We start from the raw sequence: 121,896 nt of genomic DNA, 5'->3' as shown, positions 1-121,896 counted from the left end.
ATCATAACAGTGTAGTAACACTAAAGCCTCCGCGTGCGCACTCGTCCAGTGCGCCATCGAGCGGTGGAGGAGCACCTCCGCGAGTATAAAACCCTCAGGATGCTGACAGTGGTACTGACAGAAGAAGCGGGTGCATCACGGGGGACCTCAACCTGAACGCGTACGCGGATTAATCAGCCTTCATACCTTGTATGTAAACTTTATTTCCGCTTATAAAACGCGAGCAAGTTTAGAAATCACTCGGATAAATCACGCAACTCCGGGGCTTTGAACGATGGGGATGTATGCATCCACAATTGGGCACCCACACTTTGGAAGTTAGCCGCAAAGAGGAGGGGGGAAACCTGCCGTAACTTGTAACTTAAAAAAAAAAAAGAAAGAAAAAAGATCCTCTGCAGAATCATGCAGAGCAACGGCAGCGCCTCCGGACCCCTGGCCGCTCTGAGCGCGTGCGGAGGACAGGATGAGCGCGAGCTCTCCAAACTTATCGGCCCCACGGGAGCGGCGTCTAATCTCGCAGCTTTGAACCTTTCACTGAACTGCTGGCTCCAAATCCTCTCCGAGGAGTCCACGCTGGACATGCACGCGGACAGCGCGAACCTGGCAGTAGGTGTAGCTCAGTATCCACCTTCCTTACAAATCCAGATGAATGAAATAAAATGGTTGTCGAGATCGTTTTTGAATGAATTCCCTAAACATGTGGCGGAAAAGAGAATTGCTTCGAGGATGCATGTTGTATTTTGACTTTTAATTTCCTTGAGTGCACTTCTCTGAGCTTTTACACCCGAGATGACAAAATCATATTTACCTTGTGTGTCTGACAGGTACGAGTCGTCATTGCCCTGGTCTACCTGGCGGTGTGTGTTCTGGGGCTTGTGGGTAACCTCCTGGCCCTGTTCCTACTCCACTCCCGCCACCGGGGCCCCCACCACTCTTCTTCCATCGACTGCTTCGTGATGAGCCTGGCGCTGACGGACCTCCAGTTTGTCCTCACCCTGCCCTTCTGGGCCGTGGACACGGTGCTGGACTTCCGCTGGCCCTTTGGCCGGGTCATGTGCAAGATCGTGAGCTCGGTCACCACCCTGAACATGTACGCCAGCGTCTTCTTCCTCACCGCCATGAGCGTGACCCGCTACCACTCCCTGGTCACCTCTCTGAAGATGGGCAGCCCTCGGATCGCCACCACTCGCGCCAAGTGGGCCAGTTTAGCCATTTGGTTGGTGTCGCTTGTGGCTACGCTGCCTCATGCGCTCTACTCCACCACAGTCCAGGTTTGTTGAGTTCAGACTGAACTTCCACCCCTGATGTAGATGTGCTTACATTCTTTCCATTTTAGGTTTGAAACCTCTCATGCGGTTGTCGTTGTGTTCACAGGTGTCTATAGATGACGAGCTGTGCTTAATGCGGTTCTCTGACTCAGACTCCAGCCACTGGGATCCTCAAGTCCTGCTCGGACTCTATCAAACACAGAAAGTCCTCCTGGGATTCGTGGTTCCCCTGATTGTCATCTCCGTGTGCTACCTGCTCCTCCTGAGATTCATCCTGAGCCGGCGCGTCGTAGGCAGCACGGTCAGCGAGAGTGTCACAGAGAGGTCCGAGTGCGAGAGAGGACGCCACCGCCGCCGCTCCAAAGTCACCCGCTCTGTAACCATCGTAGTTCTGTCCTTCTTCATCTGTTGGCTGCCCAACCAGGCCCTCACCCTGTGGGGGGTGCTCATCAAATTTGACCTGGTGCCCTTCAGTAAAGCCTTCTACAACACCCAGGCGTACGCCTTCCCCCTGACTGTGTGCTTAGCTCACGCAAACAGCTGTCTTAACCCGGTGCTCTACTGCCTGATCCGAAAAGAGTACAGAGCTGGACTGAAGGAGCTCCTGCTGAGAGTGTCTCGCTCCATCCGAAATGTTCTCGCTCGGGCTCTGAGAGGGAGGAGGGTGGAGGAAGCCCCACCCAGCCTGGTTATGATGCACAAAGACATCAATATGTGATTCACGAAAAGGAACAATTTGACATCATGGTGAATGCAATTATTCCCTCTGAAGATTATTACCACCCCTTATGTTTTGCAGGCTGAAAATGAAGCTATGCCAGCCGGTTGTTGTCTTAGGTTAGCACAAAGATGGGAAACAGGCGGGAACAGCCCTCTTGGCTCTATCCAAAGGCACCGGGAACGTGAGCCACCAAGTGTAAAACCGTGGCAACGCCGTGGTGTCTTTCAGGACCTTCGCCTCACTTACTTTAGGAGCGACGAAATTCAGACGGCAGCTGGTGTTACCAGGGTTCTGCACTCTGCGGCTCACTTTACAGCAGTTTCACGAGCATGTCGGAGAGCTGCGAAGGCCCTCGGCTAACGTGAAAATGCAAAAGGCCCTCCCTAGAGCCAGTGTGTGGTTTGTCCGCTCTGGGCTTCTGTAGAAACATGGCGGTGCAACACGGCGGACCGCTTGAAGAGGAACCACTCTCTATGTAGATATGAAGGACTTGTTCCAAGGTAACAAAAAACAGATACAATTCTTATTTTCATATAATTATACACTGATGGAAACATAGATATGAATATTGTATTCCATGTCTGCCAATAGATCCCCCTAAATGCTACACACTGTTGTTCAGAGGGGCTGGTAGGTGGATGTAATTGCCTTTGGACAGAGCCGAGCTTGCTGTTTCCGCTTCCAGTCTTTGTGTGAAAGATTTCCCAAAATGTCAAACTTTTTCTTCTATACTAAAGAAAATGTTCCTTTATGTGCCATATTTTATTTGGTGCTATTTTCTAATCATGTTTGCTGTATGACACTGTGATCCCTCCAAATTCAGTTCAGCCCTCAAAGTGGACACACACACACACACACACACACACTTTACATAGCACCATGGAAGTAATCTCCCTGGTGACATGAGTACATTGCGTTCAATGATCAAACCCTCAGATGAGCCAGCTCTTAGTTACACTGTTGTCGGGTTTCTTATTTCGCACAATCAAACAAAATGCCGTGTGATGTTTGAACAGTTCAAGTGAGTTTTGTACCTTTCACCTCAAACACCTACACAGGCAACCGTGAGGACCGTGAGATTGTTACATTGTCATATGTGTCATTCCTACGTGTTCCCTTTCATAAGGATTGATGTGCTTAATATTGATTAGTGTCATCGTTGCTAACTCCGCCGTCCATCGTCATGTCTCTCGGTGTTTGCCTTGCTGTACCGCTGGGAATGTTTTTTGTGATTACACGTGTGTAAAGTGACATTAAATAAAAACGAGAGGACAAAAGAGTTCAGTGACGTCTCTGAAAAGTTAATCTCGTCTGTAGCCGCGACACCGCGAGGACGAAGAAAATGAGTCAACCGCATAAAAGCTGCGCCACATTTCTGCCCTTTTGCAACCTTTAAAGTCTGAACACGGATAACCATCTTCAGCTGACGTGCAAATACCACACACATTCTCCACCACAGTCCGCCCATCGTGTGCCAATTTGATAGAAATGACTTCTCTCCTGTGAAAGAAAAACAATCAAAAAAAAGTGTGATCTCAGAACAAGCATGTGTCCAAAGAATGCATGCCAGTTCTATTGTACTCTTGTCCAAAGAACACTTTGCTGTTCGCTGTGCAATCGAGAGAAAATCTTCTGTTATTATTGCGTCTGATTTGTTCCCGAGGACTCGCTTTGTAACGTGACAGTTTTCTCATCAGATTCTGCACAGTGACCAGAGCAGGAACAGCACAACGCTCCCAGGCGGCTCTTTCTATCTAAGAACAGAAAACAAGCGACATCCGACAGGAACAAGGGCCACAATCTTATGAGGGCCCAGATATTCATCTTCAAGCACAGGGAGTCATTCCACCGAACCGCACCGATGGAAGCCAGTTGTCATCCTTTATACGTCAAAGTGTGGTCGGTATGGATTGATGCTTTAACGCAATTACAAGCTCAAGACGTTTATGTTACGTTTACGTCACTGCATTTGCTGCTTTGTTATGTTCGATCTTTTTCTGAGACCAGATAATTGATATTACGCTTGTGTTGCAGCACACGCAGAAGGAACAAAAAAACATGCCCCTCTCAGGGGATTAACCTCCGTCAGTACTGGGGGTGATGAATCTGAATGCAGCCGTTAGTGCTGTTACTGTTACATATGACAATTAAATTGTATTCAAAGAGCATAGACGAGGTCATGCTCCTCTTTCAAGAGGGACAAAAGTGTCCGTAGTATAATTTTTCTCATTAAAATGAGTTAAAAAGGTTCATTGGACCTTGGCAGCTGCCAATTGTAATTGTGCTTGAGCGGATTTATACGCTGAATTAGACTGTAAACAGCCACGTTCATGTTATTCCACACATTCCTGTAATGAGAAGGACTCCACGCTCTGGATCCTGATTGACTAAATGATATGTAGCCATGTTGGAGCACAAACTCAGCCCGCGAGCCCGCTCAGGACGGTCTTTAGACACTCAGCAGCAGGGTGGTCTGACCGCTTTTGCTCCGTTCACTGAGAAAGAGCCAAAGAAAAAGTCTATACTTCACATTCATGTCATGTTCTTACACCACAGAATTGTTCGTAGCTGCGTTCTTATAATGATGAATCCTATTGTCCTTGTAAAATTAAAGCGCATGCCAGTTGATCCTAATTAGCATGAAACGAAAAGTTGAGAGAGTTAAGTCAAGAACGGAAGAGGGTGAAGCACCGGACTGCAAACGTGAAATAAACCTTAAATAGTCCTGAAGTGGAGCTACTGCTGCTGGGACGCTTAAAGCGTTGTCCTCTTTACTAGCATTAGTAGTGGATATTAAATAACACAATTGCACTACTCTTATACCAAACATGGGTTCATGTCAGAATCGTCCTAAAAACTGGGTATGTGGCTTTTAAGAATACATTTCTTCTTAAAGAGGTTCGGTGAATGTTCTCACCTTCCTTAAAAGCGTCTCCGTAACTGCCAGGCGAACTCTCTCACACAGCAGGAAGCCGCCTCCCCGGTGGGTCACAGCAGGGTTCATGTTAAATGGTTAATGAGCTGTGCCTGCTTTCCTCCAGATGCACCACTTTGAATTACAACTGAGGAGTTTGAGTCTGACAACAAATCTTTAATGCAGTCTTTTACTCGCTTTGTGCCAGCCCCGGGCATGCTGTCGCTGCCTCCTTACGTCCATTCTGCCATTTGGCACGGACTTCTGAAGTGCTGGAACAACTGGAGCAGCTGAAGGAAGAATCTGTCTGGCGATGTATGAAGTTTCCAATTTCTAATGAGGGAGCCTGAGAACATAAACACTGCAGAAATTGTTTCACGCAGTTCTTCAGTGCAGGTTTGTCTCCCGACTGTTGCTCGGAGAGTTCGGCTCTGCTCTACTCAGTCATCTGTGAGTGCTGTCGGGGAGAGACGCGACGCTTTATTATTTCCCGTCCTTTGACCTGATCAGGTAAATCAAGGCTTACGTCTTCTGTGGATTCCCTGTTCCACCACATCCCGAAATGTGACGGTGAAGGCCGTGAACTCATCGTCGTGTTGGTGGAACCGGCTTGAGATGATGTGTGCTTTTTCGACATGGGGAGTTATCCTGTTGAAGTATCCATTAGAAGATGAGTAGACTGTGGCCACACAGCGTCACACATCAGTTACAAATACTCGGGTAACGGGCTGTGGTAATTAAACCATGCTCAATCGGTATTAAGGGGCCTAATGCGTGACAAGAACACAATTGCATCACCGTCAGCCTGGACCCTTGATGAACGGGCAGAGCGGATCCACGGCGTTATCATTCGCATGTTGAGAAATTAACATTTGTCAGACTAGGAGGCGTTTTGGCGAGCCTGTTTCCCACTTTAGCCTCACTTTCCTGCTCTTAGCGGACAGGAAAGGAACCTGCTGCTGATGCCCGTCCACCGTGCTGAGCGTCCAGATAAGCTCTTCTGACTAGCACTGTCTTAATGTGCCGTTACTCGAGTTACTGTCATTTACCAGGCAGGGTCTACTAAACTGGTTGCATTATGGGAAATGTAGGCGGCAGCACTTTTGGAGTTGGACCTACACTACAGACCAGGTTCTCTCTGATTCTGCCCTTTTTAGAATATAATATTAATTATGTATGTCTGTTGCAATATTAAATCCCTTAAAGTTACTGTTCGGAACTTTTAGTTGGTCATGAAACTGTCTCAATTTAATAATGATGCCTCCGTATGACCTACATACGTAAACGAGAACATCAGTGAGACGATTGTGCGTTACTCTGCCAGGCAGTATTGCTCGGGCCCCCCTGGAGGGAAGGGAGGCACTGAAGAACCAGAACCAGGGCTGAGTGGGCCCCGCTGCAGTAAGATGAGAGGTTTTCTAAAGAGAAGCACTTTTGTCCACAGGGAGCGTCAAACTTAATTTCAGTGTTTGAGTTCACTTGATAAAGTTTGAGAATACTGACAATGTAACTAATGCGTTCTAATTTTTGGCTAAAATTCTCTTTTAGAATAAGTAAATCTGGCGATGAATTTGACAATATAGTTAATTTTCTCAAAAACTCAACTGTCAAATTGTTGATGGATAAAACAACATATTGGCAAATATAGAGAATAAAATCCCTCACAGATGAAGGTACTTCATCACAATCAGATACAATGATGAGCCGTTTCATTCTTAAATGTCAGCTTTTTAAACAACAACACGGCTCAGTTTGAAAGTTTGTCTCAAAGCAAAACTCCTCATGTCCTAATTAGCAACTGAATTCTTAAGTTACAGACAAAAACTTGTTTTGTGAGGTCACAGTGAAATTTGACTAACAGAATCTAATCAGTTCACCCCCGAGTGAAACATACGAGACACGTTTGCTAAACTTGAAGAAGTTCTCTCGTGGCGATCGTGAGAAAGGACTGGACAGACTGACGAAACAAAAATGGCTCCTGCCGCGGTTGCTCCAGAGACATAAAAAGAGGCCGATAACATTCAGGGGGCAGAGTAAGAACAGTTAGCTCATCAGCACAGTCAGAGCTGTAATGAGGACTGTGTAATGAGCCATTCCCTGAGCAGAACGTTGGACTCTGTGTGTGGTTGAGTAGCAGCTGTTACGTTTGATCTCGTTTCCAAATGTGAAGAGACAAGGGGTCTTAATGACGCATATTCAGCAACGTGTTTACTGCAGTAATCATCTCCAAACACCGGTTCCCCGTTGTGGGTTTTTGTTGGCATTTGGTCCTCCTTCCATGGCTTTTAGAAGGAAGTCACAAAGCAGCGACGCATAATTACATTTTATAAGTGTTCAAATGTGTACCCATGGGAGATGTTAATGAGGTTTCGTACCATTATCTCAAGTAAACAAACGCATGCAGTCTCCATGTCCTTTGAAATGTTGACATTTGTAACTAGGTCACTGCTAGACAGTACCCAACATACAGCGCATATACACAGGAGGTTCTACCAGGAACTTATTGTGTTTATTGCCAAAAGTCATGTATATATATAAAAAAAACAGTAAAGTGACTTTTCCCCTCAGAGTACAATGCTTATTTTTTCCCCCCTGAGATAAAACCATGTTCCTAGAAACGTACAGTGTGATTGTGGTCCATTTATAGCCATGCAGCAGCAGGCGCTGCATCAATGTACAACATCAGTTGGAATTATACATCTCGCCAGAGGAAGGGAACTCATCTGTACAATGAGAGATGCTCACTCCATGAAGCGTCGAACCGCGGCGTCTTTTAAAAGGCGAGATCTGGAGGGATGAGATCTGGAGTGATGAGATCTGGAGCGCACGGTTATAAATAAAAACCGTACACACCTTATTAGAAGCGTTATTTATAACCGTGTGCTCCAGATCCGGTCTTGTCTGTTAAAGTCTGGTTCTCAAAGCAAAATAAAGCCCAGAGTTGAGCCATGTATTAGTAAATGTACTCTTAATTAAGGCATGTTGTTGGACCAGAAATGAAAAAGAAATCACCACTCAAACATCCACATTATGAGAAGTCATCCTTCTACTCTGGACACAATCACGTAGCTAATTTTACTTTATCGGGTGTTCAACTTTTGAGCCTTCAGATGAGGAGTCAGTTTCATGTCGCTGTGTATCGTGGCTGTAAAAAAAAAAAAAACCCGCTGTGGTAATAAAGAGTCTTTGCTCCAGAGCGTGTCAGAGGAGAAGAATCGTTGCACTCAAACGGATCAAACCGAGCCCCCTTTTTGTTGTAAAGTCTATTTCTGGACGGGTTTGTGTTACCTGAGGCTATTTCTCCTCTTTTAACTCGGCCGGGGAGTCCGCTCTCTCCCTCTTTACGGGGACCGTCTCCTCCTTAACACTCCCATCGTCTGTTAGTGCCGTCGTGTCTCCTTTCCTCTCCTCCTTAACCAGCTCCCTTTTCACCTTCTTCTTCTTCGCTGTGACTGCGCGTGGCGGTTTGACATCGGTGGTGGACTCAGCGGTGGCTTCGGAGCTCTCGCAGACAGTCGGACCCTCCCACTTTGGGATGTCCAATCCCAGCAGCTCCATCAGCTGTTTCATGACATCGTCCACGTAGCTGTGGATAAGCAGGTGCGCGTGCTTGTCCTACAAAAACAGAAAATGTACGACGGTGAAGCGGCGAACCTGGAGATGCCGGACAGGGCACACGAGCAGAACGTAAACACAATGTTGCCATCTTATGTTTCCACACACACACACACACGTGTGTGTCAGGTGGTGGTGCGTTAATGGGACTGACGTGTTTCGTGGGCTGCAGGTTCACGATGGCCAGTTTTCCTCCTTTGCGCTTGGTGAGAAGAGGAAGGTCTCCGCTGGGTTTGATCTGCAGGGAGGTGCCGAGCGTCAGCGCCAGGTCGGCTCGTCTGTGGGCAGACAGTAGGAAAATATGTCCTTAAATGAAGGGAGTCGCTGAGTTTCCAATGCAGGTAGAAATGTTTGGTCGTGAGAAAAGACAAGACAACATCTTTGTTTGGTACAGATCCCCTCAAAAAGCATGTTCAAATTATTATAAAGATGTAATGATTACCATTCCCTCTAACATAGCAAATCATATCGCAACGTCAGTCAAAAGTAATTGCAACTTTTTTTCAACATATATCATTAAAAACTCCCTTTATCAGTGCTTGTGCTCACACATTTGGGCATCTGGAGATCCTACCCACCCACAAGCTGTGAAATAAGACGACCCAGACAGTTTTTCATTGGCCTCCTGGATTCAACAAGCCATTCACATTTGCTTCCCCTTCATGCAGACTCATCAGAATACACCGCGGCCAGAGAACTATCTTTGCAAAGATGCAGCGTATTCTTCTCACGAGCCAATCAGAGGAAACTTATAGATGCTTATCGAGACTGAAAGTATATTCAGACGATATGAGGAAAATAATGCATTTCTTTCTTTAAGGATCCTTGAAACACCTTGAGAACAGCCATACGTGTTGTAAAATGATTTAAAAGACTGCTTTTTCTTTTAGAGAAACGGATGCTTAGCGCTGTGACTCAGATGTAATGGTGATACATGAGAGGCCCAAGATGTTTTCTGCTGTTTCAGTACACACTCCACTGCTCACTGCGCTGGGTCATAATGAATGAAAGAGCCTAAACACAGCAGCTCCAGTTCTACAAGTACACAACACATCACACAGTTAGAGCTCCAAAGCTCGTCTTTGTAGTTTAAATGCTAATATGCATCTATTGATGGTCACTGGTTACATCAAGGTGAAACACAAACATTCAATTCATCTTGCCGTTTGGTAGACGCACAGTAAACCCTTGTTGGGGTTGAAGGATTACATGGAAACATTGACAGGAACATTAAAAAGAGAGACATGGTAACGTTAAAGCAGACTGTGAAGCATTTTCATATCAGGCCGCTGACAGAAAGCTAAAGCAAATACATCCAACACATAAATACTCATTTTTCAATTCGCAGGACACGTTTGAACTATGACACGTGACATGAAACAGGAATATCAGGATCGATAAGAGAATGTGCTGTGTGTAACCGGGTTATCAAGACAAATACTGAATCAAACCCAAAACAGACAATAGAATAATAACAGTATGATAAGAGTATAATAAAGGATTCTATTTGTCTCACCTGCTGGCATCCTCTGCTTTGTTCAGGTCTGTGTCAGGAAGAGCATCCTCCCAGTCCAGTATAGTGCTGATCAGCTTCCCTCTGTTTTGGTAAAAAGAATCCTCTGTGATACTGATAAATGGATTGTAGTTCATTACTGGATATTACAAAATGCAGTGAAAGCATGAGTCACCTGCAGGCTCGGAGTCCTCTGGATCGCACCACATCGCAGTGACGTCCTGTGGGCTTCAGTCCCATCACGCCGATCACCTTCTCTCTGACGTACTGCCTAGAAAACCAAGACTCCTACAGGTCACGCGTCTGTCCGACCAGAGCAGCTTTAGTTACGCGCAGGAGTTCATGCACATAACCAAGATAGTATCGACTCTATTAGATCGACCAGACAACTGTCTGCAAGATGTGGACTCAACAGGATTCTGGAAACGCTCTTTACGGGTATCGGAGACTTAATTGCACATCATTTGCAGTTTGTACGAACAGTTTAGGATCAAAATGTGTATGTGTGTGTGTGTGTGTGTGTGTGTGTGTGTGTGTGTGTGTGTGTGTGTACATACCTGCCACACTTCTCACACTCCTCCACAAACATGTTTCCATGAAGCTCTGATAACACATCCCTAGAAGATTCAAAAGATCATATTTCATGGGTTTTTTAATCGTCTCCAGAAATGGACGTCCAGACTCTTCCACAGAACTCTTCTGCAGTCCCTCTCTCCCTCTCCGATTAATATTCAGAGGCCTCAATATATCAATTTCTGCATTCCACTCAGCATCTTCGCTGATTTTTGACAACCAGTTCACTTCACCAGTTTGTCCGCCGCCTCAATGATTTCCTCAGAGAATTACCGTTTCGCTTTCTGGCCTCATCTTAAAAAAAAACACCTGACAGATGGAGTGTAGAGGAAAGAAAATGGCTTCCGGGGAAAACAAGTCTTCTGCTACGCGTAACGGACGGATTTACGTGCTGAATGAAGAATTGGATTCTTGGCCTTCGGTTAGTCCGGAGACGGAACAAACATGTCCCACTACACTCGAGTCTCGCTTGAACTCACTGGAGCTGCATTTAAAGAGCTCCTCATTTCTGGCGCTGGTCCAGCTGTTATCACAAAGCAGCAGCTTCATATTCAACAACAATATGGTTATCTCACACAACTTACAATGCTGTATATATATTTGTGTTTGTATATGAGAAATGAGTAAAGATAAAACTAACTATAGTGCGGTTGTTTCCTCCACATTAAGGAATTCACTGCATCTTCTGAATAAATACCTCACATCCTCTCCACTCGCTCTGCTTCAACTCAAAATCACTCTGCACAGCGATGTGATCTACATGCTAACACATATTTACATATGGAGAACCTTTTCCTCTCACATATATGGAGAACTTTGCTGCAGTCATACAGTGTTTGATGGGATGATACGCCTTTAAAGGTGCACTAATGAGTATTTTTATACTAACATTAGGTCAACGGACTACATTTAAATTGGAAAAAGGTGACTTGCAGTGAACAATCCAGAGTGATTTATCCCCGGCTCTGCAGTTCCCCTAAACTCAGCGCTGCTCTTTAGCGTCTTCCAGCCCATTGTTTTGGTTTTCAGGTCCGCGATCTCAACGTTTTGGTTCACTCTCACTGCTCTCATCCACCTCGTTTCCAGCAGCAGCGGTTTTTAGAAAACAAGCTCTTAAAGACGACTACACGTTGCCTGACCGGCACAAAGTTAGCAGAGCTGGTTCAAATAGTGGAGCAGTTAGAAAGGTGGATCCAAAATGCTAATGTTGCTCTGTGGGCTGAATAGCTTTAGGTGATAATATGTGTTGTAGAGCTGTTACGATTAATCAATCAACTGAAAATCAATTGACAACTATTTTGACAATCAATTCATTGTTTAATAGTTTAAAAGTTTTATAGACCAAATGATTTATAGATAAATGAAAATTCCAGTACTTGCAACACTGAAACAAGCAGATTATTCAATTCTGAAAATAATTGTTTTCAGCCCAACAGTGTTGCATTTAGATCTTATTTCGCTGTGGGGAAAAACACAATACTGCTTTGAAAAGGTACCGTGTGTACCGAATAGTTTGAAGCTTCATTCATAGCGTTGACATTCAAATCCTAAATCAAAGATATTTTGCATAAATATTCATTCTAAACTAATCAGTGTTTCCCCTACAGTCATTCTGAAGCAGTGCAACGGAGCAGAGGAGACGGGAAAATAAGTTGTTTACAATTATTATGGGCTACTATTTGTGTAATTAGACTCCAGTGGGCTGCGTAGGAATGTTAGAGACTATTGTGATCCAAACATCTACTTGTGTGTACGTCATGTTACAGAACAGGAGGCGGGGTTACCTGGGGAAGCCTGATCGGACGTGTAGGCCGTCCACGTTCTGGCTGATGAGATACTTGAGGTAGCCGGCCCTCTGCAGCCCCAGGAGGGCCATGTGAGTCAAGCTGGGTCGGGCATCTTCAAATGTGGTTTCAAAGTGAGGTGACTCACCCTTTTCTTCTAACGTCCACACACCTTTTGGACCCCTGGAAGAGAGTTCAGTGATGAAGAGAGGACTATAATCAGGAGTGGACAGGTTGGAGGCATTTCGTGTCTACCACTGGTGCGTGGGGAATGGGTATGTATTCATGGTTGAGCATCAAAACATCTAAGAGGAGGAGTTTTGTGTCTAAATGAGGGATGAAAGCAGCGGACCTGTCAGTACTGCTGTTTGAAACCCCAACAGTTACCTCGAGGATACACAACTTATCTTTATGCATCAGATGAGCGAACGCATCCAGTGAATCCTCAACACAGCATCATCTCTCAACACCAATCATTGTCCCCTCAGCCAAGACCAGTTCAAAGACGCACCGGCATCATCGGAGTGGCCTGTACGTCACTTATTACACAGCAGGTGTATAGAAGTTAAATGTCGTCAATAATATCAACCCCAGGGGCTGAATTTGTACCTGTCAGCTGGGGAAAGTGTGTGTGTGTGTGTGTGTGCGCATGGCAGCAGTGGGAATATACTGTGTGTTGGTGTGCCTGATGTAATCATATCGCCGTCAAAGGTCGACTCTACCTGACTGACGGAAAGACCAATCAAATATGAATTAGTCAGGTCTCCAGCAAACATATACAAATATATATATATATATATGAATTCTCACTTGTAAATATCTGACAGTCACACCAGAATGAATTCAATGAATGAGTGAAAAGTTCTCCATCTTCTGTGCCACAGCTCGGCTATTACGGAAGAATACGTGTCTGCAGAGTATCAAAGGAGATTCTCGCACTATTACGGAAGAACACACACTGAGCCTGGAGCTATAAGAAAGTGTGTGATATTGTTTTACAAAGAGCTGGAGTACTGCCCTCATCTGCTCATACAGTGGTACTACAAGAGAGAGCAGGAGGCGAAGTGAAGATTCACATTGTGTCATTTCTGGCCTGGATTCACTGATTATGCAGTTTATTTGAAAACAGTATTTTGTATTAGATGCTGTGGCATGAAGTTGGTAGTTGTCCACAAGTAATCTTCAGACTCGCGATGTTATAAAATAAGATAATCCTTTATTAGTCCCGCAGTGGGGACATTTTCATATACATATTTTATATAATCCATTATAATATATATATATATATATATATATATATATATTAATATAATCATTACGCAGATTTCTGCTGAGGAAAGGTAGGCAGTAACTTCTCCACTACGTTATCACATTATTATAATCTTTCAAAGATACCAAATCTCTGGAACGGTACTTTGCAGTTAAAGAGTGATTTTCTTCTCGCTCCACGGTTTGTTTGTCTCCAGAATGACTGTAATTCTCTGTCAGAGACACTTTTGGAAGTTGACAGTTTCATCAGATTGTATTGTTGATTCACCAGCAATTCTGAGATTTTAGAATCACTTTATATTGTTTTTTTGGACCTTAATAATAAGCTGTATGATTACGATTCCAGCCTAAATTAAGTCAATTTGAAATCAATTAAAACATCCTAAAAGGAAGGTTTCTATTCCTACGTATATTTTGCGTAGAGGTGAACTTACGTTGCATATATTTTGCACTGGCTGCTTTTCACAGTAAAAGTAAAATCTATGGAAGCTAAATGCACATAAGCACAAGAGCATTGTAATAAACATTAACTAGAAATACCACCTTGTGGTTGTACGTCTCCGCCAACCAGTCAATTTACAGTTTACATCCATGTCTGTCCACAATATTATCACTTCATCATGTTATCCTACGTGACATTTGTGTTAAATTGTCATAATTAGCATTTGAATTCCAGACTTATGGCCCAAAATTTGTATTGTGAGGTCACGGTGACCTTTGACCACCAAAACCTGATCAGTTCCTCCTTGAGTCAAGGTGGATGTTTGGGCAAAATTTGAAGAAATGAACTCAAGAGGAGCGTTAGATATCGCGTTAAAGAGGATGGGATGGACGTACATACCTGTACAACCCGAGAACATAAAAAGCAACATGGTTCAGAGAGAAAGGAAGTGTGCGCTTGTGAAATGGCAGTGGTGACTTTGTTTGTGCCTCACCTGAAGTCAGGGATGCCTGTTGAGGTGCTGATTCCGGCTCCAGAGTGGACAACCAAGTATTGAGATTCTTTTACCAACTGGGCGAGGGTCTCCACCTTCACCTTCAGCTCCTCAGGACCGTCAAACACCTGCCACACAGCAGCAGACATCAGTTTAAAACAGCTGGCACAATCAAATATCACATAATTCCTGAAGCAATGCCTAAATATCAGGAGCATTTGGGAACGACACGGGTGTGGAGAGGGGGGGGGGGGGCGTTCACACAGTATTTCATCTAAACAATGTCGGCGTGAAGGTTCTGCAGGAGAAGAGATTCCCTGTTCAGTTTGAACTGAAGCCAAAAAAGACCAAAGCAGTCACAGTTACGCAGCTCGTCAATAGAGAACAAGTACGAATGTTCACAATAACAAACACACATGTGAATATCTTGTTTTGTGTTGCAGTTTTAACGTAGTGTCTTTTCCCGTAAGCAAACTGTTTGAATTTAAAGTGTGTCCAGTGGGATACGAGCTACTACAACTTCAGAAGTGTAATCATTGAAGAAACTTTGCACTGGATTTTGCGCTTCCTGCGTCTTTCACGTTGGATAACTTGTAATGTTCTGCACCTCACATGTTCCCTTCTGCCATTTCCTGTTATTGTCTTCTATTTTTAAGTGACAGGTGAATTACTGTTGTACCCGAGCAGAGCTTTTACTAAACATGGAACAGCTTTGAAGACAGAAGATGTAACAGAGTGTCACATTATCTTTAGGGTGGAAAGTAATACAATATATTCACTTTAATCAGTGTACAGTTTTGATGTATAGGTAGCATCTTCATACTGTTTAAGCCCTAGATTGGGCCTCTCCTTAAATCTCATTTGTAAAACGTAAAATTACAACACCAAACTGGGGACAGTAGCTTTTTTGCAGACAATATTTAACATACACATTACAGGGGAAAAATACCACACAATGCTAGCTGAGCTACCACCTGGAGCAGCTAACGTTAAAACGTTGATTGCACGTGAGCGAATTAATGTAAAACTCTGAATGGACCCATTCTTAACAAAGACCAGTAACGGTGATGCTTAAAGGGCTTTCTGCTGCTGGCTAACATTTATTTAAGTTTTCTTCGGTAAACACGTGAAAGCAGAACCTCTACTTATCATGGAGGATATTATATATCGACGTATTGCTACTCAAATGTATTTTAATTATATTTTGTCAATGTATCATCCTAAAGAATGAACGTGAAGCAGACACCATGGCTAACCTGAAGCTAACCACACAACGTTAGCTCACAGTAGATTTATTTTACCTCAGGAAGTCCACACACTCCTTTGTCTGCGTACGGTGAGAGGCCAGCAGCATAGTTCACAGACATGGCTGGTGCTGGTATCGTGTCTTTTATTATTGTTGTGTAGGACGTTGTTCCTGTATCGTAGAGATGAATAAGCTCACAGGCGTTTGTTTAATCGTGTTGTTTGGCTGACGTCATCTCTAAGCGACAACGTGAGCTGCGTTCAACAGAGTGGGGAAAATGCGCGACATCACCCGGAAACAGACTATCGAAGAATGTTTACTTTTCACATAACATCCCGTTATAAAGCTGGACTTCACAAATCGTGCAATGCAAAGCTGGACATACTGTGGCGAAAACACAAACTTAAATGTATCTTAAGTTTATGAAGTGCCTGTCAGGAAGGCCCAGTCCCATGCCTCGGCCTACTCCTAATGCAGCATTTTGAGCTTTTTTACTCTCTTTATGAACTCTATTTGAATCTGTGAAGCTTCACAGCTTATGGTGGACATATATATCAGACGTATAAACCAAAAATACAGCAAGTTGGGCACGATATCCTCAGGGCTTCAAAAAAGTATTCACTCAGAAGGCTGTGGCTTTAAACTATGATGATAATAACCAATTTTCCCGTGTGACCTGAATGCAGCACCGGGCCTTCACAATCATGATAGAATCATATTATTCTGAGTTACTAATAGATTTCCTACATTATAAAGATAACCACTAACATGCCAGATAGTCATATCTATAGACAAACGGGCCTGTTATCATATATACATATGCAACATAGTTACAGAAGAATGCTGAAATGTGAAGATTCACCTTTCAAATCTGTCTAAAAGAAAATGAAAAGTTAATGTACAGAACTATTACAAAATAGACAGTTTTAATAGCCAAAATTGAAAATGCAACCAATCCAAGCACTGCAAGACTGTTTTTTTTCCCAATAAATCTTTATTTTTCAGTTTAAATAGCCGAAAATAAAAAATAAAACAGAGGTGAATAAAACAATACGGCAATCATACATACAGCTACATGTGCATATCAGTTATGGTTCCTGTTGAAGCTGTAAACCAACTCTGAAGACCACCTAAAAGAGTAAAATAGACTCGTGTATTAATTGTTTTGTCATTATGCAATTCATTATCCTGAGAAATTCAGTATGAAGTCCTAATTTGAGTTAATTCAACAAACAATATTGCAGATGCAAAAATACACAAAAAAAGACCCATGCACTCTAAAATGAAATCAAAACCTGTCGACTCTCTGCTGACACAAAGAATAGAAATGAAAACAGAACATGACGGCCTCGTTCTTTCACTTCAGGGGCTGAAAAACGTTGATAATTCTGACCGATACTGCAACAACACTTTTTGACAGACACTTTTCCTATAGAAGCAATTTTTTTTTTTGCCAATCAAACCAAATCTCATCACATGAATCATTGCTAGCAAAGGATTGCAGGCGTAATGTCAAACCAAAGAAAGAAGACTAAAATAACGAAGCCTTCAAGAGAGCAACCAAAGACAAGAACACAACAGTTTGGGCTTTTCGTTTTCACTGCTTCATGTCTTTGGCTCCGTCAGGCCTCTCAGAGAGCAAAGCAGAAAATACATTTCTGATCAGTAATTAGTTCTGCCCCCCCCCCGAATAACTTCCCTACATTAACTATTAAATCTGAGCTACTTCAAATAACATAACCCCACACTCAAAATGACACAGAAACACATCCAACAGTAACCAGAAGAAAACACAGCAAAAGATCAGTTTCTTGTTACCAAAACTGTTCACGTGAGGGTTTGACCCACTGACTCAGCTTTGCCAGCCGGTCCTCCAGACACAAAGTTCTCTGGCATCCCGGTCAACACTAGTCTTTCTTCTCAGCGAGCTGAATACGGATCCCGATGTAGGTCAGCGGTCCATCGGTACAAAGGGACGAAAAGCTTCCGATCGTGTTCCGGCATGCACAAGAACTTTGAAAACATTGTCCTGTGACATCCCGTCATATATCGAAGCCTGGGCAGATTGTGAAACTGGGAAATGTCCGATTCAATGGGTTTGCAGTAGGTTGTTCGTCAATCTACTGGTGAGCAACGCCCGGTTACAATTAGGGAAATAAAGATATGCGAGAGAGAGAGAGAGCGAGAGCGAGAGAGAGAGAGATGCTGAGTAAAGTTTGGAGGTGTTTGCACCAGTGCAAATGTTGCGATTGTTAAAAGTGGTATTAACCCCACAACACTGTGTACTGTACAGGAGACGGGACGACTCAAGAGGAAGAAGTAATATTCTCTGACAGTAAGGTTTTAGGTGATAATGAAAATGATAACGGAGGAAACTGGTGACTTTTGTGCTGGTGCAAATCTGACTAGTTCTGACCCCTCTATAACAGTGCATCGATTTTCGACCCTGGAGAAACAAAAACAGCTCTTTTCATTGGTTTAGAAGTGGGAAGCTTCAAATCTTTCTTGGGTGTCGACCCGAGATTTTCCGGCAACCCAGACAGAAAAAAAAACAAACGGGTAGCGTGTGTCAGCCACGGTTGGAGGTGCCGTTTAAAAAGCACGTCACGACTCCTCGTTGCCCGAGTCGTCTTCGTCGTAGCAGCAGTCGCCGTCCTCGCCGTCCACGTCGTCGTCGTCGTAGTAATAGTCATAGAAGAGGTCGGAGCCTTCGTCGGTGGCCGGGGCCCGCGTGCGGACGCAGTACTCGGCCAGCGTGGTGGGCACCTTCACGCCGTCGCGCTCAGCTTCTGCCTTGGTGGCCAACACCTGTTTTCTGAGGGAGAAAGTGAAGAAGACGTAGGACGACCGGCACTTGGCAAAGAGGCTTTTTAAAAACGTGGCCGACTCTTTGCGAGTTCGAGTGTTTACCTGATGATCTCTACGTATTCCCGGTCCTTGCCTCTGCTGTCCCTCCATTTGCGGTACATGACGGAGGCGTCCACGTTGGCGGGGGAGAAGGTGTTGGGTTCATTCAGCAGCGAGATCACACTCAGCAAAATCGTCCTGGAAGGGAACAAAAAGGTGAAAAAATATTAATATATATACATAAATTATAATGATATAAAATGGAAAATATTGCAATTTTTCAACAGGATATAAACACGTGAATTGTATATTTGATTATGAAATGTGAACATGTTATTTGTTATTTGTATATCCATCAACTAATAAATAACACCTAACATGAAATCCCACATTTATGATGATCCGCATACAAACATTTAAAGAATTGCTTATAACATACTTTAATGGAGGTGTACGCAGCTATAGGGATATTTTTAAGAGTGTATTAATGTACAGTATTCATCAACGATTATAACTATATTATACAATATACAACGATTATATAAGAAGCTTATAATGGCCAGTTTTTGTTGGATCTTTTTAATGTAACTATATGTTTATTATTGAGGTCTTAGTTAGTTATTATTAGTTAGTTATTGTTCCCTTGAGGAAAGTTATTATCACCATATGTGACTCATTCACAGATACTACATACTATTATACATTTAATTCCCACGTATTTGACACGGTGTTGATCATTTTAATCATATATAAATGTAAACTAATATCCAAATGTTCCACACACTATGAGTTGCTCTATTGAAGAATACATAATCATTTTGAAATGTATTTTTATCATAAGTTCAAGTGGTTTTCAGTTAAGCACAGCATGTATTTTTAGCCGTGATGGAGAATTTCTTGACGTCGTAGCTCTTAATAAATTATTGTTTGATAAATAATTTGGTGAAAATGGAGCTCTGACACAAATCCACCATAATATTTATACTTTTTCTAACTGCTTGGTAACGCCTCCACATTTTACGGATATACAAATATTGCGCAACTACCCAACAAACACAGGGAGACATCTAATGACAGCAGTGGCCAAAAACAGGTCGCATTACACACATGTGGTACTGAAGGGACGCCACTGAAGACACGTGTCATGTGATAAGGGTGTGTGTCAGGTCAATCACTGAGGTGGCTGAGAGAAGACAAAGAAGGGAGGCACCCAGAAAGGAGACACACGCGAGGAGAGATATTGAAGGGGGGAGTGCTAACCGGACATTCTGGGTGGGATTCCACCTCTCTGAAGGCAGCTCTCCGCTCTGCGGGTCGTCCACTGGAGGGTGCAAAATAGAGATGCACACGTCTCCATTCTAAAAACAGAGGAAAGCAACTCCTTTGTGTTAGGAGATTCATCGTGTAACACGTCGAATGAAATGAAATGGGATCAGGGTTTGACATGTTACCTCATAGATGTTGGGGTGCCACATCTTGGTGAGGAACCGGAAGGCAGGTGGGGAGTAAGGGTAGTCTATAGGGAACTTGATCCGAGCCTGGGACACACAACATGTGGTTGAACACTGTATTACTACAAAATACACATTTTACTGACACACTTGATTGTCACATATTTCATTGTCATGCAAGTTTTTCCATGTAGATTATGTGATGTGTAATATTTAAAGAATTCATACTATAAATGCTGTGTTTAATGTGTGGTGTGTGTGTGTATGTTTTAATGATCTGCTAGATGTGCCACCTTAGTGGACAATAAAGTCGTATTCTTACCTTAAAATAGCCCCCTTCATAATGAGTGTTTGGGGGCCCGAAAATGGCCACTTCCCAGTTGTACATGTCAGCCTCGTCCACCAGTGTGATCTTGAATCCCTCGACGGGCTCCTCCTGGAGGCTCTTCATTTCCAACATGAGTGCTTTCTGTGAACTGGCTACATGAGTGTGTTGCGCCATACTGAACTAGGTAGCTTTCGAGATTATGTGGAGTCAACAGCTGACCCGGGTTGTTTACACGAGTTTACCCCCACGAGCCCTCAAAACAACAACTAAAAAAAAACACCTGTCTGTTTTCGACGTTCGGAGACAATGAAACAGGCCAAACCAGACGGGCTGCGCATAAGTCAAACAAAGGTTGCGTTGATTTCCCCCCCCCCCCCAAAACAATCTGGTGAATTATTTACAAGTGCGATCAATACGTAGAAATTGGTGAACTGACCAAACCATTGTGGCTGACCAGCGCCTCCAGCTTTAGTTGATCTACCCCGACAGGGCAGCCGCGGATATAAGCCGTAAATCTACTGGTAGCTGCTGGCTAATGTAAACTAGCTCACAAGCCTCACGGACCAGCTGAAGACCAGTTTACCTCCGCGTCAATAGTTTATAACTCCGCACGAGAGTCAGACTGGAGCAGGAAACACAACTACTGATCCGAAATGCTAGCGAACACAAACTCTGACGACAAGTCAGAAGTGTAGTTTAAAACGGCCGAACAGGAGAACGGGTAAAGAAGAATGTTGCTGAAAGGAGTCTTCTCTCCCCTTAACACGGGCAATGGCGCCTTATGTAGTCTGGGATTTGTAGTCCGCGCCTCATCCACAAACACGACTTTTAACCGTACAAGCAAGAAAGAAAGCCACACAATAGTGTATAACAATAGTTGTTTATGGGAAGAAAACGTTAACAACGGTAAAGTGGTTGATATGTCACCATATTTAATATATATTGTTTTAAGAGTGAACGGACACAACTACATTTGCCTGACGTCACGAACATATGAATGTTGTTTGTGTTTCTGAAAAGCAGCTTTGACCTAATTTCACTCTCACGTTGTTTTACCAAAACAACATATTACAATGGTGTTACATTGATTGTAGATGCCCCGTGCACTATACGTACTGAAATTAATCGGATTGTATGTATTATAATTTGTTTTCTCAATCTTTACTCGTGACGTCTGAAATATGCGCCATTTGGTAGAAAGCCTCTTTAAAGTGGCTTCCTGCTGCCTGTCGGATCAATATATTCTGAGACCAGACAATTTAACACGCAGCTTTCACACGGGAATCAAATGGACGTATATTTACGTCATTACATGTTTTACAAACACACAGATAAACGTTACACCGTGTGAAGACAGCCAACCGTTTTCTTTGTTACCTGTTATTTACGCGACCGGGTGCACGTAGGACCCCCGCATTGACGGAAAGTTCGTGATGGGTTCGAAATCACGACGTCGGTCCCGCTCTAAGTCCAGAAGTCGGAGCCGGGATCGGCGAACCCGACCCAGAGTCAGCAGGTCTCGATCTCCGGAGGAAAGGAGACGCCGCAGTCGGTCTTTGGATTCGAAAAGAACCGCCCGTGGACGGGGACGCTCGGGCAGCAGGAACTCCAGCGATGGCTCTCCTGACCGACGTGGGCCTCAACACAGGGACCGTCCGGGTTCCAGGAGCGACTCGGAGGGCGACAGGAGGCGAGGACCACACCGACCCAGCAGCAAGTCCAGGGCTCGCTCATCGAGGTAACTTTGTCTTTGCTGTCTGGTGCTAGTTGGTTGGTTTTGGGTGTTCGCCACGTTTTGCGGCTCGAGTCGACCTGTTGTAATGGTAATGCTGGTTGACATTATGTCACGAGCTCATGGATTTGAATACACTAGAAAAAATAACGCTCGTGTTAATCCGCGAATTTAGTTGTACACGGAGCGAATGTGTCCCACATCATTTTTTGGTACTTTAAGGATTGTGCGAATTAACAGCCTTAGTGTTACACCTTTCCATAACACGAACACTCAAACATGCACGCTATACCATCATCCAGTTCCGTTTTGTTTACTTCCCCTACTTAAACCTCTCAGTATCGATACTGCGGAGGTATTTAAAACAATCAACAACAATTAAAACATATGAAACAGGAGTATTAAACACAGGTACCCTCAGGTGTACTGGTTTGCAGAGTTCAATTTACCCAAACCAGCAACCATTTTTGTTTATGCAACTTCCATTGTAAGCAATGATCCAGTATAACACATGCATATGTATGTAAACAAAGAAAACTTGTATATATTAACCGTGTCCCTAATTGTCAATCAGTTTCTGTTGCATCTGGATCTAGGTTTTAGACGGTTAACCTATCAACTCAAAATGATTCTGCCACAAACTGAATACCGCACAGCTCATACCATCTCGGTCATTCAAGAGTAAAGAACGCATGTATTCATTTAGTCTCCATCCAGGAGTGGAAATGTACTAAATCACCTTTTTTCTGTCTCAGTTCTGATTCAGGTGATCCCAAAGTGAGGAGGCCGAGAAAGGAAATGGAGAACCGGAGAGGAGCGTCTCGAGAGAAGAGGAGGGAACGGTCCCAGTCCAGCTCTGACTCCCATGATGGAAGCAGCGACACAGAAAGTAGAACGCGCAGAAGCCCTGACAGAGGGAGTCCAACCAGAGACAGACCGAGGAGGGAGCAAGACAGAGATAAAGACAGAGATAGTGAGAGGCGGGAGAGCAGCAACAGAGACAAGGAAAGGAAAGGAGATGGAGACAAAGGCCAAGAGCGCAGGAAGAGGAGTGAAGACAGGGAGCAAGGGAGGAGCGAGAGAAGCAGAGAGATGGCCGACAGAGACAGAGGGAGGCAGCGCTCCAGTTCACCCGAGTCGTCCGACAGCTCAGAGTCTGATCACGGGGGCCGAGTGGTCAAAGAAAAGGAGGACAAGAAAAACCAGAGGGAGATGATGAAAGCGCTGGAGACACCAGAGGAGAAGAGGGCCAGGAGACTGACGAAGAAGGAAACAAAGGAGAAGAAAAGGAGAGAGAAGATGGGCTGGAGCGAAGAGTACATGGGATACACCAACGCAGACAATCCCTTTGGCGACAACAACTTATTGGGCACATTCAAATGGCAGAAGGTGAGCTGAGGAGCAGTTTCCAACAGCATTTGATGAGTTGTTACTGTAAATTTGTATGCAGCCCCAGATTTTTTGGAAAGTTTCCTGTCCCAGCTCTGAGAATCTCGTTTTGTGTTTTCTTTTTTCTCCAGGCGTTGGATAAGAAAGGCATCGGCCATCTGGGAGAAAAAGATCTTAAAGACAGGAACAAATGCATCCAAGAGGAGAACCGCAGAGAGCTGCAGAAGGTATGAGCTGTATTTTGTGGCAGTATAATGTTACAGAGTTATGAGTAACGGCCGTTTTATTAACCTAACGTTGCGTATGCAGGTAAAACAGCTGCGTCTGGAGAGGGAGCGAGAGAAGGCCATGAGGGAGACGGAGCTGGAGATGCTTCAGAGAGAAAAGGAGGCGGAGCATTTCAAGACCTGGGCTGAACAGGAGGACAACTTCCACCTGCACCAGGCCAAATTGAGGTAAGTGTGCATCCACGATTGCTGTATATCCTCTTTTCACGTCAGAGGATTTCTGCTGCTGTTCGGGTTTCTTCTACAATTCCAGTTAAGTTCCAGTGTTTCCTGATAATTATAGTGTACCCGCTGACTCACAGTGTTGTGTGTGTATTGCGTGTCCAGGTCTAAGATCCGAATCCGTGATGGTCGCGCCAAACCTATTGACCTGTTGGCGAAGTACATCAGTGCGGAAGACGACGATCTCGCCGTGGAGATGCACGAGCCGTATACCTTTCTCAACGGGCTGACGGTCACCGACATGGACGACCTGCTGGAGGACATTAAGGTACGAGGTTGTGTGTACGTCGAAGTGTAAAAGACCTTAAAATATCTCGAATCACAGAGGTCGCTTTTATAGGGGAGATGTAGTAATGTAGGAACAAGATTTGAGCCTCGTTTTACTCTTGTAAAATGTGAAGTTAACGCACATAAAACGCGTCACGTTCAAATAAACAAACTCGAGATTCTGATTCTGATTGCATCACTTTCTTACCGGTTGGACAATCTGCTGTAATCACCTTAACGTTAACATTAATTGTGCAAGTTATAGCCATTATATTTAGATATTTGTATGTGATTACAGCATCGTTAGAATTATTCTGGTGGTGCAGTCTGTGATGCTTTCAACAGATTCATCTTACTGTCCCTGAGTTAGATCCGTCTGCCGTTGTCTTTTTCTGTTAACTGCCACCGAGGGGCACCAAATCACAACATTTAAAAAAAAAGTATTTAAGATGAAAAGCAGACACATCATTGATCATGAACGATCACTCAGCCCAAAGTGTAGACTTCACGTGTGCTTCACACCTGTTGTTGTTCTTCACAAGCGCTCCATCTCCTTGTGGTTAACTGAGTGTTGTTGTGCTGGTAGGTGTACATGGAGTTGGAGCAAGGGAAGAACGTGGACTTCTGGAGAGACATGACGACCATCACCGAGGACGAGATCAGCAAACTGAGAAAACTGGAGGCTTCTGGGAAAGGACCAGGTACGTGATTGTCCCTGCTTTGTTTTTACGTGTGAAGTTACATTTTGCAGCAGTGCTCCTCTGACTAATAACTCAACTTGTAGCCGTCTCTGTGTACTTTATGTGCAACATGTTCAACCACACTTTTCCCCTTTTATCTTCTACGGAATCTTTTGATTTCTCAGGTGATCGTCGCGAGGGCATCAACACAGCTGTGAGCATTGACGTCCAGACGGTGTTCAAAGGAAAGACGTACAGCCAGCTGCAGGCGCTGCACCTGAACATTGAGACAAAGATCCGGGCTGGAGGATCCAATCTCGACGTCGGTTACTGGGAGAGTCTGCTGCAGCAAGTCAGAGTCTACATGTCCAGGGCAAGGTACCAATGTGGGGGGAACCCTTACTGTGTTTATGCTGTTTTAATCAGTTCCACATTTGGCTTACAGACCGTGGAGAAGTGTGTGTAAAATTACCTAAATTTTATGTCCCAGGCTGAGAGAGAGACATCAAGATGTGTTGCGTCAGAAGCTGTTCAAGCTGAAACAGGAACAAGGGGTGGAAAGTGAACCTCTGTTCCCCATCATCAAAGAGGAGACGAGGACTGAGGATGAGTAAGTTGCCTCGAAACGACACAATACACATTCTGAAACTGGGGGGACACAAAGGCTGACCTGACGTCCAACTTTCATCTGACAATGTATCAATTCTCACTTCTGTGTTTCAAAAACAAAAAGGGGGATCACAACAGAGGAGCCTGGTCAATCTTCATCCTCCAGAAATAAGAACAAAGAAACCGAAGAGGAAGCAGGTCCGTCAACATCCTCGGCAGGAAACCAAGATGAGGACGGAGGAGACAAGGGTGACAAGAAAGAGGGCGAGAAAGAGGGTGAGGTGGTGGAGGCCGTGCTGACGGAGGAGGACTTGATCCAGCAGAGTCAGGCGGAGTACGACTCCGGGCGCTACAGCCCCCCGCTGCTCACGTCCTCCGAGCTCCCGCTGGACTCGCACACGACCACGCCGGAGGAGGACGCGCACAGGCTGGAGTTAGCGCGTCAACAGCTACAAGTCACAGGTATGAGATTATCAACAGCCACAGAAACACATTAAAAGCTTCGAAATCAGTCAGAAAACTGGTCAAATTATGAAAAATACAGTATTTGTAAAAAGAAAGTCGAGGAATGGGTTTGTAAGTATGTGATATATGTATTGTTTCTCCCCCATCTCACCCACTGTTGCTTCTTTGACCTCTCCATCAGGCGATGCCAGCGAGAGCGCCGAGGACGTGTTCGTACGTCGCGCTAAACAGGGCATGGGCAACGACGAGGCCCAGTTCAGCGTGGAGTTTCCCGTCACTGGGAAGATGTACCTCTGGGCGGACAAATACCGTCCCAGGAAACCCCGCTTCTTTAACAGGGTCCACACCGGCTTCGAGTGGAACAAATATAACCAGACCCATTACGACTTCGACAACCCCCCACCCAAGATCGTCCAGGGTTACAAGTTCAACATCTTCTACCCGGACCTGATCGACAAGCGCTCCACGCCGCAGTACTTCCTCGAGCCCAGTCCCGACAACAAGGACTTCGGGATCTTACGGTTCCACGCCGGCCCTCCGTACGAGGACATCGCCTTTAAGATCGTAAACAGGGAGTGGGAGTACTCTCACCGACATGGCTTCCGCTGTCAGTTCTCCAATGGCATCTTCCAGCTGTGGTTCCACTTCAAGAGGTACCGCTACAGGAGATAGGGGCCACAGACCAGGATGGACCAAAACCCCCGGCTGCAGGGTGTTAACCATACTTGCTTTATTATGTGGGCTGTACAGTCGATGTACTTTGTTTAGTTGTTTTTAGCTGCTCTAAACACCAAAAAGCAGTTTGTTAAAGATACAAATTCTTCTGTACTGTTGTCTGAAAAAGTAATTTGTAATGTAGTCAGAAAATTACACATTAAAGATTTTTTTCCCCCTTTTTACTCTTTGCAAGTTTCCATTGGTTGATGGTTTTCTGTCGTGTTAAAACATTTCATTTGAGAGTTAGAGTTAAAACATTGAACTTCTGAAACGTGGTCCGTCTTCACAAAGAGACTGGATCACGTACACTAAAGTACAAAGATGATTCATAACTGCTGCTATCTTCCACATCTGTTCTTCACATTCTTGGCAAGTCCAGTCTTGTTTGAAAACTAGTAAACCCTGTTGGCAATATTTAGATGCACTGACGCAACTCGAGGGACCAGGTAGAAAATATTTAATGCAATAAAACAAAGTCCTGGCAGCTAGTGGTTAGAAATAAAATGGCTCAATTTCAGCTATTTCACATCTCCCTGTGAAAATCCTACCAATCTAAGATATGTCTAAATATATTTAGATTGAAGATATTTCAAATCAATAATGGGATTTAACAATTAGTAGGAAGCTAAAACACTTAAATGTACGCACAATTGTAAAAACACACAGAAGTAAAGCAGAAATCAAAATGTCTCATCATTAAAAAAATCATTTCATAGAATCTTTTGGTGGCTTCAAGTTTCAACCACTCAGAATGTTTTACGCTCTCATTGAGCATTCAACGCAAACGTTACAGCTGAACTGATGAATCCAAAAGTTCTGCCCAGAAACAAAGTTCTCAAACTTCCGCGGCGCTGAATGGGGAAACTGAATACAGTAACGCGGTCGCCATTTTTCAAATTACTGACTCGTCATCAATATACTGGAGAGATGGCAGAGTGACTTTTGGGCTGTCGCTCCCCTCCTCCGCCGCGCTGAAGGCCGCCTCCCTCCCCGTGTGGTTGGCACTGCTGCCGTTGTTTGCTCCCGACACCAGGCCCTTGTCCTCTGCCGGTGCACACCTCGCTGCATCCTGGTAGGCGTCCAGACCACCCTGCTCGTGGGTCTCCTGGGATTGCTCGGCATTCTTCTTTGCGCACTTCCAGGGCAGCGGAAGGTGGCCTTTGTAAAAGTTCCAAGCCAAAAGGGCAAGAAGAGCAACTACAAGGAGCCCGACTAAAGCCTGCAGTCCAGCCACAGAGGGGCCATCCATCCGGGCCTGGGGGAGGATCCCGTTCCTATTGCCAGATCCTGCTGGAGCCACGCTGACCAGGTACTCGGCCACAGTAGATGTATACGTGTCCGCTTTGGGGCGCTCGACGGACAGGCAGCGGTACCGACCGGTGTCGGAGTCTGTGGCGTTGAGGATAAGCACGGAGCCGTCTGGTAGAAACTGAAGGCGAGTAGACTCCGTCAGAGGGCTGCCGTCCCGCTCCCACCTGGTTTTTGCCAGGTTGGAAGGCGATGGGCATGGGAGATTCAGGTTTCCCCGAGGCCAGATGGACCGATTCATCGGCGTCACAGGGTCTGAAAACGAAACACAGGTCCTTCACATAAAAACACATTTCGATTTTTAACAACCCACGATCAACCGAAGTTATGGTTCTTTCATGTTTAAGGAGTGGAAAATTACGTAATGGTGTGCACTGTGCACTAACTCACCTGCATCTGGGCAGAGAGAGGCATCGCCCTCTTTCACACTTTGGATTAGTCCTCTGAAGCAAAAGATACAATGATTACAATTTAGTTTGGATAGAACCGGTAGCAGCACTTGCTCTTGGGACAGCGGCCTACCTCTGTGAATCGGAAAGGAAAACACATTGCCGAACAACTTTGTCCCAGCCGCAGTACGGGTCTCTGGCTAGAACACAGTCCAGACAGGATGAGGACCTCTCACAGGTGGCCAGTGGCATCTGTGCTGCTCCGTAGTCTGAGCCGGCGTAGAGCTGACCCTGTACACAACGGTTTCATCACACACAGAGCAAAGGCACTGATGTCGGTGTTTTACTGTAATATATGATGAGAGCACACTTGAATAGTGATTTAAAAGTTATATAGTTGTTTTAAATTACCGTGACGTTGGAAAACTTCAAAATCTTGATTGGCTCTGGGGGCTTGAAGAGTTGCACCTCCTCTATGATGAACATCTCTCCATCGTAGTTCACCGCTTTCAGCATTGTGCCTTCCTCTTTACATATAAAAACAGACACATGCTATATTTACATGCTGGCAAATATGGTCTGATGCTTATCACTGATGTAGAGTTAGGAAAAGCAGCAAAGTGAAACACACACACAGGAAGTGGCAGTGTGATACACATACCTGTGCCGATGAACATCACGGAGTACTTCTCTCCATCCGCTGCCTGCACTTGGTTGACTATGATGCGGGTGAATGTAGCACCCCTTCGCACCAGAAGAGGCTTGTCTCCTATTGGCTGGATAGGTTGGTCCATGAGGGGCTTATCTTTGACAAATTGAAGGGTCCGGTCTGGGAGGTCCAGGGTCTGATTTATGCCCGCTTTACGAGCCGCATTGTCTATACACTGGCGGGAGAAGAGGGGAAAGAAAGAGAAAAGAGAGAACAGAGTCGGAGAACAAAAGGAATCAGTTTCCTACTGGGATACTCCCCCCCCCCCCCCCCCCCAAAAAAAAACAACAGAGTTGCCTTTTGCCTTTGTTTTCAACACACACACACTGAATAATGGGCAGACTCACAGATCCGGGCCGAGGGACGGGCACATCTCCACTGTACATCACCCACTTAACAAAAGAGGTTTCTACGGGGACTGGGGTCTTGTACTTCCCCTCCGCAAACACTCTGCTGATGTCAGACACGCGGTACGCACACACTGCAGACAGGTCCGACGTGCCCCTGAAACACACAGAAGATGTGAGCCAAGTGGTGTGCCAAAGACCATTAAAGAGAAAGAGACCCCGCTCCCTCAAAACACACACAAACACGTTTGTCAATTCAAACGTACGACTGTGGTGTGAAGACGGCGTAGAACAAGCAGTCCTTCCAGTGCTGCTGTGGGTTACACAAGTAGTAAGTGTCCTGGATGATGTACGGCAGCTGGGACTCCAGCACCGGACAGTCCATCCTGGCCTTCAGGAAGGACGTCCATTTCTTCTGCAAGGTCCTCTGACCTCCGAGGTCTCCCTGGGAGCACAGAAACCATACGCCGAAGTGGAAAAACACAAAGACAAAGGGGATGCACAATCAAGCGTCGGAAAGGGCGGAATGAGCACAACTGAGGAAGTGCCGTTTATACGTTATTGTCGTTTTGGGAAATGGAGCTGCGACAAAATACGTGCACGCAGGGTGAACTCTTTTTTTTTTTACCTTGCAGACACGGGCGACGCGGGAAACCACCAGTTTGTTGTAGCAGTCGCACTCCACAGCTGTCTCACTGAAGAACAGGTACACCTTGTCATCGTCTCCCTCCTCACTCATATAACTCTCTGGCATCTGAGTCATGGAAACAAAGCTGGGCTCTGGCATAGAGAGAGAGAGAGAGAGAGAGGGGGGGGGGGGACAAAAACATCAACTTTGACTGAGCTACTGAGCAAATCAAGTTCAAAGAGAGAGGGAAGCCCTTGCATACACTTCCTGTAGCATCTTACAAAAGAACACATCTGTCTATCGTACCATGAAGCCAGGAGCTCTTGAACTCCGTGCGTATGGAGGTGGGCGAGCTGCGCATCAGGACGGGTTGAGAGCCCAGAAAGTTCATTGAAGTGGCCGAGTACAGGTTGTTTTCTGGAAAGACGTGACCGATTGGACACAGTGGATTAGAATTGTCAACCGTTTTTTCTTCAACGTCTCATCCGTTGTATAATTGCTACTCACCAACCATGATGGAGGCATATCTCTGGAACGGATCAAAGGGACACTTCCCTTTGCCGTCCTCTCCTTTCTTCTCAAGGGTCAGCTTTCCATTTGCGTAGGACTGCACAGACAAACAGAGGCACTGCAACTCCCAAAGTCTGTACATCCTACAGTTCTTTTAAACATCATCTTGATGGAATAAACTACACAGCATCAATGTATACAGTATGGAATGTGAAGAGAGCTAAACGAGCACCGTGGCCCTGAATTTGTCTCACCATGTAATCGCACTCAGGATCAAAAGCATTGGTTCCACACACATACATCCTATTATCCTCCGTCCGATGCAGGATCCTGATATAGTTCTTGCACTGAGTCTGTAAATGCATTTTAAAAAGCAATGACTACATCTACTCAATATGCAATACATTTTCAAGAGCAGAAGTCCAAGAAGGGGCTCACCTCAGGATCTTTTCCTTTGTTCTTGCACTCATCTTCTTGCTGTTGGCTCACTTCCCATTTAACCTGGAAGAGTAAAAAAGAAATTTTAGTTCTGTTTTTCAAGTTAAAGTGTTTTTCTTTGTATCTTTCGGCATATACCATGCCTTTCTTTGACGGTTGAAAGGTATGGGGCAGGTATAGGACATGCCACAAAGGCACCCAAAGCAACCCTTCTAACCATTTACACCCTTTACTAAATAATAATATGAGTGTTACAAGCAGGTAAAATGTCCTTGCCGATGCAACTGAGGTGGAGGTGTAACAGCTGGAGTCAGCAAACGACTTGTTTTTCGTATGTGTTGATTGAATCTGAAGTGTAGAAGGTGTTACAACATAATGCAAAGCCGTCTGCCTGCCAAGGCTCGCAGGCAGCCCGGCACAACACTAACGTTTGCTCTTAAAAGATTCCTTAGCCCCGGGCCAAGAAATTCACTGATAATTGCAGAGTATTGCGATCAGAATTGGCTGCACTGTTAACGTCGGTGCTCTTACTGAACCAAGTTTCTTGGAGATGTCCTTGAGGTCGAGAGCATACACTGCCTCCCTGGCACCCAGCAGCAGCAGGTCAAGGTCTTCTCTCAGCAGCATGGTGGAGTAGTTGAACACTCCCTCCTCATGAAACAGGTGGCCATTGTTGCCTAAAAGCAGAAGATGAATGATTAACTCAGCAACCTACCGGTGATGAAACCCGGTTTCCCGATGCCCGAGCTTACTCCAGCCACGTGAGCCAACGCAAGTTGGCACACGGGAAGCCGAGGTTACTACACAAGACAGAAAGCAACACTCACTATGGTAGGGCACAGATCTACGGGGGACACAGTCCAGTGGCGAGTCTTCTTCCAGCGTCCGAGCCAGGGGCAGCAGCCAAAAGACACAGAGGGGCAGCAGCGGATGCATGGCCTCTTTTGTTCAGACGAAGAGGAATTCAAGCTTTATTGTTCCCTCAACAGTTACTCATACAGGGGGCAAAGACGGCGAGCGGCATCTATGACGTGGTGAGGTCTGTTCTGAGTGAAGGGCACGGGCCCCTTTACTGGCCCCGCTCAGCGGGCTGTCCATGGTGAGATGGATGGCACAGACCAAAGAAACGACGCCGAGGAGGGCTGAAAGACACAACGGTGCACGAGTGTCACAATCGGGCTCACCTGACGTAGGAGGCCTGACAGAAAAGAGACTTCAAAAAATGTAAAATCACACGGCAAATATGAAGAAAGCATGCGAAGAGAAACATTTAATTTGTTTAAAAAACAAAAGAGAGAGAGAGAAGAAAAGAAGCAGAGGAACAGCCAGAAAGGGCAGAGTGAGCTAAAGTCGGCAGTAATTCTGTCAGTGCCATAGTGATGTTAATGCAGGGCCATGAAAGGCATTCAGCAGGGTGCAGGGACTTCAACTCCAGCTCTCCTGCAGCACCAAACACAGGCACACAATGAGGGATTCACAGAGAGCGCTCAAGGCACTGTGCAGATGAGAGAGGAGCTCTTGCACCAATTTTGTTGCAAGCGCAGTTGCACACACAGGAAATATGTTGGTTTGACTCGTCATTACCACTAAACCCAGGGTTTGCATCTTCTCTAATTACAGTAACTGCCTTTGTTTTCTATGGCTTCGTCCAGCAGTTTACTACAGCCTGCTGAGTGGGTGTGCACATTAGGTGCTTCTTTCCCAAGAGAGGTGTGCCGTGTTTGACGGATGAGCTTCGGCATGTCAGAGAATGCAGCCCTGATAACATGTTTCACATATTTGGCCCTGGGAGCCAAAAGCCAGCTACATACAACGCCTTCCTGCAAACACACTACCGCACGCACACGCACACACACACACACACACACACACACACACACACACACGCGCCAATTGTCCCCCAGCAAAGAACAAGCTCTCGGCCAGTTCGGCTTTAGGCATTTCAAGTTGGTCTGAAATCAGTTGAGTCAAAAACTAAGCTTAGTGCAATTAAAGCTTGCGAGTTGTTATAGTTAATTAGTATAAAACGTGTTGTTTAAACTAAGTTTTACTAGATGTTATACCGCGTTAAGCTCAAATTTCCACAAAAGCTGTCGCACACACAGAAGTAATGGCAAAGTGCACGAGCTCAAGCGGTTAACCGTCAAGACGCTCAAAGTTAATCACTTACCTGCGCGCTGACACGCCCAAGACTGCGGAGACTTCCATGGAAAAAAAATCACAACACCTGTTTAAGCGTAATTTGTCTGAACCATTACCTTTTCATTAACTAACCGGTTGGTAGTAAAAGTAACGCATACCACTCACAAACGGCTGAAGACGGTGATTAGTCCCTCACATACGTTACTACCCAACGTCCGCTGAAATGTGAAACTTCGATCCGCGTTATAGCTCGCAACTTCCTTTAAGGTTGTAGACGTTGAAAACGGCTGCAGCAGGTTTATGTTCTCTAACCTCAGACCGCAGAAAAAGTGTCTCTGAATACGACTCGGCAGCCAGTGTGTCTCTGTCGGGTCCTCTCAAAGCCACAGCAGTCATCCGTTATTGTAGAGACATCCCGCGGTGAGTGAGGAGGACCTGAATGTCTGCCGTTGGCCCCGCAGGTTGTTTTTGGTACTCTGTTCAAACGGCCGTAGAGGCGGCGTAAGACGCTGATCTCAGATCTGATTAAGTTTTCATTGTCCTCGTATACTTGTATCCGTCGGTGGAGGGCACAGCTGATTCAGAATGGTCGAGGTTGAGGATAAACGCAGCTGGGGGGGGGGGGGTTTCGGCACGTTTTTTGTTTTTAATTGTGCAACAACATGTACAAACAGGAGTTATGGACTAACGTGACCTAGCGGTGTGTTGTGGGAGTTGCCTGTCCTGCATGGTGTCTTATCAATGCATAGGATGGATTATATAAATATACATGTGTATTATACACAATATTATACTTAACCATATACTAATTTATGAAATGTAGTGGAGCCATTACATTTTATTTCTGGTTGATAGAATATAACCTCCCGCAAAATATGCAATCCAATTCTGTTTCTGTTATTTTGTCCACATCACAGGTTTATGGAGCAGTGCATGTATACAGGCCACATCAAACACATCTTGGGTCTAATGTGTGGACATCGAGTCCCTCCATCTTACAGAACAGACATATTTACTGTTTTTGTTTGTCCTCTTTTTTTATTTACATTATTTTCATATAACAAATTTCACAAATCAGGAGAAAAGACAAAATAACTACAATTTTAAAAAATAATGCACATTATCATAAAAAAGAGAATGGTGGATTAGATGTCAATTTAAAAAAATGAAGAGTATTTTGCCTACTAAGGAATAAAGAGAAATGTGGCTTGTTTCAGAATTAAATAAGAGTAGTTGTTTCATGTAGTGATTAAAGTAATCTATTTAAAAAAATAATTAAATATGGAGAAACTGTTTCCTTTTTCAATGTAAATGTATCTGAAGGTGTGTGTGAGATCATGGTAGATTATCTAAACTGAAGGAACAAGGAAGACTGAACAATAACAATAACCTTCATGTTGAACTGTAAAAAACAAACAAATGACTTTTGCAAACTTTGGTGAAACGTTTTAACTTTTAAGCCCAACCGATCAATTCACAACAAGGACAAATCAAATCCATGCAAAACCATTTAATGCCCCTGATATCTAACAAACACTGTTCTTTGATAGCGATCGAGTAGACACGACACATCATGTACGAACATACAAGAAACTGTTCATCGTAACGAGGACACTTAGGAGACAGTCGATCACAGTTTGCCACACAGACACAAATCTACTGGCCGATTGGCATAACAAATGTCCTCGTAGAAACACATGCCGTTATGTTTAAGCACCTTCAGACCTATAACAAAGGCAGACAAGTGGTACAATACTGCGATGAAGCCAAGAGGCTGGTTCAGTGTGTTGTACTTGTGTACTTTGTAAAGGCTGATGTGCTGGTCAGGTTTCTGTCCCTTTAGTTGACGGACATTCCACTGGAGGGCAGTCTCACCTATGAGTACAGTTCATTTCCTTGAAGAGGAACAGAAATCACCTTGAGTTTTCCAGGCAAGTCTGAGCACCAGTGAGTCATTGCATCATACGGTAGCACGGACACAGTATAAGAGAGAATAAAAGGAAACACTTTAAAATAAGCACCAACAGTACGGTTAAAGTTGAGTCATAAATGAGCCACGGCAGTGTCATTGAATCAACAATACATTAATAGTTGCTTATCAATCACAAATAGCACTCATGAGCAGCAGGCAGAGATTGTGCAGTTTTTTTGATTCTGGCCAGCTCGACTGTGACAGACAATATTCATTTTTCAGTCACGTTACATGTGATGATGAGGTGAGTGAGGAGAATTGCTTGAGTTGAAACCTGAGCAATCCTTGGTTATGTATATTTTCAGAGCAGATAAAGTGTCTCAGGTCTCCAGTGTTGATCTTGGCAGTCTGTGGTTTGCTTGTTCTTCGTCTCCAGTGTTGCAGCAGTAACATCAGCAGCTCAGCACTCAGACATGGGCTCAGACGAGAAAACATCAGGCTCAGTTGGTGGTCCTGAATGTGTTAGTGCTTTTTTTTTTTTTAGCTGCCAGATATATTGATTCAGTGTTGTGGCACTACTTCTTTTGTAAACAGCTTTATGAAAGTAGACAAAGAACTAGTGGATTGTTACCCCAACCAAGGCAGGCTGCGCTTTATGAGGCTTTATGAACCTAATCCAGTGTTTACCAGCCAATCTCGCTCTTATGGAGCGAACCAGAGTTCATTTAACCATCTAAATCCAACATTTTGTATCTCCCTACAAGAAGGCGGCGGTATTTGTAGTCCCTTGTCTTCCACCTAGAAGGCACCGGATAAATACATAGCTGTGGTGAGAAAGGGTTTGGCACTGAAGATCGACTATGATGTGACAGCAGGTTGTTTCTTATGAGTGAATCACTCCTGACTGGCTCGTCTCTTCTCAAGCTTCATTTTGAGTTCCTCATTGAATGCTGTGGAAAGACAGAGGAAACACATCAAGTTATGTCTCTGTTATGTACAGTAGATTTACCTGTTTCTAGAAAAAAAACATTGAATTGCTTTATTAAATTACTCCTCAGATTACTGAATGAGCCTTTTAAAAAAACCTGTAAATCAGGATGGATTGCAGCAGGTGAGATGTGCATGAACTCACTCTGTGCGAGAGGTGAAGGGGAGAGGATGAGCCGTCTCATCGGGTTGGTGGGCGAGGCCGGCACTGGTGAGGTCAGGATGCGGCGGTCGGGGGCCGGAGACCTGGACAGGGGGCTGCCGGGCCAACGATCTGCACCAGAACAAAAAGCAGTGCTCGTTATTGCCGTCTGTCTGCGTCTGTCTGCGTGTGGTTTATGTGGCAGAGACGAACCCTGTTTTGGAGGCAGGGCAGGAGCCTTTGGAAGGGGGCTGGAGGGGGCAGTGTGGAGGATCCTTTCTCCGTTCTCATCATTGGCGGAAACGTATGCTGAAGACACAAACGGAATATAAATCAGGCAGCCTTATTGATGCACAATAATCAGGAAGACCAAAAAATGATCTTGAGAATATGTGTGTGCTGCGTGGTCGCCTCACTGATATTCTCTTCGTACGGCTCCTCCAGCAGGAAAGGCTGCAGAGTTCCCGCCGTCTTCTCTACCAGAGCGTCGATGACCTCGTGAAGTGTAGCACAGGGGATCTGGAAGAGGAAACCTGTTGTATTATACGCCTAAAGCAGCTGGTTTGTTGACGCTGTTTACACACAGTCTGAGACATTGTTGATTGTTGTCATCTCAAAGCATCACTCATATTTGTCATTTCCCTGTTCTATATTTCTTCAAAAATGATCTTTGTGCTGAGTCGTTGCCATGCCACCCCAAAAAATCCCTTTAGAAGAAACATAATATATGTGAAGATACTAGCTATATTTACTTCTGACAAGTTGTCACTTGAGGCATCAGTCCAATATGCCTGTTTTGTATCAGCACCAATACGATAAAGGAGATCAGGTATCGGCAATAATGTGACTGATCTACATAAAACAATCTTTCTTTAATAGCATTATTATAAAATGATGTGTTCTTGCAATCAGTCACATCAGCTACGGTAAGTCGTGGACCCACGGTTTCAGTGCAGAGTTATATAGATTATAAATCTGGTAAAAGAGAGCAATGGTGTCGGCAGCAGATACCCTGAATTAAAATATTAGAATCTGTATCCGGAGTGAAAAAGTTAGATCGATGCATCCCTAACATGAGGTTTCTCCTGTAAAAGAAAGTCAATAATAGTAAAAGAATTACAGAATAATTCCACCTTTAGAGATGTTATAAGTGTTGAAGTGTATCTGCAAGTATTAAACACTCACAGGGTTTTCTACATCAATGACATAACCACCTTGGTCCCTCTGAGTCACACGGTAATGTCTGAACACTGACCTGGAGCAAAAGAGACAAACACTTAATCTTATAACATTTGCAGTGAATGTTGCGTCTGACTATATTTGCAGCTGTGGTGCTCAGATGTTCGGCGGGTGTTTACCCATTGAGGTCCTGCCTAGTGGTGACGGCCAATGAGCATCCATCTCTGCCAGGACGGAGCAACATGTTGCCACAGTCCGGGTGTCTCTCTAGAAGGACTTCGGCCTCTGTTCGAGACACCGGTCGAAAACACCTGCATTGTCGCACACATTAATGATGAGAACGCAGTCCTGCTCACACACTAAAAAGGTAGTACAGCTACAGTGCATCCTCTCAAGGAGAACTCACGGTGGGATCTCTCCTACTAAAGGCACGGAGAGGGGCGAGGGAGGCGCACGCGTGGGTGTGCGATTTCTCCGCCTGGACCTCTCTTTGTCCACCATCTCCTTCAGCATCTGCAGCTGGCCCGGCAGCAATGTGAGACAGGAGGGCACATTGAGCTGTGATTGGACAGAGGGGAGAATATTTTAAAGACGGCCCAAGAGAGATCAAGATTGATGCAGGGACGCAGGCGTGCCATCGGATGAATATTTACATCCACAACGGAGTAGAGGAAACCTTTCCACAGCTCCCTTGATTCCAAGTTAGGTGCCTGGTAAAGACAACAGCAGTGTTACACCTTACAAAAAGTGATCATTTGCATGTATGTATGTGTGTGTGCGTGTATGCATTACTGTGAGTTTGGTCTCTCCATCCTTCATGCGTAGGATGAGTCTGGCTGCCTCCAGGTTTCTGTCCCGGCTGCAGTCGTCCTTCAGGGACACAAACCCGCTGAGGTCCAGCTTCTCCACATACTGTAACACACACACACAAACATGTTTCAGTGCCAGCTCACTATGATGCACAAATGACACATCATATACAGTCTGAAACTTACATGACTGTCCTTGGCATTGTTGAAGAAATACAAAGAATTCCCGCACAGACAGGTCCACAGTCGCCTGGCCGCCTGTCACACCCAGAAAGAAGCAGACATGAGAAATAAGAGGATACACTGCTGTCTCATGTGTGTAATGGATATTTCCCTTCTTTTTTTTGTATCACCCCCCATTTCCTGTCCCAGGAGATGAATAGGAAGTGAGCCACAGCTGCTGTCAATCTGTGGCCATGGATCAGTGCAATACCCTGCACCTGATCCAGGCTCACATTACATGTCTATATTGCCTTCAAATTAGCTTAATGAGACACTGGGCCTGGGGGGGAGGGTATCCCACTCTGTATTTGTCACCTTATAAATAATTAAAAACAATATGCAAAAGAGTCTGCAATTTTGACTGTATGCAACTTTGCATTTCAGATATTGGAGATGCACTTCAGGGATCAGGCTGTCAGAATTATATGTCAAAATGAGAGTGTTCTCTGATTTGCATTGAATTCTGGGTGATGTAAATGCTTGGCAGACATATGTCTTTTATGTGACATAGATGCCTAGTTAAGATACAGCCACCGATCCATCAAGCGATGTGATTTAAATGACATGCGATTTTTGACAGCAACCGGGCTTCCACAATTCATACATAGTGATCCGTTAATGAATCTATCTAATGAAACTATCTTCGTCAGATTCTTGCAAAAAAACAGGCTCAACAAATCTGTGATCCGCTCCCCACCAGCATCAGTGTACAGTCTCGCCTCGCCCATTCTAACACAATAAGGAAGTTGACAGCTCTGTGGGAATGGGGGATCATAAGCCGGTGTGCTGTGCACACGCATACTGACCATCGCTACCCACTCAGCATGCACTGGAAACAACATGGCACTGCACCGGGGCGAGCCTACCTTTTCCTTCGGTCCTCGCTTTTCCAGGTATCCCTCGTAGTAGCAGGGCGGGAGCTGCGCCCGGGGTCCCCCCGGCCCGGAGCGCTGCCTGACGGGTGCAGCCGCCATGAGTGTCGCTGGCTGGGCACCGACCGAGGACAAAGGGGCGCTGAGTAATTCGGAGAGTGACACGCCTTCCCCGATGAGATAGTGCTGTGGCAATAATCCAACAGCTGGCTGCTGTAGCCTTCTGTGTCTGGGGGATCATGCAGATGGGTGGCTGTTCCGATTAGACATTGGATGGTTGGAAAATAAATGTCCAAAGTATACAGAGAAAATGAGCAAAAAAAGAGCAATTGTCAATTGATAGATATAAATAAGAATCAGGCCCTTTTAAATGCTAAAAGGGATGATCCTACTCTATGGTAGGTTCTGCATCAGTGTACATACTTTCATTAAATTATATGAATTGAAAAAAGGTCAATTCAGTTTTAGGGCTGTAAAAACACACTGGGAGTCAACTTACTTAATATTTATTTGAAGAAGTGAATGCAGCATTCATTTCCCTTTACATGGTTACAAAAGTATACAATACACAATGATTACATTTAGTACAGAGGTAATCCATATATCCTAAAGATAATCCAGGATAATCCCACTTTTAGCCTCCCCACAGTGTCACAGTTACAAAAAGAAGGCGTTGCGTAAGACACAGCGGCTGTAATGAACACTCATGCAAAGCAGTTACATTTGAACACAGAAAATTCCATTAAGACTGCATAATAAAATAAAGCTTAAAAAGTCTGATAATACTTCATTCATCAATATTGCATAGTTGAGACACTCGTGGTTATGGATGCAATACGAGCAATCACAGAATGTAGCGTTGCAATAAATGTCAGCGGCGGCATTAAGACAACTATTTCAGATGTGACCGCAGCGGCACACAAACATTGATCTCAGCCCTTTGCACGACATTATTCATCATCAATATTATACAAGCTGCATAATAGCTCAACCTGAACCCCTGACCCTCTCCTCCCCTCTCAAACTCAGGGCTTTTTATTTAGTGTAATGAGGCATGTAAACCCACACCTGAACCACACAGCTATTACTCAGCACAGCCATTGATGACGGCCCCCTATACATAACATGATTAACATTGGAGACTTGCAAACAAAACATGTAAGGCTATGATAACAAACAAAAAAAATAAGGACATTATTCCAGGAGTGGACCAGGAGACTCCAGAGGCACCATGGTATTTGGGTTGGGGCAGATAATGAGAAAGGGGGTAGGGGTACAGGGGGCAGGTGGTGAATAAAGAGCAGTGGGGGAGGGAGGGCATAATCCACTGCTGTGAGCCTCCCTTCTCAAAAGACCTGTCTGTTCCACTCCCAGTTTAAACAGAGATGGGAGAGATGAGTGGGGTGGGGGCGGGGTCTAACAAGGGGATCATGACAGGAAGAGAAAGTTGGTGTTTTAGTGAAGAGCACAAACTCTCACAGTTCATAGTCAGCCTGTAAAAGACTTAATTGAAACTGAAACTGGCTATTGTGCAGAGGCCTTCCTCATTATTAGAGAATGCGGTACACAATTGTTTGGTGATAGTTATGCAGTATTTTCTGTCAGGTTTGGTGCACAGTTTCAGCCTGAAAACTGAGGCAGGTACAAAACACATCAGATTAATTTACATGCTCCAAATTATAGGTTAGAGTGCTAACGCTAAGCTTGCCCCCAGCACTATGTGGGGAAAACAAAAACACAGATTCATTGTCAAACGGTTGGGTAAAAAGCCCACAAAAACATTATGCGTGACACTGCCAGCAGCATCAATACAGCCTGAGAAGATAGAGGAACTGAAGGACGCGTATGGCTTTTGTGTAATGCTGCAGAATATTTGAGGTGGGGTTGAAACATTTTTGTTTGTCACACTCAAATGGAAACCAATGTCAGCTTCCCCTTTAAAATGCCAAGTATACAAAAATGTTAAACGGGTTTGCATATAATAATGTTACTTAATTTTGCAGAATTGCACGGATGCTGCTGGATCGAAATATTGTTCCGTTCAAAGACAAACAGCAGTCTCGTTTAAGGCGGGAATAAGCTTTAAGTAAAGAGAGTGGAGTGTAGTGTGAAACATTGCTGTCGGTAAATTTAAAGTAAGTAAATCATTAAAGTAGCAACAATTGATAAAAGTTGACATAACTAAGCATATTTATGGAAAGCCTCCAGCTCTTTAGAATAGACCTCGAACAAACTGCTTTGTAAAACTGCCACAGAGTTTATCTGATCCGCTTTTGTGTAGTGATGAAAAAACATTTACTACAGCAGTCAGTCAATGTTAGCTGTTGACTGGCTCCAGCTATTTAGAAGAAAGGAAAATCCACACTACAACTCAAGCCACCAAAGGTGGGTTTGGTAAGAGAAAGAGGCCGCATGACAGTGGCACTCAAAGCAATAGCTAAGAGCGCTCTTTACAACCACCAGATGGCAGTGGAGGATAGTCTCAAACATAGACAGAGGGTCCTCCATGTTGACTCAAACTAGTCCATGAAGACAACAGTACTAAAGCCCGAAGGCACAGGAGTGAAAACTGTGATCGTCGAAGACGGGGTTTGGAAGACTAAATTCATGTGTGTAGTACCAATATCAACAATACACAGAACAAGGATGGCATCTTGTGAATATCAAATAGGTTAGGAATATAGTAAAAAGAGTACTAACACTAAGAAGTACACTTATTAGTGTTAGTGGATACAGCTGAACATAACATTACAGATGTCATTCTCTCTTGATCCTGCTTCATCAGTCCCGGTGATGGAGGTGTAGTGTAGAAAGTGCACAGGTGCATAGAGAATGAATGTAAATACTCGGGATATGGTAAATGCTCACATTACGGTGCCATTTTTTGGCTGAACATCCCTCTGTCCTTACGTTTTTTCAAAATGTAATCTTGACATAATGTGACAGAATAAAAAAAGCTCTTTAGTCAAATATCTCTTAGGTACAAATTAGGTCCCTGTCTTGGTTTACCCTTTAATTACAATAAAGATTAGATATCTTTTGGTTATTGAGAGTTAATAGCCCAATAGCATCCCCCATTTTCATCCTCTCCATCTTGCCTTGCTGTTTTCAGTGTTGCAGAGGTACCACCACTTCAACATAGTTGTTGGGGAAGTATCCCGTTTTGCCACGAATGGCTCCCTCAAACCAGTTCTCATCGATTCGATTGACCAAGGTGATGATGTCACCCTCGTGGAAGGCCAGCTCTCCTTCGTTCTCCGGCTCAAAGTCGTACAGAGCTTTACAGCACGGCTCAGCTGCAGGAGGAGACACACAAAGTAGAGAGATGTAAGGAGGGAGAAAGAACAAACAAGATACGTATATCCTGTGTCACCAGTATGTCTTCCAGTAGGACGAGGACCAGACAATAGGACCATAAAACCAAAGTCATTAAAACCAGAGATGTCTACAAGTTAGTCATCAGTAAGTGTTAAGGGGGAATCCTCCTGAAGCTCAAGATCACATGTTGCATGGCTAAACTACTTCATTCATAATGACCGTATCAACATTTAGGCCAAGACATTCGTTTTCTCTTGTTTGACTGAGGAGGTGAATGACCACATCTGTAAAATGAACCACGTGGCATGAAGTGATGTTTCTTGAGGTTCAGGAGGATCACCCGTTAGTGAACAGGCATACATATAGATACATACAAATCAGCCAAACAATGACTGTGGGTACTAATGTTTTAGATTTGGTTCACAACCTGATTGAAAACACCACAGTCACTGATAAAACCCACACGTGGTTTGCTGACATGTATATATATCTAACAAGCCCTTGTCTTGTTCTGGGAACCTGACACACTGGACACAGTGGACCCAACCAACACCAGTCAACAGTGTTAGTCGACTACTTTACCATCACACCGACATGCATACAGCTCTCTGCCACACAGATGTGCACCGGAGTAAGTGAAAGTAGTGACACTCTCTAGTTCTGTGTGAGTGACACGTTATCTTCGTCTGTCCCACTCACGCGGTCGGCTCTTGATGGAGGTTCTTTGGAAGGATGGACCTGGATATTGTGTAGGGGCTGCTTAATGTCGCAAAATGAAAGACACATTAGTCTTAAGGATGAGAATGACTTGCACACAAGCACAACTTTAACAAAATCATATACTGTATATCAGAAGTGGACGCAGTCATCGTGACGTCACCCACTGGTTTGTGGACGGCCGTTATGAAGCCTCGAGTTCGGCGATTTGGCCGTCGCCATCTTGGCTTTTTTGCAACCAATGAACAGATATTTGGACGCCGTACACGGCTCTGGTACGGTAGCGACCTGTCAATAACATGGTAGCCCCGCCCTAAAGCATACTCCTTCTATTTTACTCTTACTGTGAACATCATTTACTAAATGAACATCATGTTGTATTGAAGAAGACTTTAAACTAGCGATTGAACTAGGAGTCGCCCCCTGCTGGTCAGTAGAGCGAATGTAAGTTTAACACTCCTGCATTGGCTTCACTCTTCAGAGACAGAGGTTGCCGCCTGAACAAAACACACAGTAAGTATACGTATATATAGTAAGTTTACCGGAAGAGTAAGCTGGAGGGGTTGTTGCAGCTGGTGAGTATCCTCCATTAGAGTTTTCTACCTCTCCATAGTCATACACTGGTTTGGGTCTGGGTGTGTATTCACGTCTTGGACGAGACTGAGCGTCAGTCACCCTGCACACAATCAGGATAAAAGAAATCACCTCCATGAGCACCAATACAGACAAAGATGTTAATTCATTTTCATGTGGGCTGTAATCCAATCACTACAACTTCAAGTACATTGTGAAAAGCAAATCAAATCTACTTTATTTAATCCATTCTGAAGTAAACTGTATTATTTCTGTAGAGAGAGGGGGGGGGGGGGGGGGGGGGGGGGGGGGGGGTTATGTAAAAGAAATCTGTGCTCTGCCTACAAAACCAAGGACAATTATCCAAATCAATATTGTTGAGTAAAAAATGAAAAATAAGGGATGTGTGCTCATCATCAGCTGCCACTAAATTACATGAATTACTTGTAATCAGACGGGCAGAAGCGAACACGGTACAGCTGACTCATCCCTTGTCACGAGCCAGAGGACACAGCCTCAACATACAAAAGGTGTGTCATCTTCCACAAATAGTCCACGGCACTGACCTTTCTGTCAGTTTGGCTGAAAGCTCCTCCAGGACCTCCGTAGCCTGTCTGTGGTACTGCAGCAGAGATTCAACCAGAGAAGACAGCTGACTCACCTGCTCCACCTACACACACACACAGAAAAAAAATAAAAATATTTCAGGACCAAACACAGAAACAGCAGTGGTGATTCAGAGCATTGTTTACTGGTTCATCATTTGTATTCCGGTCTCGCATCATTCCATCATTAAGTCAGACCTCTTTATCACAATAACTTCCCTCTGAAATGTCGCACCATGGCAGGTATGAAAACGGTAAGTACAAAGCAAAACGGGTCTGACAAGCTCTCACTACTGCAAGTCATTGTGGAACAAACCAAACAAGCCACATGTTACTTCTCTAATGACAGTATGCGTCAGGTGTCTCGCTAGCTGAGAAGCTGTGAGCAGTCGAAACAGATTAACAACCAGAGTAAAAATAATCAGGTACTCTTTGGGAATATTAACAAGAATGACACATTTTAGTTTGTTTGGCTATCATGTTTCATATAGTTCTAATGTGATCATCTAGCGTCATTTTCTTATTTCTCCCCTCTATTTTGAGTTTGTCTAACTTATGGGCCTGAAATAAATTGACTACGTTAATGCACTGTTATAGAATATGCCAATTCAACTCCATCTGCTTCAGTCATAAATGCTTTTATTCATAATATAATCATTGTATTAAGATGTTATTAGACGCATTACTCGTGTCACTACACTAAAAACTAACATTCACAAACATTGGCCTTGTGTTCACTCTACTAATCTATCAAAGCACCCATTATGGTAATGCAGCATTTCCACTGATTTAATCAGTTCACTTTAAGCCTACTATGGATGATGGTTTTGTTAAGAACAATGTTTTCTGACTTTGGACATGTTGGCATCACTTTGTCTACTTCATTGGCAGCAGGATTACCCGTAGTGAAAATAAGAGTCATTGCAGTTTTTCCAGTGTTATATAAACAAGTCCAGCAGGTTCCAGTGTGTCATTTGCAATGCAAAGTGTGCAAGAGTAGTCCAGAGGTTACTCACATCTGTTTCCAGCAGGTTGTACATGGAGCCTTCAGCCATCTCTTTGGACTCGTGGAACTTCTCCAGGGCTTGCCTGATCTCTTCATCTGGGATTTTACCTTGACGTTTCTTTTTATAGTCGTAGTCGAGACGACGGCCCTCCAGCTTCTTCAGGTGGTGCTGAGGGGGTGAAAGAGTTGGGAGGTTGGGGTGTTTTCACTTGTTTATGATGCTTTTGAGAAAATTGTGTGATTTAACCATTTTACAGTAAATACTTTTTGACTTCCGACTCACTGACTGCGGCGCGCATTAGTCAATGCGCGGCCTGTACGTGCAGAAGCATACTACTTCTTTGATTCTACCTGAATGTCTTTGATATCCTTCTCAGCGACTGCCTGCAGTGGGTCAATAAAGTTCTGCTTCACATCAATATCCAGAGAGTCCTTGACCTCAGCCATCCTTTTCATTGACTCTCCAATGTCGGTTAGAGCCCCGCCTGCAGTACACAACACAATACCAGCATTACCGAGTGTGGGACATTGTGAGGCATGGTAATAATAATAATCATTGGTTTTATACTAAGTAGATGGACCCCCACAACCCATAATCTCTCTTTCACCCGATATCTCATCCTCATAATGCTTCCACTGTGCTTACCAAAGTTGGTTTCCTCGCCCATATCCCGTCCATACTTGGTCATGCACTCCCCCAGGAGGCCCTCAGGCTGAGGGTAGCCAGGACTCTTGACCTGCCCGCGCATTTTGGACACTGTGTTGAGCATGGAAAGCTTAGCTCTTGTTGCCGGGTTGGGCTGGAGGTACTCCGATGTCTTATTGAGGACTTCCACCACTGCTTTGCTGGTAATATCTGCTTTCTGGCGGTCCAGATTAAAGAGAGACAATCATTTAGGCCTGTGTGCATATGCCGAGTGTTATGCCTTTAGCGAGTGAGGGAAACATCATTTCACTTTCAGTAAAACAGAACATGTTGTGCTTCATGTTTAGTACAGATATTTTCTTAGAATGTATGTATGTTACCCTCTCGAGGTCCTTGAAGTCTTCATCCAGTTTGGTTCCCTCTGCACCGCCAACCTTCTCGCTCACCAGCTGTGAACACAGAGCGATCACAGCAATAAAGCCGACTGATGGAGGAATACGCCACAGGTAGGAAACTTCAGCTGGGTAACGGCCTGCTGTCAAAAGGGGCTCAAACCGGACCTTCACAACCACACTGCTGTCTACTTCCAAACTTCAATTTCCAACATTCATTTTTGTTCCGGGCCTAGTTGACACAACTCTCAGCTTCTGAGACATACCCTTGTTTTCCGTCAGTGGAGGAACCTCAAGTCTGCATGAGAGAAAATGAATGCTGAAAACTGGACTTTCCTCTCTAGTGAGAGCCTCCATTCCTTAAAGAATTCTGCTAAAAGTTTTTCCTTTTTTCTTTCCATCAGGTCAGCACACACATTTCAGTTTCCTACACTACAACCACATCCATGGATACTTTTACTAAACGCACACATGCTTACCTCCTCCTGCTCTCAATTCATATCTCGACTCACACATGCTACATACGTTCTGCATTTCTCATCCAGAGCTACTAACTTTAAAATCCAGTGCAGTTGGCTGGCAGGCCAAACAGAGACTCATTGTGCGTGTGTGTGTGTGTTCTCTCATTTGGCTCAACTCGGTGCAGCTGTCGGCTCCACACTGCAGATAAAACGCTATGACCAGATGGATCAATCAATCTCTGTAGTTTGTACAATATACAGCCTTGGTAAAGTAGTTTTGTATGAAACATTCAGTGGCTGTGAAAATACCCTAAGCACCGATTGCCAATTGAGTCATGGGATATAATTCAGCACCAAATGTTCCCCAATTATTTAGTCTAATAAACAGCATTTTAATTGCAATTAATTAATCTCTCTGTACCAGATGTGAAGTTGTTGTGTCATGTAAATGTGTAAAATCCAAACAGACACACTTTGAGTGGCCCATCTGGCTTCATTCTAGCACTCTGGGTTTTTGTTCTCCGTGACTAATAAACCTGCTTATCCTGGTCTGACTGGAGAATGTCATCTATCCTGAAAAACTTCAATTTTAGCACCAGTTACATGACATTTAGCTTCAAAATATTTCTAGTACATTTTGTTATAAATATGCGGCTTAAAAAGACAGGGTCATGAGCACATTTGCAGAGAGCATGTGGGTTTAGTCTTGTTGGGTCAATGACAAAAGCAAGATACATAATATGATGTGGAATCAAATGAAAGCGCAGGTGCACAATATCAGCTATATACGTTTGCTCAGCACCGTAGCTGACATTTTGGTTAAATCATTGACTGAATAAAGCACATTTTTATGGCGGTACGACGTGGAGCTTATTAGGCAACTAACGTAGAGAACTGATTACACTGCTCCACCCTGTTTTATTTCTTGTCATAACCCGAAGAGCTTGTTGGCATGGCCTGTGCTACCAGAGGGCAGGGTGTTCAGTATAGGCCCCATAGGTTACCAGCTACACTCTACGTCCAAAGAGTTGAGGATTTGGCATTGGGAGTTGGCCAGCACCACTGTACTGTGCAGTTATCAATCCAACAGCACTGCTTAAGTTTTGCAAAAGCTTTTATGGAATATAAGCTTTCTGTGCACTCACCCCTGGTTTGTTATTTTTGCTGTATTGTCAATGTACAGACTCAATCTGCTAGATTATTTAAGAACTGGAAGCTAGTTTGGGCAGAGTAGTCACATAACTTGGATTCCAATACACACCCACTTGCATGTCACACAATGTTAGGTCAAAGCAAAGGCCTGTTGGAAGGCAGTTGTCATCAAAACACAGGCCACCGGTTTCACAGCCCACGTCTTGTTGAGCTTCATGTTTGTGGCGGCAAATTTACCTTTAAGCTGTCTCAAGAGCCAACAGTTACATTTCTTTTGGAGTGGAATGACCGCCATTGGAAAAGTAGAAGCACAAGACAAACCTGACTTAATAAATGATATACGATCAGACTACTGAGAATGTCACAATTTGGCAGTCAGACATTTGACACACTTCTATTTGACTTGCTTCTCTAAGCTTCCATATCCATCTGGCATCAGTGGTTTCCAAAATGAGATGCCGTTCAGCAATGGAAACAGTGACACCAAAGATAAAAACATGAGCTTGGAGTTAATAGTTTATATGATAGTTAATAATGTCAGTGTAGATTTTTTATATGCTAAAGATAATTAATTGACTTTAGATCAGCAGGGCTGTTACTTAATAACATTAGAATATGGCGATATGGTAATGTGCTAATTTACATAAATAATGATTGAATATTTATGTCATGATTAATCCATGGTTCACAGGTTGGCTCAGTTCTATTGTTGGAAACAAAGGAGACACATCCAGCTGAGAGATGATTAACATGAGGTGTGTGATTTGAGCTGTAGTATCACCACAACACGTTGGCCAATTTGTCTTGAGACAAGTGTTTTGAAAACATTGTGTAATCCAGCACGTTAGGAATAACAAACACGAACATCACTTTAGGGTAATAACATTATATAAGTAATGCATGTACCTGCTGTTTAACATCACATCAAAACACGACGAAAGAAAGCACCAACCATCCAGAAACTCATCCTCTCAATGCCCTACTTCTGTGTCAGTCATAAACTTCAACAAATTAGAGTTGAACGTCTACTTAAACGTCAATTTTGTGATAGTTGAGGAATACAATACAATATACGTAACTTAGTTCGACAAAAACCTTTCTGCAAACTTAATTAACGTTAGCCTAACCTACAGTCGACTAACTTACTGTACCCCCACATTGTTGGACGCGCTTCAACATTATGAAGAAAACCTACTATGGAAGTTTACGGCAAAAAACAAGTTTGACGTTAGAGTCAGTTAGGGTAACGTTAAAGTTAACAAACTATTAGCGTTAGCTAAGTTAACGTAAAGCTAACGTTAAGGGTTAACGTTTACGTTGCCTGTGAGCCACAACTCATCTGACAGTTACTTAAGAGTTCAACAACAATAAAGCTAGTCGTATACTTTTCAACAAGTTAAAACGTGTCGTATAACGTTAGCTAACGTCAATGTTTAGCCGAGACGTCGTTACGAACGTAACCCATTTTCCACTTTGGTTAACCAGCTAAGGTTAGCTTGAAGCTAGCGTAGACTAACAAGAAAAGTACAGATAGGTAGCTAGCCTTAGCTAAGCTATCGGCTAACGTTAATTAGCTTATTTTAAGTCGCGCTTTTACCTGGCTGGCTTTGTAGAATTGCTTCTTAAATCCTGCGACGGACATCTTGCACCGTCAGTGTTGCAACCTGGACCTCGAAGGGGAAATTGTGTTTTAAAATAGTTTCTGTTTAGTTTGAAGTTTTCAGCACAAGCAGTAGCCGAGCAGAACGTCTTCTAACGTTGCACCGTGGATATAAAACTTGCTAGGCAACCACAGTTTCCTGGCCCCATCTTCATTTGTGGGAGGCCCCGTCCTAGTGGATTAAGTGGGTCAAAACAACCCAAACACACACACTTTGACTTAAACTGAGACAGACATCCCTTAACCCCCATAAATCATTACTTTACTGTACATTGCTGCTGTATACTTTTGGTTTAGTAAACTAATGGTAACACTATTATTGAGTCTCTGTAGGAAGATTGTTAGTCAACTTAAAAGTTAACCAAATCTTTCTAATTTGTAAGGTCCTCAGTCTGAATACCTTCCATCCACTAAGGATTCCTTAGTAAGGAATACTTTAAGAGGTGGTTGAAAGCTCCAGAAAAAGCTGTAAAATAGACCTCATGACAAGACTTTTTTTGTCAAACTATTATTTCCAAGGTAAACTTGAACTTTCATGTTCAACTTTAAATGTTAAACGATGATATTAACTTTCAGATCTACAACGGAGAAAGGCAGAACATCCTCAGAGAATTGTTGGATTGTTAGATTGATAAAACACTGCAATGATTTAACATTTATCAGTATTGTGGCATATTATGTTTTGGTCAATTGATCAATTTACTTCTCGTTGGACTTCTAAGATAATGGGATGGAGGAAATACAGTATGCTCACAACACAAATGCTAGTCTGTGATTGAAACGCAAGAGTGGCCGAGTGCATTTGCACGTGCAGGATTATAATATCAGATTGGTGATTTCAGAGACTGATTAGAGCTCTGATCAGTCAAAAATATGCAAAGACCCATCTTACATGTATATCAACATGAAAGCCAAATTCAGCTCAAATAAGACTCAATGAAACAATTCAAAAGAAAAAGAAACCATTTATTACATTCTTAAAACCACATATAATGTATCCCATTGGACAACAATATATATAGAGCTGTGTAACTCGGTTACTCTTGGACTAGTAATATACCTCTTGTACATTTTGTCATACAGGGAAAGAGAAAGGAGACAAACTATTCTTTTTTGTTTGTACCGAGTCTTTCTTCGATTAAAAAAAATAGATCACTGACTTTACGAGACAAAAGTGGAGACACAAAGAAAAAGGTGGATAAAAGACTGACAAATAAATGAAAATCACAGCAAAAAGAAACATTAAACCCTTATAATGAATTCATCTTTAATGCTAACTTATTTTTAATTTTTTAAAATTCCTATATCTTGTCAATTTGATTTCACAATATTAGGACAAATGGGAAGGGCTTTGAAACTTTGTGAGTGACATTCACAAAAATAGAACTTACGTCCACAGTGATTATGGTTATGGGTTTTATATCTTAGGTGCAAAGGTGTGAGGAGCACAAGGCTAAAAGACGACACTGGTAATAAAAGGGACAAGAGACCACAGCCATCTCCCTGAGCGGTAGGCAGAAGGTCCTCAGACTCTGCTCAAGAACTTCACAGCACCCCGAGTAAGACATCATCATCATCATAATCATCTCAATGTAACAACCTTCAGAGAGTGTGTTATTTATGTACATGAAACATGTAAACAGTTATGGGTGACCTTGTGTGTCGGATATGGAATACAAAACAAAAATAATGAAACAGATTGACTTTAAAGTCTTACTGGCATTGATGGCCAACTCAGGGGGGCAGCGGGTAGCTCTGTCTGCCTTTAGACTAGTGCCCAGTGAGGAAGAGGAAAGTGTAAGTGCTTGGTGTTTGGACAAGTGTCGGGTTAGGGACTAAAGGAGAGAGGAACAGCAAATGTACAAAATAATACAGATTTTTCAACCAGCAAGGAGGGTTTATGATACAGATTATGGATCATCGTCGTTCTGGCCTTTAACCACCTGAAACATTGTGAGTTGAAGACAATTACACTACACCGTACTGTACTGACTGCTGGTTAGAAACAGGCGGGGGAGACCATGTGTATCCAATTTTATTATACAGTTCATAAAGTCATCTATTGCCTTTCTTTCTCTTCTCCTTAGTGTCCTTGTGTCTTGTCTCTTTAGGCAGGGAGCAACAGCGCAGACTGAAAACTCACTTAAACGCAATGATTTTTTTCCGTCTTTGCTTAGGTACACTGCCCCCCCCCCCCCCGCTGTGTCGCATCTGCAACAAGTGTCCATCCCGTCGCTTGCGTGATGACCTCCCATAACCCAGCTGGGTTTTGCCGTCAGTGCAAGAGGGGATTGTTGCCATGGGAACCTGAGAGGACTGCCAGGAGGGGAAGTAGTCCAGAAAACAACTCAAGTCCAGATATCAGCTTTCCTGAAATATCCATTTCTCTACATCTTACTACGCACTTTTCTCTCTCCCTCTCTCTCTCTCTGAACTGAACTCACACATACCAACTCTCTCCATATACTTATATAGTCATCTATTTACATTCTTATTTAAAATATTTGTTTATAAATGTGTATATAAATTAAAGATAATTTCATCTTGTCCTGTCTCTAAGTGGCATTTACAAGGAAAGGGGTGTGTGGGACTGAGGTTTCTCATTGCATTACAAGAGCCTACAAAAAGGCAGCACCGAACACTGTCTAACTGTGTGTGAAACTGGTTCTCAGCTGATTAAAGAGGTCGGCCTTCGCCGTGAGTCATGTCATATCTGTGTGTTTCATATCAGAGAAAATGACTCGAGATCTTGGTCCCTAAGTGATGGTCAGTACAAGGATATTGTCTGTATGAATACGCAGGCATACCACACTGAGATGTATTAATATAGAAAGAAATGTTGACAGAACTATATTAATAGTGAGACCTGTGGATCAACACAACTTCATTCTAATACTTTGTGTAAAACTCTGTCTGAGAGTGTCAGGTTTGTACATTCACCGTTGTTGGGTTCTGGCTTATGCACTGGTGCTTTTCCATGAGGTACATTCATAACTGGTTGGGTGACCCACAGTGGATCTGATGTTAAACAAGTGTTGGAGCCTGGAGCTGTCTCACGTCTAATGGGCTGTTGTTATTATTACCCATATTATGCCCATCCGCTTGTTGTTAATGCTACAATATGCAGAGGACCATGCGCATGTGTGGTCTGTAGTGTAAGGTGCTTTGCCTGCTGGGAAAGTGGAGGACTTCTTTGGGATCATGGGAGACGGAGTACTTAAAGTCCTGGATTGTCTCTTAACTGCTGGTTGTTGAGCTTCAACATCTCTATCCTTCTCTGTCTCTCCTTGTTGCTTCCCTACTTCTTAACACACTCTCCATCTGTCTTTGCTTGTCTGTCTGTCTGTCTGTCTAGCGGTTGGTGGAGTCCGGCAGAGACAGCTCGCTGCCAAACACTTCCCGGTACAGTGGTGGGAAACTGTAGGCGGTGTCTGGGTGGACCAAACGGAAAAACTGAAGTTTATCTGTGTGGAGGTTACAGATCGACTTCATCATGGGCAGCTTGGACACCATCTGCGAGGAGGAAGAAGATATACAAGGTAAATATGTGTTTCTTTATGTGTGTACTTTTGTATGTGTTTGGGAGGAGTTGTGACTGCTTGTCTTCACCTTGTCCAGTTTCTCGTCTGAAGCTCCACTCTTGTGTAGACTGTGCTGCAGAGCCAGGTAGACCTTCTCCTGGAGTTTTTGAACCTTTAGGCCTTCTGTTAGCCAGTGCCGATCTACAGGAAAGAAAATATTTCACATTCACATACAGTTTTGTGTTTCTCTTTAAGTAACTTCAATGCACATTGTCCGACAGTATATATTCTACATACCATTCAATCAAGTCTTGCGCATCATTTTTCGATATGTTTGGAAACGCTTTTAAAGATGTTAAGCATTAATTAAGAGATGATGACACGGGGAAAAATTAACCTGTTTAATGAAAAACCGTCACAGCGAAGTGAAATAATCTCCAAAAACAAATTGAAAACCTACACGTGTAGTAAGACTACTAAAAATATATAAATTGTGTTGAATGTGTATGTTGAGAATGGACATACACACTTAAATATCACTGTTGCCTTCCAAGGACAGAACAGCATTGAATAGTCTGTAATAGACTACTATGATTAAGCACTATTATGTGCACTTCTATGTATGTGAGAGCGAGAAAGAGATAAAGGAGGAAATAATGACCTGGAGATAGAAGAACGACAGCGCTAAACAGAGCCATCTCTTCATCAGACAGCTGTAGACGGCAGAGTCCTTTTCCCAGGTCAAACACTGCACTGACCAGGTCATCACAACCTGCATAAACACAGGAAACCAATACTTTAATTATGAACAATGACAGCTTGAATACTCAACTTAATTTGATTAAGTGACACAGCAGATACCTGGGGTGAGTGGGGAATACGTTTTTTTACCCCGTTTGCTAATTTCTGACTTATTGGCCAAGATGGGAAGTGCGAAAATTCAATAATCAAATTAGGATCCAAGTGTTTTCAACAGAAAACTGAGATACACTGCTGTAATGACCGACATCATTTATCTTTTAAAATGTCACAGCTTGGGTAATTTTCCCCTTAAATGAGTTTTATCACATGGTTTACTGCTGTGTATGATGGTGTTTGGGTGCATTGTTTAAGAGTTCTGGTTTTACTAAAGAGGCAAGACAGTTTTTCAGAAATTGGAAACCAATGTCCAGCTGGAGGCCTTCAAGTACGTCTCTTCAAAGACAGTTCCGGTGTTGATAAGAGTGAAGCTGACGGTCTTATAGAGTCATTTTAAGAACAATTACCACAGTTAGGTCATTCAAAATAATGAATTACTTCAGTCAGAGGCATGAATGATGATGACCACAGTGCGTGTGAAAAAGACTTTCTAACTTACATAAAGAGTGAGAAATGTGAGAGGCTTTCCTGTGTCACCCTCTAGAGCTTACACAACTACATCTGATCCTCACCGAGTGCTTTGAAGAACTGAGCCAGGGCAAACTTTCCATTGAAGAAAATGGTGCTGTTGTTGACGTTGAACGCTCGGCACATGCGTATCAGCAGGACCTCGAGACAGCCTGAAGGGTAGCCACAGATAGAGGCAAAGACATGGAATAAAGAAGGGAGAGGGAGGGACAGAGAGGGGCCCCGATGCTCCAACATGCACAAAACAACACAACAAAAAAGAAATCATTTTGACCCAGATTGGTGCACAGCATATGCAATGACATTTTTGAACCATTTAAAAATCAAGAGGATAACATGGATATCCACAAAGATTTTTTGGGAAAAAAGTTCAAAGCATTTACATAGAGTACACGCATTGTCAAATATATGCATGTTATGTCACAGGTATATAAATATTTATATATATATATGTGTGTGTGTGTGTGTGTGAGAGAGAGAGATAAAGAATATGATAAAGAATATGATTGAAAATTTGGTTTCAAGAATGTTTTCCCCCCCAGTGTTTGAACCAAGTATGTGTAATTCATTACAACACAGGACCAGGATGGCATAAAAGGCAAAGGTAGAGGGTTGGAGACAAAAATGGAAGAAAAAAAAACAGGAAGGAACTAAAGTTAGCAAGTTTCAGACTTTGTTTACTTTGCAAGAACTAACTCTATAAATCAAGTGTTTGAGATGAGAGCATTTTTAGACTGTGCACTGACCTGCTTTCAGCAATATAATCTGATCATTCTGGCACAGGTCCATGAAGCCAGCAATGCGTTTGGCAAACTCCACCACATACTGAATGGCATTGGTGATGTGGTGTGCACACTGCTGCCACATCCACTCAGCTGGCTGAAAAAAGTGACACAAAAAAAGAGACGCAAGTGTTACAAGTCCATTGATGTCACATCAGCATAAATATCTTCTTAGTAGTTGTTCAACATCAGATCAAATTCAGTACTTGCACTGATAGCACTGATAATACAACTTTCTGTTGTGTGTGCGACTAAAACAATAAATCAGCAAGGTAAGCTAATTAGGATAATATATATCTATATCTTGAGACTTGACAAACCACACATGGAATTCAACGTGAGCATCGTGTACCTTGTTTTGAAAAGCACGCGTTTCCTCAGGTGTGTATTGTGCCCAGGTGAATCTCTTCATGTCCTCAGCGCTGTACTGACACGTCTCCAAGTGAGACTTGAGAATACTCTGAGTGATGCGCTCTGCGAAAAAACACACACGCACACATACACACAGATTAGGTTTTCTCACTCTAGTTGTTTGTGGTGGCAGCAGGTATGAGTGCAACAGTGGCGTTATTTACATATCCACAGATAACGACTCGATGCTTTGCACCGCTCTGCTGTTACGTACGCCGCTGATGCACCGGGGAAGATTAAGTGATAATGCCTCATCTACTCATTTCATCTCTGCAGCTGCAGCTTTTCCACCTCCTGCACTTGTAACACCCACCAGTCATAATATTTACTCATTGCTTCCTTTAAAAGTCCCCAGAGCCCTATTCAAAGCCTCCTTGCAGTTTGTTGTAGCCAGAAACCATAAAGATGTAAAATGGTACAAATGTATTCTTCCTCAAGGCCTTCAGAGACGTCTCTCTAAAAAATGCCTTTGCATCCTTACCTCAATAAATACCACTAAACTATGCTCCCTTTATCCGTCCCTGTTTCTGATCTTATACAGTTTTATGTCTTATGCCTGTTTCATATTGTTTGTTTCCTGCTTGTTTTGCCCATTAAATCTTGTCCTTGTCGTGTTTTGCTGTTTTATCTGTATCATTCTGGTTCTTCTTTTGTTTTGCGAGCCTGTTTATAAGAGATGTCCTTCAGATGGCTTCATCTTTGTTTTTTATTGAATCAACATTGTTTTTTTTAGTTAGATTTGCTGTTATTGCATTTAGTATTATTTCATTCATGATTTGCTGCACAAGAAGATGATAACGATAGTAAGCCTTGCTGCCTTAATGTAGATTGACGGTACTTAAATTCAAAACTTAAGGCAAATGCTCCTCAAGGAAAGGAATAATGCTGCGTGAACTTCTGTTCAGGAAGTGACTTAATGTGAAACTCTTGTTGAGTCTGGGTCAAGAGCATGCAGCAGGCAATTCCCAGAAAAATAGGAGCAATAGGACAAAGCATAAAAAGGGTCTTTTATAATATTCTATTCTTATAATATTTGTCTCAAGTAAATGCCTGGTTCTCTCTTCATTAAAGTGCATAAAGGCCTCGACCACTATTTGAGAGTTGTAGGTATACTCATAGACTTATAGTAATACATGAATAAAAGGAGAAATTATTTGTTAATTATCATTGTAAGTACTCACCAAGGTCTGTTATTGAGCAGTCATCGGGCAGCTGATCCAGCAGTGCATGTGGGTGTTTCAGCAGCGGATGCGTGAGAGAGTGTGTATGCAAGAGGTGGATCCCGGTGGTGTCCGCCCCGTCCAGCATCGTCTGCTGCGGGGAATTCTGATTGGACAAGGATGATGAAGAGGCGGAAGATGAGTTGGAGGTGTTCCCGGTGCTGGCTCCGCCGCCGATCAGCTCCAGGCTGCAGTACTTGCTGGACTCCTCGGGGGTCAGCGGCAGGTCAAACAGGTCAGGCAGCGCCGCGATGTCATCCAGGTCGCTGAGGGTGGAGCTGGAGCCCCCGCTGCTGTAGGACCGGCTCAGACCCTCTTCACTATCCTCCGCTCCACCGCCACAGACGCCGTCCTCCTTGGGTATGGACAGAGCAGTGGCGCCCCCGCCTGCGGAGCCCGCACACTCCTGGGACTTTTGGTGCTTTTGCACTTCAGCGTAGAGGCTGTCACGCTGCTTCTTGGACATACGACCAAATTTGACCGCTGCAGAGAGAAAACACATTTCATTATAGCAGACAAACTATGAAATAAATGACACAATTTCTTTTTCTCTTTAGCGCAGAGACTTTGCAATTTTGTTGGGGCCAAACATAAAACGTTTTGCATCTGTTTTCTACAGCTGTCACCTCAATCTAATTGTAATCTATTTCTGGCTCACATACTTCTTCCATATCATCCATAATATCGTATGTTCCAGTCCCTATATCATATTTGCATGATGACAGCCCATCCCTCCTTCAGTCTGTATAATGTATTGGTTTTTCTCTCTGCAAACTTTAGAACTGCAGTGTGCCGTCTGTCGACAGCTGATGTGAAACATTAGAGGGCTTCAAATTCTCCTGGTATCAGCTTTTATATTGAAGGAACACGCGTACTGGGATTTGCCAGGGAAACACATACTTAACTGTAAAAAGAGGCTAAAGTGCGTTTTTTGTGTGTGTGTGTTTACCATCTCTGCTCATGCCCAAAGCCAGACACTTCTGTAGGCGGCAGTGCTGGCAGCGGTTACGGTTAGTCCGGTCGATCAGGCAGTTCCTCTGGCGAGAACAAGAGTACATGGCGTTGTTCTGCTGGCTGCGACGGAAGAAACCCTGGACAAACACACACACACACACACCATCGCTGTAAATGACGGGCACATCTGAGATAGAACAGGTCGGCTGAGGTTAAGTTTAATAGCCTTGTTTACGTGCTGTGTTTCCTCCTCACCTTGCAGCCTTCACAAGTGATGACTCCATAGTGGATTCCTGAGGACTTGTCCCCACAGATCTTACAGGGGATGACCTCGATCTGGGCTTCAGGACCAAAAACAACACAAACGAGGTCAGTGCCACATACAAAGTGAAGTGGAGATTAAGCAAGCAGTTAATATTTGCTCAGCGAAGTGCAGCAGATCAACACTACTGAGTCATACTGTGGACTGTTGCCAAAAACATTAATTTCCAAACACTAATACAACATTGGGTAACATGATCTATTCATTCAGACTCACACTTTCACAGAAAGCCCATAATTCACATTGAGCGCCTGACTTCATCCAAGATTCTGTCTGATTTCTTTATGAATTATCTTTTTGAGAAACTCCAGTCTGATGTCAGACTTCTGTAATCTTCATGGCCCAACAACTGTTCTCATCAAAATGAATAATGATGTATTGCTGACTGCTGATTGTGGTGTTTGTTTGCTTCTTATCCTCCTTGGTTTGAGCCAAGGTTTTAACTGGTCCTGCTCACTTTACTGGTTCAAGTTTTGTTTGTGTTGTATTTGAAAGGGCCTCTTTCTCTTTGGTCACCATCTCTCTCTGGTGTTCCCAAGTAGTCAGTTACTCTTTTCAAGAGACACATAACTCTTAATACTCTAATATATTTGCAGCCCTTTGGGCATATTGACAACAAATTATCCATTTCCAATGGTATGCTAATGATAAACCTGACAAAATGGCCAAATTATCCTGTGTTCATGAATTGAAGTGTTGACTTCCTCCTGCTGACAAGAAAGATTAGATCCTTTTATTTTAATTATTGGCAGCTTCTCCATGACTGTAATATAATATGATACAAGCCATATTCCAGGCACGATTTGTGTCTCTCTCTTTTGCTGGTTATTCATGTTTTGCTATCATGTTTTCTCCAGCTATAAACCTTGGCCAAAAACTAGCTCCTTTTTTTATCTTCTGTAGACCTTGAAAAGGTCACCCACTCTGTGTACTCTGAGGCACCTTTATACAAATGCAGCTGCAAGGAGTTTGACACTCTCTATTTCACCAAGTTGTTATGTTACACCTATCCTTGCCTCCCTTCTCTGGTAGCCCGTGAGTTTCAGAATTAGTTTTTTTAAGATTTTAGGGAGAATGTAAGAAGGTTTATGACACATAGATACATTTCATGCCAGTCCCCTTTGAGTCTGAGGTCAGTCTGAGATCCAGAGGTCAGTCCTTCTGGTTCAAACATGACTCATTAGTGACATTGTCTTTGAAACTCCACATCTGTATATCTAATGCTAGCAAAAACAAACCAGTACTAACTTTCATGTGGAGACATTTGAGATTGTTTTGTAAAAATGTGATAAATGATTTTTATCATTGTTATTAGGAAATGACTTGGACAAAAACACATCGTGTGATGAGTCCAGAGAGTGATCAACAATGTAGCCTCAATTAAGGCACATATTCTTTATTCCCTTTTCTGCTGATGGCAAATACCCAGCAGACAAACTGGCCCACAATGAGCACATGCAGTAATATAACTTGCAATGAACTTTGTTTGACTGCACCCTTCATGTGGTCCCCATGAGGGAACAGAGTACACAAACAGATAGGGAATCACATGACACTTGCACACACACACACAAAGACTCCTTCCTTATTGACCAAGGGGAAAAAAACAACCACAGCAGCTACAGCATAAGATGCATGCGCCTCAGCTCTTCTACAAATCTCGTTTGTACCACTTCTGAGAATGATGTATGGAAAACCAAAGAGGTTTATGTGATTGAGGGAGAATCGTTGCACTCTTAGGTATTGGAAAACACAACTTTCCAGTTTCTTTTCCCCTTTAATGACACAGTCGGCCGTCTCTTCTCTCAAACTGTTGACTAAAATACTCCCAACTGATCAGGGCAGCTGCAGGCAAGCAATGGAAAAATATCTCCCTTCCTCTCTTTCTCTCAGGTTCCCCTCCACCCCTCCCCTCCCTCATCTCACGATTATATAACTCTCGTCTGTGAGCATTCCTCACAATACTCATTCAGCAGGCTCACTCTAGCAACAGCGACACCCCGCCCCCCCCCCCCCCCCCCCTCAGACTCTCTCTTTACCACTGGCTGAGCCGCCTCCTTGGTATTGGCGGAGTCACCCGTCACTCGGGCGCTGTAGCCTGTCAGCCCATGTGGACATTCTGTCCCACTGACACACTTTCCCACTGCAGGGGGAGAGGGAGGAGGGCGGCATGCACGGCCCCGACTCTCCACAGGCCAGCTTCAAGGTGGAGCTGAACAATGCTCAGACTTTCCCATAAAACATGTCCCCGGAGGCTCGTAGATTTAAATCAGAAAACCGTTACAGAACAATAAAATGAACCGAGCAAGGCAGTGATAATAAGCCTTGAAAAAACGACACTTAACAGTTGGGCTAATACAAACACCGATCTACACTGATTTCCCCTGGGACTATTTCTGTATGGACTGTTTAATTAATGAGAAATCATATTTCATTGACTGCAATAGCTCATACTATACCTGGCAACAGTCCACTCAAAGCAGACAAAGTCTGAACTTGAACGTCAGCTCTTCGGCCCCCTCCCTACTCCCCAGTCTTTGACATTGAGCCTCTTCTTCAACCCAATCTATTCTTGTCCTGTGCTGTGAGCCAGAATTGCACAGATGCCCAGCCGCCCACCACTTTTGCCACAACCACACACGCATGCTTTCTAAATCCTCTTCTCTGACACTCTGCAGATATCCAGGCATAACCCAAAGACGGGTAAAATATTTGCATCCTTTATGTTCCCTTATGTAATGGGATCGTCTTGTTATAACCTGGTAGATGAAAATTGACTGTCCAGTTAAACCAATTACCTTAATACGATGATTGAATAAGTACAGAAAATGAACATCGACGTCTTGAAGACTTGCAGTGCTGTACCAATAGAAAAACAAAACTAGGGCTGCAGCTAACAATTATTTTAATAATTGATTGCTCTTATCCATTCTTTCCTTCATCAATCATTTACTGTAAAAACTTCAGAAAAGAGTGAAAAAAAAGGCCAACACACTGGACCAACTGTCCAAAACCCAACAGTACATATAAGAGGAAGAAAACCACCATTTATGCAAAGTTGAGAATCTGCAACATGTGTATCTTATTGCTTTATTGCTTTCTACTAATCGATTAGTTGAATAACCATTTCATATCTACAGAAAACACTGCTTTTATGATGAGCTTGCTTAACAAATGTTACAAATTGAAGTGTCTAACAATGCTGATAGAGACAGAGGAGCAGTAGCCACACTGATGTTACAGCAACATTTACCTTTAACCCTGAATATCATTGCTGACCTGTGATAAAACACCAGTCTTAGGCATCCGACCTTTAGCTCTCCAGAGAGAGTCTGCATTCCAAGAAGATCAATACCAAACCTGCTTTTCGCTAACATGAGGAATGAAGGCTGCATGCAGCTCTTTACATTTCTCACCCACTAACTCATTACCGCCGTCAAATGAAATTACACGAAATGGCAAGCAAAGAATGGTGTTTGAGTACGGCCAGTGTTTGAGCAGTAGTAGGGCTACTTTGTGAGGCAAAACAAACCAAACCTTTCAACACAAAAAAAACTGTAGTGTACTGTTACGAGTGTCTGTTCTCAAATACGTCGGCCCCAGTGCTTTTCTCAGCCAGCTAAATGTGGAACCGTGTTATCTCTGCAAAAGGCTAATTCAGTAGGGGGTGGGGCAGTGAGAGGCAGAGACAAATCACTGACGTTTTGCTTCCAACTGCTCACTTCTTGGTATCTAATGTGAAACAAGCAGCCAATAATCCTCAAGCAGGGGCCCCTCCTGGCCTGTGAGTACTACAGTCACTATGTCAGTGTGCCAATATATCTTAAAAGAAAAAGAGATACATGTTCACCACCACATATATGCACACACACACACACACACACACACACACACACACACACACACACACACACACACACATAGACACACACACACACACACACACACACACATCACTTCTCTGTTTTTCATAATCTCCTAACCTCACAAGCGGTTTTCTTACTATGCAAATCACAATACCATGCAGACTCAAGCTAACTGCCCTTGAGCATCAGATTGACGCAAGGCTCAATCAAATTCTTCTCATTTTTTTTTCATTACCTCGGTATGAGAATAACTGACGGCTTAATAAGAAGAGACACTCAGTAGGAGATGAAGGGCCCTCTGCTTGACCCCCGATACATATTAGCAATGCTGAAGCACTTGTTGTGTCATGCCTCACAGTTGGTTGTCGGCTTTCCGTGCAGCACAGAGCTGCATCACAACAATCCACCGCGGTTGCCCTTGTTGCCTTTTCATGTTTTGAAGTCATGTTCAGCCTACGGGAATGTTTTCCTGATAATTCTATTTCGAGGTGTTTGCAAAGCCTCGAGGCCTGCGGAGATGAGCCAGAGGAGAGCAAATGTATTCTCAGGCATGATGAAAACAAAACCCTCTTGGATTTCACGCTCTCAACTTGAATCCATGAACCGTCTTACTGATTACACTTGACACCTTGTAGCACACAGCTCCCACGAAAATAATTTAATTGTACTCTCAAAGGATGGGTCAACTTGAAAAAACAGAACTTATGACACTTCACTCACATACTCAAAATGCGTATATACTTTCTGGCTGTCTGGCTGCTGGTGCATTCTAATCAAGGGGCTCTATTTTAAAAGATGCAAATACCAGTGGAGGCCACGCCGAGGCCCAAAGAGGGGGCATTTGAACAGAGCTAAGAGTCTCATAGGCCTCTTCTACCGGGTGTCACTGTGTGTATCCTATGATCTTTCACTATGTCTTAATGAAATAAATATAAATACATTCTGCAGAAGTAAACGCTGCTATCCAGTACAATAAAACACAGGTTAAGTGCCGGGTGTTCAGACGTCACAACAAGCCTCTAAAGGTCTGTCAGCATGTGCAAGGTTGTTGGAATGACTCCATAATTTAGACCAATTGTGAATGCAAATGTGTGTGTGCATGTTCAAACTGGTACAAAAACGCTGACATGCCTCTCTATGAGGAAACGACAGGTTGAGTAACTAACCCACATTTTGAGTGCAGTGAGCTAAGAAACGGCTGTGGTTTGTTTACATTTGGATATCCTGCCAGAAATGGAGCCTCCCTCCACCAGAGGCCCCCTCTGCTTCTTCCTCCCTCCCTCCCCAGAAAATCCATCTCTTTCCTCCCCTGTCAAAAAAAAAACAAAACTGTGCAGCTTATCTCCTGTCCTGCACAAAAAAAGATTGTAAGGAGAAACTAGATTGTTAACACAACCAAGCATTATTAAATATTAAGACATAAATTATTTCAACTATCTGTACTGGTGCATTAGGTTTTTGTGATTTTAACTGTCTTCTGTAGACTATATGTAAAAAAAAAAGAATGAACGTCATCTGCATTGCTCATATTTATATTTTGGGGCCTATTTTGAACGTTTATTTTATATTATAGGGCTATTTCAATTAAATGATATTCGGATGTTCCAGATAATAAAACAGACGGGGAAACAAACGTCCGTGTTAATAACAATTATCTGCTGCCCTCTGCCCAAGTTCAAGCTCGGCCTGGCATTGAAGTGACACATTGAAGGCCGACCGTCAGCGCGCGCCAGTAACCGCACATGGCACTGCACGGCGGCGGCACGGCGCTTCTTAGAGCCTCTCCTCCTCCCTCCGCTGCGTATGCTGTATAATGTTGGGTGACATAACTAGGTCAGTGGAACAGCCAGATCCCGCTCCCTCTGTGCACTCACACAGTAGGCCATGCTGGCACAGCCGTCACACAACAACATCACACGACTGCACCAACACAGATTTCTCTTGAAAAACCAACGCGAACATCTTAAGAAATGTTTTATTTTCCAAAAAATATAAAACATCACCAAACGAGACGATTGAATATCAAAATAGCGATTATTCTTGTTAGCAAATGTGTGCAAAATGTTCACTGTTTGGTTGTTTAATTCAGCTGATCAGAAACCTGATAAACTCGCGTTACATCTCGATTACATAATTGCAGTTTGGGTTAACAACAACAAGCTCCTCTGATGCCCCGCCCTCTCCCTATTACATAACTCTAACATGGATCCCATGGCAAAATTTACAGATGGACTCCCAGGTGAGATACGACTCACATTTCTTCAAAAACAATCACATTTGGCACCGCCATGAATCATAAAGCAAAATTACGCATGCGTGTCTTGGACTGATTTCACCATCAACAGACGCGAGAGATGATATAAAACTATCTTGTTGAATACATTCTCATGCGCGCACAACATGCCTCCAGCTGTTACAGTGCATGCTGAACTTCAGCGTTGAGCATGCCGCCTCGGGCTCTGTGCAGCTGTAGGGATTAATGCGAACGGGGGGGGGGGGGGGGGGGAGAAAAAACAGGCGCACTCAAGTCCCCGTGCGCATGCATGTGTTCGTTAAAGCCCGTACAAAAACCTCACCATTCAAGTTCAACTGGACACGCACAGATTTATTGCCAAATAAAATCAACTTACCTCTCATTTTGATGTTTTCTTTCTCTTGGCCGAACGATAAGAAAAGAAACTCGGCTACATGTGGTTAATGTAGGTGACAGGAATGAGGAGAATAAACCGCTGGAGCCACCACAGTCAACTGGCTCTGGAAATATGAACTTTGTTCCGGCTGCAGACAGATCTCGTGAAGCACGACTAAAAAAAAAAAAAAGAAAGGGGAAAAAAAACTAGCCGAAACTCCGCTCCTCTATCGCTCGGTCAAGTCAGACCGAAATACAAGAGTGAATAAAGTCTCTATGGATAGCATCGTAACCGTCTCGGCGCACTGGCGTTTAGATTTTGCTCAACTTTTTTATTTTTTTGACAGAATAGTCCCAGGGTGGACGACCGGTGATCGGACCCCCCCTCTGCGATGTGACTCTCCGCCTGCTTTCCTCTCAGTCTACCCTGCTAACCCACTTTCTCCAAGCGTGGACTCTCCCATGATCTCACCGCCGACAGCTCCTTTCGCAGCTCTCGCGGGAACGCGCAGTCAGGAGCGAGTTATTAAGGTGGCTGGGTAAATGACTGACTGGTGCTCAGTTTTGTCGTGAGAAAATAAGACGGTCGTTGCAGGAAACAATAGCAAGGCAATTAGAACCAGAGCCAGTTCTGCATTTCAACAGACATTCATGCGCGCTGTTTCCCGAACTTCCCTGGCGGCATATCATTTACACCAGTCACTGTGTCAACGACAGTGTAGCATGTTGCCTATAAATCATTGAGATCAAATGAGGTGTTGCTCAAGTTGAAAACAAGCTGCAAGCTTTGTTTTTTAGAGAGCTGACAGTTCGTCCACTGAGTATTTGCTGTATTGCATTAATGGAGTTGAACAGAATTACTTTATTTAAACATTTAAGTCCTGACTGAGCTTCCAAACATGAAAGTGGTAGTGTTCTTGCAGAACTCTCAGAACCACAATTGTGTTTTTTTTTAAAGCAACATCTAACTGGTTCCAGCTTCTCAAATGCTGTTTTTTTTTGTTGCCTTACATAATAGTACAGTTTTTATTCTTTTATTCTTTCGTTTGTCAGATAAATATGACATCTAAATTTCACCTTGAGCTTTTGATCAGCATTTTTCACTACTTGCTGGCATTTTGTAGACCAAATGATTTATCTGAAAAAATATATAAAAATGGTCACCCCAACACCCCTGGACACTAATGAAAGTGTACACTATTTCTCCAAAGACTGATGCGTTTCCTACCTGCCACTTTTAGCAGTACCTGTGCTATTTTTGAAAGATACAAGAATAAATACAAGTGAATTTAAATTGAATGTATATATATATGTATATATATATATATATATGGAGCAGCTTCAGAATTTATCTTGCAAAGTTGGATCCAGGGCAGTCTGGGTCCTGTTTCGTATTCATATTTCTGGATGTGCAGGAACATATCACAGGACCACTGCTACTTATTTATATCTCAGTATTTTGCTATCCAAAAACATTGATTCAACTCGCATGAATCACCTCTTTCTTTGCACATTTTGTACTGTAAATAACACCCAACTAATTTACAGCTCATCTTCCCACCTTCAAACTATGAATAAAAATGATTCTGATGTAAATGTATGCCTGGGACAGTGGGTGACAGTGGGTGACAGTGGGGGGGGGGGGGGGGGCTTATGATGCAATGCTCATAGCAGCAGTGTTATGAAACAGCATGAAGGCAGAGATTACTCAAACTAGGTTAGTGGAGCAGCCGAGCTCAGAGCACCTACAGTCACAGATAATTTTTCTGTTTCACACACACATTCAGCCACACAGAAAGACACAGGCATGTTTTTCCCCTCTCCAAACCCCTTTTCTCTGCTTCTTCCTTGTTTGTCATACGTAATTGCTTACCAGAATCTTATATTGTGACAACTCTGATATTTTTAATCATGCACACATGTTCAAATGATTATTTCTCCAGGCTTCTCTGCACGTCTTTTCCTCTCAGCCGCTTGGTGTCTGCTGTTTTTCCCTTTCTCTCGCCCCATGCACATCTCCTCTAAAGCCCCTCTGTTCTATGTCTCCCTTGACAACGGCAGTGACACTTTGACCTTAGGTCTTACGTAACTGCTGTGCAGCTCGGTTAGACGGCAGAGGAAGGGTGGGGGGGGGGAGAGAGAGAGAGAGAGAGAGAGGGAGAGAGGGAGCGGGAGGAGGGCTTCGGCATGGCTCGTATATGGCAGACATTTTGTTGCCCGATGATTAAGTAAGAGGTGAAAGAAGAGGCAAGGAAGAAGAAGAGCTTTGAGCTGGAGAAGGATTTTGGAAGGTTGCCAGCAGCAGCAGCAGCAGCAGCAGCAGCATAACAGGATGAGGGAGAAGATGGGGGTGGGGGGAGAAATTATATATAAATGGAGGGATATTTACATCATAGATTGTGTGACAACAAACAGAGCTGCAGCGAACACAAAGAGGCCAAATAGCCCACTTTGCCTCGAGTCTTTTCAAGAACAGAAAAGCAACGCAGCGGTTTAAACTGACAGCCCTGTGGAGCCGCTGAAAGACAGAATTGCTTTCTGCAGAGAAACATTACGCGATAGTTCCAGTTCACACCTGCCGCGAGATAAAATGCACTGCGAGAGAGTATCTTTAACAAAATGCAACCTAGTGGACTCTCTTTAATCACAGTGCATAATAAAATAGGAGATGCAAGGTACAGCTACAGCAGGTTAACAGTGGCACTTTGTGCTGTTAACTTGACCGGCTACATTGTGCAGACACATGGACAACCAGTTAAATACACCATACGTTTGTGTTTAGCACACTAATATTCAGCAGCCACCCATGAATCGTCGCCTTCTTTCTGAATGTCAAGCAGGCATTTGGTTGTTGTGCAGAAGGTCCTTGCTGTTAGGACCGGCATAAGGTTTCTCCTGACTCACATCAAAGCCAGTGTAGCCTTGTGACTCCCCGGGGTTGAATTTTAAAGGCCTCGCTCACATCAAAGAGTCTTTGTAGGGATGAGGGACCAACTGTAACTGATTGGGCGCACATGGTTTCGGTGGGGCCAATCGCTCTGCCTCGGCAGCATCAACTCCTTACATTCCAGCCCATCTTCTCATGCGGCACATTGTAAAATGTTCACCTTATGTCAAGAGGGGTAATTTAAGATCTATCATACATGAGTCTTTTATTTCATAATCTGTTCTAATTTGTACATCACACACACAAAAAGGCAAAAACACACACTCACACACACACACGCATGCATCTACTGGACTGTGCCAGTCAATTTGTTGGGATTATTTCAGGCTCCTGCCATCCAGAGCTGCAATCCCCCACTCGATTAATCTCCTTGTTTTCTCCTCTCTGGAAGCACCATTAATCCCTTCTCTCTCCCCCCTTCCCTGAAGCCACGGCTCTGTAATCTGGAGCTGGGAGCTTTGCTGCGTCACTAGGTCAGTGTGTCAGATGTCGCACAAACACCGTTCCCTCCTGTCGCAATGTGCTCATCCTCCTCCTCTCGACTCCACTTTACATCCTCGTTCTATCTCTTTTCTATTTCTCATTCCCCGTTATTTTTTTCTTATCTACCCAGCTCCTGTTACCACTCGACACTGTAGCACATCTGTTTCTTTTTTTTCGCTCTCCGTTCCTCCTTATCAGCTTCATTTTTCATACACTGTACACGTTTGATAAAGCCTGCAGCATAAATAGAATATGAGTTCAATTTCAGGTCATTAGGTACAGATTTATCTCACTGAGCACTCACACTCCTCCGACCCACATGCGTTACACAAACATATTATTCGTGTCCTTGGCCTACCTTACATAACTGTAAATTAGTTTTTGTGAAGTCTTATAACATTTATAACATCATTACAAAAAAAAAAGATTTACATCTAAAAAATCAGCAGCAGCTGTTTTGGAGGCCGAGCACAACCTGCACTGAAGTAAAACCAGAATTCATCTTATAGAGGAAGAGGAAGTCAGAACCTGACCAGTGACTAAAAATGCAAATAATATGTCAATAACATTTTTTTTCATGTTATTAAACTGAACAGAAGCCCTGACCACTACACAGCAATTAAATGAGGGTTTTCTGGGGATAAAAGGGTGCGAAAAACCTATTTTCTCAATCAGATTTTTAGGTGATTGATTGGGTCCTACATGGACATATACTTTTCTGCCGAATAAAGAATAGTTTGGTTATTTCACATAAGAATTTTCTGCATTTCTGTTCTTCTCACTGGTTTGAGGTGGGCTGACTTTTATGTTGATACTTCCGTGGACCAATCAGGATTCAGCAGCATTTGAATTAGATGACAGTCAAATGTTATCACACACACACACACACACACACACACACACACACACACACACACACACACACACACACACACACACACACACACACACACACACCTACGCAGATAGAGGAGATTAGCAGAGTTTGGGAGGGTTTAACTCTTTATAAATAACACAAAATAACCTTATTCAGTCATGCTTTTTTATTGTTAAATCAATATACTTAAGATTTGGCTTTAAGTTGAAGTTTGACTCTAAATAAACAAATCTATACTATCTGCATGAACTCAAATAGAGTTTACAGACACCTCAGGCAAAAACATAGTTTCTCATGCACTGATCCATTTTAAGATTTCGGGCTGTTTTGCTTCCATAACATGTCTTCTTTCAGACTAGTGGAAAAAACCATCATCAAAAATACACATTTAGGTGTTTATTTTACTTCTTTTTTTATTTGTGTCTGTAGCATTAGATGCTGCCTCATTTTCATATTTAAACATACAATTTCCGAAAACGTGTACCATGTAATTGTCTTAATATCAGTAATACATCTGGGAAGTTTCATGGTGATATGTATGTTTCCCCCTATTCCCCTGTAGTGTCTTGCAAAATGTATGGAAATGTACAATACATATCTTCAAAGGCGGTTTTCTCGAGCCAGTCTTCGGTAGCAGAGGGGTTTGTTCATATATTATTCATAGCCTGAACATTCTTTTCCAACAAACATGGCGGAAATGTTATTTCTGGTTTATTGAGTGATAATGAGAGGTATCCATGTCAAAACCTTTGACTCTATTATGTCAACAAAATGGTGGTAAATATGAATGAAAAATGTTTCCCTATTTACCTGGGGTGTCTCCTCTTATTAATGAAAGTGTTAATAATATATGTGTGTTAGCAAACGCCTTCTTTCTGCAAACACAATCCGATCTGCACAGTTAGACCACAGCATTTTACTATAACCTGAACATTCCTGTTCGAGGGTACTCTACGGTAAGTACTGAACAGGGGAAGTACTGTTTAGTTCTTCTCTATTTCCCCTGTGCAAAAAGTCACATGATTCAAGCAGCCCTCTAATCAGGAGCCTACTTCTCTAAACCTCCACAACACACTAGCGTTTAGGACACAAAATGTTCTTCGTGGCTGTTTGAGTTACACCTATGTTTACATTTCTATAGAAGGTCCGGATTTGTCATGACAAACACAATCAGCAGCAAATCTCTCTCTTTGTCACTCACGGTCTCCCCATTCTTTCCCCCCAACCTGTCTACGTCTCTTTTGCTGCGTTTCTCGCAAAGCAGGTTGAACATCCACACCCACAGACACTTGAATAAAGGGAGGACTCTGAGGTGTTGACATGTCCGCACGACTGAACCACTAATTTAGGTAACAGATTACAGAAAACAAAAGCCAGTCACGACTGATCAAAGTGCGAACCCGTTCATGATCATGAATGCCTGTGTCAACACTCACGTAGATATCTGATGCAAATACAAATATGCGCCACGTAAAGACGTGGCGAGAATAAAAAGGAGGTTCCCACGGCAACTCGGCTGTGTTTACCTCCAGTGGGGATCAATGTGCTTGGCCATGTGAGCATGACCCAGTTACACCCGAGTGAGTGCAAGTGCACAACAAATACACGCGGCAAACGCACATGCAATCCCACATGGATCAACATGTGATATGTCCATCGACAGTGAATAAGATCAGCGAGCTGGAAAAAGTTTTCCCAGAATCCTGCACCTCTTCTGTGACCGCTCTCGCTTCCTTCCGCCTTGTACCCCCTTGCTTCCTCCATCTTTGGCCTGATGACCTACATCTCTCTTGTGTGCCATCCTGCTAGACACTCATTGACTCCTCATCTGCAGCCTATTTACCTTTGTCCTCACACTCTCCCTCGGATCCTCTATTTCCTTTCCTTTTCATGCAAGACCAGAGCTCATTCTTATGTGTAATCCTCTAACTATGCAATCAGGGAAGAATGGGATTACTGAATAATCCTTTTGTGTTTAGAGATTAACTTTCTTACATGATACATCAACTAAAAATCACTGGAAAATGTGTATATTTGTCATATTTGTATGCAGCTCTTGACTGGTTACCGAACAGGTTTATCATATTCACCAACCAGATTCACCGGCCTCTTGTTTTAACACCATCAACACATGCAATACAAAGCGCATTCACATAGATCTCACCTCAGATCGTTGTTTACTGAAATAAACATCCTGCATTTGAAAACCAGGCATGGGTGAGGTCTGGTTATTCGGTTCATACATAACTGCTCAGATGACTCATCGCAGGCCAGCCAGCTGAAACAGAGACATCTAGTGCTAAAATGTGGTATAAGAGGCTGGGCTTATGTAATACTTGGGAGTTTGCTCTTTAGCGTGCACACAGACATGGTAAGTTACAAGTTAAGCATTTTATGGGGTTTCAAAAACAGCACATGAATGCAATAACTGTTGCCTACCAGCGCTGACACACGCATCAGCAGACTTGCTGCCGAAACAAAAGCACAGTAACAGTGATGTGCTTTCTGAAAGGTGCACTTGACTGCCCCTCCAAATGTGCAAGTGCCCGATAACAGATGGAAAACCCCCACAAACATTATGCAATGCCGGAGCATTATGCCGCCACAGCGAAAAGATGGACCAGATCATTGAAACCGGCCGATCCATATGGTGCAGCTGATTCGTCGAACTTGCAAAAAAGTGCACGCTGTCTCTGTTCAGTCGATTTGTGTGTTTTGCTGGATGCTGATTTGAGAGGATGCATCACTGTCATCACTGAAGTTGAAGGCCGTGTTGTGTTTTTTCCAGATCCGGGGAGATGATAAGACCGAAACAGGGCCGTGAAAGTCTGCATTGCGTCACAGCAGGGAGCCGAGGAAAAAGGGAGAGAGAGGAGACAGGAGGGGGAGAGCAGGGGCACAGAGAGGGGAGAGAGGGGTGCGTCTTCACTGACCTAGTTAGAGCGTTGGAAACCCCCCTCCCTCACCCATCCTGCCTCACTACTACTGACGTGTAAAGGGCACTTTCAAACAGTTCCAGACAGACAGGAATGAATGCAGGGAGTCGGGGAAAGAAGGAGAAAGCCGAGCGTTTAAATGCAGACAGGCAGGGGGCAGACCAACAGACAGGCAGACGGAAGACGAGAAGAAAAGGAGATTGACCGAGACCAGCAGACAAATATATCCACAATGATATAAGATCCGGGTAGATCTGGGAAATATCTCTGTGAAAACAGGATAAGCCTAAAGGGATTTAAAACAAATGAATGATAACAACAGGCCACATCAGCAATATGGAACCCCTTCATATCCTGCGTAATATTAGATTTCTGCCTTTATTTTCAGGCAATAACCTCTTTGAAGAATAAAGCAGCTTTTAATAAAATCAGAGCATCGCTAAGAAGGCAATAACTGCAGTAATTTCTAATAAACAGGATGCAATATAACATTCCCTGTGCTTTTTCAGCGGTATTGTTGTCGACATCGGAATTGTCAAGGCCATTACAATGTAAGATAAAGTGCAGCTAGGATTAACAGGCAATCAAAGGCATTAATTATTAATATTTCGCTTAATAAAGCCACTGCTTCTCCAGGTAACTTTCTCACGCATGGCCCATGCTCATTTACACAGCTACACCTGACCTTCAGTCTTTTCTCTAATGGATGATTGTTTCCCCGTCTGGCTTCACGAAGCCTACATTTCAGTTCAGAGGTCAGTCTAATGGAGCAAGCTGACTCTTGGCTCGCGAGGGCACACCAAAACTTTCCTGAAACCAAACTGTATCAGCTAAAAATAGATTTGACTATAAGAACAAGTAAAAGGGCAGCTTCGTACTCCAAACCTTTCTGCTCCGTCATCTGTTTTAGTGCTGTGTATTCTCAACTGTTCCGTCCATCCCATCCCAACATTTTCTTTTCCAGGCCACATTTTTAGATTTCCATTCCCCCATTTCAGTGGTTCACCCATGGTTTCTTTCCATCAATCCCTTTTTGAATGAACTTTCAGCTCTGCATTTTTGCATTTTGATGCTGAAGTCTTCGTCTTAGCGACAAAGAAGACAGAGGCTGATATTCTTCTTATCTCTTAAAATCACTGGAGTGCCGTCGTTAGAGTCTGCAAAAACAATTGACTAAACCCTGAATTAATTTGGGGCCATCTGGACTCGTTGAACAGCACTTGATGCTTTGTTACGCCACTTTTACTCCTGTTTTAATGACTCCTAAAGAACCGTACAAAGAAAGGATACACTCTAAACCTCTAATATGAATCTTTGTCCTCACTCACCAAAACAGCCCTCTTTTCACTCTGTGCCTCTCTAACAAAGCAGCCCTTCTGTAGTAAACATCTAAAGCCACAATATAGAGACAACCATTGTTTGCAATGTTGCCAGGAGCCACAATCAGCAATACTACTTTAAATGTCCTTTTCATTAACTCAACAACTCTTATTTCTCTCCTCGCAGCCATGACCTCATCTACACAAGCCGAAGGCCTCCTTTCCATCATTATCTGCACTTGAGCACTCGAACATGAGCACAATGTTAGACCCATGCTGTATAAAAGATTGTGATGCAGACAATGATTCCTCTGTGTAATCTCTGTGTAATCTCGTTAAAATCTGGTCCGGGCTTCAAGACTATTGAGGTCAAGCAATTTCAGTAAATGTTCCATTATCCAATTTCAACTGCTTTTTCTCCAGATGCAAAGTAAATATTACAACGGACTAATTCTGACATGTTCAATCAATGTCCAGGATTTGTGTGATGGGACTCTCGGTCGGCAGCTTAGTCACTCTGGTGAATACACCGCTCTGCCACAAACAAGTGAATCACCCCAGAAGACAAACAAGCACATAGCTGCTGGAAGACATAGTTACTGTAAGCAAAAACAAAGCACAACACTGGAGACCATCTTGATGGGATCACACCAGCCTTGATGCCAAATCAAACCAAGAGTAGGTGCCGAGGGCCCCTTCCACACTCAATACTCCCTTACTCCCTGCGCCCTTGCTCAGATCACGTCCGTCTTCGAACTTTGCCTTTCATTTTGATCTCAACTGCACACCTGTAAAGTTTCTGCATATTGTGCGGTTGCAACGCTATTGAGTTGACAATATCTGTCCATAGACATAGGGCACCCAGAACCCGCTTCTGTGGTTGTTCCCGCTACAGCAGGCGTCTCCTGGACCACATTTGCTACCATGATGACACGCACACTCACAAGGTGAATACGATACCAGCCACACGATGCAGACACACAAACCCTGCGTGGCTCCATTTCTATTAAATGCCCATTAAGGTAGCCATCATTGTGCAGCGTCTGGCTTGCGTGTGTGGAAGCACCAATTCCCCCCCCCCCCCCCCCCCCCCGCGTCTGCCTGATTGAATAGAAACACTTTGATGAGGACATGTTGACAAAATAACTCACGAATGCGGAGCAGGTTTGCCAGAGCTACATGAAGGCAGAGAGAGGCCTGCAGATGTCTTGATGGTTTCTCAGGCTGTTTCAATTAACTGTGTTCAATTGAATCCAGAAACTCAATTAAAAAAGGTTATTTCATAAACAGAGGTTTTACGCCAGAGGCCTGTGGCTGTTTGATTGTGACTGTCAGTTGTTGACAAGCTTAGCAGAAATTAAAAGGCTATTTTAGCTTGACAATGACAACGGAAAGTAATGCATGAGACAAAAATGTTGCCAATCAGGGCTGACACATTATCTGTTTACCTTCAAGGTTTGTTGTCAAGTGTCATTTCTGCGGGTTGTGTAAGTTCTTGCTTGAATTTGTTGTCTCCTCTTTACCGCCGACAGAACAAAAACACTGATTCACTTCTCTTTACAATCTAGCTGTTGGAGAGTGGAGAGGCTGTGCTTTAAATCGTGCCTATTGCGCAAGTAAAACATTTGTTTTGCAATTGCCTTTTTCAGTCTGGCATCGTCAGTGTAGCTCATCTCTCACCTCCATCTCACAGTGTGACCTTGTTTTTTCTCTGCAACACTGATGCTGGAAATTACCACTTGGGTTGCAGATTCAATAGACTGACTAAAAGTACAGAAAGGATATTGCTTCAGTTTCATACTACCCACATATGCATATATTCATCTCTGATGCGTAAGAGTGGAGCAGAAAAGCATCACTGTGAAACAAGATGGGGAACTGTGTCTGTGGTCTACTGTTGTTTGCTGACCTATGTTACAATTTTAACCACAGAGAATGACACATGCGTCAAAAAGAGAGGAAATAATATAAATGTAGCAGAGTCTCACACGGACCTACTCGTTTCAAGAAGACAGATATACTGGTGCAGCTGCCTTAAGTCAATTCAATAAGGTTTATGTTTAATATGGTAAGTTTTGTTTTTATTGGATCATTGTGACCGGCAACACAAAGCTGATGTGTGTTTCTTTTTGTCTTCCATTAATTTGACGGTATACTTTTGTATGTTTTTCATCGCTGTTTCGGTGAACTGTGAAGAGAAGAAAGTTGTTGAACTGACACTTTAGAAGACAGCGCTGTCGCTTTCTTGAGAACGTGATGTATGCTGAATAGAAAAATGTGCTTGGGATCATTTCTTAACAGGATTCCAGTGTTGAGAGAATCTGAAGACTACAAGTTTGAAAATGAAACATTCTAGTGTTGGGGTGTGGGGGAGGAAGTGAGTTTACCAGATCTCTTTAGCTCCTTAACCTCTGCTTGAGGCTAGCGGCTACTAGCAAAACACACTTGCATATCTAATAGAACCACAGATTGTAGCTACGTAGGACCTGAACGTAGTCACCGTGACGTCACCCATTCGTTTGTGGACTGCTGCTCAGAAGCAGCCTCGTGTTTGACAAATCGTTCCGTCGCCATATTGGCTTTTTTTGCAGTAAGAAGTGACAAGAGACGGCGGAGCTGAGTACAACCGAATGCGGCATCAGACATTTTTAGGCGACCGAAACGGTTACAGTTGATATTTGTGAACTTAAAAAACACTGTGAAAGGGTTAAAGTTCAAAGACGAAAACATGGACAAGTCTCAGAACAGACAACGCTGTTTACTGACCTGTCAATCCCAAGATAGCTACACCCTTAAAGCTGACCTGCTTGATCGTCGATTTACTCTAAATGGGACAGTGATTTACTAAATGAACATCATGCTGTATTCAAGAGGACTTGAAACTAGTGATTACAATGTTTACTGAGGTAATAAATCAAGAGAGAAGTAGGGTTATTTTCGGATAGACTTCTATACAATCAGACTTCTTTTTGCAACCAGAGGAGTCGCCTCTTGCTGAAAGAAGTTTAAGGCACCTTCGCACTGGCTTCACTTTTCAGAGGTTTCCAAGTTGCATTGGTTTTGATCTTTTTTTTCCACCATGAGACCGACAATGTTATTGGAGTGTAATACTAAATCAGTAGAGTATACTCTTTTGGAAGAACGATTACAGCAAGGTTTTTTAAATGTAGGCCTACATATGGGCATGTGAGTATTGTTTTAAGACTCCTTCTCCTAACTAACATAACATTTTTTTTTCCCCTCTGGCACATTTCTTACAGATAAGTATGTGCAACACCACCACCAACTTTACCACCGCTAGTTGCAAAGTGGACACCCTTCAGGGTTTGGCTTACAGTCTAGTGTTTCTTCTGGGCTTCCTTGTCAATGCTGCTGCTCTGCGTGCCTTCATTGCCAAACGGGCGTCCTGGACAGACACTCACATCTACATGCTCAACCTGGCTGTAGCTGATACTGCCCTCATCCTCTTCCTTCCCTTAAGGATCTATGATGCCTTCTTCTGCCTGCCCAAGACTCTCTTGTGTACTTTCCTTATGTCCTTACATTTCATCAACATGTATGCCAGCATCCTGTCAACCACGGCCATCAGTGTCCAGCGCTACCTGGTTATAAGGTTCCCACTGCAGGCCAGATCATGGAGGAAGAAGAAAGAGACAGCTTTTGCTGTGTGTTTGCTTTTTTGGGGACTTCTTGGGACAATATGCTTTATATTCCGAGAGGACAATTACCCGAACAAACTCTGGACCTGTTACGAAAGATGTAAAAATCGTCCTCTTCATCGAGAGTTGATTGTCATTCTGGTGTTTCTAGGCTACGTCATTCCACTGTTTATTATTGTCTTCTGTTCCAGTTGCATCATCCGTATTCTGTTGAAGGTGAATGACAGGTCAGAGGACAAGCAAAGCACCATTGGCATAGTCACAGCCAACATGATCGTTTTCATTGTCTGCTACACACCGATCCATGTTGGCTTTATTGTCAACGTCGTCATCAAATTACCAGAAAACTGGCTTATTGAATACATACCTGCACACATGTATTTACTTGTGTCTGAATGGATTGCTTCCACAAACTGCTGTTTTGATTCCATCAGCTATTATTTCCTATTGAAACGCTTTTATTCATAAGTACGTGCAGTACAAGTGTTTTAGACTGCACAATGAAGGCCTACAATAAATGATATTTTGTAAGGGGTACTTCACTGATCTCACACATCAAGTTCAATAGAATTGTGTTACTGTTGCTGTTACTAACCTGAGTGCTGCAATGACGACGATGATGAAGTTGCGGTAAGTTTGCATTAAGCCTCACTGACTAAACCAAACAAAGTCAAAACAAAGATATAAGCGCCAAAAATAGGCGCTTGGGAACGCTTGCGCACTGCAACAGTGTTGCTCTAGCTGCCCTCTGCGCGTCTACATTGAAAACAATGAATTTGACGGCGCCAAGAACGGGACATAAACGGCCCTAGAAGGCAGTGAGAGTAAATTCAAACAAGCTTTTGAGTTGCATTATGGGAATTGTAGGATGGAGCTTGATACATTCTAGGGCCTGAAATTCGAGATATTTCGACCCACTGCTGCTTGGTTTTTGACAATTCTTTAATATTATTATGTCTCTTGAGAGCCCTAAAACGTGTTGGATGCACATTACCAAAACGTGTGAGTACCCCTTTACATTTGCAGAACTGTGACTGATTGCAACGTCTATTAATTGATCATTTTTCACGATTTATTCCGATGAAAAGTGTAAGCTATGGAAAAATAAACTTCTCAGCTTGTTCCATGTGATTCCTCGGTTCCCGATTGGTTCATTGCACAGTTGATTTGTTAACATAGCTATTCATTTTCAAAGTCCTCTTTACTATATCAGCATATACAGTGGCGGAATAAAATCTAACTTCTGAATCTGATTTCGCCTAAATCATCAAGTTGCTGCATGAACTCTTCAGCTGCTGTAGGGACGATCATGGGGTTCACGTGTGTGATTTTGTGTGTTTTGGGATATAAATACCTGTTCCATAACTCACTCAACCTTTTGCTGACCTTACGCTCTCTGTGTGATGTTCAAAGCATTGAATCAAAGCAGAGAACAAGGGCTATTCTCATCTCTGCACCAGACCTCTCAACAAAACTAGTCGATGTCTTGCTCTGCAGCACAGCCAAACGATAGCCAGTCAATGCACAGGCAACTCCCATGGGAGTTCCAGCCTCTCACCCTCTCACAGAGGCCAGCTGAATGAAGGCCAGTGTCCAGCTCCCTCTTGCGGCGAGGAAAGGAAATGCAAGAACGATTCCCCCCCCCCTGCCTCTCTGCTCTGGAGCTTTGGCTGTTGAGAAGTTTGAAACAGTCAATCTGATGACGTATGTCTAATATATAGAAAATAAACGGCACTAATGACGTACGCATTACCTGAGGCTGTGAAGTAACAGTATTGCATTTGTAAATGTGTGTATGTGTGCGGATACACATGTAATGATATGCATTTATTTCTGAGTGCATTCGGAACCACACTCGACAACATTAGCAGTCAATTATATAATGCCATTTAATAGCAGTACTCCAAAGATTGATGGTTATTATAACAGCAGTATCTTAGCAACTGCAAAAAACTCAGGCAGGCATCAGTCAAATGAGAAGCCTCAGTTCTGGCTGAGGTCAGGCCTGCGACTCTACTCTAATAACAGGAAAAAAGCTGAACTCAGCAGTCAGCCAGAGTCACGTAAATACTGTACATACATCTTATTCACAGCATTGTCACCGAAACCCCCCCCCCCCCCCCCCCCCAAAGAACTAAACAAAACCTCACACTTCAAACACAGTCCTGTCTCAGAAGAGCATGAAGGACCCCCCCCCCCCCCCTTCCCCCCCCCAAAAAAACCTGAAACACTATACCTACAGATGATTATTTACACTATTCACAAATGATACAGAACAGCTCCTTTTCAAAATGCAAAACAAACAGTAAGGTTTTTTGTGCTTTTCCTCAGTACTGCACAGTATAATGACTATAAACAGAAAAAGGATGACGACATTCATTCACTCACAATGCTGACAAGTATTATCAAGATCCTCCAGTATGGCAGTCGACGGACAGACAATCACTAGACTACAGAACACGACCAAAGAAGCCCAGGATCAGGACAGATATGACACAACATGAGATACACAGAGTTCCCTCACAGCATTGCAGTCCATTTGAAGGTTTGCTTACGAACTACTTATACATCGTTATTATTACATCTCGGAATAAACATGGCTAATGTCATGAAGGCATTACAGTATAATCATTAAGGGCATGACAAAAGAGTCTGCATTCATTCTTACATATTTACAGGACACAAGTGTGACATGAAAGTAGTTGATAAACAGACCCTCAAACACTGCTGGCAGCGTTCCGTGTCAGTAGCATCCAGACGGACAGGGGGAGCTGAAACAAATGATTTCAACAGTACAAGCCGACATCTAAATAAAAAAATAATATATAACATTCAGCATGTAAAGGTCAAAGGCATACGTATCACAAGTATTCTGCAATAAGTGAGTTCTCCGGGACCACAGTACACGAGGTGCACTGCTGACTGAAATGGTCTTCATGGCACTTTAAAACAAGTTTCTCTCAGTTTTTTTTTTTTTTTTTTGCTTTAGTAATCAGGCATCAGTAAATCATTCATGGTTTTGGCGCGCAGATGTAGAAAAAAAAAAAAATAGTATCTTTGTGATTTCCATCTTGAAGCGGGTTGATATGAAACTTTCAGATTTTCAGACATATATAGCTACAATGACATGATACATGTTTATTTCTGTTTGCAAGCTAGTGCCTGATATCATTCTTTTTTTTGGAGTTACTGTTTATCTTACATAATCATTTTAATCTAAATTAAAGTTTACTATGTACAGATAAACCATATATTGCTGCTCACCAGTACAAACCAGCATTCATTTGCTCATGACTCACTGGGAGTGAGCGTGAAAATCAAGTCGGTCAGTTTTCTAACAAATTCTCACCATTTTCCCACAGCCGTCATCAAGTCTTAATTGCTTTTTGCTTCTTTATCTTGTCTCTTTTTTATGACTTCCATCTCCTCGCTAACACACTCACACCATGTCCTGTTGATCTAAACGCCGACCATTTTGCGGCACAGGACACTGTGACGGGCTGAATATATAGTCCCATTTGCCTGCTGGGAACATTTCCATTACCCCTATTGGCTTTGAGTGAGGCCAAAGGTTTCAATCATCACCGCTGTAACTGTCACTTTGCTCTGTATCACGTCTGGGGGACCTTGAACCCATGTGGGCTTAGGGGAAAATTTTGCCCAATAAAACCGGACCGCATTCTCTAATTCAGCGTTAATGAATGTGTGTGTGTGTGTGTTTGTGGAAAAGAAACCTAAGGTGACAGTGAAGGACATATATTACAGTGGAATTACTTTAAATCCTATAAAACACTCTCTTTCTTCCTTTCTGTCCAGCTCCAAATCAAGTCAGTCCAGTGTTGGTGGGCAATCTCCCCAGACGTCCTCGTGAAATAATTGGTAATTCAAGAGTACATGGCGCGTAAGGAGGCAAACGAATAGAGCGATGGACGGCTGAGATGCCGTCATTACAGAGAGCATGCGGTTGGCAGAAATAGTGCTGACGTTCCAGTCCTGCACTCTGCTCTCCAAAGACGTGAGTTATGGTCCCACATCCCCGTGGGACAGGTTAGAGGCATTTGGCACACACAAGTCGTGCTTCTCGTACACATTGAATACTAAATACCCTCCGTCACCTGTGCAAAAACATGTATGCATCTACTGTATGCGTGAAGCAAAGAGGACAGAGAGAAAAAGAAACAGAGAGAAGGATTTTGCGTTTCCTCATCCTCCATTAAATTTGTGTTCACAGTCAGTTTTTTTGTCTGATGAGTCACCTGCAGCTTCTACGGCGCTAAGATTTTCGCAGTTTCCCTTCAAGTACCTAGTTGGCAATCAGACCAACAGGTAATATAGCGGAGAACAGATGGGTGTCAGTCTTGTCAATGTTATCCAAGAGGGAAAAGGAATCCCGCTTCTACAGCAGCATCTTACTGGCTCTGCAGTCTCAGTTAATTTGCACAGAGAAGGCAGCCTCTAAGTGCCATGTCCAACTTTGTCTCCGTTGTCTCTGCCCCCCTTTCTGCTGTTATCCTTTCTCTCCTGCATGCTCTCTTCTCCCTCATCCTGCTGCTGCTGCTGAGTAGCAGGAGAGAGAGGCAACTCTGCAATGCAGACACAGCAACAACCTCAATCCATCTGACCAATTAGTGTGAGCCAGGATATGAGTGGCAGACCCAGCAGCCAGTCATAAAGAGAGGCTCATCATGGGGCGGAAGGGGGGCCTGAAAGACTGACAGAGGAGCTCAGAGGGGCTGAATGACAAATAAAGATGTAGGTAGAAGAGAAGTGAAGGGAGAGGGGAATGGACAGAATGAGGAGGGAAGAGAGATCTATGTAAATAAAATAAGAGAGCTCCAGACGTGGAAACACTCCCACCCACTTCATTTCCTCAAGAGTCACTGGCCGGTCTGAGTCCTATCACTGCAGTTCTTCTTACTCATCAGCTGACTGAGGTCCACCAGCTCGCCCAGCTCCCCTCGCTCCAGGGCTCCTCTCAGCAGAGCCCTGCTCAGCCCGGGGGGGTGTTGCTGGGACATGTAGGCCTGGCCACTGGGAGCGGGCGTGGAGGGTGGAGGCAGGGGGACGGGGACCATGCCGTGGCTGCTTAGGATGTATCCTTCCGGGGCTGGCCAGCGCAAAGGCAGCGGCTCGCCGTACTCCATCGGGGCACTGGGTGCTGAAACCACCCTCCGACGCTCGGGCGAGTCCTGGGGGGTCATGGGGTATACATATTCTCCTGCAGACTTCCGGAGAGGAGCTCTGGGCGTGCCCTTCATTCCTTTTTCTTGCTTGCTCAGGCAGACGTAGTGCTGGCGTGGCGCGTCAATTCCACGGCTCTCGCCGATGTGTCTCCCGCCTCCCCCCTGCTGGAAGAGTCTGGTGGTCAGGTAGACGGAGGAGGGGATGCGGCAGGGAGAGCCCAGACCAACAGAGCCTCCCCCCAGGTACGTCTGGCTGGTGTCCCACCCTCCAGAGTTGGAGTCAGACAGTCGTAGGCCTCTGCGTTTCTGCTGGGGCGTGTGCTCCGGGGTTGGCAGGAAACCCGGGTCGAGCTCTCCCGACTTCACCCAGCCGTTGGGCATGACAAACAGGGTTTCCCCGCCCTGAGTGCAGGGGCGCTCCCCGCCTCCCTGCCGCGTCACACTGAGCACGGAGCCTCCCATCCCACCGCCATTAGTCAGCAGGCCTCTTTCACGCCGCTGGATCGAGGACTGGGAGGTGTTGCCGTGGCGGCGGTTGGCAGGTTTGTGGGCCATGATCCAGCAGACGGCGAGGCCGGAGAGCGCCGCCCCGATGGTGAACGCGGACACAGCGGACGCCACAAGCAGGTTGAGGGAGACCAAGCTCTCCGGTTCAATCAGCAAACTCTGCTGCAGAATTCCTAAAGATTAAGACACACAATTACAAAGATGACATTTAGTTGACCGGTACGATGGACGTTCTCTCTCATCGTCCGTCCAGAGGGCGCAGTTTTAAATGATCATTACTGCAGCGCTGCTACTTCTACTGAGTGTTTCTCCTCCCTCACAAGATATAATAATTAATAAATCAATAACCGCAATAGCACTTATAATTGGTGAACATGGGGTTCAGCATTATACAATGATTGTCTTCACTCCAGTCTGGCCTTGGGGCTCCACAGGCTCCAGGTTCAGAGAGGCCTGGACTTGTGATCAGCACAGCTCAGACCACAGCAGCTGACGCTCCTTTTCTCCTCTCTCCTCTCCACCTCACACTTTCCATCCTGCAGCCCGGTCAGTGAGTCTCTCCTCGCAGCACACTATTACCTCAGTGTTTCCACCCAGCTCTAATCACTCCCATCTGCAGACACAGCAGCACATGCCGGTCCCTGGCTGCCTGGCCTCTGCTTGCACATTCACCACTCGGATTAGAGGCTGTCAGGTCTGCAGCCCGGCATCACTGACTTCTACTGCTATCGGTTTCTGTGCAGGTAAAAAATGTGAAACCCATTTGTTTGAAACAAATGAGTTTGATAAAGGCTTGGATGTGCTATTGTGCTTTTTTTTTCTGTTTGGAAATTCGGATCTACCTACGTGGATTCCACGACTTTGAAACTGGCCTAAAACAGGCCGAACTGTTCAGAATGAATCTGCTGGAGAGGCAATTACTTCTATATTTTTTCTTTACTGAATTTCAAAGCAAGGTTTAAAGAGGCCCTCTCTGGCACCGCTGCAGTGACGTTTGAGCCTCGCAACAGAGGTGACATCAGTATTTCATGCTAAGCTTTTGCCCCGCGGTCACCCTCGGCCAATCCTCTCTCAGATGCTCAGCTTTGAGAGAACAAAGCCTGGTGGCCAGGAGGATGTCGCACCTCCCGTCCCGCAGTCTAGTGGTATCGTCCACCAGCAGTTACATCTCTCACATCATCCCTAATTAAACTGTCTCACACTGGGAGCGTTTTGACCTGTCGGCAGTGAGGTTGAAACCAAAATCCCAGTTTGACTCCCACCTGATTCGATTCTGAAAACAGACACCAAAACACTCAGTTGCTAATATAATGGTCGAGTGGATCTTGCTGAGCTGGGGAGGAAATCCCATTATACCTATAATTACATTAAAATGTGCCCAATGACAGAAATTGTCAAAAATATTCTCTCTCATGGAAGTACAGTATCAGAACAAAATGTTCAATGACAAGCAGACAGGTGTAATGAGGGATTTAGCCACTAGGCGGCGTCTGCCCTCAATCCGCTGTACACAGCCCGAAACATAAATGTCATAGTGCTGCAACCTACCGTCACAGTCTCCTAGATGGGAGGTGGTGTTTCCATATTCCACATCTTGTTGAAAAGGCAGCCTGCAACACACGGAGATCAGCACATCAGAGACTTCAATATTTCTCTTCATATACAAACACCATCCAGTAGGAAACACGTTATTATAGTCCCTTTAATTCAATATATACAGTTACGGTATGTCATCTCTCGTGGCCGAATGTTTACAGTTGAACAGAACAGAAACAAATGTTACTGAAAATAACTCCTGAATGTGAACTATTTACTTTTTGTATAAACATGTTCACATTAATGAAAACTGCACATTAATGGGGACATTTGTTGATAGTTATCAATCAAATGTGTCATCCACTGTAATAGGATACGCTATTGATTTTCTCCTTGTGCTTGCCATCATCCCTCAGGGAGGTCAGAGGTCAGGGTCAGCCACAGGGAGTACGGATTGCGATACAGCTTACGATGTTTGACTTGACACCAATAATCCTTCATATTGTTTATGGGAACATTCATTTATTAAGGATAATGGTAGTAATCATTTTTCAACTATTATTTTTTGATAAAGGTTGGTATTTAATACTGTAAATCATGCTGAATCAAATACTATACACCCACACATCTTTACTGGTTTAGTTAGCTTACAAACTCAAATAAATACTAAATCGAAATAATATGAATTTGTACATATTCACAACATTTATTTTAATCTACCGCAACATTTTACCGTTATTGTGCAGCTTTATTTAAACTTCCTGACTGAAATGGGATGTGTGCTGTAATTCAGTGGTTTCTTGCGTAACCAGAATTTGTTTAAGTGCAAATAGACCAGAATTGCAGTAAATTACTATGACAGCCTCAAATAAATTAATAAGTAAAAAAAGAAACCTTTTGCACTTAACTGATTGATATTGGTTAATATGTCTGGACCATATACCACTTTAGTGTGTTCTTCTATGTAACTATAGAATATTGAGTGTGTTTGTTTGGCCATTTCTTTACTTATTCAATGATCATTTTCTTCTTTATTGTATTCGCCCCCAGTTGAGTAACAAGTGTCGTTGTCCACCCGTTTGTCTGTTATTTCTGTTTCTTTTGTTTTCTTACATGTGTAACTACGTCCATAATTCTCCTCGAGGGAACATTGTGGAATAGACACAAATCTAAAGCCTTGCTTGCAGTCACGGGAGCTTGAACACTGTCATCGTTTAGCATTTATTCTCCTTATATTACGTGATAAAGTTCACATTCAACACTAGCTTCCTTGCCAGACCTTTTCATGAACAAAATACAGGAATGTTGTAACTTTGCCAATAAAAACTCTCCACATATAATAACTTGTCCTGAGTCTGCAGGCAGCAGGTCTGCTGCAGAGGAAAGAAACTGTTCACAGGCTGGTGTGTACGTGTGTGTGTGTGTGTGTATGTGTGTGTGTGTGTATGTGTGTGTATGTTGTTCTCACCGTGTGCCTGGTCTCAGGAAGGAGCAGGTGCTGCCTCTGGTCCAGCCACAGTATGGGTCCCTGGAGGCTAGACAACTCCTACACACCAATGGAAATACAAAGTTTAGAAAGACTGACCTGATTTTCAGAGTGGCCATTTTTAGCATTCTTAGCAGGAAACTCTCCCTGGGAAATTTAGAGAAAATCAAACCTGGGAACAAGTTTAACAGCTATGAATTTGCAGTGGGTGAGCTTGCTTATTGTCTATCTGGCTAACAGGTAACTAGTTAGGTATAGTGGGCCATTGAAATTCTAAAATGTAAAAAACGTTCCTATGGACTCATGATATTTATCTGTTATTTTGTTATTTGTTTTCAAATGTTATATGTGGATCACTGGTCAAATGATAAATCCTCATCTGGTATTCATCACTGCAGGCACACGTACTGTATCATGTTTCTACATGTTCATAGTTTCCTGTATTCAACTGTGATATATGACCGCTGTGGGAATCAGGTTCACAGTGTGGGGTTCTACTTCGAAAGATCTTCCCCATATGTGCAGTAACAAAAAAAATGCCTTCTTGGTAATAATATTACATCATCTATTTTATTACAAACTCACATCAAGACGATGTTGAAGACTCTTGTGTCAAGTTAAACATTACATCCCAGGGATACAAATTCTCCCAAAATAAACAAGTTAGCTGTAGTTTGACAAACACACATACAATCCATCCCTTGCTGATTGAAACACCAGAAGAATTGCATTACATTTGTTATGGACGCACTATTAATGAGAGAGAGAGCTCGGTGACCAAACTATAGTTGGCCACTAAGTCTTACCTTGGCTATTGGCCTTGGCTACATTTCAAGTAACTGTAATTATCATACAAAGAAACATTGAGGAGAAGAAAAATACTCTCCAAGGCAAAACCAGGTGACAGTGTGTCACTTACTTCATGCAGCGTGAGTGCAGGTGGCAGCGAGAGGTGGGCACTCGGACCAGACAGGAGGGGAAGGCCAGCAGCAGAGAGTGACTGGTCCGGTCCAACGACAGAGACAAGAGCTGGCGAGCCTGAGGAGAGTCCTCACCACACCTGCAGACAGCAAGATACAGAAGTGTGAGGACTGGAAACAGAGGTTAAGGAGCCAGCAGACGGAGGACAATGTCCACCCTTTGGCCTCAAAATCAAGTTGTGACGGGGTCAAAGGCCTCATCTGTTGGTACCTCAAGTCAGGCAAACTCATGACCTAACCCTTATACAAAAGGTCACAACATCAGCACTGCTTTATCTAGGCCTGCTCAGATACAGCACAGAGCCAGAGCTGCGTGGTATGAAGACAGAAACTCTCTTTTGTGAAAGCTGACAGTGGATGAAGCCAAAAGTCCTGATTTTTCTGGCCAGTTCCTTCACGCTAAATCTATAATGTTTTTCTGCTGCTACAAAAGGTTGGAAAACATCAAAACAGGAATAGTTTGTATCTATTATGATACATTTAACAAATAGAGCTGAAACGTTTCAATAAGTCAGTTGACAAGAAACTATTTAAATGATGTTTTCAATCACTACTCAAGCTTAAACTCCACATATTCTCCGTTCTACCCTTTTAAAAGTGCACGCTCTATGCTTTTCTTTGCATCTTTTGGTTTTGGACTGTTTGAAAAACACAATTTGAATAATAACCATGGACATAGTAATGTATGACATTTTGTAGTATTTTTGACATTTTTTATTATTAATTTCTATTAAATTAATAATACATTTAAAAAAAACTTTCCATGGCCATCAGGGGCCGACTCCTCTGGTGGTATAGATGTCTATCAGAAAATGACCCTACTTCTCACTTGATTTATTACCTCAGTAAACACTGTAAACATGAGTTTATGGTCTCAATCGCTACTTTCAAGTCTTCTTCAATAACACATGACGTTCATTTAGTAAATTATGTTCCCATTTAGAGTAAAATCGACAATAAAGCAGGAATGCTTTAGGGTTTGCTACCTTGTGACTGACAGGTCACTACAACGGCGACTGTGAGTCATCAGTGTTTTTGTCTTAGAACTGTAACCCTTTCACAGTGTGTTATCAGTTCATGAAAAATAATGAAAATGTTGTATTCAGCACTTCAGCATTCGGTTGTACTTATCTACACCCTCTCGTGTCACTTGTGGTTGTAAAACGCCAAGATGGCGACAACCAAAATGCAGAACTAGCAGTCCACAAACCAATGGATGATGTCACAGTGACTACGTTCATTTCTTATATACAGTCTATGGATGAAACCTTAAAATCCAACTCTTTTACTATATATATGTGAATACAACTGTAACAGATACGGTCAAATAAATAACTGAGTTTGATTCTTAGCGGCACTTCAAAAATGTTAAAGTGAAATGTTCAAAATAAGTGTAATTGCAGACAGTTCTCGTGTGAACTGTTGCTGCTGCTCTCAAGTTCTCAAATAGAAGCAGGCAGCATGAGACCGTATCTACCTGCAACAGCATTTCAATAACTTAATGAAGATCAAGGACAAACTGTCCTGACTCCTACTCACTTCTCTGGGTTGAATCCTTCCACCTCCTCCAGAAACACACTGCCATGGGAGACAGAATCTCCGCTGGAAATCATCAGAAACTTCAGGATGGTTCCTCGGGAAGAGCCCAGGAACAAGACGGTACGGTTCTTATGGGGACCGGCTTCAGTGTCCGCCACCATGGATGTCAGCTGGTACCTAAACACATCAATAGTGAAACCACGTTCAATCAATAAAATGAAGTTCTGAGTCAGTATGCGTACCGTCCCATGGTCTTGACCACCCAAGGTCTGTGGCCCAGGAGTGGAACGGTCTCGTCCATCAGTGGGTGGGTCTTCACAAAGTTCAGCACTTCATCCGGCAGCGTGGTGGAGGAGCTAAACCTGGATCCCTGCACTGCACATCCTCCTGGTCTGCAGACAGAAAGAGACAGAAAAGTGAGAGTTGAGGAATAGACAGATAGGAAGAGGAGAGAGAGCGATAGAAGTCCAGAGAGAGCAAGAAGAAAAGAGCGAGAGGAGTTCTTTTTACAGCTGCTCGAGGCTGTGTGAGAAGATTTGCTGAATAGTAGGGAAGTTGCTGTGTGATTGACAGTTGGAGCTTATATAGCAGGGGAGTAACTAGACTATATATGTAGACAGATGCTCAGTAAAGCAGCACTGCAGTATTTTGTCCAAGAACGGCTCACATACACTTTGCATAACAATACCTCGGTTTAGGCACCGCTTCGTCCGGCACAGGCGTCCAAATAGACTCGGGGGATTTCTGCTCTTTAAACCGACCCTCAAAGACGTGAGCGAGCTGCTGCATGTCAAACACACACACCGCAGAGCCGGGGATGCTGCCGACGGAAAGCAAAAATAAGTCAAGTGATGAGAAGAACAGCGTTTGTGCTTGCTTGTGTGTGCACATCGTTTGCATCTCTTTACCTGTTTGGTGGCGTGGAGAAGAGACCCAGGATGACGTCTCGCCCCTGCATGTGGATGATGTTGCTTGTGGCGTGCAGGAGGTTGAAGTAAAAGTGCGAATCTCCCGGCACGGAGCAGTTGAGCCGCGCCTTCAGAAATGTGGTCCACTGTTTCTCGAGGACCCGCTGAGAGCCACCCAGGTCTGCTTTGCACACACGAGCTACACGAGACACCATCACCTGGAATAAATCAAGCACAGTCTAGTGAAATAGAGGGACAGTGGAAAAGAAAATAGGAAGAAAGGGAAAGAAAGAAAGCACCTTCTCTAGATGATGAAACTCCATGGCCATCTCTCTGAAGAAGAAATAAATATGAGGCCCCCACTCCATGGAGCTCACAAAGTAGGGCTCTGAAAAATAATATGAGAAAAACACAGTTAGACACACACACACACACACACACACAGAACAGTAGCAACGCAGTGCCGGGGGCCAAACGTAACGCTCCACAGTCCGTGACACGGAGCTGTAATAACAATCAAATCTACATGGGCCGCTGCTGTCCACGGGCCTCGCTCATCAAATATTCATGTCCTGTTTAATTTATCATCTTGGACAAGACGATACACATTATTTATCATTTATTCATCCAGCACTGTTCCAGCTTTGACCTGCCCTGGCTTGTTTTTCTCTCCATGAAAAACAAACTCAACCGTTCAATCTATACGGCTTGTTAAAACCGTGAATCTGTAGAGTCAAACTAACCTAAATACATCACTCTGTCTGAGCGTGTTTTCACTTAAAATCAACCTATTATCATGTTTGGTTTCATTGAATGTAGCTTTTTATTTAGCTCCATGAAAAGACGGCCGAACCAATTTCAGTTTTTAGTAAACTATTATCTATATCTATATCTATAACTATATATCTGTTTCTAGAATATCAATTGAAGGTGTCTGACGCAGGAGAGTCATTTAATGTGACTGTTTCTAAAAGTACCTCTGAACCATTTGGAGTCGTGTTTGACTGTGCGGAGGGCGGGGCTGTTGCCGAGACTACGATAGATCACCGCGTCGATGGCCAGGAAGTCCGTCACGGTACCAGTGAAGAGACTTCCATCTGAGAGCGAGAGAGAACCACAGAGGGAGGAAAGGAGGAGATTAAGAAGAAGAAGGGGAACATACAGATTGGAGAGATAGCACAAGGTCAGGAAGATTAAAACCAAACAAGCAATGCAGCGAGAGGTCTGACTATAAATCATTTGTAAAGGTAAACACAAGGGCACAGACGTTTCAATGTCTGGAGCTTAAAACTGAGTCTGATGTCTGCTAGAAACCCTGAATTCTTCATCCTTCACTGTGCAAACTGAAGATAGTATACCTGCAAATAGAGCCACATTGGCATGTCGGGGATCATATGGGCACCGTGCCATCCCACTGACAGGCTCTCCCACCATTTCTAGAGTGTCTTTCTGCAAAAAGAAAAAAATATATGTATAGATGACCAAACTGGCAAGCACACAGAGAGCGGCCAGCTGACAGATAGATGGTTACTAACAGTGTAGTTGGCACACAGCGGGTTGAAGGCGTTTGTTCCACATACAAACAGGCCACCATGCTGGCTGAGCAAAACCTTGATGAAATTACGGCACTCTCCCTACAGAGAAAAGCACAAAGGAAAGGATTAAAGAGGAGAAGAAAATCACAAGGTGCAGGGCAACCGTTTTGAACCAAAGCTAAACGCAAAACTACCAGTCAGAGCAAGAAGGCTGCAACTGTGAAGTAGGAAAAGTGCGGCATAAAACTATCCTTAACACCCATAACCACACTCCATCTGGAGGAACAAAAGGATAGAGACTTTGAAAGCTGTCTTCAAAGTGGAGGTTGCTGATTGAGCTGCTGCTACTGAATCTGAAACTTGATGACACTGGTCAGCTCCTCGGTTCCTGTGTGATACGACCACATGTGTCTGATGAAAAGATAATCGATGGAACTTGAATAAACCTGTTCATCAGTAGCTAAATTGGTATTTAATGATGCTAGCAAGTGTTACCAGCTTACAGTTGTGTGACAGAGCTATATTTTAGAGGAGGATATTTGGTAGCTAACTACTGAGAGTGAGGCAGAAAGTAGTTTTGCATAAAAGCAGCCTCGCTCTGCATACCAGCGCTCATAAAATGCACTAATGAACACATTATCGTATCAATGCTGGTTATGCCTCCTGGAGTCTCCGCTGTATGAATTAAACAAATGACATACAAAGTGTTAATCAGTGAGCATTACAGGTGCTAAGTGGCAGATTTTGATAGCTTTGAAAAGAGCCAGGCTAAACGTGAGCCGTTTTCCCCTGTTACCAGCCTGTGTGCTAAGCTAAGCTAACCAGCCGCTGGCAGCAACACCTGTGCTTTTCCTGCCACAATCTCGGGACCCACATCGGTCTCATATCGGCCTCTGGGGCCAAGCGGCTTGATTTGGACATTGCTGTGGTTCCGTTGTAACCAGCGTATATCCGGGTCAAGACTTCACTTTTCGATAATTGCTCATTGTTTAAAGTCCGATTAGCAACTTGAGATGCGAGACTGGAGTTGGAGTTGAGAGACGACGTGTGCGACAGACTTTTTTTCACAAGTAACCAGTTTACAAGCTGTTTTTTAAAACATTAAAAAGCTAGATCATCGTCAGACGATAGCCGGTGGATTAAGAGATTTCATTTCGGCCTCTTTTTCTCTCCACACAGCCTGTTTAACTGCATTCAATCAAAGCCTGCTCAAACATGATTGGTCAAGGCTTCAAATGGAAACCAGAGCACTTCAGTTACCAAAATCGTGTCCCGTTGCTTCTATAGAGATTATTCCCACTGTGGAAAATGTCTGCAAAAATCACTCTCATAGTATCACAAAAGAACATTATTGACAGTATATTTTTAGGAGGAAAATTCCACATTTGAAATAACTGTTTCGCTAGCTCAGTCTCGTTTCAACTAAAATAACACCAACTAACAACAATTGGCCTCTCCAGTTCAAACACAGAGGAATACAATACGTTTATGAGCATGTTTAACTCAATGCCAGCACTTTTTGGTTGGCATTTGACAAATAATAAAATAAAGTGCAAATATACCTGTTTCCATTTTTTAATAAGGTACGCTGAACCAACCAGCTTCTGGCTCTTGCTACACCGTTACAGTACAGACATGACCCAGAGAGCGGTATCAATCTTCTCATCTATCTCTCGGCAAGAAAGCACATGAGTGAATTTTTCCAAAACTATTCCCTTTACAAAGTGTTAGTAATGGTGAGTAATGGATGCATTCCACACGGGTGTTTCAGTTCAGTTCCCAAGTATTGCTGCCATCGTTAATGTTAGTGGTTCCACCTTTGCTTTCCGCACTACGGCAAACACATTTCTAAGTGTCTGCTGTGAAAAATGTCATGACTTCATATGCACACTTACCTAATAGATGCTATAAGACCGAAAAGCATTATGTCTGTTCTATATGTCAGATGATTCACAGCTGCATCATTTACCCTGCGCCTTATAATTTGATCTCTTCATGTGAGTTAGTGGGCTTAAGCTTCAACCTTCTGTCTTCTTCCTCTTATGCTCTCTCCACCTTGGGCAAGTCTTTCTCCTCCTGTCTTTTATCACAGCTTGTTTTAGCTCATACATATTTTCTTCTTTCATCTGTGTTCTCCGAAGCAACAAATCTTTTTCCTTTTGTTGTCTCTCTGGCTCTTTCTTGTACCCGGTGGCTGCCCTAGCCTCCTTATGTGTTTCTCCCCCACTCTTCCTCCACCTACACACATCCCACCCCTTCCTCTTCCTCAACTGATTTCAATTACTGTTCCCTCCCTGAGGCTGTGTCACTCTCTCTGCTCAGTTTGCTCTATAATGCCTCCTCTCGCCTCTTTTCCATGAGATCCGCCCAGATTGGATTTTGCGGATGGCAATGCTACATTCATACAATAAAGCTTATATTTTAGGTCACACCCTGTCGAGCAAGCTACCATCCCATCAAATCTTTCTCTTTTGTAGATTTGATCACATACCTTTAATATCTCACAACATTGTCATCTATCACTTCATATCCACACATAATTGCCCCACTTCCCCACAGGCTATGGATGAGATATATGAAGAAGATTGGCACAATGCAGGTGTGCAAGACAATGGCTTTCAAGCTTCATGGATATCTTTCGGCCTTGGCAACGTTTCACTGAGCTAACGTCATTTTGTGTAAATACCGTATGCCGGTGTGCCCGAAGGAAATAAGGTTTCTCTAACTGCTGTAGTGTCTGTCCATGCGTGTGATAGAGTATAGATGGTGCTGATGCATGTAAGAGTGGATCTCAGGATGCTGTGTACAAGCACCGTACCTCATGTTTGCCCTTCATCCGGCACACTCGAATGTCGTTCTTATTGGATTCCCATGTTCGTTTCTGCCAAAGGAAGAAAACACTGAATAACTTTGTTACGTGTGTCTGCGTACATTATCGGTTGTTAGTGCCCGTTTGATTTTGCATGTGTGAAAGAAAATGAGTCTTACCTTGCTGTAGAACATCTCATCACCTGCCATGTTATCCAGCTCCACTCTGTACAAGTCATCTCTACAAAACACACAACAAATCAGTGCCAATGTAATACTATAGGTGTCTGATATACAATGTAAACAATGCTGAGGCAAGGGGTCAGCAATTAGACAGTTTTTTCAGCATTGTTTCATAAGGGCCTTTTTAAACCAGTTTTCAACATGGCTTAGTATTTGTTTTATTTCTTTAATTCATGTCAGACTCAAACATCTCTGATTCTATCTAACAGCAGATGTAATTTTCCCCATTAGTACGTGAGGCCTAACAGAGTGACAGCAGCTCATATGTTAGTATTCATTTGGCAGAAAATGAGTCTATGTGAATGTGCTGCTCATAACAGCGGCCTGACTCGTTTATAGTTGAATGAAAGTTCTGCTGTTGTTGTTGCCTTAGAAGAAATGTCATCACCATTTCTGTTAGACTGCCACCTGTTTGTGTTTTTGATGACACCAATCTGTTCAAACCCCCTAAAACAGTGGAATTAAAACTAAGTTTGAATTGTGTTCCATGCAAATTAGGTTGACTATACAATGTATTTGTGTTTTTCATTGGCTAAATTAGATTTTTTGCTCCTACAGTTCACTATTTTTCCGTATATCATGTATTAGAGTAATGTGAACAAACAGCTTTCACTTGACATTTCACCACAAGATTGATTGCTTACTCGCTACAACAAACTGAAAATGTCCTCTGCAGAGTGACAGCAGATGGAAGCCGAGGCATCAAATGAAGAGCAAACGGATATTAATGCGAACACGTCAGTAACACACAGTTGGAGGTGGTTGCCGTTGGTTACCTGGCTCCTATGTAGAGCGTGCGGTTGACTTGGAGGACCGTCTGGATGTGCAGATCCTGCCTCTGAGCCGAACGATGAGCTCTGCCCAAGAACACTGGATACCTCCGCACGACTGACATGGACACACACAGTGGAATAGAGTGAAACGCTCGCTAAAAAGAATCTAGAAATGAAGTGCATTGCTCAAGGATACTTTTGATAGTTGAAAACAGAGCGAGTCAATCTACATTTACCCTAAAGACTTCTCTAACCTTCACTTTAATTGTATCTTCGCACATTCTTGATGCCTTTCTTTAGGAAAACAAAGATGTGAAGGGACGATCGGTGCAGCATAAGTACACTAAAACACTTTTATCCTCGTTTTGTTTTGCTTTTGTTGACGCATGCAGCTCCATAATGACAAAAACTGTGTGCAACCATTACTGTAATTTTATCATAAAAAAATAAATTACCTCCCTTTCCTCCCTACATTTCAGATAAGTGGGAGAGTACGGATGAGGCGGAGAGAGAAAGTGGCGGTATCAGAGTATGAGAAAGTTTCAAAGTGGAGGACGACGGTCTCCACAGGGAGCCCTCATCATCAGGAGACAGATTGGGAGAACGTCTCATTGTCCTTGACTGCAGGGGAGGGAGAAAGGAGGACGTTGCAATCCATCTCCACCTGTCTCCACCCGTTCTCTCTTCCCTCAGCCTTCTCCCTTGTCATCTGTAGCACCCCCTCCAATCCAATTGTCTCACGCTTTTTCATCTTCCCGGGCCTCTCAAAATCCATAACAATCATTTCTCTTGCTCCCTTTCTTTCTGTCTTTACATCTTTCTCTCTCGCTCATATTTATCAGTCTACCATACAGCCATTGAGAGACCGAGTGAAGTCTTTTTATCTATCTGTATGCCTGGGTCCACACACACAAGCTCAGACCCTTGACCCCCGATTTCCACCTCCACCATGAGGCCATTCATCATCAAGTCACACACACACACACACACACAGCAGGAAGGAAACGTACCCTCTACAGGGACGTAGCTGAGAGGACTGGGTTCCTCTGGGAATGAGCCATCCGCCAGTTGAAGCAGCAGGAGAAGAAATGTGAGGGGCGGAGCCACGGTCGCCATGGCAGCAACACACATGCACTGAAGAGAGACGAGAGAGAAAAATATCATTGTTATGTACGCTACATGTTCCTCCGGGTGTGCATGTGCATGAGATTGTTATTGACATTATGACATTATCAACAGGTCTCTCTCTGTGTGTGTGTGTGTGTGTGTGTGTGTGTGTGTAGGGTCAGAAGTGCAGCAGGGTGACTGCAGCCACCAACCGGGCTTCAGCAGGGATCCTGATGTGTTTCTATTGTCTGCTCACTGGTGTAATAGGGCTCTATTGTCAGAACTGTCACTCCATTGTCAAAGAGTTTGAATCGAATGGGATTCTCACAGTCATATAACACACCGAGAGACAAAACAGTCACAGGATTACAAAGCCACTTTGGGTGATAATGTTCCTTTCGTTGATTGTGTTTCTGTACGGACATATGGAGGATATATTACTGGCAATTTGCGACCAAAACAGAACAGCTGGTCCTTAGAGGGAGTAAAAAAAAGAAACGATGAAGGGAGTGACTCGGGGAAGCTGGACAATGTCTTTCAAAAGGTCAAAAGTCAAGAATGCTCTAAATCACAAGCAAGGAAAAGAGGAGGAAAAAAACTGGTCTCTCAAAGGTTAAGAGGCCACAAAAGGTCACACTGTGCAAGGTCCGTGCACACACACAAACACATGTACAAAACAAGAGTCTACAGCCATGCTAACCATGAATATCTGTAGAAGATGTAATGGCAATCCATCTAATATTGAGACATTTCAGTCGAGACAGAAGCGGTGGACTGACAACAGACCAAACTGACCAGAAACCATTGTAGAGGGGTCAAACTGTCAAAAACAAGCCCTCATGCTGCACATCAACTTATCATTCACCTATAAAACCAAGACAGTGGAATACCACTGCTGCACATGTTACAACCAGTCATAAATTGTAGCCACCACGCCATCAAACACACTCATCTAGAAGCTTTTCTATGCATTTATTAAAAATGCCTGTGGCTGAGCTACACTGTCTTTGATGTGAGAATGCTTTGAAAAAGGAGAGGATATAAAAAGAGAAGGAAAGAAAAGACAAGACAAATGAGGAGAACAGAAAGGGCGGAGTGCTAAGGTTTTGTCTTGGGATTCTTAAGAGTGCCGCTAAAATCCTCGACAATGTTTGATGAAAACACAAATGAAAAGAAAGGTTTGAAATTGAAGAAAAAGATGTGAGCAATATGAATGTCGTCAGCAAATTCAACCTGAATACCGTGTGTTCCAAGTTTCCCCCAACCCCAGATTATTTCCTTTCATCCGCCATCACTCTCCCTCCGTCCCCCACCTCCTCCCTTCATTTCTCTTCCTTTATACCGCTCAGCTTGTGTGTTTCAGAAAAAGAAAAACCCTGTTTTCAAAGACAGAACAAGAGGTAGAGAGGTAGGTGATGGGCTAGTTGCTAAGGTGACGACAACTGCTATTTGAAGCACACAGATGCACAGATGTAATAGGCATAATTACTTATAAATAAGCACATTCACCTGTGTTGCCAGCACCTCAGACTGTGCATGCGTTTGAGTGACAAGCTGTTTGACGACAGCAGTGAGTCGATGTGGCTCTGCAGACTATACACATGGGGCCACTTCAAATACAAATTCTAGCCCAGAGATTGCAGGTTTGACATGTCTGAGCCCTCTCCTCATCAGAAGCACTGGAACAGCCCTGAGGTGGGTGGGGGGTGGGAAGCCTGTTTCATCTTAATCTCCATTGGGATTCCCTGAACTAGAACTGATTGAGTCAGGTGTAAGGGGTCAGCCCCATTTCATTATGGCCATTTCGTGAAATGATGCTTAAAGCTAAAATAAAATGATGTTGTCTTTTATGGGCCAAAAGGATGAATGGAATTAAATTAAGCATGTGTTCCAGTGAGCTTCAGCATCATATGTTTGTGGTTTGCATCATAAAATCCCAGTGCCTCTTCTCAAGAGTCATAACGCTGTCAAATCTGAACACACGCCGAGGTATACATATTTTTAGATTCAGCGTGAGGTTCTGAGAGTATCATTATCTCCATCCGTCACATAATAAACGTCCATGCATTTGATTAGATATTGTAGAAAAAAAGAGGCTCCTGATAACTCAGGACAAATTCATCACATTTAAAGGGACAGTTCAATCAGGAAACCCCAATTAAAAATGCATATTTTTCCTCTTGCCTGTAGTGCTATTCATCAATCTAGATTATTTTTTATGTGAGTTGCCTAGAGGTATCAGAGTTTCATGGAACTGCTCACAACAAGGTCTGTGGATTATCTTTGAGCAACCAAGTCATGATTTCTGGAAAGAGAGAATACTGTTTAGTTTTTTAAATTATTTTTTTTGACTCCACAAGCCGAGTGTCATCCAATTATCATTGAGAAAAGGCGCACATCTCAGATATCTCCAAAACTAGGCAACTAACACCAAAACAATCTAGGTTGATAAATAGCAAAGAAGAAAGCAATTAACTGTCCCATACGTTTGCTTCATTATCAAATTAATACAGTTATTAGCTGTCTATACATCCATGCATTGCAGACAGGACCCGCCAATAAATGATTTACCAGACATTTAATGGTGCAAATTTGCAGAAATGTTAACAAATATAGACTGAGTAAATGATCTGGGATGTAGTAAGACAAAGATGTACATGCAACCCACACAATTACGTTCAAATACAACCAAACTGTCCCATCAACAACAAAGACTCTTCTCTATCCATTCATATACAGATATTTCCCCTGTGTTGAAAACGTGAGAACATAGAGACAAAAAACTAACAAAAATGTGTTTATATATACAGTACATGCAGTGACTCTGCTAAAAGCCTGCAAGAAAAAGAGAGAAGCTGGGCATCCCTCTTTCCTTCCTCACTCTGTTCCTTTTTCTCTCACACACAAACACACTTGCGAACCGCCTTCACATGCTACATACCAAAAGCCAGCGGCCTATCATTGATGTAGCCTCCTCATTAGAATGTGTATTGATTAAAGCTATCGATCTCTAAGATAAAACGCTCAGATCTGGGCCAAGGCCGACATATTAGAACTCTGCTGCTGGACAGTGCCATGACGGAGGCAGTATTTTTAATGCTCTGGGCTATAAAAAGAGGTTTGGGGCAGCGCTTTGACGCAGTGGTTATCAAGGGTTCTGAGTTCTCCCCGCTGCGCCGAGAGACAGAACAGACAGATGAAAGATAAAAGACAGACGTGGTTTGAGTAACAGACTTAAAAAGAGGAAGAGCGATACCGCCTGCGACAGACTTGCAGCTCATCAAGCTATTAAAAAAACAAAACAGACTGCTGGTGACAGAATGAGTATCATGAAATCAAGGTAAGAGAGACAGGCGAGTGGAGAGAAGAAAGGGTGTTATGTATTTGTGTCCGATCTTGTTGGTGTGATAGGATTAAATAGTGTGACACTGACACGGTTATCATGGGACGCATGTAATGACGGCGACAGCCGCGCAGTGCAATCTACCCTCATCAGGCAATTACCCATTAGCAAATCACCTGCTAACACTCACATCATTAACTAATCAGCAGGTCATCTGAAGAAGCATAATCACCTGCTTTCGCCTGTTATCAGTTTGTCCATATGTTTCGTCCTCATCAGCTGGGACTGAGCTACTTTTGATGAAGTCTTTTTTCTCCAGTGTGCTCTTGTTCAGCTGCCGCATGGCTGAACCGACGGGGGTCGGATAGGGGTTCAGCAGCACGCTGGGAAATTCTACACAGCCCCACAGTATGTCAATAAACTATATGAAATATATCCATTCAATATGTATCCATGATTCCATCCTAAAATGCCTCAGTGGCCTTTAGCGCATATTGGACATGCTCATGTTTACACGAGGCATCTCAACTATTAAAGCTACTGAGCAAAATCAATACAGTAAAAAGTAAAACGCAACATCCCTATCCGCACCGAGCAGCATTTACTGACCACAGGGAAACATTGAGACATAAATACAAAAGGCCTCAGCGGCCCATCTGAAGGCACAGATGCACAGCTAAAACCAAGCCCTACGTCGCTGTTGTCGAAATGCTCAAGTCATGACTTGCTGCAACCAACTACAGTACAGCAATAAATTAATCCTTTGATATGTGTGTGTGTGTGTTTGTGTGTGTGTGTGTGTGTGTGTGTGTGTGTGTGATAGAAATTGGACAAGTAAAATTTAAGCACTTCTGTCCGTTGGTGTTGACATTTTTCTGCGTTAAATCTGTCGTTGTGATTAGGTCTACAGGCAGAAATCTCTCTCTCTTTCTCCTTCTGTCTCTCTCTCTCTGTCTCTCTGTCTTTCTCTCTCTCTCTCTGTCTCTCCCTCTCTCTCTGTCTCTCCCTCTCTCTCTCTCTCTCTGTCTTTCTCTCTCTCTCTCTATCTCTCCCTCTCTCTCTCTCTGTCTTTCTCTCTCAATCTCTGTCTTTCTCTCGCTCTCTCTGTCTCTCTCTCTCTGTCTCTCCCCTCTCTCTCTCTGTCTCTCTCTGTCTCTCCCTCTCTCTCTCTCTGTCTTTCTCTCTCTCTCCCTCTCTCTCTCCGTCTCTCTCTCTCCCTCTCTCTCTCCGTCTCTCTCTCTGTCTCTGTCTCTCTCTCGCTCTCTCTCTCCGTCTCTCTCTCTGTCTCTGTCTCTCTCTCGCTCTCTCTCTCTCTCTCTCTCTCTCTGTCTCTCCCTCTGTCTGCTGCAGCCACTCCACTCCGTGCCTTTGTTACCGTAGCAACCAATAGCAAAGCTAGGCAGGGATGTTCTGTTGCAGTAGATGTGAACGCTGGGAGGGCGGGTTCGCCCTTTGAACACGTACGGGCGTATACATTTGTGTGAGAATGCACACACTGATGCATACGCTTGAGCTTTAACCCAAATCCCAAATGTACATTCGTAGGAGTCTGCATGAACACATACGTGGACACAGATGCCGGGTGCTGGGGTCCCCCCCCCCCCTTTCTCAGCAAGGAGGGGGATGGGGGAGCTGCAAGCATTTTGTCTCCACATTATCCACACTCTGGCAAGACAGTATAGCTCATTTGAAATCAATATGACAACAATGGAATATATTCATTGGAAACTCAACAATGCATTTATTACACATTCGCTAAGAAGGGTTTTTTACTGCTGAGCCCTTCTTTTCGTGGTGTTTCCCCTTCAACAATGTAAGATCCCGGCTGAATCTCTATGAGCTAGCTGGATGATTGTTCTGTGTTCATGTAAAACCTTTCAGACTCATTAAAAAGAACAACTTGACTGGAGCTGAGGTGCAACTTGATTTTTTTTAACAAAAAAGATTGTGTGAAGCTGAATCTCTCTTTCTAACTAATGCTCTTTGTCAAAGGAAGCAGACCTCCTTTCCTTGACTATTATGACAGGTTGATTTATAATATTGAAACTAATGCATCAAGAAAGTGAAACATAAACTGTAAAACAAGATAAGATATATCCACACGAATCCTTCACATCTCCTCATTTGTAACACACTTGCTCCTTGAAGACGGTATGCAGGTTAAAGCCTGGAATGAAACAAAGATGGCCTGAGGGTAGAAACACAGACACGGGCTAAACTGGGAGAAGTGGGTCACCTTCACACTTCAAGACTCCACCCTGCGAGCACTACAGCGTCATTACTTAATGACTTAAAACGGATATCCACTGAAAATGGACAGGGTGTGAACAAAATGTAACCGTTTTTTTTCATACGGTACAGTGATGATTCCAGTACATCATTAATATAGTAGTAAAAGTTCAGACAAACATTGTTTGACTCCTCAACATACCTCTATAATAACCTGTCCATCAACAACACCAGTAGGTGCATTTATGTTCATTGAACAGATGTTTCGGGAGCCCAACCTTTCTTTAATTCACCACAAAGATACAAAGTTTAAAAAGTTATATTTGAAAGAATGCAATTGTGCTGACTTTGTAGAAGACAGAAGTTGTGAATTTTTTTCGTGAGAGTTTGGGAACCAGTATTCAAAGGAGAAATATTCACACTTTCACACTGGTGTCAGCATTCAGCTGGTCTGACTGAGACTCAATTGAAGAACGTCTGACAAACACATGGATCTAAAGAATCCAGAGGCAATAAAGGTCAAATTTTAAGATCTGTGTATATTTGGCCCACCAGGCTACACGTATTTAGTAATGACAGTGTCGCTCATAACTCTAATGTTTAACTTCCTTGTATAAGGAATAATGCAACATTTTGTGAATTGTTTTCCCATATGAGAGTGATATCTGAGCATATTTCCCAAAATATCAAACGATTCCTTTAATTTCACTTTGTCTAAGTACTTTTTTAAAGATTAAAAGCTCAGTTGGTAAACGTTGTAGAGGTGACTGTGAGGTAACTGGTAACTGGGGATTCAGAGTTCAGGTTGCTGTGGGAATAATTATAAGTGGTATTAAAAATCCTCCGTATCAGGTGGCAAGACAGGTAGAACCACATGCTGTCAAAGCAAACATGTCGAAATGAGAAGAAATAAATGCGTCGATATATATTCAGATAGCCAGACCTGTTCACATGCACTCATATACAAACACAGTGAAGAACAAATCTGCATGCGCACACACACACACGCGCGCGCGCGCACACACACGCAATCATGCTCTCTTCAGCAGAAGAGTCAAGTCTTTATCTTATCGAGGTGGAGGCGATATTCCCTCAAGTGGCTGCCTGTCTCCTCAGAGCAGGTCTAATCAGAGTTAAGGGAATCTGTCTGTTGCTGTTAAATATCCTAAAATACTATTCAATCTACAGGGTCATTTATATGCTAATGCAAAGGTTACCTCTGCATAGGCCTTTGACGCAGCTGTTAGGTTATGTGTGCGTGTATGAAAGAGGGGAAAATAAGATAGAAAGAAGGGAGAGATAGTGAGAGCGAATGAAGGAAAGAGGGAGATGAAGGAGGAGAGGAGAGAAGATACAGATACAGAGAAGAAGGGAGACATTCCCCTGGGTGAGTGCCATAGGTAATTAAAATAGGATGGACAGAGCTGGAGTCTAGCCAGAGAGAGCTCCATCTCCCCTCAGACTTCTTCCCCAATCAGGCCTTCTGCCTAAAGCCAAATTGCTGCTTGTGACAGGCACACAGAAGCCTATGGATGCAGAGAGTTATCAGCTTATGGTTAATGGACATGTACGAACGCAAACACACTGCTCAGAAATGCAGGTGCAAAGCAATCAAACACTCGCAAATGACTTTGGGCGACATAACAGGTAATGTTGTGGTGCTGCACTGAGACAGAAATGCACATGAAAACAACACACACACACACACCTACACACACGCACGCGCACACTCGCACACCCACACACGCACTCACGCGCTCACACACACATTTTTGGTGCTGTACAAAGCTGCAGCAAGGGCAAACGTTACTAACCAGAGTTTGACTGCAGTAAGCACATATACATTCACTGCACAGCTCTGAGCTAGAGGCGAGCACATGAGTATGCAGTGCACGCACTCAGACACACACTATGAGCACAGAGTTGAACACACGCACACTCCAGTGCATACGATGGCAATGAAGATGCGGTTTAAATTACACAAACAGTGATGAGGGCTTTCAATCTGTGGATTTGACTTGCTGCTCTTCGGTTTTGTCACAGAGTGTTAAGGCTGCACTTCGTACTGTACAAGGTATAGTCCATGATATCTGTCTCTAGTGAGCATCTTTTCATCTGCTTAACTGTGTCTTCAGGTAACACAGATCAGAATCATCTTACCGCATGTGAATTGGTGTTTTAATATAAATAATTTGTAATGCCGGGCGAAAATATCTATTTATTGTTACATTTTTGCTTTTACTGACCACTGCCCAACATCTTCCTGCTTGTCATTTTTCTACTTCAACAAAGACTATGCTAAATAGGCTGAGCTAACGTCTCAACGTGGCAGCCATTACCATATATCTCGTACCCTGTTTGTGGCTTCTCTTATGCTGGCGTAGAAGGAGGCTGAAGCTGAAAGGTAGCTCATATTCTCGTCATGTTGTTCTTTGTGTGCCGTGATCACCAGTAAGGGTAAATATAGCTCTTTTGGCAGAAGCCTGCTAAGAGGATCACAGCTCACAAAAGGTGGTCTACACACAACAATCAAAATGCCAGAGAACCTGCTCGTGGATTGACGTGTGCATGCACACACGCCTACAGCATACACACCCGTACGCAGAGACGACACCTCCCCTGAGAGCTTTCTCTCCTCCTCGCAGGTATAATTGTGTTTCGGCTACACTTTGTTCCTCTCCCCTCAGTTGTGACTGGGCCGCAGATGAAAAGCCATAATTAAAAGAGAGAAGTTGTGTTTGTTGCGAGGAAGGGATGGGTGTGGGAGAGGACAGGATGAAGGAGGGAGAAAGATTAACCACAACAAAGCTTCATCAGGCAACAAAACCATCTTGCGTAGCTGGGAGACAAAGGACTCGGATGTGCCTTTATCTCCCAATAAAAAAGTCTTCCAAATCCCTCTAGCTAAGCTGCCATAACTAAAGCCTGCCGTTGGCTTAGGTGCTGGCTGAATTTGCTGGACAACAAAAGCAGCGAAATATGAGAGGATAGACCAAACACCCGAGAAATATGTATACCTCCATTCATTTTGTGCAAAGAAGTAACAGGTCAATTGCCTCAGCGGTGGCATTTGAGAAAAGGTTACTTTCTTATATGCTTATTTTGTTTTGTTTGTGTGTGTGTGTGTGCGTGCAGATGTGTGCCTCAGTGAAAGCATGAAGTGGATGGTCATTTTCTCACTCTGCAATTTTGTGATGTAAATGAGAACGCAGAAGGTAGGAGATTTGACTACCTTTATCTTTCAAAAGTTGAAACAGCTGTGATTTCACTCACAACCAATTTGCCAGGCAGTTAAATGGGAGGACCAGCTGCAGACGCAAACTATCTCATAGTTCTTGTGACCCCTCACATACACTACAACAAATACGCTCATAAAATATGCATGCATGTGTGCCCTAAACCGCCACACAGGCCGTGCATGTCATATCATCTGGCCCGACCCTGATGAGGATGAGGGAGCGCCAGAGGTGTTGTTAAGGTGATACAGTGGACAGGAGAATACACTGCACAATGATCACACATGTTAGCCTGTTATAGCCCACACAATGTGCACGGGGAAGCAAAAGAGAGGCTGCTCCTCGGGAGAGGAATCAGTGAAGACAGAGGGTCATAAAGCTCAAGATGCATGGCCACTGTAAAGTATACAAAGGATTTTTACATTGAAACCAACTGCAAGGCATTAATATACGGCACATGTGGCTGACACGGCAACCAAATCCACATATTGCAGCCACCTTAGCTATCTCATGCATCTGGTGGCGTTCAAATTATAGTACCATGGACAATTCAGCGTTTGCTAAAGCTCCTCAGCTTGTGTGGTGCCTATTATCTAGCTCCTTTCCTTTTCAAACATCTGGAAAGAGTTGTCAGAAAGGCCCAGTTAGGCTCCTGAAAGCCTCTCACACCAACACAGAATGTTTTGCATAAGGGAGTTTATTTTGAATGTACCTGTCTGAGGATAAAAGCTACTTTCTGACAAGTAAAGCAAGTATGCCTGCGTGACACCTGACCCTCTGACCTTCCTAATCGTGCACTCTGCAGGAATAGGTCACCCAGCAGATGCCTGCCCAGCTAGGTCCCTCTGATCTCGCTGCACCGGGATCTGCAGACATCAACACGCTTTTCAAGTGTTGATTTTGTACTAAAGAATCCCACCGAATCCTAAACACAGCGCTCTGTGTGAAACCAGAACTTCAAAAGATGCTGTAGCTGGCTGCTTTTGAACACTTGACACTAGTCACAACTTTGCTTTATTTTATGATCAGATTAGTGAATAATCCTGCCTCTGTTCTGACGCAGAGAGGAGTGGTTGCTTCAGGGCAGATTTTAAAGTTACTTTAATTTCATCTAAACACTATAGGAGCATACGTCCACATTCCCTCATATACAGTATGAGTGAGAGTGGGAGGTATATCCAGACTGTGTGAAAACAGAGACATTTACAGCGTGTAGAGTTGAAAGCGAGTCACGGTAGTTTTAAAACAGTGTCCTGGGTGGCTCAGGTTTGGCAAAAAGAAACTAAATCAATCCCTCTGTCTGATATGAAGTAGGAATAGAAAACTACAGGTTTAGTGGCAGCTTAGAGCCCCCACAGTGTTTCAGTCATTCAATGTTCCTCTCTGTGTACCGGAGGTAAAGACAGGAGATCTGTCGCCAATTGCTCGGCGTATTCTCTTGGCGAAGCGTAGAGAGAAGCTGTTAGGTAACATCTCTCTCCCTCCAAAATGTTCTGTCCGTTTCATCTCACTCTGTTTACCACACACAAAGACACACACACACACACACACACACACAAGATCTCTGACTGTCATTCTACACATTTCTTGAAACGTGCTCCTTAGCAACCCCAACATACTAATCTGCTGGCGAATTGCTCCCTTTGTGGGAAGGCTCTATTATGCTGCAATCCAATCTATTTTTTTCTGTGCTTGAGATGCCCTGTTTGCGGCTTAGCATGTGTGATTAAATAGGGTCCTATGTGATCAATAGAGCTCATTAAATGTCCCTGTGGGCAGTTGTCTCACCCTAAGGCTCTCTTAGATTGCTTTTACCTGCAGCCTGCTCTGCCTTGTTGCTTCAAGTGGCTCCAACTTTGTTTGCGGCATAATTAATTTTCTAATTGAATTACTCAAGCCTGGCCTTTGCATGCGATTTCCCTAAATGTAGATTGAAGTATCCATTTGGTTCCCTTCACTATAGGCTGTGGGTGTTTTGGTGTGAGAGGGCTTTTTGGATTGCTGGATGTTTGGGATGGGCGGCTGTTAGACTGCCTTCCAAAGGGAGGCTGGAGGAAACAGTGGCTGCACCTGTTGTTCCCTGCGGTTGCTGTGTGTTGGGGTTAGCACCTGCTCACACGGCTGCTGTGTGGCTGTCTGTGTGGGCAGCAGGGATAACAGGGAGACCATTCACACCCCGCTCACACTGCTGTCTGCAGCCCCTCTCCCTCAACGCTCGTTCGCTCTGAGCTTTCTGCTCAATCATTTCTTTTTCTGTCTTTCACGTCCTCTCTCCCCCTGTAGCCTATACGCCGGATTGCTATCTACCACACTTTATCCTTTGCATCCTCCATCTCTCCGTCTGTGTTTCTGTCTCTCCCTCTCCTCTTCCCTGCTGCTCCTTTCTATTTTCTTTTTTTGTCTGCTACCATCTCTTGTTGCCTTTCAACTCACACAGAAACATAAACATAAACAGCAGCAGCTGGGTGCTGTTACAGTCATTCTGTGGCGCTCGGTAGCTTTTAGTGTGAGGGATGCCGTTGTAAACAATGAATTAGATATAACTACTAAATCACTTCAGTAAGAGCTGAGACGGCAGTGAGTGAGCATTTAACTTGGGCCGGGGTGGTTGTGAGTGTGCAGCGTGGTTATGGCCAATTTAGGTGACATGTTGTCGAAAGTGCGCAAGACATATTTTGGACAAAGGAGTTTTTAGAGTAGTCAGTCATCTTTGGATCTGTCTAAAGTAGCCTAAAATAATGAAGAGACATCATTTGGGCACCTATCACGGCCTATAATCCGGCCAGATCACAGGTCCTGATCTAAATAACAATTTCAGGCTTTGTGCTCCAATGCAGTGCTGTAATGTGCAAGTACTGTGAGCTGTTTTTTGCTGAGGCATCACTTCTAACCTAAGATCCTATGCAACACGTGACAGAACAATGACATGCAGGGATATGCAATAAAGATATGCACATAATATGCAAATCATACATCAAACTCGCAGCAGACACAAAGAGCAATTCTTGTCCAAATGAGGTCCAGGCGATGCCAAACACAACACATTGGCTAACCCGGAGGAGAAGCCTAATAATGCAGCATCGCGTTAAGTGGCAGTAGACTAATACAATTGCTCACATGCTGTATACCTGTTCGCCCCCACCCCCAACCCCCCATCTCCCTCACACATATCCATCTCTCAATCTCACCGTTTGGCACACTCACCGCACCAGATGGCCAGGTAGGGAGGAGGTGGCAGGTGCCAGTCGCCAACTCGCCCTCTCCGGTCGCTCTTCTTCCTCTCTGTGGAGAAAAGGGTGATGGATACCACGTCTCTCGGTATCTAAAGCGTCCCTGAAATAACAGCAGCTCCTTAGCCGCACCTCACCTGTCTCTTCCCTCTACGGTTCCTGCGCGCCGCCGTAGCATCACCGTTTACCGAGCGCGTACAAAACGCCCAGTCCACTACAAAAGGTTTTTCTTTTTTTTTTTTGCCACTGGAGAAAAAAAAAAGTCCGTTGTCTAAATACGTAACACACGAAACCTATGCGAGTTTTCTGTGATCCAGAATACGTTTTCTTTCCCGGTAGCTTTGTTCAGACCCCTGTAAAATCCCAAATCCTGCAATTGCGGACTATTAAGTCCACTGTCAGGGGGACCGGGCTGCTGTATGCACTTGGTCAAGCTTCGGCTTTGAAATCAGTAGTCAGCAAAACGTAATCCCCTGTTTAAATTTACAGTGGCGAGGGGAAATGTCCAACGCAGAGCAGTCACAGTGACAGCAGGGGCCCATAATTCACACCCCCTGAAACAGAGTCCTGCAGTGGATCAATGATGAATGGAGGAGCTCTCTCTCTCTCTCTCTCTCTCTCTCTCTCTCTCTCTCTCTCTCTCTCTCTCCCCCACACACACGCCATTATTGAAATATGTGTTCAATAATGTTCAGGAAATCTGTACGTTAAAGGTCCTAAAACATGAAAAGCTTCATGGGAAGTAATACCTTCATAGGCAATGATTTTGTGAAAAAAATAAATTCTAGCTATATTATTATATCTTATATATACCGTTACTTTTTTGATTTTTAAAAAACTAAAATATGATGCATTATTATCATCCCACTTGGCCAGCTATAACAATAAATAATGAGAACCTTTACTTTGAATACAAGTACATTTAGAAGATACTACTTATGTCATTTTAAATAATTACGTTTACACTGTGATATTACAATGTTTACTTGAGTACAGGATCTGAATATATGGTTCTGGATAGGGTTTTAAACATTTAGACTCACTGCAGTGAATATGAAACACTAAGCTGATTTTATTGTCAATTTTGAGTTTCCCATGTTGGATTGACTGTTTTATTTTTGTATTTTGATCCCGTTTTTGTGAGTTATGTTATATGTATAATGTGTTATGACAGAATAATATCAACTGAATAAAAAAAATTAAAATAAAGCCACCCTTAAAGCCTTTTGTTACTATAACTATTATGGTATTCGCTATAATATCAACCATTGAGTAAACAAAACTGAAATGCTGTGAGGTCTTAACATTGTTTAAATTAATCCATTCACAATCATGGAGAGATTTTTCCACTATCATACCGTTTATATGTGCGATATAAATGTGATAATCCTAAATTATATCGAGGTAATAAAGTTTTGAAAAAGCAATATGCCATTACGTCACTTCCGAGTTTAATCGGACAGTAGTAAAAAAATTGTGGTTGCCATGAATTTCAGCTAGCTAGCCACCGACAACTGTCACTACACTTTAGTACAACCATCCATGTCAAGACTCAAGAGGAATAGTCGAAGTGTTGTGCCGCTTCTGTGTACATATACGGGCACACCGGCCTGCCTGCCAACCGACTGTGAATCGGTAAGTAGCTAGCTTTGAGGCTAACGCTGTAGCGAGCTGCCGCTAGCTGGTTGCCCTGCTAACGATAAGTGATGATATTTTGACCGTTAGCTGGCAGTAACCTGTGCAGCGGGCAATGTCAAATAAGAGCGGCAGTGTGTCGCTTATCTTCCTTTTCGCTTTTACGTGCGCTTTGTCACCATTGTGCTCCCGCTATGTGCCCACATCACCGGCTAACGTTAGAGGTTAATATCGTTGTTTAACCATGTAGCCACCATTAGCATATCAGTCGCTCCCTGTCTGTGTCTGTGTTGAGGGGGTGTTGTAATTAGTCACCAATGTCCACGATCACATCGAGCCATCAGAATCACTGTAATCTCGCAGTGAGATGCCAGCAGCATCAGCAAATGGCCGAATGCATGTAACTTCTGCCCACAAATAAATGCTAATTGGTTACAGGAGCTGTGAAATGACAACAGCTGACGCCTTAACTGTTATAATAAATCCAGTATTTTTTATCTTTAAATCAAAGTAATATCTTCCTCACAGCTGTGCCCAGTGTCTGTGTACTTTATTTGGTTCCATCTGCTATATTTGATAAAGCAAGAATAATAAATCTTTTGCTTTATAATGGCACATAGTAGCTCTAGCAACAGCTACTTCTAAAGACCAGGATAACTAAGTGGGCATGACTTTGTGACTTTGTGCTATTATATATAGTAAGTTATTGCATTTCAATATGTTAGCCTTTCTTTTTTTATCAAGATCCTGCAGTGACTAGATCAGAAGACCTTGGCACCGGTGTGTGCCACTTCTTTTAGAGACCCAGGGATTTCTGAATCCAGGTAGGTTCATAACTGTATATATGTGCAGGGTTTCCCCTCAATAAATTGGTTTATATATTTTTTATCTCTACCTTTTCTTAACTTAATAAAAAAAACATATCCCCCCCTGACATTCCAACATTCTCCCCTGTGAAGCAAGTATAGGATGTGATCGATCAATACATCACCTGCTGAGTGATCTCGAAATCAATTCACTGTAGCTACTAGATGACAACATTCTCCTCATTAATTCAATACTTTGCCTTTGCTGTGTTTATATAGTGCCACTGTCATTTTCCCTAAAGCTAATAATCCTTTCCTTTTTACATTTTCTGCCACCTAATTATTCCGTCTAACATGTCTATTTTTCTACCAGAAGATGAACGGTCTGTCCATACGAGAGCTATGCTGCCTGTTCTGCTGTCCCCCTTGCCCGAGCCGTATTGCAGCCAAACTGGCGTTCCTCCCTCCAGAGCCCACCTACGCCCTTCTCCCTGACCCAGATCCAGCTGCTGGAGCTGGAACTGCTTCTGGGTCTAGTTCCGGGGATGCTCAGCCTTCTCTTGGAGCACCAGGACTGCGTTCCCGGCTGAGCACTGGTAGTGGAGGTGACAAAGGAGGAGGAGGAGGTGGTGGTGCTGGAGGTGTGGCTGGGGCTGGTGGAGGAGTAGGAGGTGGAGGTGGAGGTGGAGGAGGAGGAGGAGGAGGAGGAGGAACAGCCACATCAGCAGCAGCAGCAGCAGCAGCAGGTGGAGGAGGTGGCAGCGGCAGTGGTTGGAGTGAGGGCAAGTGGAAGCTTCATCTTACAGAGAGAGCGGAGTTCCAGTATTCACAGAGAGAGCTGGATCTGACTGATGTATTCCTGACCAGATCTAGCCGAGGGAACAGGGTGGGCTGCATGTACATCCGCTGTGCCCCCAATGCCAGGTGAGACACACACCACCAACACCTGAGACTGAAGATACACAGATCACGACCCTGTATCTCTGTGTTTTGTGTGTACTTTTAATAGGGCAGGTTAACTGTTTTTTGTAGGAACCAAATTCAAATATATTTTTCATTATATCCCATGTTTTTCTGTCAGTTGGAGGCTCCCCAGTTCAACAGTGTCCCTCAGCCAGCTGCCTAACTTCCTTCTTTTTTTCTTCTACCTGCTCCGTCCCTCAGGTTCACCGTGTTGTTTTCCCATGGCAATGCAGTAGATCTGGGCCAGATGAGCAGCTTCTACATCGGCTTAGGCACGCGCATCAACTGCAACATCTTTTCCTATGATTACTCAGGCTACGGCGTTAGCACTGGCAAGCCCTCCGAGAAGAACCTATATGCTGACATTGATGCTGCCTGGCACGCCCTGCGCTCCCGGTAAGCAGGGACGGTAACTCCCCGTTACCGTCCACACAGGATCCGAAATGAACAGCCAACAAGCACCAAATGCCAGTTAAAGCAGCCACTCACATCACTGGCCAGTAACTTCTTGTCAAAATAACATTTCGTTGGCTCGGTTAGATGCAAACTTTGTCCCTGCCAACCACGGCACCCTGTCTCTGACCATCGGCCAGTCAAATCAAAGATAAACAATGGCTCTGTATCTAAAAGACGGATGATTGGCCGTCGCATACTGTGCTTTGCATGAAGCCTCAGCATCTGAACTTCTGAAAAATGTTCCGCTTGCTTATCAGCCGCCAGCATGGTTAATGAGCCTCATGTCAGCAGAAACCGAGCAACTTAAAACATTAAGACACGAGACAACAAAAATGTGTCTTATAATGAAATCTGAATTTACTCCCACAGTCCCCGATTCTGAGCATAAGCTAGTATTTCAACAGGTTTGGTAATAGACTGTACTGATGTCAAACGTGGTTGATGATAATCAACATGAAACACAGGCTTACTGCACTTAATCAGCATATAGAATTGTAAACACTGTGCGCCAATCCTTCTGGACTCTTCATACTTGTAGAATAAAAGCGACTCTTATTGTTGTATTCTGTACTAAAACTCTGGTGTGTGTGTGTGTGTGTGTTGTCTCAGGTATGGCATCAGTCCTGAGAATATCATCCTGTACGGGCAGAGCATCGGCACGGTGCCCACAGTAGACTTGGCATCCCGGTTTGAGTGTGCTGCTGTGGTCCTCCACTCTCCCCTCACCTCTGGCATGAGAGTGGCTTTCCCCGACACTAAGAAAACATACTGCTTTGATGCCTTCCCTAAGTAAGTCTCTTGATCTATGTTAGTTGTATTTTCTGCAGTATCAACGTTTTAAATATAATGGATAAAGATGTTCCAAAGCCCAAATATGATGTCGTAAATAAATACACAGCTTCCATTGGAATTCTGATAGTGGTTGGGGATTTGCAGTGCAACATGGAAGCATTATGGCCCATGGAGGTTGAATGCACTTACTGTAAGTCACTTTGGACAAACTCAGATCAATGAATGAAGTTGTGCATTATGAAGATATACTGTGAGACGATAGAAGGCCACACTTAAGTATTTCTGGTTATATCAGACCACTGTGGGCAATGTTGCATATCATTGAGCATGTCTGAGTTACGGTAATAATGGATCTTTTTAATGTGGATTCCCATTGGTTGGAAATCAGATATTTTCTTTTTGTAATATCACTTTAATGTAATTTTTCCTTGTTGGTCAATACTGTAAAATGCCCCTGTACCCTGTTTTCTAGATTTACCGGGTCAGTGCATTAAAAGCCTCCATCGTTTTTTTCTTTCTTGCAGCATAGAGAAAGTGTCAAAGATCCCATCTCCAGTGCTCATCATCCACGGTACGGAGGACGAGGTGATCGACTTCTCTCACGGCCTGGCCCTGTTCGAGCGCTGTCCCAAAGCCGTGGAGCCCCTCTGGGTAGAGGGAGCCGGTCACAACGACATTGAGCTTTACAGTCAGTATCTTGAGAGGCTACGGCGCTTCATCAATCAGGACCTGGCTGCACAGCATGCCTGAGAAACAAACAACGGCCTCTCTGCGTTTGTATGAATGACACCGCGTGTGTGTGCGTGTGTGTGTGTGTGTGTGTGTGTGTGTGTGTGTGCGCGACTGAGCGAGAACGTCAGCATGTTTGCAAAGTACGTGTGAGAGATTAACCTAAAACGATTTGTGATTATTTGTAATCGCATCTGTGTGTCTTTGAAGCAGCACACCTTTTACGTTACTTTTTGCGACATGTGTTCAAATATGTTTCTGTTTGAAAGGAGAGAACGGTTTTTAATATCAGTAGCTGTGTCCATCTGCATGGTGGAGTGTGTGTGGGGGGGAAAAAACGCTAAAAACAAAAGCTGAGATCAAACAATTTCACAAATCCGGTTTTTAACGTGAGAATATTTATGAACTGCAGCTTTGAAATGTGTCACTAACATAACTTAAGAACTATCCAGAAAAGGCACACAGATGTCATTTTTTCTTTTTTAAGTACGGCGTGTTCGTGAATGTATGAGTCGTGCATGAAAGTGTCGCGTGTATATTCATATCTCCATGAACATGCGTGCCCATGTTTGTATGTGTGTGTGAGAGGCAGTGCTGAAACAAATGAAGGACATCCTGATGACTTGGACACCTGCAAGTGGAGGACGCTAATTGAAACTTATCATTATTGATGTTATTTTTTCTTTTTGTGAGTGTATTTATGAAGAATACCTCCACAGCTTGACCAGTTCTCTCTCCAGGGGACAAACGCTGGTCGAGCATGTGCTCGCCCACTCCTCCTTTACTTCCTGTTTACCTGTTAACGGACATCCCTCTGACTGCCAGGGCATTTCCCAAGTTGTTGTCCAGCTAACACTAACCTACTTTATCTGTGTGGTTTGGGGGTCCATCTCCTTGCCTTTTGGTGGTTACATAAGGACTAGTCTGGAATATCGTCATAGCTTGTATGGCTGTTGGGCGTCTCATACTCTCCCTCATTTTAGACTCTGAAAAGATTACAGAATGGCTAGCTTCCACTTTTGTTTCCTGGCTGTGCTGTAGCTTTAGCCTTTACCTGTCCACAGAATTGCAGCAGCAACTTACAGCCAATTATTTTGATTCCCCTTCATTGCTTTTCTCCAACCAGTCCTACATTTTTGTGATAAAGAATGATGGTGGGCTTGAAATGAACCTTCGATAGCGACAGAGTATATCTCTTGTGTATGTGGACATTTCTTTGGCATTAAAAGAAGAGCTATAGAAGTGCAGGTTTACTTAGTAATTGTTATGTCACATTGGATCAGAAGCTCTAACAGAAGACTGTTGCTCCTCAGTATTTCCTGATGTGTGACGTTTAAAGGTTGGGCAGACCGCACTGACTTGGTAATGGCAGGATTAAGTCTGATTCAAAGGTGTTGTTTGACATTTAGGCAAATCCGCTCATTCGCTTTTTTTTGCCGAGTTACACGAGAAGCTTTATGCTGATGAACTTGTAGTCTGACAGCACAGTTTGTGTTACAAGTCTTGTTCCGGTAGCTCTCATCACAAGGGTTAGTCAGCCTCTTGTTCATATGCACATTTCTTTTTTAAAGCGTTTTGTTTTTTTGTCTTGATGTAATTAATCCAAACGTGTTTGTCGTAGTGTTGGGGGGCCATGGGTTGTTCGTTTCAGAGCCATGCGTGTCGATGTCATGACTGACCAACACATCAGATCGGGTGTCAGGACGGGACGTCATGCCTACTATAGCTGTTTCTAACCTCTGTGGCCCTAAATGTACAGGAGCTCTCTTATGGGTGGCAGCACGCTTCATGTCTGACACAAGCCATATCTGAGCCTCTCACTGTTGGTGTGGTGCAGGTTCCACCACACACACACACACACACACACACACACACACACACCTACAAACACACATTATCACACACACACCTACAAACACACATAATATATGTACTGTAGAATACAGTATATTGACACATTTATATATATCAGATCAAGCATGACAAAAGCAGGTCTTAAGTTCAGCACTATTGTACAAAGCATCCAAAGTGTAATAAGGGTATAAAATGTAAGTTTGTGTGTCTTCATTATTATTGACTGTCTTTCACAGGCCAGCATTAAGGATACTAACATCACATTTGAATAACTAGCAACAGGCCCCCGTGTGTAGACCTGAAAAAGTCCAAGAACTGATTTTCTGGTTGCACGCTAGCACCACATTTCAGATCTACACAAGACGCCTGCTGCATAGGAGACCCGTCAGTTTCAGTGATAGTAGCTGCGTTTCTTTTTCTTTTCTTTTTTAAGGGAACATGTACTGAACTAGCACTGATCTGATTACTCCATTGTGGGAGTACAAGTGGGTACCCTGTCATCACTTCAAAACAGGGAGTCTTTCTCATCCTCATCCTGTGCTTTGTGTCTCTGATATTTATGTAATGGAAAGCTGTTACCGTCTCGGGCCAGGGGTCCGAGCTGATAGAAGAATTAGAGAGAGTTATCAGCTCTCTATGGAAGTAGAAGTAGGCCTCAGTTTTTTTTCCTGGACTTGTCGTGTTATCAGGGAAACCACTGGATCCACCTTTCGTTCATTGGGCTTAAGAAACGGGGTGGAGACTTGCCGTTTTATTGATGCACCACTATGGTTGACGTATATTGTATCCTCTGGCCCTGAATGTGTATTGATGGGGGTGGGGGTGGGGGTGGGGTGGGGGGGGGGTTGAACAGTGAAAACTGTATGCATGTCTATTGTGTTTTGCAAGGCAAGTGATGGGGTGGGACGTTATCTCTATTACGTATTCTATGTGAGGATAAAGCTGAACTCATAGCATTGGAACATTGAAGCGCTTTTGAAAAAAGAAAAGAAAAACGGGACGTTTATTTGAATTTTTTTAAATGCTGATACTAACTGATGTGTTATGAGTTTTGTGCTAGAGTTTGAGCGGGGCAGTGTTGGGTGGGTGGGGGGCTAGACTATACTAGTGGGCTGTTTATATGGTTACTGTACTTACCTATTCTATTCTTTGTATTATGATTTGTAATTTTATGTTGCTTTTTTGAACTGAGAATATGATGTAATGAATTATTCATGGGACTGAATCTTGACCTTTTTATGGACAACAAAATAATAAAAAAAGATCACTTATGTACAAAAATGTGACACTGACTTGTTTTTAAAATAACCGTTGTATTTTTTGTACATTGCTCAAGTTAATAAGAATGGACATCTGTAAGATGGTGATACAAAAATTGCAATATTTAGATGTACATAATGATTTACCATTCAGATGACATGACTTCACCAGTGAAGATGTTTTTTTTATATATACAAATATATATGTATATATAATATATAAAATTATACTGTCTCTTCCGAGATTGACTGCAAGGATGCAGATAATTTACAGTAAATCCTGGAATTTGAAAATACTATTTTCCAGGCCTGAAAAAGTTCTGAGAAATATTTTAATGTAGTTCAATGAATATCAGATTCACACAATATCAAGGCAGATACAGTTTTTTGACACCACACATTAAACATTTGACAGAAAGGACAGTGGTAAAAAGGTTTTAAATAACATTATTTAAGAAGTTTCAGTGCCTGAACTTTTTAAGTGCAAGTGAAATCCTGCCTTGGTAACAGTGTTTAATGGGAGTGTCTGCCCTCTGCTGGCTGATTATTGTCACTTATGTCACGAGATGCCAGCAGTTTGTGCAGAAAATGGGAACCCTCATTTAATGACGCACACATCATTTAAAATCAGGCAACAACAAAGAGCTTATTTCACTTTGTGTGTGTTCTCACTGTTGCAGGTTGTGTTGATCCAAGATAACGACGGCCAAGACTCCAGCAAACTCAGCTTGCTGAGCTCAGCTGTTCACCGGCCAGGAAATAAACATGGCTTCAGCAGGCTGCCTCCATATGGCTCAGTGCACGAGCTCCTCACTGCAATATTTGATTTGTCAGCAGAGAATGGATGTGCTCCGAATAGAAAAATTGTCCCGGTGCTTCTCTGCCAAAGCAGTCAGTCATCCGTGTAGTTCACCATGGGTGGCCTGGTTCAGACATCCAAAAAGCATCTTATTGCCGACCTGCATCCTCCGCAGAGAGGGCACTAACACAGGAGATCAATCTCTACTGTGAGAGAACTTGTTTGTGCGCAATATTGTAAATTTAACTGAAAGATGTGCTGTGTGTCAAATGGGCCGAGTCTCAGAGCTAAGATGCTTTTGGGAGCCTGTCTAGACAGGGATCAATGTACAGCAGGATCTTAATAGAATGGTGCACCGCATTAGTTCCGAGAAGGATTTGTTTGTCACAGTCCTCTGCCACCGGCTACATTTGTTGGTACCTGCAAAAGTAGAGGAAGCGGCATGAGGAGAGGACAGTGGTGGAGGAAGCACTGATCCCTTTATTAAGGAAAAATAGCACCATCATGTCAAAATGCAAAACGAAATAAAAGTATTATCAGCCGAATGTACTAAAGGTAAGGTACCTATTGTGCTAAATGGCTCGATGTATTAATATGCAAGCAGAATACTACTTTCTATGCTGCAGGGTAATATAATCTCTGGAAAATACATCATATTTTGTGTTCTAATCACATGAAATATATGTGAATGGGAATCTGTAAAGCAACTACAGCTCTTAAAAATGGAGTAAAAAGTAAAATATTTCCTTCTGACATTACCTTCTGAAAAGTAAGTAGCAGGAATGTTGATGCTTAAGCTAAAGTATACCTTGTATAAAGTCAAAACCCTAAGATGTACTTTCCAACATTGAGAAAGGAGCACATTAGTCAAAGTAATCAAACTACATTCATTATTGATGGTTTATAAATTAAACTTTAAGGATATTAAGTGGAGTTTTTTATTCCACACTGTTAAAACTGGTGCAAAGAATGTCTACATGTAAATATTTAAACGCATTCTTCCTAGTGGGTGTGACTCTATTCATCACTTATCTCTTGTTCACAATGCTGTCGTAAACCTGCTGAACGACTCTTCGTGTCTCATCTGATCTAAAAGTAATGGTTTTAAACGCCCCCAAAACTAGTTTAAACCATTTAGCTTTTTTTTTTCCCACGAGAGCAGGTCTTTCTCTTTGTTCTTCCTTTCCATGTACGTCCTTGTGTCTACTCACTCTTTGTGTTGTACAGACAACTCAGTCAGCTGCTCCTCCAGTGCTATGATCCTCAGCCCGATGTACCCGGACGCCAACAGGAGCAGCACCATCCTGCAAGCACACGGTATACAATGACCAAACAATGCCTTGGATTTTACAGTCCCTCACTACAATGCACTTTGTGCAGAGTGAATTAAAAACTGAGCAGACTGTCTAAGATGGGTACATACAGTAACTTCCTGACAGGAAGATACCAGTAAATTGTATCTGTGCTGAGCCTGAGGGACCATTGTGTAATAACATTTCTAAAACGGCATCTTTACCAAAATGTGCCTCTGCTCATAAGCAAAGTTGCATAAAATGTGCACAGTGTGTGGGATCTGCAAAGTATTCTATACAAAGCCGGAGATGTTTTTAGTAGTCTTTGAAAGTCCTAGCTCAAGGGAAAAAAAACAGTCTCTTATTCCTACGCGGTCAACTTCCAACCTTCTTCCATTAACAGGTCTTACGCAGCAACGTTGGTCAAATGTGCACCTGTTGAGGTGGAAAAAGATCCTGTACCCGCTTTGCGTGAGTCTTTTAATGCTGAAATAAATAATACCGAAGACCAGGTTGTCTTTTAAGTATTTATTCTCTGCGCAGAGAAGGTTCAATCATCACAAGTAGAAATATATACTAAGTAGGAATATATATACTATGTAAAAAATGACCATTACACTGTGCACGCAGCAGCAGAGAGATGCACAGTGGTGGAAGAAGTATTCAGATTCTTCACTTCAGTAAAAGTTGCAAAGTCAAAACTTAAAAGTAAAAGTCCTGCATTCAAAGTTTTCCTTCAAAGTACAGAAATATTATCAGCTACATTTATGAAGTATTAAAAGCGACACTCGTGTTGTATTATAATTAAGTCAAAATTGTACTCATGTACAGTACTTGAGTACATGCACTTAACTGTGTGAAACAATGATACTCACAGCACAATGTAGACGTAGAACAGAGCGCTGACACTCCTCAATTCTCTGAGAACGAAGAGCGGTGCGACCCTCTCAGTGAGCCTCCGAATCCAGGACACAGCTGGTTGAAAGAAAAATGTGCTTGTGATTCTTTAATGGCTCTTTCCTCTATGCCTCATGGGTAACTTGACTATACATTACAGTTAGCATGTCTATCTGTGACCTCTTACACACACCTCTGTTGTCTTCGTCCGTTAAGTTGTTTTGACCGGTGGGATTGCGTCTTGTGGGAGCTGGAAAGGCATAAATATACATATTGCATTCAGTAAAGAACCTTTTCAACATCACTATCCTAAATAGACAAATGTAATTTTAAATTGAAATAAAAAACGCTGAAATTGCCAAAGAAGACAGGATTAACCAGTGACGATTACTCTTCTCTCCGCATGTCCCATCCGTTTCTCACCTTCACTGGACTTCTGAGGAAAGCCGTTGTCAAGATTAATGCCGTCCTCTCTGCTAGGATCACGATTTACGCAGTCCTCCAAACTCGAATAACTGGAGGCCTGCAGACAAGGACAGAGACGCTGAAGGTTAAAGACTCTGCTGTTGTGCATCGTGCACTCACGTTCAACTCAACTCAACTATAACCTTGAATCCCTGAAATTCTCAGTTTGGTCGAGTGAGATGAGCAGCAGACGTACCACGTCGTGATCAGCTTCGTTCTCTGCAGAGGAGAGATGAGGGCTGCTGTTGACGCTCTTCCCCTGTTTCAGACGAATATAGAAACATGAGTGATGCACGAGTTTGAACTGATGCGTATTTGTGCATGCAGATCAGTCGAGTGCCTACCTGTACACGGGAACAGACAGTTTGGAGGAGTTTATGACACATCTCACGGTGCCTCAAAGACACAAACGTGTGCTAAAAAGAGAAAAGAGAGGCAGAGGAAGGGGTTAATTACAGGGCAAGACAGTCTATGTGTACGCTCAATGTTAAAGTTAAGATGACGTCTTGGCTTGACAAGCTGCCAGTTTCGCTGCACAAACTTTGAATAATAATGTCCCTGGTTTTTGACTTCAGTTTCCTTCTTTCCTTTTATTGATTGGTAGTTAACAATAGAACCACTGGACGCATTTGAGTCAAGCTGAATTAATTTGTAATTCATTATTATTAATAATTACTTTATAAACATGATTAATAAAGACACTACTGCTACTACATGTAATGTTTGATTTAATAGTGACGTAGTATTGCCCACTGCCACAAACCACAGCATTTGTAGTCTTAACTAGTTTGGACTGCTCTTCCCTAAATGAACCATTGTGCAAATACACATATTACAACAAAATACACACAAAACAATACAGAACATGAATAAATGATCTATTTTCAGTTATGTGGTTAAGGAGTTCACCAACAGGGAAACTCATCTGTTTACAGGAGGGTTTATAATTACTCCCCACAGATGAGTTAGATCATTATAATGTTCATCTGGAATGCAAAGCTGCAGTCGAGTCAATGTGTATAGTTATAGAGCTCAAACGAAAAGAGAACAAATCAGAGAGACTGTAACTTTAAATAATAAAATAAATATATCTCTAAAGTGTGTCTTCTGACCTTCTCTCCATCAGCAGTTTGAATAGACAACATGGATAAAGTCGGGTTATGTTTCTTCACCCCCATGATGCTGGACGCAGGAATCACCACCTGGAATATGTGGACAAAATACTTTGATTCTTGTAGCCTTCACCGCCTTAAAGAGGACATTACAGTCATATTTCACTTGTCCTCGATGTGACCTGAAACATGGATGACCAAGGTAGAGAACCAGCTTGTTATTTTATTGTCTATAAGGGGTCCTTAAATAATTTCCCTCTATGAAGTCCTTGATTTTAGGACAAAAAGCCCAAATACTGGAGTTGAAAGTGAATTCCCAGGATAGCTAATGTTAATGTTGACGTCTCCTTTCTACCTCTTCTGGGACGTGTATGCTTAAAAGTCTGCTCTGTCAAATTGCACTGTACCTACACAATTAAACTTATCGTTTGAATTAGCCTGAAATGTGAGAGAACCCAAGTAGTGCCACCACTGCTGTGACATTTCAGTGTTAAATGATTTCACCAGTGTGACTAATGCTTCACCTCATTGTATCAGAGTTTGTTACCTTGGTCTCTTTGAGCAGCACTGACGAGTGGAAACACACATAGTTCTCTGAGACAAAGAGTTTTCCGTGGTACAGTACCTCCTTCTGCAAGGCACAGGTAAATGCTACAATAGAGACAAAGACACACACACACACACACACACACACACACACACACACACACACACACACACACACACACACACACACACACACACACACACACACACACACACACACACACACACACAAGTATTAGGCAGCACTTAATCAAACAGCAGGGACAAAGTGAGAAAAGGTCACAACGTGATGTCATTTCCATAATCAATATCACGGAATAAGTAACAGTGACTCTTAACTCACTGTGTGTGAGGTTCTCCCCCACAGGAATCTCTTGGAA

The 121,896-nt window shown here is 43.4% G+C and overlaps 11 protein-coding genes across 18 annotated transcripts; 4 read left to right on the top strand and 7 right to left on the bottom strand.

Annotated features, from left to right (window-relative positions):
• Positions 1-402: 402 nt before the first annotated feature.
• On the top strand, positions 403-1,986 carry LOC306706181 (relaxin-3 receptor 1-like; the record flags this gene model as incomplete). Its single annotated transcript, XM_079173133.1, has 3 exons — positions 403-606; positions 825-1,271; positions 1,375-1,986. 3 exons carry the CDS (start codon positions 403-405, stop codon positions 1,984-1,986), a joined length of 1,263 nt encoding a protein of 420 aa, XP_079029259.1.
• Positions 1,987-7,402: 5,416 nt separating this feature from the next.
• Positions 7,403-16,044, bottom strand: sirt6 (sirtuin 6). The gene is made up of 8 exons (XM_079173141.1): positions 15,894-16,044; positions 14,593-14,720; positions 12,389-12,571; positions 10,589-10,648; positions 10,207-10,302; positions 10,035-10,115; positions 8,673-8,796; positions 7,403-8,518 (listed from the first exon to the last, which is right to left on the bottom strand). The coding sequence occupies exons 1-8, from the start codon at positions 15,957-15,959 to the stop codon at positions 8,198-8,200; spliced, it is 1,059 nt and encodes a 352-aa protein (XP_079029267.1). The 5' UTR covers positions 15,960-16,044; the 3' UTR covers positions 7,403-8,197.
• A 767-nt stretch (positions 16,045-16,811) lies between these two features.
• cdc34b (cell division cycle 34 homolog b) lies at positions 16,812-21,206 on the bottom strand. The gene is made up of 5 exons (XM_079173142.1): positions 20,459-21,206; positions 20,137-20,223; positions 19,946-20,043; positions 18,749-18,883; positions 16,812-18,653 (listed from the first exon to the last, which is right to left on the bottom strand). Exons 1-5 carry the CDS (start codon positions 20,636-20,638, stop codon positions 18,443-18,445), a joined length of 711 nt encoding a protein of 236 aa, XP_079029268.1. The 5' UTR covers positions 20,639-21,206; the 3' UTR covers positions 16,812-18,442.
• Positions 21,207-21,872: 666 nt separating this feature from the next.
• On the top strand, positions 21,873-27,118 carry cactin. The gene is made up of 10 exons (XM_079173127.1): positions 21,873-22,202; positions 22,952-23,585; positions 23,717-23,812; positions 23,895-24,040; positions 24,200-24,362; positions 24,948-25,062; positions 25,227-25,419; positions 25,532-25,651; positions 25,775-26,112; positions 26,297-27,118. The coding sequence occupies exons 1-10, from the start codon at positions 21,898-21,900 to the stop codon at positions 26,785-26,787; spliced, it is 2,601 nt and encodes an 866-aa protein (XP_079029253.1). The 5' UTR covers positions 21,873-21,897; the 3' UTR covers positions 26,788-27,118.
• Positions 27,119-27,274: 156 nt separating this feature from the next.
• LOC306706179 (semaphorin-4E-like) lies at positions 27,275-33,859 on the bottom strand. 4 transcript variants are annotated; one of them, XM_079173129.1, is made up of 16 exons: positions 33,462-33,859; positions 33,332-33,362; positions 31,989-32,303; positions 31,693-31,838; positions 31,162-31,224; positions 30,978-31,076; positions 30,721-30,820; positions 30,520-30,630; positions 30,214-30,365; positions 29,852-30,030; positions 29,586-29,742; positions 29,191-29,413; positions 28,941-29,056; positions 28,663-28,820; positions 28,531-28,583; positions 27,275-28,395 (listed from the first exon to the last, which is right to left on the bottom strand). In XM_079173129.1, the coding sequence occupies exons 3-16, from the start codon at positions 32,095-32,097 to the stop codon at positions 27,725-27,727; spliced, it is 2,337 nt and encodes a 778-aa protein (XP_079029255.1). In that variant the 5' UTR covers positions 32,098-32,303; positions 33,332-33,362; positions 33,462-33,859; the 3' UTR covers positions 27,275-27,724. The 4 variants fall into 4 exon arrangements, with proteins under 4 accessions (XP_079029255.1, XP_079029256.1, XP_079029254.1 ...); XM_079173130.1 differs by having other exon boundaries at positions 33,469-33,859; XM_079173128.1 differs by having other exon boundaries at positions 33,332-33,859.
• Positions 33,860-36,024: 2,165 nt separating this feature from the next.
• On the bottom strand, positions 36,025-39,543 carry stap2a (signal transducing adaptor family member 2a). Its single transcript, XM_079173143.1, has 11 exons — positions 39,421-39,543; positions 38,519-38,590; positions 38,316-38,435; positions 38,177-38,233; positions 37,930-38,081; positions 37,703-37,834; positions 37,530-37,599; positions 36,761-36,863; positions 36,558-36,653; positions 36,348-36,476; positions 36,025-36,165 (listed from the first exon to the last, which is right to left on the bottom strand). Exons 1-11 carry the CDS (start codon positions 39,526-39,528, stop codon positions 36,110-36,112), a joined length of 1,095 nt encoding a protein of 364 aa, XP_079029269.1. The 5' UTR covers positions 39,529-39,543; the 3' UTR covers positions 36,025-36,109.
• Positions 39,544-39,915: 372 nt separating this feature from the next.
• Positions 39,916-50,054, bottom strand: LOC306706183 (endophilin-A2-like). Of its 3 annotated transcripts, none has more exons than XM_079173135.1 (9): positions 49,894-50,054; positions 46,672-46,740; positions 46,292-46,508; positions 45,997-46,130; positions 45,656-45,814; positions 44,601-44,704; positions 44,004-44,137; positions 43,444-43,503; positions 39,916-42,722 (listed from the first exon to the last, which is right to left on the bottom strand). In XM_079173135.1, the coding sequence occupies exons 1-9, from the start codon at positions 49,936-49,938 to the stop codon at positions 42,535-42,537; spliced, it is 1,110 nt and encodes a 369-aa protein (XP_079029261.1). In that variant the 5' UTR covers positions 49,939-50,054; the 3' UTR covers positions 39,916-42,534. The 3 variants fall into 3 exon arrangements, with proteins under 3 accessions (XP_079029261.1, XP_079029262.1, XP_079029263.1); XM_079173136.1 differs by having other exon boundaries at positions 43,444-43,500; XM_079173137.1 differs by lacking the exon at positions 43,444-43,503.
• Positions 50,055-50,907: 853 nt separating this feature from the next.
• Positions 50,908-65,502, bottom strand: LOC306706180 (nuclear receptor ROR-beta-like). Its single transcript, XM_079173132.1, has 10 exons — positions 65,049-65,502; positions 58,486-58,571; positions 58,226-58,367; positions 57,238-57,759; positions 55,998-56,119; positions 55,610-55,742; positions 54,908-55,015; positions 54,139-54,249; positions 53,566-53,678; positions 50,908-53,469 (listed from the first exon to the last, which is right to left on the bottom strand). Exons 1-10 carry the CDS (start codon positions 65,053-65,055, stop codon positions 53,308-53,310), a joined length of 1,506 nt encoding a protein of 501 aa, XP_079029258.1. The 5' UTR covers positions 65,056-65,502; the 3' UTR covers positions 50,908-53,307.
• Positions 65,503-76,874: 11,372 nt separating this feature from the next.
• On the top strand, positions 76,875-77,736 carry LOC306705912 (G-protein coupled receptor 35; the record flags this gene model as incomplete). The annotated part of the gene is made up of 1 exon (XM_079172788.1): positions 76,875-77,736. The coding sequence occupies exon 1, from the start codon at positions 76,876-76,878 to the stop codon at positions 77,734-77,736; it is 861 nt and encodes a 286-aa protein (XP_079028914.1). The 5' UTR covers position 76,875.
• Positions 77,737-82,145: 4,409 nt separating this feature from the next.
• On the bottom strand, positions 82,146-108,089 carry LOC306705631 (semaphorin-6B-like; the record flags this gene model as incomplete). The annotated part of the gene is given in 19 exon segments (XM_079172438.1): positions 82,146-83,131; positions 84,507-84,568; positions 85,963-86,040; positions 86,900-87,040; positions 88,500-88,676; positions 88,742-88,891; positions 89,188-89,319; positions 89,408-89,625; positions 89,707-89,795; positions 90,385-90,504; positions 90,766-90,856; positions 90,943-91,041; positions 93,761-93,823; positions 93,931-93,991; positions 94,770-94,881; positions 95,777-95,900; positions 107,886-107,908; positions 107,911-107,963; positions 108,049-108,089. Coding segments are annotated over 19 exon segments (2,820 nt in total).
• A 1,294-nt stretch (positions 108,090-109,383) lies between these two features.
• LOC306705619 (alpha/beta hydrolase domain-containing protein 17A-like) lies at positions 109,384-115,939 on the top strand. 3 transcript variants are annotated; one of them, XM_079172422.1, is made up of 6 exons: positions 109,384-109,546; positions 110,291-110,370; positions 110,729-111,276; positions 111,517-111,711; positions 112,381-112,560; positions 113,088-115,939. In XM_079172422.1, exons 3-6 carry the CDS (start codon positions 110,729-110,731, stop codon positions 113,311-113,313), a joined length of 1,149 nt encoding a protein of 382 aa, XP_079028548.1. In that variant the 5' UTR covers positions 109,384-109,546; positions 110,291-110,370; the 3' UTR covers positions 113,314-115,939. The 3 variants fall into 3 exon arrangements, with proteins under 3 accessions (XP_079028548.1, XP_079028547.1, XP_079028546.1); XM_079172421.1 differs by having other exon boundaries at positions 110,726-111,276; XM_079172420.1 differs by lacking the exon at positions 109,384-109,546 and having other exon boundaries at positions 110,259-110,370; positions 110,726-111,276.
• Positions 115,940-121,896: the final 5,957 nt, after the last annotated feature.

Source organism: Pholis gunnellus, assembly GCF_910591455.1.
Source record: "Pholis gunnellus genome assembly, chromosome: 14".
NCBI classification, from domain to species: domain Eukaryota; kingdom Metazoa; phylum Chordata; class Actinopteri; order Perciformes; family Pholidae; genus Pholis; species Pholis gunnellus.
The sequence above is the reverse complement of the archived record's forward strand: the minus strand, read 5'-3'. Positions and strand labels throughout refer to the sequence as shown.

What these genes read in the sequence shown, in the direction of transcription:
- cactin (XM_079173127.1), top strand. Translation starts at nt 21,898, where the DNA reads ATGGGTTCGAAATCACGACGTCGGTCCCGCTCTAAGTCCAGAAGTCGG. An exon ending in CTGCACCAGGCCAAATTGAG is followed by an intron (nt 24,041 to 24,199) that starts GTAAGTGTGCAT and finishes TTGCGTGTCCAG; the next exon opens with GTCTAAGATCCGAATCCGTG. An exon ending in GGCTTCTGGGAAAGGACCAG is followed by an intron (nt 25,063 to 25,226) that starts GTACGTGATTGT and finishes TTGATTTCTCAG; the next exon opens with GTGATCGTCGCGAGGGCATC.
- LOC306706179 (XM_079173128.1), bottom strand. Translation starts at nt 32,097, where the DNA reads ATGCATCCGCTGCTGCCCCTCTGTGTCTTTTGGCTGCTGCCCCTGGCT. An exon ending in ATCCTGAGTGCGATTACATG is followed by an intron (nt 30,821 to 30,977) that starts GTGAGACAAATT and finishes TTGTCTGTGCAG; the next exon opens with TCCTACGCAAATGGAAAGCT. An exon ending in CGTGATGTTCATCGGCACAG is followed by an intron (nt 29,057 to 29,190) that starts GTATGTGTATCA and finishes TTATATGTAAAG; the next exon opens with AGGAAGGCACAATGCTGAAA.
- sirt6 (XM_079173141.1), bottom strand. Translation starts at nt 15,959, where the DNA reads ATGTCTGTGAACTATGCTGCTGGCCTCTCACCGTACGCAGACAAAGGA. An exon ending in AAAGCAGAGGATGCCAGCAG is followed by an intron (nt 8,797 to 10,034) that starts GTGAGACAAATA and finishes GTCTGCCCACAG; the next exon opens with ACGAGCCGACCTGGCGCTGA. An exon ending in ACCTGCAGCCCACGAAACAC is followed by an intron (nt 8,519 to 8,672) that starts GTCAGTCCCATT and finishes CTGTTTTTGTAG; the next exon opens with GACAAGCACGCGCACCTGCT.
- LOC306705619 (XM_079172422.1), top strand. Translation starts at nt 110,729, where the DNA reads ATGAACGGTCTGTCCATACGAGAGCTATGCTGCCTGTTCTGCTGTCCC. An exon ending in CGCTGTGCCCCCAATGCCAG is followed by an intron (nt 111,277 to 111,516) that starts GTGAGACACACA and finishes TCCGTCCCTCAG; the next exon opens with GTTCACCGTGTTGTTTTCCC. An exon ending in TGGCACGCCCTGCGCTCCCG is followed by an intron (nt 111,712 to 112,380) that starts GTAAGCAGGGAC and finishes GTGTTGTCTCAG; the next exon opens with GTATGGCATCAGTCCTGAGA.
- LOC306706183 (XM_079173135.1), bottom strand. Translation starts at nt 49,938, where the DNA reads ATGTCCGTCGCAGGATTTAAGAAGCAATTCTACAAAGCCAGCCAG. An exon ending in GGGCGAGGAAACCAACTTTG is followed by an intron (nt 46,131 to 46,291) that starts GTAAGCACAGTG and finishes TGTGTACTGCAG; the next exon opens with GCGGGGCTCTAACCGACATT. An exon ending in TCAGCCAAACTGACAGAAAG is followed by an intron (nt 44,138 to 44,600) that starts GTCAGTGCCGTG and finishes GATTGTGTGCAG; the next exon opens with GGTGACTGACGCTCAGTCTC.
- cdc34b (XM_079173142.1), bottom strand. Translation starts at nt 20,638, where the DNA reads ATGGCGCAACACACTCATGTAGCCAGTTCACAGAAAGCACTCATGTTG. An exon ending in ATGAAGGGGGCTATTTTAAG is followed by an intron (nt 20,224 to 20,458) that starts GTAAGAATACGA and finishes TGTGTGTCCCAG; the next exon opens with GCTCGGATCAAGTTCCCTAT. An exon ending in GAATACGTAGAGATCATCAG is followed by an intron (nt 18,654 to 18,748) that starts GTAAACACTCGA and finishes TTTCTCCCTCAG; the next exon opens with AAAACAGGTGTTGGCCACCA.
- LOC306706180 (XM_079173132.1), bottom strand. An exon ending in GATTATATTGCTGAAAGCAG is followed by an intron (nt 55,016 to 55,609) that starts GTCAGTGCACAG and finishes GCTACCCTTCAG; the next exon opens with GCTGTCTCGAGGTCCTGCTG. An exon ending in TCAGTTCTTCAAAGCACTCG is followed by an intron (nt 54,250 to 54,907) that starts GTGAGGATCAGA and finishes GTGTTTATGCAG; the next exon opens with GTTGTGATGACCTGGTCAGT.
- stap2a (XM_079173143.1), bottom strand. Translation starts at nt 39,528, where the DNA reads ATGGCGGCTGCACCCGTCAGGCAGCGCTCCGGGCCGGGGGGACCCCGG. An exon ending in TCCTCTACTCCGTTGTGGAT is followed by an intron (nt 38,082 to 38,176) that starts GTAAATATTCAT and finishes GTCCAATCACAG; the next exon opens with CTCAATGTGCCCTCCTGTCT. An exon ending in GCCGTACGAAGAGAATATCA is followed by an intron (nt 36,654 to 36,760) that starts GTGAGGCGACCA and finishes TTGTGTCTTCAG; the next exon opens with CATACGTTTCCGCCAATGAT.